General features: G+C 43.7%; 3 protein-coding genes across 7 annotated transcripts; 1 reads left to right on the plus strand and 2 right to left on the minus strand.

Moving 5' to 3' along the window:
- The first annotated feature begins 20216 nt into the window (after window positions 1-20216).
- LOC127039603 (zinc finger and SCAN domain-containing protein 29-like) lies at window positions 20217-22408 on the plus strand. Its single transcript, XM_050933383.1, has 2 exons — window positions 20217-20799; window positions 21807-22408. Exons 1-2 carry the CDS (start codon window positions 20277-20279, stop codon window positions 22355-22357), a joined length of 1074 nt encoding a protein of 357 aa, XP_050789340.1. The 5' UTR covers window positions 20217-20276; the 3' UTR covers window positions 22358-22408.
- Window positions 22409-26371: 3963 nt separating this feature from the next.
- Window positions 26372-77279, minus strand: TMPRSS2 (transmembrane serine protease 2). Of its 5 annotated transcripts, none has more exons than XM_050933352.1 (15): window positions 77197-77279; window positions 55528-55644; window positions 53897-53966; window positions 51740-51944; window positions 51024-51110; window positions 47131-47250; window positions 44519-44648; window positions 43534-43644; window positions 42146-42189; window positions 38815-38989; window positions 32833-33008; window positions 30942-31037; window positions 29803-29945; window positions 28403-28555; window positions 26372-28020 (listed from the first exon to the last, which is right to left on the minus strand). In XM_050933352.1, exons 3-15 carry the CDS (start codon window positions 53909-53911, stop codon window positions 28009-28011), a joined length of 1467 nt encoding a protein of 488 aa, XP_050789309.1. In that variant the 5' UTR covers window positions 53912-53966; window positions 55528-55644; window positions 77197-77279; the 3' UTR covers window positions 26372-28008. The 5 variants fall into 5 exon arrangements, with proteins under 5 accessions (XP_050789309.1, XP_050789315.1, XP_050789291.1 ...); XM_050933358.1 differs by lacking the exon at window positions 77197-77279 and adding an exon at window positions 67295-67312; XM_050933334.1 differs by lacking the exon at window positions 77197-77279 and adding an exon at window positions 66470-66544.
- Window positions 77280-79272: 1993 nt separating this feature from the next.
- Window positions 79273-81743, minus strand: LOC127039604 (zinc finger and SCAN domain-containing protein 20-like). The gene is made up of 2 exons (XM_050933384.1): window positions 81060-81743; window positions 79273-79879 (listed from the first exon to the last, which is right to left on the minus strand). The coding sequence occupies exons 1-2, from the start codon at window positions 81580-81582 to the stop codon at window positions 79350-79352; spliced, it is 1053 nt and encodes a 350-aa protein (XP_050789341.1). The 5' UTR covers window positions 81583-81743; the 3' UTR covers window positions 79273-79349.
- Between the last annotated feature and the right edge of the window lie 62436 nt (window positions 81744-144179).

Consider the following 144179-nt stretch of genomic DNA (forward strand, 5'->3'; position numbering starts at 1 on the left):
CCCCTGCACTCTAACCCCCTGCCCCAATCCAGAGCCCCTTCCAACACCCCGAACCCCTCATTCCTCCCCCCAACCCTCTGCTCCAGCCCTGAGCCCCCTCCCACAGCCCAACCCCTCATCCACAGCTCCATTGGGTCATGGCCATCAACAATTTTCTTCAACTAGATTGCCAGAAAAAAAGTGTGAAAACCACTGCCTTAGAACATCTGTTGCACTTCTCCCTCTGCATGTCTTTACCATGGGTTGGTATATCTCCAACTTCAGCTATCTGAGGAGCATGTATCAGTGCAGCACTCCTTCTGTAGTATTAATAGCAGAAGTAATTGTGTGGAGTGAAACCTTTTGAAAGGGAATCAACACTGCTACCTAGCCAGATAATAGCAACTTTTGTTCCAAAGAACATAAGAATGGCCATACTGGGTCCGACCAAAGGTCCATCTAGCCCAGTATCCTGTCTTCTGACAATGGCCAAATCCAGGTGCCCCAGAGGGAATGAACAGAACAGATAATGATCAAGTGATCCATCCCCTGTCACTAGGGTGACCAGACATCAAGTGTGAAAAAATCAGGACGGGGTGGAGGTTAATAGGTGCCTATATAAGACAAAGCCCCAAATATCAGGACTGTCCCTATAAAATCAGGACATCTGGTCACCCTACCTGTCAGCCATTCCCAGCTTCTGGCAAACAGAGATTAGGAACACCATCCCTGCCCATCCTGGCTAACACTTTCTTATTTACTTTCTTCACACCACTCATGATTTTATAGACTTCAATCATATCCCCCCTTAGTCGCCTCTTTTCCAAGCTGAAAAGTCCAGATCTTATTAATCTATCCTAATACAGAAGCTGTTCCATACCCCTAATAATTTGTGTTGCCCTTTTCTGAACCTTTTCCAATTCCAATATATCTTTTTTGAGATGGGACGATAACATCTGCACACAGTATTCAAGTTGTGGGCATACCATGGATTTAGATAGAGGCAATTTGATATTTTCTGTCTTATTATCTTCCCCTTTCCTAATGATTCCCAACATTCTGTTAGCTTTCTGACTGCCACTGCACACTGAGTGGATGTTTTCAGGGAACTATCCACGACTCCAATATCTCTTTCTTGAGTGGTAACAGCTAATTTAGATCCTGTGAGGGTTTATGCCCCTGGCTGTGGGGAAATATGGCCCAAGAGCCAGAGTCTCTAGGATCACCCCTGGTTGCCAGGCAGAATGGCCCAATGGCCAGAGTCTCTCCCGCTCAGCCAGGCCTTGGCTCACAGCCTTAACAATGATGTAGGACCTTGACACTGGCTTGAGGGTGGGGGTCCTACCAAAACACACTGGGGCTTATCGGGGGCAAGGTACCAGCCTGTCACCCCACCCCTCCGGGTCACTTCCTACTGACTTGAGAGTTGGGGTATCCCACAAGTCCCAAAGTTTTCCACGGGTCTCCAGGTCCATCGTCTCCTCAGGCTCCTCCTGCAGCAGAGCTTTGTGCTGGGCAGGGGAAGCTTCAGTTCCCAGCAAGTTCAAGGGTGGTGGCTGGTCCTCTGCAGGAGCTTCTGGGATAGGTTCTTCCCCTGCAGCCACCAGCCCAGACTTAGCTGAAGTCCCTCCTTTTATACTCCCAGAGCACTTAAAGCATGCCCAGTATGAAGGGGGCGGGACTTCCTCCATCAGAGCTACTGGTCTGATGCTGCTGGGGCTAGTGCAGGGCGGGGCTGCCCCATCACAGACCCCATCATTTTATATGTATAGTTTGGATTATGTTTTCCAATGTGTAATGCTTTGCATTTATCAACACTGAATTTCATCTGCCATTTTGTTATACAATCACCCAGTTTTGTGCAATCCCTTTGTAGCTCTTTGTAGTCTGCTTTGGACTTAACTATCTTGAGTAGTTTTGTATCATCTACAAATTTTGCCACCTCACTATTTACCCCTTTTTCCAGATCATTTATGAATATGTAGAATAGTACCAGTCCCAGTACAGACCCCTGAGGGACACCACTATTTACCTCTCTCCATTCTGAAAACTGACCATTTATTCTTATCCTTTATTTCCTATATTTTCACCAGTTACCAGTCCATGAGAAGACTTTCCTTCTTATCCCATGACGTCTTACTTTGCTTAAGAGCCTTTGGTGAGAGACCTTGTCAAAGCCTTTTTGAAAATCTAAGTGCACTATATCCACTGGCTCCCCCTTGTCCACATGCTTGTTGACCCCCTCAAAGAATTCTAGTAGATTGGTGAGACATGAGTTCCCTTTACAAAAACCATGCTGACTCTTCCCCAACAAATTATATTCATCTATGTGTCTGAAACTCTAGTAAAAAACAGAATTGTCAACCAGTTTGCCCGGTATTGAAGTCAGGCTTACTGGCCTGTAATTGCTGGGATCACATCTGGAGCCCTTTTTAAAAATTGGCATCACGTTAGCTGTCCTCCAGTCATTTGGTAAAGAAGCAGAATAGGAGCCCTGTGCTTGCACAGGACAATCACCTGCAGCTCTCATGACCCAAGCAGCAGTATGGGCATGCAAAAGACCTTCTGACAGCATCTGCTGAAGCTAGTGTCTAAATGGGAGACACATGCGTTGTGTTCCAGGTATTTACAAAAGACACTATGTTAAAGCTCTGCAACAGGTGGTGTTATTCTGAACCACTTTACTCTGTCTAACAACAGAAGAACTGCCAGGGACATGGCAGGTAAATCACAGTACTTCCGGAGCGCTCTTCTGCATCTTTGCTTCATCTTCACACCTTTGGGATGTGAGGCTGGCCAGACTGAAAGTCTCCTCCTTTTTTTATCTGTCAAGTTTGGCTGCTATTTCTGAAGGGAAAGTGCCATGGAGATTAATAGAGTTGAAACCAATAGGGGTCTATGAAAATCAAAACTGGATGTTTTTCTAAAAGATATTCACTAGCATGACAGGAAGATATTGGCCTGATGCAGGAATCACTGGGTGCAATTCTATGGCCTGTGTTATGTAGGAGGTCAAATTACATGGTCATAATGGTCCTTTCTGGCCTTAACATTTATTAAAATTAAACAGGGTTCTGTAGAAATTACTCTTAAAAACCTATAGAAATTAATAAATGTATAGATTTTTAAAAAATAATCCCATACAATACAACACAAAATCATTTCCCTACTATAGAACAGGATCAGGGTACAAATCTGTAGTAGGGATAAACTTACAATGGCTGTGCAAGGTATAAAGCATCTAGCATACATACGCACACCTTTAAAGTTTCCTCTCTCTTCAGATATATATTACTGGTTTCCATTACCCACTTTAACTAAATGAAATAGCTTTCAAACAAATGTGAAATCTTTCAAAACAGAAAGAACTTTTAAAATATGGTCACTGCGCAGTGCTACATACAAATGGGATGATAGTTTTCCTCACTGCCCCACCAATGCCCAGCATGCTTTCCCAACTCTCAGATATTCCATAGTGTGTGAGCTGTGTGAACATACTGAAACGCTTTGGGCATTCTTCTGCATACTGTGGGAAAAGCTACACTCTGTGGGGTGCTCTGTACCCATTCAAAGTAACTAGGATGATAGTTAACAGAATTAACTCTCTTTATGGACAACTGCAGGTATTGTTACCAGATGTCCCTTAGCGCTCAAACTGAAAAAACTGCCTCCTCAGCAGGAATGGAAAGGGAAAATTAGTTACCTGGATATAGATGAAGAACTCCACGATCCCTCAGTGGTGGATAAGGAAATAAGAAAAGGTAAGTGCTATTTATTGCATTCTGATTTAATTCATCAGATCCTCCTTTTCATCCTTTATTCCCTTCTTTTAGGCAGCATAACATTTCCCAAATGAACACCTTGATCATGACTGCTGAGAATGCCAAGAATACAGGGAGCCACATTCATGGTGGATTGCAGCATTTTACGTCAGAAGTGATTTGCTCCAGGAGTTTTCAGACCAGCTCAGGCCATAGTGTATCCTTGCACTTGGCATTGGGAATGGCCAATACCTAGTATTCTAAGGGAAGACAAAAAAAACATGTAGCTAGCTAGTTGTAGTGTTCCACATGATGGGAGAAAACATCTCTCCTACTCCTAAGGGCTATCATCTTATGCTCTGAAGCTTAACATTTCATTGTCCTTGTCGTAGCTTGCATACTTAACATACATCGTTACTGGTCATAACATCGTTTGGTTTTAAGTATATGTCACTGTGCCAAAGTGGGACATAGCCACAAATGCCAGCTCAAGACAGACTGCGGAGAAACAGAGAAGGCACACTCTAAACTGGTGGTTATCCTGTCATTAAAGCTTATCTAGCCAGTAACAAAAAGACAGTTCTTGTATCATCATACTGGTTAACAAGAAGCCAAAACCACAGTCTCCTTAAGCATTCCAGTCCCTGGCTCACCACCCAGACCACTGGACTTTATGACGAAATGTTTCTGAAAACCAGATTCACTGTACATAAGGTTCTTCTAATTCCAAAGGGTCAGACACACACACCAGGTCAAATTATAAACATTAGCATTTTACCAAATACAACACAAATGCCAATCCTTTAGTAATCTAAAACTAAAAGTTTATTGATATAAAAGAAGAGAGTTGTTAAATGATTAAAATGATCACATACAACTGATTTTAGAGTCTGTAGGTCAGGATCATAGCAGTGATGGTAAGTCTGCTAGCTTGCAAAAAGTCTCTCTGGATCACCCAAACAAGTTGGAGGTCACCAGTCCCTTGTTCAAAGCTTCCTTGTTAGAAATTACAGTCCAGAGGGGTGACGTAGGAATGTAGACAAAGTAGTGATGTCATGTTATCTTCTTTTATACTTTCAGCCCATGTGCGTGGAAAGTTGCTGGCAACAAGATGGATTCTTAGGACGCATGTCCTTATCACACGTCTTGCTGAGTCACTGGGCAGTGATTGCCTCAGTGCTAGAGTGACCATGCATCCCATTTTGGCAGGCACAGTCTCTTTTTTAAGCCCTGTCCCAGCTGTCCTGACTTATTTGGCAAAAGGAGGTATTTGTCCCATTTGTTCTTGTCAACTTGATCAACTGGCAAGAGCAAACATGACAAATTCCTGCTTTTGTCAAAAAAGGTGGATATGGAGGAATGTTTGGGGCGGGGGGAGGGGGAGGCAAGCACGGACACCAGCCCTAGCCTTTGGCAAATAAGGTCACCCTATCCAGTAAGTCTGTTGCTGATCGCCTGGGCCGTGCCTGCCCCCTGCATGGGGAGGGGGGCTCGGGTGAGCGACTTGGGCCAGCCTCATGGGGAAGAAAGAGAGGGACAGCCCTGCACCATATCCCGTCTTCCTTTTTGGAAATATGGTCACCATATGCAGTGCCCTCTGAAATGTCTACAAGAGAAACTCACTGGCTGAGTTGAGTCTCTTCAATGGCTCATCAACACATGGATGGTTAGAACTGATGGAAACTGATGGGGGGGCAGGGGGTTACCCAGGAATACATCACATGTTTAAGATACAAATACATAGCAAATATTCATAACTTCCCATACAAATATGATACATGCATATAAACAGGATTATTATACTTAGCTGTCTATTGTCTAAATCTAATAAATGTATACTATGATGCTATATAAAAGGAAGGTGACCATCAACAGTGATATACATGGTCACTTTCCTTTTATACTGCATATTGTGTACATTTATTCTCTAAAGTTTTCAAGAAATAATAAAAAAAAACCTGTTAAGGTAGCGAGGTAAGTGACATAAAAGTCAAATAGGCTAATTATGCGTCTGAAGGTTTCTCATGAGAAATTATTTATTTTGGTATCAAGAAATAGCAGCAACACACAGCTATAAAATGATGTAGTTATGTAGAATTAACAAATCAGTTGCATGTACTAGCAGGCTTCTGCAAGGTGGTGTTTGATTTAGACAGTGTGGTCTGATGGTTAAAGCAAAGTATTGGTACTCAATATCCTTCCAGTCTGTTCATGGCTCTCCCACTGCTTTGCTATATGACCTTGGACAGGTCACTTAATCTCTGTGCCTCACCTTATCCATTTATAGAATGTGTATAATAATCCTTTTCTATCTTGCAAAGGATTAATTAATGTGTGTCCAGCATTCTGAAGATGAGGAAGCAATTATGTAAATACTAAGTATTTTATTATATCACTATATTATTTGTATAAGTCATCTCCAGATATTTGATTTTTGTACATTGAGATTTCTGAAAGTTTAATTCAGAGACCAAGGATCATCAACCTTTGGCATGCAGCCCGTCAGGAAATCCACTGGCTGGCTGGGACGGTTTGTTTACCTGCAGCGTCCACAAGTTCAGCTGATCTCAGCCCCCATTGGCCTGCAACGGTGAACCGTGGCCAGTGGGAGCTGCGATAGGCCGAACCTGTGGACAGTGCATGTAAACAAACGATCCTGGCCCGCCAGCAAATTTCCCTGATGGACTGCATGCCAAAGGTTGCCGATCCCTGTCATAGACAATATATTCTTCAATTTTTATTAAGGCTCAAATCCTGAAAAGGAGTCTATTGATTTCCATGGGATTTTTGCCTGGGCAAGATTGTCCCCCAAAATGCTTTTCTTAAAAAAAAATTTTTTTAATTAAAAAAAGGTGCAAAAGGAGCTTTCCAGTTCTGATATGTGCTACTCTGAAATTCTCATGATGAGTTTCTAAACCTTGCTTTTCCTCTCTTTCCCTTTTCTCCTTTGTAGCCCAGAATGCAATAGCTGGTGAAGGAGTGGGCATTAGCCAAGAAATAATTTCCCTCGAAATTAGCTCTCCAATTGTTCCAGATCTGACACTGATTGATCTTCCAGGGATTGCTAGGGTGGCTGTAGGGAATCAGCCACGAGACATTGGAGAACAGGTAATGCACATACATGTTCTGAGCTAGGAAACAGCTAAGTTACATTAGTAGGGATCTAATGCACAAATTATCTTAAACAGAAGGTTTTACTGGAGGATCTAGACAATAATCTTTTATACAGTTCACTTAGCTCATAACCAGCCTTAAAGATGATGTAGACAACACACAGAACTGTTATTGGTGGAGGAAGTGCTGAAAATAAGAGTGATGGTCACTTAGAATGAAACACATGCTGGTCAGCCCTACAGACAAAATTCAGCAAAAGGATAGCTCAAAACTAAAGAAATTTCTATCTAGTGTATTCTTCTACAACTGAGGATCATGTTGCGTAGTAAGGAAAAGACAAACTGGCTCCATTATTAATTTTACTGTCTCAGTGCTTCCCCACATAATGGATCAAATTCTAACTTCAGCAGAGTTATCGCAAACTTACAGCAGTGTAAATGACAGCAGTATTTGACCCATTTTTTTCCGAACCATGTTGAACACTTTATGGAGTGAAGAAGATAATGCATAAAATAGAAGTGAATGATGATTTTCCCATCTTTATTATAGAAAAGGTAACAAACTAAAATATTTTTAATTCAAATTAGAATTCTGCAAGAGCAAGGCCACTTGTAATGTAGCCCTAGTGTTAGGAAGAACTTAAGGGATGGATGGTGGTATACAGTAGATATGTGTATTAGAACCTCCTCCACAATACATGTAAATGGTAAACTGTCATGAGAGTTGCAAAGACTTGACAAATGTCATCAAAGATTGGTTAAATCAGAAGGGGTTGGCCATGTATTGCAACAATGTCAAAGATAATACAAGTGGGCTCCCTTATCCAGCCAGAATGCAGGTAAAAAAATCAAGATTTGCCATGAAATTACTATAGTAATTTGTACAGCTCTACTCATTTTATCCACAATAAAATGATTGGTGTGACACCAGCTGCACATGTCAATTGTGCTGAATAGCCCACATTCTCCAGATGCAAAATAAGGGAGATAAAGCATCTTACTTTTTGAACGTGACAGAAAATGATGTTGAAGGGAAATATAGAAGACAAGGGAAGATTTATGGAAACTCAGACAGGATAATAGTTACATGAATTCAATATAAGGAGAGCTGCATGAACCTTAGGCAATACAATACAAAACCACTAGCAACTCTGCTAGTTTGGGATTCAAACATGGAGGGAAAAACAGCCAAGTTTCATGGCATTTTTTTTTTTTTAAATTTTTACCAATCTCTCATTGAAAGGCAAAGACAAGACTTTTTGTTTTCTTTTGATAGGTACACTTTTGAGATGAATGTGTTTAGCTCTACATTTTATCTAATCTTGACGTTAATATAATCCAACTTGATTTTATTTTTCTTAGCTGTGCATTTAGACAACAGAATTTGCTTGTCTCTAATGCAGGTAAAATATCATTAGCATATTGATCATCAAATAGATTGTGTACCTGGTCTAGTATATTTTTATGATAATTTCCCAAGGCCAATATAATAGCAGTCTGTTCTGGACCATGTTACGCATTTGGATTACCTTTAGATAATCAGGCTGAATTCAGTCGCTGAAATTTGCACCTTAGCTTCTATTGTATGATTGTATCCATCATGTGTATGACATTCCACCTCGTCAGATGATGAGGAGCCTGACATCCAATGGCATTTGTCACATCAAACTTTACTGTATTTCTTTCTTACCATATTTCATTACAGATCAAAAAACTAATTAAAAAATTTATTGCTAAGCAAGAGACTATAAATTTGGTAGTGGTGCCAAGTAATGTGGATATCGCAACAACAGAGGCACTGAAAATGGCTCAAGAGGTAGACCCTGATGGGGAGAGAACTCTAGGTGAGACATACTTTTAAAAATACAAATGAGGGGAAGTTAGGTCATAGAGTTCTAATATTCTTCCCACTGCCCCAAAAACAAGCTCTATGGAATAACATTAATTTTGCACACCGATAAAAGGGAACCAATATCTAAAGGGATAGCTTAATTTGGGGCCCTACTGCCATTGATACTATGCCTATAAATATCTTGAAAACTGAAAAGAATAAAAGTTAATATTGTAAAAGCTCTGCTATTAATTTGATATTCCAGAGGTGTTCCTGAAAAAAGTGGATGGGGGACAGAGAGGTTGCGGGGAGTGGAGGGAACTTACACCACCGCTGGAGAAATCTCTTTAGCGTATGCTGTAGGGAACAATGCTGCATTGGGTAACTAGATACTCACAATAGATCTTTCCCATATTCATTTCTGTGCTTGAATAATCTTCTCATCATATTACTTCCCAGGGATCCTAACAAAACCAGATTTGGTGGACAGAGGAACTGAGTCGTCAGTTGTTGATATTGTACAAAACCTTGTCATCCACCTAAAGAAGGGTTATATGATTGTTAAATGTCGTGGGCAGCAAGATATTTGTGAGAAACTCACCCTGGCCTCTGCAATCCAGAAGGAGAGAGCTTTCTTTGAGCAGCATGAACATTTTAGGTAGTTTTCAAACACTTAAAGGGCCTGATCAAAAGTCCATTGAGATCAATGGAAAGATTCCTGCTGACTCCCATCGGATTTGGATTAGGCCCACAATGAGAATTATCCTTAAACTTAGCTTGAGGTGGGGCTTTTGTTTGTTTGCATTGTCTGTGTGGTAGCATTTTCCAAAATGTAAGGAAGAATTTACATATCAAATTACTTCTCAACTTAAACTCAACTTCTTTTCAGATTCAAGTTTGATTTAAGCCCTGATTCAGAAAACCATTTAAAAACATGGTGACCATTAAACTCTGAAGTAGTCCCAAAGGAGTCAAGTTAAGCACAGGCTTTAAAGTGCTTTGTTGGCTCAGGTATTAATGCATATCGTTCTATCCACTGGAAAGAATGGGGAAACTCGCAGGAAAGATATGGTCTGTGTCAGGGGAACGCTGTCCTCCTCCACAAACTATTGCTCTTCAGCGTTTAAGGCATAAAGAGAATTTTTTAACCTGGAAGTGGTTCTGAATGAGTATCCCTACCATATATAGCAGTACATACATTCTTATAATACAGCAATAAAGGTGGATATTTTTATCTCATGATTTTTTTCTGAAGTTACAGTTCTGAACCTTTTTCTGTTCTCAGTCTGTTCAGCAAACTGCTCATCATTTCAGATCTAATCTTGCACAAAAGCAGATTTGGCAGGATGTAGTGAGGCTATGGCTGCACCTTAACTAGCATTCCCCTGCTTGATCAGAAGAAACTGTACACCTCTACCTCGATATAACGCTGTCCTCGGGAGCCAACAAATCTTACCATGTTGTAGGTGAAACCGCATTATATTGAACTTGCTTTGATCCCCCAGAGCGTGCAGCTCCGCCCCCTCAGAGCACTGCTTTACCATGTTATAGCCGAATTCCTGTTATACCGGGTCACGTTATATTGGTGTAGAGGTGTATTTACCTGCTTTGTGTGGCAGAACTAGGGAAGACACTGCTGTCTTGTTTGGCAAATGTGAGTTGTCTCTCTTCATATTCCTTATTCTGTTTTCAGAGTTCTTCTAGATGAAAACAAGGCTACTATCCCCATTTTGGCAGAGAAACTTACAGCTGAGCTTGTGGAACACATTAATGTAAGCTAACAAAGAAACACTTTACATGAGAAACCATTTTTTAAAAAATAGGACCTGATCCTGCAGTTTTGGAGGACTGGATCTATAGAAATTATTTCTATGAATAGCCTTTAATTACCCTGCCTGATGGCAATCTGGAAATACATGGTCCACTATACTGAGCCTTGGCTTGGTAGTCAGGTGTCAAGCTGGGCAGATAATGGATTTTTCAGTTCAGCTGCCAAACTGGGGGTATAATTAGGGGAAATATTCATTTTGGTTCCAATAATGTTTGGAATTTGTCAGTAAATTAGAAAAGTCCAGCTCTTCCCCAGCTGAAATTATCAGCTTATATTCAGATAGTTTTGGGTCGACCGAAACTGCTTTTTAGAGTGAATAAATTATTCATCCAAAATATTTTACTCAGCGGTAGTCAGTTGACCAGTATTCTGTTCTCAGCTTTGCTGCTGACCTACTCTCTAAACATGGGCAAATCACTCTGTGATTCAGTGTTCCTGTCTTTAAAGTAGGGATTCTGATACTTGCTTTCCTTTGTAAAGCACTTGGAAATCTATGGAGGAATAGTGCTAACTAGAGCAAACTAGTATCATCGTCAACTTTTGGAAGCTTGAAATAATTTATATACAGTAAATATGAAATATTTTAGATACTATGTGTGCTTTTTATTAACAACTGTTTAATAGTAATGAAAAGGTTGCTGAGATGCACTGGTTCTCTAAATAGGATGCTGTACTAGACCAGCAAAGCAACACTGCTTTTTTATGTAAGAAAATCACTGAAGAATACCATACTTTAAACCTTCCCCATTCTTTTCTCAGTACAGGCAGGGTTGTTTTAGACTACAAAGCATACCTGGACTTTTAAGGGCAGTGCAAGATTCATAGATCTCTGTGTCACACTCTGAAATGGTCTATTTCTTTCAAAGAATGGAATTGTCCAAACTGTACAAGTATTGTTGTTTTTTCTCCCCTAGAAATCTTTGCCCGCTTTAGAAGAGCAAATAAACATTCAACTCCAAACAGCAAGTGAAGAGTTACGCAAATATGGCAAAGGTACACCAAAAGCAGAAGGAGAGAAGTTGTTTTTTCTAATAGATGTAAGCATAAATATGTATTTGGCTTTGTGGCACTGCAAAGCGATCTGAACAATTACTAAACTTTCCTGAGCTTATCAAAATCAGGAATTTCAAAGGGAACAGATTCATTTCTGTCATCAATACTTTGTAGGGCTTTCACTGCTTACAACACATACAACCCTAAGTGCATCCCTGAATTTAAACCATGGATGCATTTAGCTCATGGTGTCCAGTCTGATGATGTATTTTGCCCAAAAGGTTCACAGAACTTAGAGAAGTGGATATAAAATAACTTACATGTCTATTCCCTTACCCAAGCTTAACCTCTCTGTCCACAGCTCAGGCAGGTCTGGAGCTTCTTTTTCATCTCTGAGTTGGGAGAACCAGTCTACACTGCTTGCAACAAGCTTCCTCTGCCTCTGAATGAGACCTCTCAGCCTGCCAGCTGTTTTACAGACTCTCTCAGGGCCACCTCTCCCCTGTCACTTGAAGTTCCCTCCCTTGGATACAGTCTGTGAGATCTCAGCTTTAGCAAAATAAAACCTGTGTATTTCACTGGCATCTGGAGGTAGCATCTCCCAGTAATGGCCCCATTACTCTCTTAGTTGCTATTAAGGTGTGTACCTGAAGCTGTCTGATCTGTTAATCCTAGTTTTGTTTTCTGCCTAGGACAATCCCCAATTCCAGTCTGATTTAACCCTTTGAGTTCAAGCAGGCAGCAAAACGAAATGGAACAGGGAAACCAGGTCAAACATAATATTCACTAGAAATAATACAATGAGCTCCTGAGAAAGCCAAGGGCTTTGGTCACATAATATAAGTTTCAGGGTAATGCAATATAAAGGAAACTGAGACTAGTACATTTACTCAAAGGTTTTAATCTTAATATCCACATATCTAGCTGGCCCCCAACAAAACCAAATCTCTCTGTGTAAAAAATGAAACTAAGAAAAGGGGGTAATGTATGGCAGCTTCTACCTAGGCTAGCTATTGTCATCTGCCCCCTCTTAGTCTATGTGGAAAATTATTACTGCTAATTGTTGTGATGGCTGCTCAGTGATCTGTATGAAATGAGTTGGTGGTCTCAGCAGTTCTCAGTGGACAAATGTCCACAGTGAGGAAAAAAGAAATCTCACAATCCATGCTGATATGCTAGCTCTCTCAGCAAAGAAACCAAGGACTAAATGAGCATTGAGAATGAACTAACCCCTCCAGAACAGGACTGCGGCACATGGACAGAATGCTGGTGGAGAAGCGCGTACATCTACTGTCCTGGCTGATAACTAGACAACTTCAGACTCAAAAGCTGTCAGGAGCAGTACATTTTAAAAAAAAATAATGAACATGTTTTTCAAACGTAGGAGTTTAAAATTAGGTACCGCAAGCCACAAAGAGGCACCCAAACAAACGGTCTGATTTTCAAAAATGCTGGGCACCCACCCACTGCCACGAAAATCAGGTCACTTGTATAGGTGCCTGAATCTGGATTTAGGTGCCTAGTCAAAGGCACCATTTCTGAAAATCTTGGCTGCTGTTAGATCAGCTTTTAGGGTAAAGAGAAAGGGACAAAGGAGGTGAATTAAGATTTAAGTTGGGATTTTCAAAAGCACCAAGATGAGTTAGCAGGGCAAATCCCATTGACTTGTAGAGCAGTTCAATGCTGGGCAGAACTTGATTAATATGACATTATAGTGTTCTGTGGTTACATCTCAATGATTTCCATAACACACGTCCTCAGTTTACAAATATAAGATGGTGGTTGTTTTTTCTAACTGCCAGGCCTGCAATCTCAGCCTAGGATCTGCAAGTCAGTCTGGATACTTTTCTTTTTCAATGTCTTCCCAGTAATATAGGTTCTGCAGGAAAGAAAATAGGCCCTCAGCATTTATAGCTGTGTAACTCCACCAATCTTGATTGGCTTTGAATAAATTTAACTGATTGGAATTTAATAAAAGATTGCCTTGATCCACAAGGAAAATAGAATCAAATTCACTCTTGCTTAGCTATGCTGCCTTTACAGAACTCAGAGTGGTTTTTTAAAAATCTCATTACAGAAAATCAAATTGTTTAATCAAGACATTGTGAGTTCAGTGGCGGGAGAAGAAAAGGTGTTTGAAAATGAAATTAGACTGTTTACAAAAATCCGCACAGAGTTTCAAAAATGGGGGAAGATACTTGATGACAGTGCATTGACTGGTAAGTACAGGGGCTTGCCTGTGAAGCTGCTATGAAATACTCCACTTCACTTCTTTTAAGTGAAGTTGTAAGACAGCAAATAGATCATGTTAATGAAATTGAAAACTTGAAGTGATGAGAATTTATCTACCAAGATCCCCAACTGGTGTGAACTCACATAGCTCCATTGAAATCGATGGATTCCCTCCATATCCATTGAAGTCAATGATGCAAGGACAATTTCACCAGCTGACAATATGCCCTTGGTTCTTTGAATAACTTATGTTAAAAAGATTTTTAAAAGTCTACGGTTTAAAGTCTAGCAAGTTATGAGTAATAAAATAACCACCTAAAGAAGACCCATGTTTCACAGATAACCCAGTCTGCCAATTGCTTACTGAATACAGATCTAAAAGGAGAAGAATGTCTCTCTGAAATTTAACTTTAACATCAGTTCTAAACATTTCTAAACCGCTCAGAATACCCATTAATTCTGCCTTTTGGTGAACATGAAGCACGTATTTCTGTCGAGCAGCACCTCTTGCTATATGTTTTTAGCTGTCCGTGAATGTCGACATAAATATTGTTAAATGTAATTCTAAATGAATAGTTACAAAATGTATGTAGGGTACATGTCACTGAGGGGCAACTGCATTTAGACACAGGTGTTTTCTATTGTCTAATCTGTCCTATCCCTCCACATACCCAGAGCCAGTTAATCTAAAGGTATTAGGTGAGTGAAAAAAGTAGGAAAACAGGTGGAAAGAGGAGATAGCAGGTGAACAAAACCACAGGAAAAATAGAATAGGAGAAAGCCAGGAAAAACTAGGTTCTTTATGATGTTACTTATTCCCTTTTGGAATCAGTTGAAGTGCTTATGTGTGTGAATGGGAGGTGCACCTTCATTGCATGTAAAATGAAGATAATGATATTTCTGCCTTCCTTGAGATCAACCCATGAAAAGCACGGTGTACGAGGCAAGTATTATTGTTTATATAAACTGAAGTCATTGCAAGGTAAGTTAATCTAACAGTTCTAGTTGCAAATCATCAGTGAGCTGGAATAAATATTAAAACTAACAGATAAATGGAATAGACAAGACTTTTTACTAAATTATTCAAGTTTTTGGGCTTTCTATTGTAAATTACATTGGAAGATGTTTTTCTGGTTGACTGATTAATTTTACAAACTCCTATACACCTTCCTTCTAAAGTTTTGCCTCTCAAACTCCTGTCTACTTACCATTAAACACTGCAAAAAAAATTGCAGTGTAGTTTGTGTCAAGCCCATAAGTTTCTGGAATCTCTTGGAACTTCTAGGAGGAATGGTCCTTAATAATTGAATGCAGCATTACCTGTGCACCTCCTGCCTCCAGTCAGGCATGATTATGCTATAATTTCTAAATCCACACATGATCAATCAAGATTGGACACTTTTTAAAGCACTTGTACATGTGGAGGCAAGGTACACATGTATCAAAAAGGGGAACAAATATTATTTAGGATGGCAAATTTCTCCAGTGTTGACGATGTTTTAGTGATGGTGTTGTCTGAGTGTACTAGAAGGTCTAGAATAGACTTATTTGTGGCAGTTTTTCAGCTGCAGAAGTGATATCAGACTGATAGGAGTTGACATACTGGATCAGAATATTGGTCCTTGTTCCTTTTTCCATTAGTTTATATGTTCATCTCAGTGAATGAAACAGCTCATTCTTAAAAGTAGTAATGGCATATTTTGGCTCAGTTCAACAGAAATCAACTTGCTTAAATGATCATCTGTGTACTAGTTCTTCCAGTCAAGTGTCTTCAGAAAAAAGAACTAAACTTCTTTTAAATCCATAATTTTCTTTTATAAATTCATTGGATTTGGTGTATTTAAATAGTGCTGTTGTTTTAATGTTATAGTTAGAAAAACTATACAACATGAAGTGTGGAGATTTGAAAAACAATATCGTGGAAGAGAGCTCCCAGGTTTTGTCAGTTACAAGACATTTGAGACCATTGTAAGACAGCAAATCATGGTACTAGAAGAACCAGCTATTGAGATACTGAAGAAAGTAATTGGTGAGTTCGATTTACTAAGCTTATCCTAAGCTTCAAAAATATTAGTTTGTCTAGATTTTGGTTAACATGGCAAGAGCTGTATCTTGGCCGTTTCAGGCAGTGGAAAATGAATCTGAATCAAACCAGTTTCATGGCATGAGACAGATATCTAGACCTCAATCCCTGACCTTCAGACTTTGAAAGTACAAATTCCTTTGAAAGTACATTATTTCTGAAACAGTTAGAAATTGACCACAATAGGAAAATGAAAGATCATAGATATGACAAGGAGGAATTAAAAATTGCAATGATGAGGGATAGCTCCATGGCAGTGTCATTTGGATAGATATGGTGAATGACCAGTTTTCACAAATCTTGTACTACCAGTAGCTCAGTAATCACATTTACACTGCTACCTTTATTTTATCTCTTTTCTCCCCTCAGAACTTGTCCGAAAATCTTTTACAGAAGTTGCCAAAGATCATTTTGAGGATTTTCAAAATCTTAACAGAGCTGCTAAGGTGAGACACCACATGCTGTCCAGAAAACATCAAAAATTATTGAAGATCTGGAAAACATGACCTATGAGGAAAAATTGATTAAAATTTAGTTTAATTTGGAGACGAGAAGACTGAGGGAGGACATCATAAGTTTTAAAGTACATAAAAGGTTGTTACAAGGGCAAAAATGAAAAATTGTTCTCCTTTTCTCGGAGGATAGGACAGGTTACACAAACAACTGTCAGGAATGGTCTCGTTATTATGTAGTCCTGGCTTCAGTGCAGGGGACTGGACTAGATGACCTCTTGAGATCCCTTCCAGTCTGACACTGCTATGATTTTACGTAACCTGGTATAAGACTAGCAATACTGAATGGCATAATGTATTGTATATAGAACTACATGTTACTCCTTCACTCTTGATCAGTCACTTATTTGATTGTTGTACCTTTAAGCAACTTGTGGAGATTCCTACAGACATATCACCTTTATTAATATGTTGAGGCTGAATACAGCATCGGCAATCGCGACATGCTTTATCAGAACATATTGAATGATCCCATTAATATTACCCCTGCCCTGCAAACTCATCCCTCATGGGGTTTCTCAGATAGTTGGCAGCACAAACACTCCTCTGTTGTTCGTACTCAAGAGAACTCAAGCGGCAGGCTTTTGGCTGTTCCTGTCCACAAGTGTAATGGGGACACAGAGCAATGCGGCCTCTCAAGCCCGCTGACACAGAACTAGAATCTGGCTCTTACCGTGTGCTCTTGAGAACCCTGTGACATTATGTCACATGTGACCTGTCACATGGGGCTGGTCCTGTACTCACCTGTACACTGGTTGCTTAGTAGATTTTGATAGTTTTCTCCCCGCCCCTCCTCTCTTCACAGGACAAAATTGAAGACATTAGAGACAAACAAGCAGAGGAAGCTGAAACAATGATCCGAGTCCAGTTTAAAATGGAGCAGCTTGTATACTGCCAGGACAATGTTTACAGCCAAGACTTAAAAGTTATCAGGGAAGAAACACCAAAGGAAGCAGCCAACAGTCTGAACCCGGCTGCCTTGAGTTTCAATTCTGGCACTGTTCCAACCCAGAACCACTCTGCCATTATGGAAATGGGTTATCACCTGGCAGCATACTTCAGTGTGAGTTTATGGATTCCTACCACAGTTTTTATTCCATTCCAAATACTTCAGCATGTACTAATCCCGTTCCCTTTGCAGGCAATAGGAGGAGTTTTTAATTTAAGAAAACCATGGTACCATTTATAAGGCATATAATTCCCCCCTCCCCGCTGTCCATGGATAACATCTTATTGCAGTAACTGGAATTTTGAACAGCCGATATAACACTGTCTATGGGCAAATGTAGATGTGATGTGAAAGGCATGTACAGTATCAATGTACAGAATCATTATGTAGGGGTCGTTCAGGCTGAGTGAGTAGCATCTGCCTTTTGATTGCTTTTCCTGCCATAAGTCTACCTCAGTTTTCAAATTACACCAACTTTCATCAACTTAATGACAAAACGTATGCCACCTCTGAATTTAGCCCTACATCAACTCGGAGATTAAGGCCCTGATTTTTAGGTGAGTTATTGTCTGGTCTGTAGCAGTGCATTACCGGCAAAATTCAAGTGCAATTGCACAAAATGGATGCATGTGTAGATACAAATCAGTGCATTCATAATACTATAGGCAGCTACTGAACCACCAGGCCTTTGTTTTCTCTCTCTCTGAGAACAAAATGGAAACTACATGTAGCTCCTGTAAGTAGAAGTGGTTATTTTAGCCATAGATGTCATGAGGTTGGGTGAAAAGGCAAAAGAGAACTTGCTTTTACATAATCTCTCACGCACTTAAAGTGCTTCACTTGGCAATAGGTTAAATAACACTAGAGCAGTGAATCTGCAGCAAAGAGCCATTAGACACTCAGCATAGGGTTGCCAGGTGTCCAGTTTTCGACCGGAACACCCGGTCAAAAAGACACCCTGGAAGCTCCAGTCAATAGTGCTGACCAGGCCACTAAAAGTCGGATCGGCAGTGCAGTGGGGCTAAGGCAGACTCCCTGCCTGACTTGGCTCCACGTGCCTCCTGGAAGGCAGCAGCATGTCCCCTGCTCCAGCACTTAGGCCTAGGGGCAGCCAGGGGACTCTGTGCGCTGCCTCCATCCCAAGTGCTAGCTCCGCAGCTCCCATTGGCTGGGAACTGCAGCCAGTAGGGGCGGCACCTGCCGATGGAGCAGTGCGCAGAGCCGCCTGGCCACGCTTTGGCCTAGGAGCCAGACGGGGACATGCTGCTGCTTCCTGGAGCTTTTGAGGTAAGCACTGCCCGGAGCCTTTCTCCTCCCCCTTCCCCTCCCTGTGCCCCAGCCCTGATCCCCCTTCCACCCTCTGAACCTCTTAATCCCAGCCCACAGCACCCTCCTGCACCCCAAGCCCTGCATCCCAGGCCCAACCCAGAGGCCCACACCTCCAGCTGGAGGCCTCATCCCCCACTCCAACCCCCTGCTGCAGCCCAGAGCCCCCTCCCTCACCTCCTTCCACATCCCATCCTACTGCCTCAGCCCAGAGCCCCCTCCCACACCTGAACTCATTTCTGGCCCCACCCTGAAGCCTGCACCCACTGCTGGAGCCCTCCCCCTCTCCTGCATCCCAACCCCGAGTCAGCCTGGTGAAAATGAACAAGTGAGGGAGGGTGAGGAGAGTGAGCGACACAGAGAGGGGGATGGAGTGAGTGGTGGTGGGGCTTTGGAGGAGGGGCAGGGCAGGGACAAGGCAAAGATATTCATTTTTGTGTGAGTAAAAAAGTTGGCAACCCTAACTAAGGGTATGGCTACATTTGGAATTTCAAAGCACTGCCCCGGCAGCGCTGTGGGAGCGCTGCCGCGGCAGCGCTTTGAAGTGTGAGTGTAGTCGGAGCAGCAGCGCTGGGAGACAGCTCTCCCAGTGCTGCATGTAAACCACATCCCTTACGGGTGTAGCGTGCAGCGCTGGGAGCCGCGCTCCCAGCGCTGCTGCCCTGATTACACTGACGCTTTACAGCGCTGTATCTTGCAGCGCTCAGGGGGGTGTTTTTTTCACACCCCAGTTGCAGCGCTGTAAAGTGTGAGTGTAGCCAAGGCCTAAGCAACATTTTCAAGAGAGACTATGCAGTTAAATACCATTTCCATGAGAATTAGGCTCCTAGGTTTGTCACTTCTGATAATGGGATTTAAGCACCTAAGTACTCTTCGAAAATTTTACCCTCAGCTTAATGATTTGAAAGGAGAAATGTTGGGCAATAGACTGAGATTTCTCACAAAAGTGTCTTTCATTTAAGTTCCTTCTGCTAGTCAATCATCTTGAATAGCTTATCTGAATAATAAATTGCTGCCTATGTTGTACTCTGATTTGTTAGTTAGATTAAGAGGGAACTAGCTCAGGAAAATGTAATGAGCTTTCATGGTTCTTAATAAGTGATCAAATCCCCACGATGACATCCTTTAAGGCTAGGGCATAGCACTAAGGCAGCCCTGTACTTCACAGAACTAATAAGTTCTGGGATAGTGGGAGCTGACTTTTGGCTGTGCCTATCTGACTGCTTTTGCCAGACGGGTTGATAATGTTAAAGGGGTTCAAGCTAGAATCCTGAGGCCTTGTCTACACTACAGAGTTGCAGCGCTGGTGAGGGGGTTACAGCGCTACAACTTAGGTGGTGTACACACTTGCACAGCACGGCCAGCGCTGCAACTCCCTGGTTGCAGCGCTGGCCGTACACCCGGTCGAGCCTCGGGTGTAGAGGATCCAGCGCTGGATCACCAGCGCTGGTCAGCAAGCGTAGACACTCACCAGCGTTTTTATTGACCTCCATGGCATAAGCAGGTATCCCAGCATACCTTAGAAGCCTCTCTGGTAATCATGCAAACTCCACTGACCTGGGCTCACCTGACCCCTCCTTTAAATGCCCAGGGAATTTCAGAAATCCCTTTCCTGTTTGCTCAGCCAGGTGTGGAGTGCAATTAATCAATCAATCACTCAGCGACCATGCCTCCACGCACCAAACGAGCCACAGCATGGACCAATGCAGAGCTGCAGGACCTCGTTAGTGTTTGGGGAGAGGAGGCTGTGCAAGCACAGCTGCGCTCCAGAAGGAGAAATTATGATACCTATGGTCAGATATCGCAGTCCTTGATGAGAAGGGGCCATGAACGGGACGCGTTGCAGTGCAGGGTCAAAATTAAAGAGCTGAGGAGTGCTTACTGCAAAGCTCGTGAGGGAAATCGCCGCTCAGGAGCTGCCCCCACGACCTGCCGTTTTTACCAGGAGCTGGATGCCATACTTGGGTGTGACCCCACTGCCAATCCTAGGAGCACGATGGAGAGTTCAGAGCAGGGAGAAGTGGGGGAGGTTGTAGAGGACGGCGACAGTGAGGCTACTGGCGTGGAGGGAGACACCCCGGAGTCCCAGTACACATGCAGCCAGGAGCTCTTCTCAAGCCAGGAGGAGGCTAGCCAGTCGCAGCAGCTGGAAGTTGATGGTGAGGAAGAAGCTGAGGATCGTGCTAGGGGTAAGCAGATTTTTATGTTTTGGGAGAGGAGGGTTTTGGTTATGGCTGCCTGCATGCATGCCTAAACGTGGAATAGCCCATTGATTTGCTCTATCACGTCTCTGTAATCTGCCTCGGTAATCTCTTGAAATGTTGCTGCAAGAGCGTTTGCAATTTGCTTTCTCAAGTTGATCGGGAGAGCCACCGTGGTCCCTGTCCCGGTCAGGCTAACTCGTCCGATCCACTGTGCAGTGAGGGGTGGGGGGACCATGGCTGCACAGAGGCAAGCTGCATAGGGGCCAGGGCGGTATCTACATTCCTGTAGAAGACCCTCCCTCTCTTCCCAGGTAACACGCAGCAGTGATATGTCTGGCAGTAGGAAACCCTGTTGAGAGTTTAGGGATAATTGAGTGCAGGGCGCCAGGTTCGTGTTTCCCCAGCCCATGGCGCTCTGTTTTTAACCCCCCCCCTCCCAGCACGTAGGCAGTCACGCGGTGCGCTCCTGTGTTCCCCACCCACCCTCCCAGCATGTAAGCATCCACGCGGTGTGCTCCGGTCTAAGGCACCCCCCCTCCAAGCAGGCATCCAGCACCGCGGTGTGCTCCTGTGTTCCCCACCCCTCCTCCAAGCAGGCATCCAGCACCGCGGTGTGCTCCTGTGTTCCCCAGCCCCCCTCCAAGCAGGCATCCAGCACCACGGTGCTCCCCACCCCCTCACCAGCAGGACGGCATGAACGCGGACCAAAGAACACCGCCCCCCAAGCAGCTAGCTCACCAGCTTCCTGTTCACTACTGTCCCCTCTTCAGGACACCAGCTACCTCCTGTACCCATTGCTGATAAACCCCACTGACCCATTGGTCAATTCCCACTCCCAAGGGGAAATTGGGGCAAAACCACTCACTCCATTGCTCTGTGTTATGTGAGGTATGTGAGAAGGATGCTACCAAAAGTCTAAAAAGTCCTTCAACGTGTGATAATAAACAATGTAGCCTCTGTGTATTACATGGTTCTCTCTCTCTTTTTTCTAGTGACCTTGACTACTCCAGCCGGATCACCGGCCTCACGTAGGTTGCAGAACTTGAGACGGAATCCTAGAAAATCAAAAGAGGAATTGATCAAATCTGTTATGAGCCACTACAACAGAGAAAGTAGGAAGACACAGGAATGGAGAGAGAAGACCTATGAATGGAGAAAGAGTGTACATGAATGGAGGCAAACAGAAAGCAGGAGAAAGGAAGTGTCTGCAAAGAAAACCACAAAACAGATGATAAGCCTCCTGGCTCGCCAAACTGAGTCTTTCGAGTCTACTGTAGCCATGCAAACAAATATGTACCGTGGTAACTCTCAGCCCTCCCAAAGCCCTCTTCCTTGTTCCCCAATATTTCCACAAAACACCTTTCTCCAGCAGCCAGTTCCTTATTATCCCCAGCTGCCCCCAACACCTGTACGATCACCTACCAGCCCTGATAACTATAATTCTTACCCTGTTCACTCCACCCCCATTATTCTGCAGCATAGTAATCCTGAAGTGCAGCAGACATTGAATAGTGATCAAAATAGGACATATTCAAACCTGTGAATGTACAGTCCACCACCCCAACCCCCTTGCCTGTTATGTACTGTATGTTGAATAAAGTTTATTTTTCTTTTTCACTACGTTATATTGTTGCTGGAAGTGGTAAATATTATACACCAAGGTAAAGCAAAGCACATCAAATGCATCAAACATTACTGTTGGCTCTCAGCATCAAATTGCTCCCTTAAAGCATCCCTAATCCTTGAAGCCGTTTCCTGGACCTCCCCATTAGCCCTGCTCTCTGGCTGAGCAAACTCATCCTCTAGGCGTCGAACCTCGGAGGTCCATTCCTCACTGAATCTTTCACCCTTTCCTTCACAAATATTATGGAGGGTACAGCACGCGGATATAACAGCGGTGATGCTGCCTTCCACCAAATCTAGCTTCCCATAAAGACAGCGCCAGCGTGCTTTCAAACGGCCAAAAGCACACTCCACAGTCATTCTGCACCGGCTCAGCCTGTAGTTGAACCGGTGCTTGCTCCTGTCAAGCTTCCCTGTATATGGTTTCATGAGCCAGGGCATTAAGGGGTAAGCGGGGTCTCCAAGGATCACAGTGGGCATTTCGACATCCCCTACTGTGATCTTGCGGTCTGGGAAAAAAGTCCCGGCCCTCAGCCTCCTGAACAGGGAACTGTTCCTAAAGATGCGTGCATCGTGCACCTTTCCAGGCCATCCTGAATAAATGTCAGTGAAACGCCCACGGTGATCCACAAGCGCTTGCAGAACCACAGAGAAATACCCCTTGCGATTAACGTACTCTGATGCCAGGTGCGGTGGTGACAGAATAGGAATATGCGTCCCATCTATTGCCCCTCCACAGTTAGGGAACCCCATTTCTGCAAAGCCATCCACAATGTCCTGCACGTTCCCAAGAGTCACGGTTCTTCTTAGCAGGGTGCGATTAATGGCTGTGCAAACTTGCATCAGCACCATTCCAACGGTGGACTTTCCCACTCCAAACTGGTTCGCCACCGATCGGTAGCTGTCTGGAGTTGCAGCTTCCAGACTGCAATAGCCACCCGCTTCTCCACTGGCAGGGCAGCTCTCAATCTCGTGTCCCTGCGCCGCAGGGTAGGGGTGAGCTCAGCACACAGTGCCATGAAAGTGGCTTTTCTCATCCGAAAGTTCTGCAGCCACTGCTCGTCATCCCAGGATTGCAGGACGATTTGATCCCACCACTGAGTGCTGGTTTCCCGAGCCCAAACGCGCCGGTCCACGGAGCTGAGAACGTCTGTTACTGCCACAAGCAATTTACTGTCTTCACAGTGAGGCGATTCAATATCATCGTCTGACTCCTCACTGTCACAGGCACTCTCACTGTCACTCTCACTTTGCAGCTGAAGGAATAGCTCCACTGCCAAGCGCGATGTGCTGGCAACATTCATCAATAAGGTCGTCAGCTGCTCAGGATCCATTTATAACAAAAATCGCAGAAAAAGCGCTGTAGAATCACAATGCCGCCAAACTGCTCGGAATGTGTAGCAAAGCACCACGGGGCGTTGGAACAGGAAGCGGAAAGACACTCTCACTTCCTTCCCCTTCCCACAAGCCACAGCGCCGAAATGGGACGAGGTGCTCTGTGGGATAGCTGCCCACAATGCACCACTCCCAACAGCGCTGCAAGTGCTGTAAATGTGGCCACACTGCAGCGCTGGTTGCTGTAAGTGTGGCCACTCTGCAGCGCTGGCCCTATACAGCTGTACTAACACAGCTGTAACTACCAGCGCTGCAAAACTGTAAGTGTAGACATACCCTAAGATATGGCGTTTGTGATAGTACATTAAGTAATTATATAGGACAAAACCTATGAGCCACTCCATTACTACCTCCAGCAGTTTGTGGAAGTAGGTCAGCCACAGGCTGTGGCTTCTGTGGAAGGAGTTTTCTTTACAAGAGTACAGTAACTCCTTGCTTAACGGTGTAGTTATGTTCCTGAAAAATGCAACTCTAAGCAAAACAATGTTAAGCAAATCTAATGTCCCCATAAGAATTAATGTAAATGGGGGGTTGCCATTACTGCCTCTCTTTCCCCACTCTGCACAGCAAGCGTGTTTTCAAATGGGATTAAAGAGGAAAAGTTGCATCTCAGCTGTCTGAAACATTTACAGACTAATTCATGAAGATGCTGGAACAATCACTTGACACAGAATGCTGTAGTTTCTTACTGGATCTCACTAGAGAGCCCTTCCGATGTCCTCTTTTTGATAGTAATGTTTTATAACCATCTTCTGTTTCCAGAGTGCAGGTAAACGTCTCTCCAGCCAAATTCCTCTGATCATCCAGTTCTACATCCTTCAGGACTTTGGAGATAAATTACAGAATTCAATGCTGCAACTTTTACAGGAAAAAGAAAAATTGAGCTTCTTTCTTCAGGAACGGCAAGATGCTGCTGATCAGAGGCATTTTCTGAGTGGACGAATTCATCGTCTCACACAAGCCCGCCTTCGCTTAATAAAATCTGTGCTGTAGCCTCTCTGCTTTAAACAGTCTGTTTCAAATGTCAGTTCTTGGTACTGGAAAGATCTATAATCAGAGCTTTGTATAACCCTTTAGAAATTGTGTATCTGTCTACACTAGCCTTAAAAACTGAATTAACTAAGTCAGAGTTTAGCTAAATCAGGTAATTGCTTTAACCTCATCAGTTGTGTGTCTCTCATGTTCACCTGTGAACCATTTTAGTTTAATGTATAGCATTAAGACTTTCTTATGCCTCCCCGCAATTCTGTTGCTACTGGGAAACATTCTGAATGTGTTCATTTTAACATGCGAGGACACGAGCTCTCCGCTACGGAACATGCATCCTACAGTAGGCAAATGAATTCAACTATATTGCAGTGAGAGACTGAATCAAAAGTGTATGTATATTTTAAATGTGTGCTTTCCTACTCACCTTTCTGTTGTGTTCTTCCGCATGCTTTATTTCAGCCATGGAAAGTAGTTAGTCTGTTTTGACATTTTGGAAGTATGGTATATATTAAAAGAAACAAAGGTAAATGTCCCTTTGCAAGTGTAGTGTGAGGATATAAAGTTGTTAGATCCTGGACTGAGATCCTCTGTATGTCACCTGATGTCCTGGCCCAATCACTGAGAAATAACTTAATCTTAATGTAGCTCAACAAATCATGAGTTGAGACCAAGTTGTTTCTGTGAGTGTGTACTGTAATTATGCTTCTATGAAACTCTATTAAAAATTCTTATATTGTTCTTGTAAAGCAACTGAGGTTGATCCCATCAGATGGTTCAATGGCCTACCCAAAGGGGTGGTAGACAAGCATACATAGCTTATGTTGACCTGTGTTTGTTAGATACGATGGAAGAGCTGAGGGGAAAATGGGCATAGTCTGAGCTTTCTTTAGTGTGGAAGCTTTCTTGGCCCTACTCAACTCTAGAAACTGAAGTCTCTATTTATAAAAAGAAGTACATTACGCTGCTGCTATTCTGTCAACAGTAATGTGAGCTTATGGTCTTAAAAGAAAAAAAGCCCTGAAAGCAACACTTTTGGACACACAAAAGTTTTCTTTGATTAAACTTCAAGTTATCCTTCATATGCATTCAGTAGTGAACTTGAAAGAAAAGTATTTACCAAGTATCATTGGAACACAGCATGTGCCTGTTACAACTAAAGATAGGTCCAGTACTGACTCAAATCCAACCTTCTATCCCTCCAAGTAGCAAAAGAGATACCTCCCCTGAGTCCTTACTGCCTTTAAGATGAGCTTCCTTGCCACTTGTAAGTTCACTAAGTATCACTAAAACTGTCCTTCCCATCGAAGTTATTTAGCAGTGGGGGGTAGTCAGCGCTTCTAAAAGTCAAGCCAAGTAACCTGTTTAAAGGACTACCAGGAAGCTTGCTGAAAGGTTGGAGAAAAAACCAGCTCCCTTAGGTGTCCCATCTTGTGCTTAAATCAGAAGAGTATCCTTCATCTCTGAGGCTCTCAAGGTGCTTTACAGACTTCCAGTCAACAAAAAGATTGAGGGAGGTAGAAATGCTGTAATAAATTACTGCAAGGAGAAATGATTTGTAAAAGATTTATTAATTAGTTGTACCACTTATGTGCAAGACAACCGCGTTTTCTTAAGAAATTTTGTCTTATTTTGGTATACATTGCTATTTTTTTAAAAAGTCATTCCTCTGAAGAGATTTGTCATTCCTATAGAAAGTGACTCATTATGGCTTTTATGTCCCCCTGAACATTCTAGCCTTTACAACCATTTAAAAAATATTATTTAAGTGGCACTCTGATATATAACAGATTGTGGTTCCAAAACTGAAGTGGAAATTTCTCCAACTCAAGCTTTGGGAATTAAGGTACCATTAAGTAACAGCAAACTTGGTCATTTCACTCCATTGGAGAGCACATAAAGCAGGAGAAGAGACATACTGAGTCTCATTACTTTTGGTCAATTTGTCAGCGCCATACCAGTGTCTTTTTGTACACCTCTAAAACTATAACATTTTATTTTTCCTCTTCTAGAACATTAAAATCATCGGACTTATGTGAATGGTTAGTGGCTTTGTGTTTTTTGTTTTGTTTTTTAAAAAAAAGCTTAAGTGGTTGGTCTCCTGCTAAAATAGCTACAGGGACAAGTACAGAGAACTTTCTATGGAATTAAAAGCCAGATTACTTTAAAACTGAGGTAGTCATGTGTTTGGTGGAAATGATTTTTTTTTTTTTTTTTGCAACTCTGATTTCCACACTTTCCCAGCCTCCCATACCTACACTTTGATCACAGAGAATGACTACATGGAAGGCAGCCACACAGCAAAGCTTTGTTCTTTGCATTTCAGAGGGGAGAGTTCTCAGAATCAGTTAACAGCTCCCAGCTCATAAAATTGAGCATGCTACTGGTACACAGTGTCCTGCTACAAGCCAGAAGAACTGTTCTCAGCAGCCTACCTGTGCTGTCTAGCTTTAGAACAATAGTTACTGTATTTCTCCTGCATGCTAGATGTGGGACCCAGGAAGGGTAACCGTGAAGAACAATGGCACATTTTCAATTACTGAGCTAAATGCTGATCCTATTTATGTTGGGGTAAATCCAAAAGAGATCACCCTGGCTGTTACCCCTCCTATAAAGGTCCGGAGGATTTTTAACCACCTGAATATATGCCAAGACATCTCTCCCTGCCTCTACTCTCCAATGTACGAAACAGCTTCCCTTTACCTATAATGCCCTGACTGACATTCACCATGTGTTTTTCTCTTTAAGTCACCAGCTAGGACCCCAGAGATTCATATTTACACCACTATTTACATTTAAATTAAATTATGCCAGTCACGCAAGTGTCAAACCACCCTGCTTGTAACTGAAACAGTGATTATTTCAATTACAAATGTGATTATAGAGAACCCTATAAACTTGGAAGCTACAAAACTAAAGGAACATGTCAGTTACCAGTTGACAGCAATTTTGTGCCACCAGGCACCATAATGAGAAAGGTGCTTGTGAGTCTTCTACTTCATTAAATAGATCAGTCACTGCAGCCAGCACAGAACTGAGTGTGCAAAACTTCAGGTTATTTGCAAGTAGTAAAAAAATTGTAAGGATCTAGAAATTTTTTTAAAAGTACATAGTAAGTAGCCAAGAAAGCCATAGCTCCATTTAGGATTGTTCTTGAAAGTCATTCAGCAAGAACAGCAGATAGCATGATCATCTATTTGCCTGTTTGAAAACAAACAAACAAACAAAAAAATGGTGAGTATCATCTCTCTTAGTTTTCTCAATTACTTGATATGATAGAGCCAGCTAATGGTTCTCAAGGTCATTAAAAACGTGATGTTACTTTTCATAATACGAATAATGGGGATTTGGAATAATAAATAGTGGGGGTTCTCTAACTCAAAGTCTTTGAATCATGATCTGAGGACTCAGTAACTCAGCCATAGGTTAGGGGTCTATTACAGGGGTGATTGGTGAGGTTCTATGGCCTGCAATGGGGAGGAGGTCAAACTAGATGATCACAATGGTCCCTTCTGGCCTTAAAAGTTTAAACTCTATAAGCCTGTATAAAATGTTGAAGAAAGAGCATGAATATATATTTTACCTGCATATTTCTGTAAATCCAGTCAGTGAACACAGTCATATTTCCGTAAACTCCAGGTCTTCTGCGACTGGCACAGCCAGTTCCCCAGCTTGTGTCACCAACTAGCCACCACACTGAGTTTTTTTCAGTTACTAATGGACCTCCACTGTCACCCTGGGCAAATACATGAGCCCACAAGCATGCTATTAGTGACCTTGCCCATTGGAAAGAGCTGATAAATACAGATTCAAACACTGTAGCCAAGTCTCAGAGGGAACAATAATTAAAAAAAAAAAAAACAAAACCCACTGAGTATTGCTTCCACACTGCATCTAAAACAGAGGTTCCCAAACTTTTTTTTTTTTTGCTGCAATCCACTGTGGAGATTCATGTCCAAGCATGCCCTCCTCTTTCAAAGAAACAGTATTCCATGGACACCTAGGATCCAGGACCCCACCTCACTGCTCCCCTGCCCACAAGCCTCCCCTGCCCGGGACACATTTCAGGCAGGTAACCTCAGCAGGACACAGCCAGCCATGCTGTGCGCTCTCCTTGTGTCCCTGCCAGAATCACTAACAGGTTGCAGGCTCCTCTGGCCTTAGCATGATCCTCAGCACACATGTGCAAGAGCCTATGTGGGCAGAGAGGAACTACCGTCCAAGGAGAGGCCAGAGAGCTGCGATCACCCACCCGACTCCACCCCTCCTGCACGAGAAGAGGCCATGCTCTCTCAGTCCATCCCTCCCTCCTCCTCATTATTTCAGCCTGGCAGCAAGAGATGAGCAGGAGACTCAGCTATTGGGAGAAATTCTTATTTTAATCAATGATGTTTTGAAGAAACAAGACAATTCTTAACCAGCCAGGTCCTTGCCTCCCTGATAACCTTGTTGTGCCCCATCCCAACACAGGGAGGCCACACCCTAGTTTAAAAAGCAGATGATCTAAAACTGCTACCTCAGTTACAGTACTACACAGTTAGCTTACCCACCAAAAATGCAAGAATTTATATATTGTTGGATGCGTATTTGGGGTGGGAGAGACTGGTTTTCTCTTTTCTCAAAAGCATGAGAAAAAGCGTTGCTAAATTTGTGAAAAGTCACTCATTTTCAGTGCTCCCAAGAAATTGTTACAGATTTGCATTTGAAAATGAGGGGCTAGCACTTTGTACAAATTTAGCAACAAGTCAATACTGGCATCGAGGACTGAGGAATGGGATGGGAGAATCCAACTATCAGCGCTATCTCTAGCAGTTCTCTCAGCATGATAAAAACTGGAAGCCTGACTGCAATGCTCCAAAGACAGTCACTTATCTATTTAACTAGACCTGTCACAGTCACTAGCATTTTAAATACCCTCTCCAGCAAGTGTGAGAATAATAAAAAAATTAATCGTTAAGAGCTAAAATAAACATAGATTATTACCTGGCAGGAATCTTTTCCTCCTTTCAGATACCCAGCACATATCATGGTAGGCAAAACTAAGCCATTATAGACTCTGACATTGTTACATATATTACGTTCTATTAAACGCACCATTACGGCATTCAAGACATCTGAAGTTTTACCTAAAGTTGAAACACGCACACACACAAAAATGAAGTTAGAACAGGTCTCAGATTGTCTTGTATAGAAGTTACAAATCCCTAAATTTGCTTTCAGTGGTGCACAAGATCAAAAACCAGTCAGTGATGCCTTGGCATAAACACTGACATTTGATTAAAAAAAGAACACAGATATTAAAAACCACTTTGAAGATGACGTTACATTATTCTGAACAACATAAGAATGGCAATCCTGGGTCAGACCAAGGGTCCATCCAGCCCAGCACCCTGTCTGCCAATAGTGGCCAATGTCCAGTGCCCCAGAGGGAGTGAACCTGAAAGGCAATGATCAAGTTAGCGAACACTATGAGTTAGGGTGCCCTGTACCTTACAGGAGGTACTTGGCACTTTCCCTAATCAGGCTACACCCTCCTCCTTGGCCTGAAAAATCTCTCCTTTTCCCACTCACTCACTGCAGCTTTACTCATACCACTGCAACTCTGTCCTCTTGTCCCAAGGAGATTATCCACTCTAGAGAATATGAACGCTACAACACCCTCACACACTCCCAGACAAAAATCCACGCCCCCTCATGAGGAACTGCTGTAGAATGCACCCCACTACACTCTGCCACATGAGTGGGGCATGTGGTCACTACTGTGTTTCAAGCCCCTGCTAGCAGAGATACAGAAGACTGTCCTATTGCTAAACTGCCAGGATGATCCTAATTTCTCTTCTTTTTCCTGCGCTAATATTTCTAACCCCATACTTAGCTGAGCTGCTTTGCAGACTAGTGCGGAGAGACACGTTACAAGTTTCTTGATAGTACCAGACATTTTGCCTCAGAAAGAAGACAACAAGACAGAGTGAGTGACAGCAAGTTGGCAGTGATCTTTCAAGTTGTCTCCTACCCCATGAAAGTTACCGGCAGACTGCAGATGAAGAGCATTTTTTAGTTTAGTACAAACTTAGAACAAAACTAAAATGATTGTCCCAGTATTTTAGAACCAGAAGTCTCACCCCCTTCGTATTCTGCTCCCCATCCAGATATCCAGCACTGTTGATCAGGTTGGAACATCATTCCAGGGTTAGGCAAACAAACAGGTGCTACAGTGTCTGTGAAGTAAGAATACACTGGTGATTAGCAAGCCTATGTAAGAAGACATAGATAAATTTAAAAAAAAAAAAAATCTATTAGAGGTCTTCCACCCAGGAGACCCATGCTACACCGAATACTAGGGACTCCAAGTACACGCTAGCGCTTTTAAATATAAAGGCTCCTCCCCTGTCCACTTAGCTTCCTAGCATCTAAGCAAGTATTGTGGTCATAAACGCTGCCAGCCTGAGAACACTGATGACCTCTTTATCCACAAGAAGTACAGGATGGGTAGAAGGAGTGTAGGCTTCCAAATGTTTCTAAGCCTTGACCTAAAGTTTCAGCCTCTGGGGATTCAGAGGGAGGTTAGTTCCCTCTCCATCACTCAAGTAACATTTAATTAACAAGTTAATGCCAACTGTTTTTACAGGGTTTATTTCTGGGGGGAGGAGGGGGAGAGAAGGAGGCAGAGGGAGCAAGACATGGAGATGGGACACTGATCCACTAGGACACAGACTGAGAGCAAACATTGGTCAAAAACGCCTAATTCACACGAGCATTGTGTACTTTCCTATTGAAATTAAAATGCTGCTTCTTCCACAGATTCCAAATAGGTTGTGCACAGCATGTAAACTAGCAGTAAAATATTTGTTACACTTTTGTTTGCCCCTTTGCATGTAGGACTCATGCTATTCCTATTGAACAGATACACTTGCCTATCACCAGCAGCAAGGGGGAGTTTTCTTCATGTTATTTTTGTCATTTCTCCAAGCACTATATGTTGCTTTCCTTCATTGAATCTTATTAGAAAGTCTTAGGACTTCAGGTCATTTGAAAAGTCTCTTGAATGCCTTCAAATTTGGGGCACTGGAGTAGAGAGCATCCTCTCGGTCATCTCTCTCTGGGTTTGCACTATGCCTCGTCTTCCAGTTTTCACTTCTAGTTTGGCCACTGCGCTCCATTTCAAAAAGAGCCCGCCTCAGTTTTGCATGCTCTTCCAGGGTCTGAAATAGTTCTGCTTCTTTTTGGAACCTATTTTAGGTCTTGATCCATTGTGCACTACTCACCTTAGGGCAAGGTACAGAAGTTAGTATCAAGGCCTGGAGTTATGTACACCAGAATGGACTGTGCGTTTGATTTTAGTAGTTCATTTTCAAGTGCTTTATAGTGGAAGAACTGTGTGCTGTTTTGATGGAGAGAACACTAGGAGTTACAGCTAGTCTGAAAATCCCTGATGAATGGATTATGTGGTATACATACACTGGATTTAGAGTGTTTCCTTATGTACCTCCTCTTTTCATAAAAAGATCACTCGTCACATTTGACGTGTAAGTCCCATATGTTGCAGTGTATTCGTTGCATGTACAGGCTCTCTAGAAGGCCACTATAAGTAGTTAATAGAATGACCAGGTCATCAACACACAGCAAGGATTTCATTTCTCATTCATGAAGAATCCTGGGTTCCAGTAGAGTTGGCAGGTCATTTAAGGGTCCCTGGAGGAGGGTAGCGCTGACATGACACCCCTGCCATCCCTGCAGACCTCTGACAGCCAATAAATTGACACCCAATTAAAAAAGCACATTTTATTACAGTTTCTATTTTGCAGCAGCTTGGTGTTCAATCCTGGCTTGCTGACTATATGTTATTAAAATATCTTCTCATGCTTTGTATTTTTCTCATGTTTTCTAAGTGTCTGCAGAGCAAGCCCTTCCTCTTTAATGGCGGACACAATTTAAAAAAAATAAACCAATAAAAAGGGGTGGGCAATTTCTGAAGCTGAGTTTTTGGGCTTAAGCACACAAGAGAATACCTACCAGTAAAACTCAGCGGTGTCTGTAACTTCATCAGGGCAACGTCATTGTTTTTAGAATCTGAATCATAATTTGGGTGGGAAATTATTTTCTGAACTCTGGATCCACTTCTGTAGTGCGTTTCCGTTTGCTTCAGTATACCAGCATACACACTCCAGTAGGATGGAGAAGAAAACAGTCTGGAGAGTAAAATAAGGTTAGACTATTTGCTTCTGTATTAAGCAGAGCCCCATATACTTTCTCTTGCGGCAGTCAAATGATTTCAGATCTCATTGACTTTTTACTGTGAATGGGTAAGCACACACATTGAACTATTACATCCTAAGAGAGTTGTAAACAATAGATATCTATTGTTCCCAATCTTCCTTCAGTCACCAAATTTAACAGCAAGAAGAATGTTAATGCATTTAATCTGTATGTAGCAATGAAGCTGAGAAAACCAGTGTTCACAGTGGAGACAGCAGTGAGAGAAGAAACAAAGACCTGGGCTACACTGGGGAGGAGGAGGGATCAATCTAAGTTAAGCAACTTCAGCTCCGTGAATAATATAGCTGAAGTTGACGTACTTAGATCTACTTACCACGGTGTCGTCACTGTGGTAAGTCGACGACTGACGCTCTCCCATAGACTTTGCCTGCACCTCTCGCCCTGGTGGAGTACCGGAGTTGACATAGGAGAGCGCTCAGCAGTCGATTTATCGTGTCTAGACTAAATGTGATAAAATCGACCCCCGTCCCTCGATCCGCCAGGCAATGTAGAGAAACCCAAAGAGTACAGAAATCCTGGCACAGACATTCCATATTTACCCACAAGGTGAAGATGTAGACATACAATATAAGAAAGACAGTCACATTTTTGTAGTCTTGGTGCCATTTCAATGACTGACCATGAAGACAGCAGATCACAATTATGGGATTCACAAGGGGGCCTAACTACCAAAAGGTAGTTCTGGGGGAGGAAACCCCAGTTATTAGGAAGAGATAGGCAATAGTAATGGGAGATTCAATTATCAGAAATACAGATAGTTGGGTTTGTGATGACCAGAAGATCTGCAGAGCGAATTGCTTGCTTGGAGCAAAGGTTGCGGACCTCTCAAGACATCTAGATAGACTTATGTGCAGGGCTGAGGAGGAGCCAGTGGCAGTGATACATGAAGGTACCAGTGACATAAGGAAGGATAGGCAAGAGGTCCTGGAGGCCAAATTTAGGCTGCTAGGAAAGAGATTAAAGTCCAGGACCTCCATGGTAGCATTCTCTGAAAATGCTTCCAGTTTCACATGCAGAACCAGTTAGCCAGGCAGAACTGCAGGGTGTCAGTGCATGGATGCAATGATGGTGTTCAGAGAAGGAATTTAGATTTAGTAGGAAGTGAGGGACCTTTTGGGAAAGGCAAGCCTATATAGAAGGGAAGGATTCTACCTAAACCAATATGGAACCAGACTGCTAACATGCAAAATTAAAAAGGTTATAGACGAGTTTTTAAACTAAGGGCTAGGGGAAAGCCAACGAGTGCAAAGGAGCACAAGGTTCAGACAGATATATCCCATAGGGGAGGATTTATTAAAGGGGATAGATACCCTATATCCTAGCAAAGAGGAGAGGATAGACATTGACAGAGTACAGATAGGAACTGAAGAAAAAGAAAATGAAAAGGAGTCCCATTTAACCGCATCACATGAAGGCAGACAACCAAATATTGAAAAATTTTATAAGTGCTTGTATACAAATGCAAGGAGTCTAAATACTAAGATGGGTGAACTTGAGTTCCTGATATTAAAGTGAAGATTTTGACACAATGGGCATCCCAGAAACTTGGTGGAACAACGATAATCTAAGAGACACAGTAATACTAGTGTACAAAATATATAGGAATGACAGGGTAGGTCATGCTGGTGGGGGAGTGACCCTATATGTGAACGAAAGCATAGAGTGAAAGATAGTACCAGTCTTAAATTAATCAAACTGTATCACAGAATCTCTATAGACAGAAATTCCATGCTTGAACAATAAGAGTATAGCAGTAGGAATACACTACCCACCCCCTTATCAGGATGGCGATGGTGATTGTGAAAGGCTCAGGGAAATTAGACAAACTGCAAAAACAGAAAATCCAATAATAATAATAATAATAATAATATCCCCATGTTGATTGGGTACATATCACCTCAGGACGAGATGAACAGATAAAGTTTCTTGACACCTTAAATGACTGCTTCTTGGAGCAGCTAATCCTGGAACCCACAAGAAGAGAGGCAATTCTTGATTTAGTCCTAAGTGGAGCACAGGATCTGGTCTAAGAGGTAATGAATTACATTACGGTTGTTAAATTAACATCCTTGTGGGAGGGGAAGTTCCAAAGAAACCCACCACAGTAGTATTTAATTTCCAAAAAGCGGAGGTACCCAAAAATGAGGAGGCTAGTTAATCGCAAATTAAAAAGAACAGTCGCAAAAGGGAAATGCCTGCAAGCTGCATGGAAACTTTTAAGACACACCATAACAGAGGCTCAAACTATATGTCTACCCTAAATAAAAATTAAAAAACCACAGAAAAAAGGACAAAAACACCCACTGACATGGCATATCAACAGAGTAAAAGAGGCAATGAGAGAAAAAGATATCCTTTACAAAAACTGAAAGTCAAATTTGATTGAGGAAAATAGAAAGGAACATAAACTCTGACAAGTCAAGTATAATTAGGCAGGCCAAAAAAAGAATTAGAAGATCAACTAAAGACACACAAACTAACAGTAAACATTTTTAAGTACATCAGAAGCAGGAAGCCTGCCTAACAATCACTGGAGCCACTGGACAATTGAGGTGCTAAGAGAGCACTCAAGGAAGACAAGGCCATTGCAAAGAAGCTAAACGAATTATTTGCACCTGTCTTCACTGCAGAGGATTAGAGGGAGACTCCCACATCTGAGCCATTCTTTTTAGGTGACAAACCTAAAAGACAAACCCAGACTGAGATATCAATAGAGGAGATTTTGGAACAACAAAATTCATAAATGAAACAGTAAAAATCCCCCGGACCAGATGGTATTCACCCAGGAGTTGTGAAGGAACTCAAATAAGAAATTGCAGAATAACTGTGATATGTAACTTATCACTTAGATCAGCCTCTGTACCAGACGATTTGTGGATAGCTAATGTGATGCTGATTTTTAAAAAAGGTTCCAGAGGTGATCATGACAATTACAGGCTGGTAAGCATAGCTTTAGCCTCAGGCAAATTAGTTGGAACTATAGTAAAGAACAGAATTATCAAACAGATGAACATGATTGTTGGGGAAGAGTCAACACATCTTCTGTAAAGGGAAATGGTGCCTCACCAATCTATCAGAACTTTCTGCAGGTATCCAACATGTGGAAAAGGATGATCCTGTGGATGCAGTGTACTTGGACTTTCAGAAAGCCTTTGACAAGGTCCCACACCAAAGGCTCTTCAGGAAAGTAAGTAGTCATGGGATAAGAGGGAAGGTCCTCTCATGGATCAGTAAGTGGTTAAAAAAAAGAAACAGAGGGTAGGAATAAATGGGGAGTTTTCATAGCAGAGAGGTAAACAGCAGGGTCCCTCAAGGATCTGTACTGGGGCTTGTGTTGATCAACATATTAGTAAATCAGTGAGGTAGCAAAGCTTGCAGACAATACAAAATTACCCAAGATAGTTAAGTCCAAAGCAGACTGCAAAGAGTACAAACAGATCTCACGAAACTGGGTGACTGGCCAACAAAATGCAGATTAGGGGGTATGAAACAGCTTCAATATAAGGAGAGATTAAAAAGATTGGTAGTGTTCAGCTTGGAAAACTCCTACTCAGGTGCCACCGAAAGCTGTAGGTGCCTTAAATTTCCTAGACACTCAGATTTCTGACAGTGGGCATCTGCAATGTCACCTCAATCCTGACACTGCAGAGGAGTTCAGCACTTAAGTCACATGTAAGACCAAGTGGGATTCACAAACTAGGTATTCCCCATCTACCTCACCTTCAGGGTTCAATCCAGTAAATGTGCTCTGAGGCCACCTTAGAACATGTTTACTGGACTGGGCTTCACACAAAACCCAGCTAGATGAGATGGTGGTCACTTATACCCAACAGCACAGTGATTAGGATGCTCACCTGAGAGGTGGGAAACCTGGGTTCAAATCCCTTCTCTATATCTGGCAGAGGGAGGATCTGAACCCAGTCTCTAGAGCACTCACCCAGAATGTTAATCACTGGGCTACTGAGTATAAAAAACCACCATCACAGAGAGGCTCCTAAACCAGGTCCATCCTAACTCCAAGGAAAAAGTTCTCAGCTATGAATCCCGAGTGGAGATGGATGCTTTCCTCAGACCCAAAGTTAGGCATTGAAGTCCCTCAGAGAGACAGGGCTTAGCATCCACCCCTCTCCTTACCATTTCCTACTGGGTAGCTTAGGCAGCTCAGCTTGCTGCTTTTGTGTGGATCTCATTCTTAGGTGCATAACACTCCTCGTGCATTGCATAGGGAACCTGGGTGCTGAGATCTCCATTGGGGCAGGGCACCTAAATTTAGGCATTGCAATGCTGAGCCTTAGTCCTCTTTGTGGCACTAGCCCTCAGAACAAGATGGGAAAGACAACAGAAAATGACAGGTTTTTACAGTGTGAATTTACAATATGGGCCCATGCTGTATTTAATATTTAGTACTGAGATTCCAAGAGACCTTAAGGGAAAGATGGTATGAACTAAAATGAACTGCAATGCTGATCCAGGCAGATATAGATTAAATCAGCACGCATTTTCTTTTGTGATGATATAGATCAGGGGTGGGCAAACTTTATGGCCTGAAGGCCACATCGGGGTTCCGAAACTGTACGGAAAGCTGGTGTCGTGTATTAAATTGCTCCCCGTAGGAATGTGCTACTTATGGTGTACCACTTATGGCTGCGAGTCCTGGTGCTCTGAGCACATGGTAAGGGTGCGGGGAGTGTGGGGGTTAGATAAGGGGCAAGGGGTGCCAGGGGGCAGGAAGTGGGAGGGGACGGATGGGGGCGGGGGCTACGCTGTTTGGTGAGATACAGCCTTCCTTACCTAGGTGTAGTGTATTAAATTGCTCCCCATAGGTATGTGCTACCTACGGTGTACTACTTATGGCTGCCAGTCCTGGTGCTCCATAAGTAGCACATTCCTATGTGGAGCCATTTAATACACTACATCCAGCGGCTCTTGCAGCCACGCTGCCTGGCAGGACCTCGCAGCCCCACCGCCCAGAGTGCTGGCGGCACAGTGAACTGAGGCCACGGGAGGAGGGGCCAGGGGCTAGTATTCCCATCCGGGAGCTCAAGAGCCAGGTAGGACAGTCCCGCAGGACAGATTTGGCCTGCGGGCCATAGTTTGCCCACCTCTAATATAGATTTTTTTTTTTAATTAGGCGTATTGAAAAACCAATTTAACCAGTCTTTTGTATAAACTGGGATTAGCTTTGTGCTTTCTGGTGTAGGTTTTTGTTCCCTAAATAATCAGCATAATTACCCAAAGTCCTCTGTATCTTCAAGTGTATCTGCATACCTATGCCATATAGAGAGGTTCAATTTAAAAAAAAAAGGGGGGAGGGAAGAGGAGAGGGAGGGCAGGCTCACCCATGACATGAATGGAAACAGATGCTTCCCATTGAAAGCAAACAGCAAATTTCCAACTACCCTCTTACAAAGTGATTTTCCTTTAATAAGGTTAAAATGGCATGAAGTTAGAACACCATAGAACATACAACCAGATCATCTCTCCTCACCCCCTACATGCACATACAATCAGTGCAAGATGTGCATGCAAAAGTGGAAAAAAAAAATGATCAATTCAGTTTGAAACCCAGGAGGAGTTCTCAGATTTGACTTCCCCTACAACCTGAAGTCAGTATGTCCACCACCCCAAAAATCTACACTCAACCGTACATGTTGTGCAGTACCAGAATTCCCTCACTTTGGGGAATCAATTGACAGAATGCAGTAGCTTAGGACTTACCCTTCTACACAGTGAGCAGCTGTCACTATCCATTCACGGGTGATAATGGAGCCTCCACATACATGGGAGCCTTGGACTTGAAGGCTGACCTGCCATGGCCATTCCTTCACCAGTGCAGCACTGCCACCCACAATTCTGCCTGCAGGATTCGCATTTTTAAGGGATAAGCCACACACTGAAAAAATATACAAAGAGGGAGTGTGTGGGAGAGAGATTGTTTTCAACTATTATTGGCTGCTAGTCTCAGGATAACGATAATTCAAAATTATGTTGGGATTTTCCCATTTAAAAAACCACCACCCGTTAACAAGGTGGAAAACTGGAACTCTGGAGGCTGAAGATTTTAAATGCAGTTTATCAACAAAAATATGTCATGACCCTCTGGATGGGTCTTTGAAGAGACTGAATCCAGGACCTTTGGCTCTGAAAGTATAAAGCTCTGTTGCCTAAATTAGAGGGTCAGTGGTAATAGCAGACCTGTAACATTCCTTACATGGTCCACCCACTAGAGGGGATGTAGACTCACACTGGTATCAACCTAGATGACATACATATAGCTTCTCTACTCTTGGGGTGTTACTTGGTAGCTTTTTTAATTGTCTGCCAGGGTGTCTAAATTAGTTAGGATCAGCAGTCTAACAAACTCATGGGTTCAAAATTCCATACTAAAGGCCCAGTTCTCACTTACACTGCTCTTGCAGTGTGAACTGTTGCACGTAGTTGCTGATCTCTGGATGGGAAATGAAAAGGTGGGTCCTTTTAACTATCAGAATTTCAGATGGAAGACAGACAAACCCACATAAGGGAGACCACCAGTATGTAGGATTACTTACCCTCTTCCCCCAGAGTTTGTTTTAGAATCTAAGTCTATATAAGCTGTTGCTTTCTGCTTACCACTAGAATACATAACAATTCAGAGATTTCCCCTCCTCCCCCCAAGATACTTAGTCTCCAAGTTGCATCCTTAAACATCTCACTAATGAAGAGGAGTCATCAGGTTACTTCTCTAACAAAATGACATGGGAGTAGCTTAATTTTTCATTCCATCTTTCTTTCCATCAAACTTGGAGAAGGTATGTGGAGGAGGTGGATGCATGATTACTTGTAAATGACTGACAGAGGAAGGATGGATGACTATTGGGGTGGGCTTAGAAGAACTGCATAACTAACTGAATTTGTACCACACTGTCATACATACTAGTATTCCTGTACTAGACCCTGCACAATGCAGAAAGAAGAGCTCCCACATTCAAATACAGGCTTAAAAGGCCAGACATCATCGTATTCTAATCATTCTGGATTCTATGTATAATTGTAGGGATAAATGTAAGAACATAGGACTGGAAAGGATCTCCTGGGTTATGTTCAGCCCCCTCTATTGCAGACAACCCCATCATACAATATATAAAAGACATAACGGGTATGAAGTATCATTACTACAGACACAAGAATCTGTCCCTAGATGTTTGCCAGGATGGCAGACTGTCCTAGCAAAACTATATAATAAAATGTCTCTTATTTATATAGAACAGGGGTAGGCAACCTATGGCACGGGTGCCAAAGGCGGCATGCGAGCTGATTTTCAGTGGCACTCACACTGCCAAGGTCCTGGCCACCAGTTCGGGGGGGGGCTCTGAATTTTAATTTAATTTTAAATGAAGCTTCTTAAACATTTTTAAAGCCTTATTTACTTTACATACAACCATAGTTTAGTTATATATTATAAACTTATAGAGAGAGACCTTCTAAAAATGTTAAAATGTATCACTGGCAAGCGAAACCTTAAATTAGAGTGAATAAATGAAGACTTGGCATACCACTTCTGAAAGGTTGCCAACCCCTGATATAGAACAAGGTACCCTACCATAAAGGTAAGGGGAAAACTACACTTAAGCATAGCACAACTGAGGAGAGAGCTTTTCTCCCCTCTGAGCCACAGAGAGTAAATATTACTATGGATAATAAGAACATCCACAGATAGGATAGGAATAAAAGAAGATAGAAGGGATAAATGTTTCACTAACTGTCAGGAATTCGTGAAAAAATTTATATCAGGGGTCAGCAACCTTTCAGAAGTGCTGTGCCAAGTCTTCATTTATTCACTCTAATTTTAGGTTTCGCGTGCCAGTAATACATGTTAACGTTTTTAGAAGGTCTCTTTCTGTAAGTCTATAATATATAACTAAACTATTGTTGTATGTAAAGTAAACAAGGTTTTCAAAATGTTTAAAGAAGCTTCATTTAAAATTAAATTAAAATGCTGATCTTATGCTGCCAGCCTGCGGTTCTGTTCACCTAGGCCGGCAGCAGGCTGAGCGGGGCCTGCGGCCAGGACGCCAGACCTGGGGGGCTGGGCAGGAGTCAAGGCAGAGGGCTGTGGGGATGCAGGGCAGAAGGCTGGGTGTGGGGGATTCAGGGGTCGGAGCAGAGGGATGGGGGCTGTGGCAGTGCGTGTGCGGAGGGAGTTCAGGGGTCAGGGCAGAGGGCTAGGGTGCTAGGCTAGTGGGGGTGCTCCCAGCCCCGTGCCCTGAGCAGCTCATGGCAGAGGGCTGGAAGGAATATGCCATGTTCAACCCCCTTCCCCAAGGCCCCGTCCCTACCTCTTCTCTGCTTCCTCTACAAACCAGCAAGCACGCTGCCACTATTCCCTGTCCCCCTCGCAACAGCCATCAGCTGATTGGCGCAGGGAAGGAGAGAAGGCGGCACAGGAAGGCAGCACGGTGGGGGAAGAAGCAGGGGAGTGGGGAAGCTTGGCTGCCACAGGACCTAGCTTCCATCTCCTGCCCCCGCAGGGGAGAGCAGTGGGCGGAGGGGCTGAGTGGGGCTGGGAGCCGGGACCCCAGCAGGCAGCAGCGTGCCACTCAAAATTGGCTTGCGTGCCACAGGTTGCTGACCCCTGATTTACACTATGGGCAAGTTATTCTTCAATTGCTCACTACAGGGTTTTTTTGGACTTGCCTCTAAAACATTTGATACTGGCCACTGTCAAACAGGATTCTGGATTAAATGGCCCTACTGGTCTGATTTTTATATGGCAATTTCTATATAAATTTAGTCTTGGGCAGATTATTCAAAGGATCTGATAAAGCCAGCAACAATACAGTTAGACAAAGAAAATTAGGGATCCAGCATCCTGCTTGTCTCCTCAAACCTGCTAGCCCTCCCCCTCCCCTCCAAATTCTGCACTTAAACTACAACCAAGACGCCTACCCCATCAGAATAAGATGTGCTTCAATACGCAGAACGCTTGCACAGCTGCTTTCTAGACAGTCACTGGAAGCACAGACAAATGAAAAAGTTATATTCTTCTAAAGAAACACAAAACACTTACTTATGCAACGCAGAGAAACCACTGCTCCAGACACACACGAGTCACTAAAATAAATGAGCATACAGTTAGTTAGTGCATTTAAAGACTCTGCTTAGCAAATGGCAGTCAGAGACAACTCTCCAGCCACAGCAATACATTGTGCCCTCCATCCAGCCACATTTGTCTCCTTCCTCCACTCACTCTCTCTGACTGCCCTGCCGGTGCTCACACAACATTCACTTCTGTTTCCTCCATTCGCAGCAGGAGCACTAGTAGGAAGCACGCAGCTCTGATTGTAACCAGCAGAAACACAGAACTATGAGGTACATCAGTACAATGAAGAGAGTGAGGTGAAGGGCAGTGGAAGAGAGGTGTGATCACACTAGTTCCTATTGCTCATGGCGTGGAGTGGCCCTCGATCCTTCATACAGCAATATTTTAAAAAATAAAAAGTGGACGGAATTGGTGAATTTTGTAAGTGCAGCTGTGCACATACCAGGGAACTGAAATGAGAACATACGTATGTTTCATAAAGTAGTTTAACTTGCGGTCTGCCACTCTAGAAGGTGTCCTTTTAACTCTGTTACATGTATATTAATACAGCTCTAAAAAAGTGATACCAAAATAATGCTGTGGGTCTTTTAATACTTTATAGTTGTTACCACTATGAACGCAAGTTTTCATGTAGTAACTAACATCATGAGTTTTCTCCGAAACAGTCTTTTGGATGGCGTGCAAAGAATAGGATTGAATGCGAGAGAGAAAAATTAAGTGTCCTCAAGAAATCAAGCTTTATTAAGTGGGCACTGAAAAATAACCTTTAAAGAAACAGTGCCAGGAATTATTCAAAAGTTGTGGAATTAATTTAATGAAAAGCAGTTGTTGTGATCAGCCACAGGAACTTCTCTTCCCCACATTTTAAAAAATTAAATAGAACAGGGTGGATAATGGATTTTTTTGGTTCACTGGCAAGTCTGAAGAAAAAAAAAAAGTCAAACATTTGTTAGGGTTAAATTAAATATTTTGTTTGACCTGAAACAAACAGTTGCATTTAAATTTTGACCATTTTTTAATCATTTAATTTTATTCTTTTTAAAAGGAAATTTAGAAACAAAGTAATTTCAAAACAAACAAAATAAAACACCGATATAGAAGTTTTGATTTTATTGGCTTTTGCCTTGTTTTTTTCCTTCCACCGAAAACAATTTGGCAAAAATCTATATGAACTGATTAAATATTTCACTGTCACCAAATCTGCATATTTTGCTGATAAAGACTTTATGCAAAAAATTTGTCCAGCTCTACTAATTCCCATCAGAGGTGTTTGCATCATTGTGATGGTGGAAGCCACCTTGCTTCCAACAGTTAAAAGTAAACAAATATAAAAAACTTACATGAAATATAAATACCTGTTATACAGTTTTTTGTATAGGTCTATGTTCCCAGCACTTGTATTCAACCTCATAAAGCTTGTAAAACTTCTTTCAGGTGTTATTCCTTGACTATAGTAATAAGTATTTCTGTATAAAACAAAACATTTAGTAAGAAACTCAGATATTTCAAATCCTATCAGAAAGTTCCTTTTAGTAACGTAAAACTTTCCACCAAGCTAAAGTGTATAACATGAACATTATGAAATACTATATCATAAGAACCACAAAGGCGTACCATGGCAGAATTAAATTTTAGTTTCTAAGTAACTATTTGCTATGTCCACTATTACAATCAAATAAGACTTTGCTTTCATCTAACACTTTTTCATGGTGAAGATCGCCAAGTTCTGACCAGACTAATCCATCACTCCAACCACCTCATGAACTGAAATGTAGCACCACCAGCCCATCTTCATTTGTGAGTCTTTCCCTCCCCTCATCCCTCTCTCCCAACAGCAACAACATAGGTAATTATAGCTACAGAGGATTTCAGATAAAAAATAAGTTGCTGTGGTTGGAATTTGCCCAGAAACTGCTTAAATGTCAACGCTCTTGTGAAAAGCGCAATAAAACTTTTAGTGTCCTCCAGAGGTCAGGGTTGTCTGTATAATATTGGTCACAATGAATAGGTTTTTTTTAATAAGATTTTAAGTTCAGACAGCACTCTCAGTCCAAGAGGATACTAAGCACTGTGCGTGTGCAAGCACTTATTGATGCACAAACAGATCCCACAACTATTGTATATAGCATATGCATTACATGGTTTTGAAGAAATGTCACTTTGACTCATCAAACCTACTGATTTTTGTTTTAACTGGGACTGTTTTCTATTCATGAAAATTAGACTAGCAACAGAAAAAGCAGTTAACTGATTTTTTGCTGCAGGTGTCCATTCTTTGAAAAATGTAATGAAACAGTTGTGTTGGCTGTACATCTTTCACAATTAGATTGTTATACTTACACATTATATCCCATGTCTTTACAAGCTATCTTTCCATAGTTATCATTCCAGTCATCTTTGCATACTGGATACCAGGATTTGCTGATAGATGAATAGACCTCTAGGATAAAATTTGGTCCATAGAGTCTAACTGCAATCAAAGACGACAACATTGCTGACCATCCTGTTCGAAGCCTACAATTTTCATATTTCTAAAAAGTATTTTGCACTGACTACTCTTACAAGCAAGCTCTAAGAGTACTAGAGTTGCAGGATTAAAGGAAAAGATAGAAGGATATTGTTTCAGTTTACTTCTTCATCTGACAGCACTTTGTGAATAGCGAGTTTCAGTTTTTTTCCTGTATATTCATTTTCTAAAACTATAAATAAAAATGTGATTGTGAAACAAAAGTTGTCATGGGCTCCACAGACAGGTGTAGCACATGAAATTACTTTTTGCTTTTAAATAAGAACTTCCAGTTGAAGCTATATTTTGACACACTTCATGAAGTTTTCATATACTGGATTTTTACGTATCATTTTAATTCCTTTTTCTAAAGCCATTCAAATGAGTTACTACCTGAAGTTGTATTTACATTGTAATGTTCATTTTTTATTGTATAAACATTTTAAAATTAGCACAAGTCTTTCCCATGCTCCACCCTCAGCATAAGTGAATGGCAATAACAGATAAGCTGATCAGAGGATAAGAAAATTATGTCCTGTACTACCATAGAAGATCATAAAGCAAAGATTTTAACATGGAACAGCTTGCCCTATAAAGTCAAGCCCTATTATGTATCTGATTTCAAAAGATAGTGTGTCACAGAGGGAAGACCGAAAAGAGTTCAATATGAAAAGTTCAAGAGCAAGATATGGCAGGAAAAAGCTATATTACTGAAAGAGACCCAATTATGCAACTAAACAAGAAAAATCATCAGCTAAGTGTCAGTACTATGCAGAATATATCAGACGAGCAGAGTTCCAAAAGCATGTATAGGTAATGTGCTAGTTGGGCGGGTGGTTTTTTGGTGTTTTTTTTTTTTTATTATTATTGTTGTTTGTGTTTTTTTTATTATTGAAAAAAAAACAAAAAAAACTTTTTTGGGGGTCCAAAAATTCTGATTAGTTAAAACTGAAAATTTTCCAGTAAAGGTTCAGTTTCAATAGCCCAGGATGGAAACTCTGGTCAGGAAGAGACTGACGATAACCCTAAGTTGTTGGGGTCCTTAACTGGGATGCGAGGCACTCTAGTTTAAATCCCTGTTCTGCCTAAATTGGAGCAGGGACTTGAACCCAGGTCTCCTGTCTCCCAGGCAGACTATTTTGGGCTGGATAGCTAGTTGTTTCTCTCAAGAGTTTGAAAGGTCTCTGTTTCAAAGGTCTCTCTTGGAAATCTCAAAAATTTTCATGGAACAGGAAAACTGTTTCTTGCCCAGCTTTAACAATAGGATCAAATGGAGCAGCGTGTCCTCTTCAAGACCATTTTCTGGAAGTCATGTAATACAGAACATAGATATTAAAAACAAGACGGATGTGGCTTTTGAGCGTACACATTAATGATATTCACAACCAAATATTCTCTGGTAACTACAACCAGTTCATCATGAAAGTCTCTCTCTCTCCATTTCTTCAGCTGAAGTCACTAAATCAGTTAGACCAGTGGTTCTCAAAGCTGGTCTACCGCTTGTTCAGGGAAAGCCCCTGGCAGGCCAGGCTGTTTACCTGCCACGTCTGCAGGTTCGGCTGATTGCTGCTCCTGCTGGCCACGGTTCGCCGCTCCAGGCCAATGGGGGCTGCAGAAAGCGGCAGCCAGTATGTCCCTCAGCCCGTACCGCTTCCTACAGCCCCCATTGGCCTGGAGCAGCGAACAGTAGGAGCCATGATTGGCCGAACCTGCGGACGAGGCTGGTAAACAAACCAGCCCAGCCCGCCAGGGGCTTTCCCTGAACAAGTGGCGGACCAGCTCTGAGAACCATTGAGTTAGATAGACTCCTACCCTGAACGTTATGTAAAGCATTCTTTGGAAGGTGAAGCTCTTTGGTGGTGGTAGTAAGCTTCCAGTTTTGTTTTGCTTTTGTTAGACTGGCACACACTAATATGAGACAGGTGGATTTTTTCACGGGGGAGGCATGCTAGGGAGAGGTTGAAAAGTGAGGGGAGCTGGTGGAAAAGGAAATTTAATAAGAATGAGCCAAGCCAAGCCATTGAACTCAAGCAGATAGTACCACCACCAACAACCCTGAGATTGTAGTAAGAAAGCAGCTACACAATAGGTAATGCAAACATTTCTAGGGCCTTGTCTATATTAGAAAGTTGCACTAGTTTAATTTAAGGTGTGATTTTAAACTGATCTGGCACAAAATCCTGTGTGGGACATTTTGATTTGGTTTAAGTATGGGTTATTTTAGTCCAGCAACTCAATTAGCAATGGACTTAAGCTAACTGATATTAAGCCATTCTAAAACCAAAAGACGACTGTCCATACAGGGGTTTGCACTAGTTTAACTAAATTGGGGTCACACCTTAAACTAAGCTAATGCCACTTTCTAATGTAGACAAGGGCTAAGGAAGGAGACGTCACCAAGAGGCTTCCAAGAACAATTTTACCTCTGCATACTTGAAATACTTACCACATCGGTTTTCATCTTCACCATTGGAACAGTGGGCCACTCCATCGCACCACTGAGATGGTGAAACACACATTCCTGAAGATCCACACTCTATTGATGAGCCAAGACAGCTATTGGCCACTGCAAGGGGATCAGAGTGGAAAGGAGATAGGTGTGTGGTCATTAAAATGGATCCTTAAGATAAGAGTGAGCTTCAAATTGTTATGATTTCTGCTGAGTTCTCTAGGAGAATATGAATTTAATCAAGGTATATGTTGAAAGAGCTTTTGATCGTTTGTACAATTTGGGGAGAGCACATACAAAAGAAATATGGGCAAGAGGGCTGGTAAAATGGAAGAATGTACTGTATATACTCCTTCATTAGGCTGTTCATTTATAAGCTGACCCCCCAGGATGGTTAGGTAAAAATAGCAAAAACTGTATGACCCTTTCATAAGCTGACCCTGTATTTCAGGAGTTGGCAACCTTTGGCTCCCGGCCCATCTGGGTAAGCCGCTGGCAGGTTGGGACATTTTGTTTATTTGGAGCATCTGTAGGCACAGAGCTCCTCAGCTCCCAGTGTCCACTGTTTGCCGTTCCCAGACAATGGGAGCTGCGGGAAGTGGCACAATTAAATTATTAGACCATCTAGACTGACCTCCTGAATAACATAATCCATTAAGTTTTACCCAGGTGCCCCTGCTTTGAGCCCACAACAGATGTTTAACTAAATTTAAGGAAACTAAACACATACTTAAGGTTTCAAACAGCCTGCTTGGGAGCCAGATTTCTGTTAGGATGTCAGTTAAGTCAGCTTGTTCTATTTCAAATCATCACTATAAAAATTAGAAAGTTTCTTCTTGTGGGGAGGAAGTTAATTCAATATTGAGCAAAATCCACTCTGTACTGAATGTGTCATTCTGCAATTTTTTTGTATATGTTCATTAAAACTGGTCAAAAAGTACTATATTTTTCTCTATCAAAAACTTCAAACTTGGGGAAGGGGCAGGCGGTGTCAGGTTTTTTCCCTTCTCCTACACCCAACCCCAGAATTCTTTGGTCTTCCAGTCTGAGAGTTGAAATATTCTCTTTTTTGAATTCTCCCCCTCACTCTTCTTCACACCTGTTCCTTCCATTACCATCATCACACACACACACACACACACACACACACACACACAATAGAAAAAGATGTGGAAAGGAAAAAGAAGAGAGGGCAAAAAGCCTCAGAAAACTGCAAGTTTTTCGGTTGTTCCCATCAGAAAACTTCTACCAAAATGAAGATTTGTGTTTTAGTGAAAAATTAGTTTCTTCACTGAAAAATGCTTCAGTTAAACTAAACCTCTACCCTCGATATAACGCTGTCCTTGGGAGTAAAAAATCTTGCTGCATTATAGGTGAAACAGCATTGTATCAAACTTGCTTTGATCCACTGGAGTGCGCAGCCCCATGCCCCCCCAGAGCACTGCTTTACCACCTTATATCCGAATTCATGTTATATTGGGTCACATTATACCAGGGTAGAGGTGTATTTGAACCAGCTCTAATATTAGAAGATGGAATAGAGGGTCTTATTTCATATTTTTTAAAGAGCTGATGAGTTCTCCTGACTCCACTTGAAGCAAATGGAAGCTGTTGGTGTTCAGCATCAGTGGACTAGAGAAGGTCTATTCCACGGGTGGCCAACCTGAGCCTGAGAAAGAGCAAGCATTTACAAATGTACATTGCCAAAGAACTACAGTAATACATCAGCAGCCCCCCATCAGCTCCCCAACCCCACTCCCAGTGCCTCCCGCCCACTGGCAGCCCTGTGGATCAGCACCTCCCCATCCCTCCCCACACCTCTCAATCAGCTGTTTTGTGGCATGCAGGAGGCTCTGGGAGGGTGAGGGAGGACCAAGGGAATGGCAGGCTCAGGGGAGGGGGCAAGAAGGGGTGGAGTTGGGGCAGGGCCTGTGGCCGAGCCAGGGGTTGAGCAGTGAGCACCTCCCTGCACATTGGAATTTTGGCCCCTGTAGCTCCAGCCCCAGAGTCGGTGCCTATATAAGGAGCCACATATTAACTTCTGAAGAGCCACAGGTTGGCCACCTCAGTCTATTCAATTTGCCAAAATTTTAAGGAAATGTGTTAACTTTTGACATAGGAAGTTACGTTGGGTGTGTCTGCACCTCCAACTATTTGCCTCTGCCCCAGACCCAAAAACCTTCCCTTCAAAAAAGTTTAGTGAAAACCAATACATCTCCACAAAACATTCCAGCTTTGACAAAACAGCATATTTCATGGAAATGAAGTGCTCCAATCAGTTCTATGAAGCACTTGTGAAAAATTAGTCAGGCCTAACATGTCTACACATACCTGATCCTTCCTTTCTTCCCTTCCCTTCAAGGTTGCAGTTAGGGGGAAGCTGAGTAACTTAAAACTTCTATGCCCAGTGTCACTTAGACCTTATAAAAGCCTTTTGCTCTGGGGCAGACTGCATTCTTAATCCTAGTGTGACATTATCTGATTAAAATATGACCATATAGATCATTGTTGTAACCACTGTTATATATTTGCAAATCTTGTATAAAGTTGTCAAGTGAGGTGTCTGTGGAAAGGTTATGACTCACTGACTATAATTCTGCTATTTGTATACATGCGTCATTTTTGTATTTGAAGTTATGAGTATTGGCTCTATATTTGGATTTCAAATGTTTGCTCCTGGGGTAATGCCCACAAGGTAGCTAGCCAGCACATCTTGGAGGGACTATTCAAATTGAGTGGCGCATCAAAAGAACATTCAACTAACAATGGGCCATGGGAGATGCCTATCTACAATTAATGGAAGTTTCTGATGTGACCAGGCAAAATGTATGGACATGTAACTCCGAACTCCATCTTGTTGCTCTAATTTTGCACAGTAAGAACAATGGGATTCCCTCCACAAGGCAGAAGCTATAAAAGGCCCATTTTGTCTCTATCTTGCTCCAGCCTCTGGACTATGAATTTATACTAATAGGAGCATTCTAACGAAGGGACTGAGGACCTCCCAATGGTTTGGAAGCAACCAAAGACATAGCAAGACAGAAGTTTATTCCATCACTGCTACAAGCCTGAACCAAGAACTTTGCAATTACTGTATGTATTTAATTCCTCTAATCAATTTTAACTCTCAACTTTCTTTCTTTCTATGAATAAACCTTTAGATTTTAGATACTAAAGGATTGGCATCAACATGATTTTTGGGTAAGAGCTAAGTTGTATATTGACCTGGGTGTGTGGCTGGTCCTTTGGGATCAGAAGAACCATTTATTTGATTTGGTTGTAAAGAACCACTCGCTTTTAAATCCAGTGGTTTTGGTGATGACATAAGAACTGGAATGCCCAAGGAAACTGCTTTTATGACTTCTTGTTAGCCAGTGTGGTGAAACAGAAGTTTACTTTTGTTGCTGGACTGGTAAATCCTATGGGGGATTAGCCACCAGTCTTGGGGTTTATCTGCCCTATTTCTTAGCAATTCGTCCTGAATTTGGCATCCTCAGTTGAGACCCACTGAGGCACAGTTATACTTAGATATCACATTACTAAAATACTTGTACAAAAGCTTGTCCTAGACTAATTGTTGCTAAACAGTTTGTGGGATCTCAGAGAATTCAGATGAATAAGAGGTTGCTGTGAGTCAAAGCCACTTATGAAATGTAAATATATTTGAAGTTAAAGGAAAGGATAACAGCAACAGTGACACTGGTTATGACAAATAATTAAGCTTTTAGATATTAAAATAAGTTGCATTCATAAAAGAGATAGATAACAAGAATTTCCTCTTCTAATTTACCCTTCTGGAAGATGACACACTTATGTTGGGAAATGGAAAATCTCAAGATATTTTAGCTTTGAATAAAAGATTTCTATCAACACAAACACCACATCCTTACCAAAATACCAGATAAGGATAGCTGCAATTACGGCACTCAACAGTATTATTGCAACAGATAAAATGATGCATAGAGTTTTCTTAACTTCTGCAATTAAAAAGAGAGAAAAAGAAGAGTTAGATTTGCAAACTAATTATTTTACTAGGCTAACCTCCATCCCTATCTCCCTGCAAGTAAGCCTAGGGCTTGTCTACACTGGCACTTTACAGCACTGCAACTTTCTCGCTCAGGGGTGTGAAAAAAACACTCCCTTGAGCACTGTAAGTTTCAGTGCTGTAAAGCACCAGTGTAGACAGTGCCCCAGCACTGGAAGCCACGCTCCCAGCACTGGTAACTATTCCCCTCGTGGAGGTTGGTTTTTTATAGCTATGCCCTGACTACACAGCCACGTTAAAGCTAGCGTTTTAACACTGCTAGTGAAGACATGCCCTTAGATGGACAGTTTTCAATCACTACTAAGCAGACGTGAATCTGCAATTCAGATGTTACTCTCTCCATCTCATCATCACGTCAAAGAACCACCCAACATCTCATACCTTTTACAAAAAAGTGTAATAGTAATTGACTTGTTCGGCTACCTAGCACTCTCAGGGACAAAGAGTTACTCCTGGGATAGTCCCTCAACATAAGGGCTTGAAAGAAAACAAGTTTCATCTGTTAAACACATACCAGACTACAATCAGTCTACATAAAAAGAAAAACCAGACAAATCTTACTTGTGCACATTTTTGCTGATGGAGGCTTTGGTTGTACTACTGGGGGAGCTGACTGATAAACAGGAACTCTTGGGACATAATGTGGCACTGACGGAGGATAATATGGAGGAGGATACTGTGGATATATGTTAGCATCCACAGGCTGTCTGGAAATATACAAGTTTTCTGGCTGATAACCATGATTTTCATAGTATGGTGGTGGCCCCTAAATAGCAAAATTAAGGTGAAGGTGGGAAAACACATTTATGTTGCAAAGTTAAAACAATATAATCATTTCTAAAAAAAATTGTCACTTACGTAAATACAGTAAGAGACCACTAATTCTCATTGCACTCATTCAGAAATTCATTACACTCACATACACAAAAAATAGGTATACAGAGCCTCCTGAGAAGTGGAGTGAGAGACTTAGGGTATGTCTACATCTACAATTTTGCAGCGCTGGTTGTTACAGCTGTATTAGTACAGCTGTATAGGGCCAGCGCTGCAGAGTGGCCACACTTACAGCAACCAGCGCTGCAAGTGGTGTTAGATGTGGCCACACTGCAGCGCTGTTGGGCGGCTTCAAGGGGGGTTCGGGGAACGCGAGAGCAAACCGGGGAAGGAGACCAGCTTCGCCGCGGTTTGCTCTCGCATTCCCCGAACCCCCCTGCAAACCGCAGGGAAGGAGACCTGCTTGCTCGGGGGTTCGGGGAACGCGAGAGCAAACCGGGGAAGAAGACCAGCTTCGCCGCGGTTTGCTCTCGCATTCCCCGAACCCCCCTGCAAACCGCAGGGAAGGAGACCTGCTTGCTCGGGGGTTCGGGGAACACGAGAGCAAACCGGGGAAGGAGACCAGCTTCGCCGCGGTTTGCTCTCACGTTCCCCGAACCCCCCTGCAAACCGCAGGGAAGGAGACCTGCTTGCACGGGGGTTCGGGGAACACGAGAGCAAACCGCAGGGAAGGAGACCTGCTTGCTCGGGGGTTCGGGGAACGCGAGAGCAAACCGCAGGGAAGGAGACCTGCTTGATTACCAGAGGCTTCCTCAGGTATGCTGGGATACCTGCTTATTCCACGGAGGTCAAGAAAAGCGCTGGTAAGTGTCTACACCTGATTACCAGCGCTGGATCACCAGCGCTGGATCCTCTACACCCGAGACAAAACGGGAGTACGGCCAGCGCTGCAAACAGGGAGTTGCAGCGCTGGTGATGCCCTGCAGATGTGTACACCTCCTAAGTTGCAGCGCTGTAACCCCCTCACCAGCGCTGCAACTTTGTGATGTAGACAAGCCCTTAGAGACATTCAACTGAAGGATTAATTTAAAACGAAAACACAACTAGTTTCCAATAGATCATATCACTCTCTAAATATGTTTTAAATTTAGATTTCAAATTTCCTCTATAAAGAGAATTTTTTTTTTTTTTTTTGCTTCCTTAAGAGTCTCTTCTGGATAGTTAGCTTCTCTTTTATTGAAAAAAAAAAAAAACAGTGGGAAAAAAAAACAGCTTGAAAAATAGCGTATTTGTTTTCTGATAACTTATTTCAGCTGTAATAATTTAGGGGATAGTTACTATGTTAAGTGCAAATTTTCCAGTGATAAATTTGATTTTCCAGTTGACAGCATTGCTTCAGTGCCAATTATCAGATCTCACTACAGCACTCCGCTAAGACTTCATTACTTTTACCAAATGCACTATAGAACAAATACCATTACATTCTGAATTATAATGAAAACTACTCATTATAAATAGCAAGGTACATCTTGTCATGCAGAATACTTTATGTTGTGTATTTTTTCTCCTTCTAGCCATAGGACAATAATCAATAACTGGTCACCCAATGATTAATGTAAATTAACAAAGTTTTACTGTAATTGTATGATAAGTAGTTTTGTATTCTCATAGTACCCTCTGAGAATGGCAGAGTGCTAGATTCATAAACTACATCTATCACTGTGATATCAGACACATGAAGCATTAGTTCATTCATCCCCACAATACCCTGTGATGCAGGCAAATATTTTCCCCATTTTAAAGATTAGGAAACTAAAATCAAGAAACTTTAAAAAAAAATAAAGTAATGTATACCTATATCCACTTTTAATGAACCTGATTATTAATTCATTACTCAGTAGGCTGCTACCCACAGAAAATAAAACCGAATATTTAACTACTTACTGAGTTTACAGCCATCTTAACTTTGTCAACAGTGCTGAGACAGCTCAAGTGTTGGAAAACTTCGGATAACCTGTAAATACAAAACAAAAACACATGCATTCATAGCATTACAATTAGAGCTGACTGAAAAAAGTTGTGATAGCAGTTTTCAGTTGGAAAAGGCCATTTCCAAACAGAATCAAAATGTTCTGCAGGAACGTATGATTTCAAAATTCGTAATGGGAAATTACAGAAATATGTATATATTATACAAGAATGTTTTGATCCTGTCAAAATAATAAAGGTTAAAACGAAATTTTTCAGAATATTCCATTTGTTGAAAAACAAAAACACAAACAAACAAAAATAATCAGAGATTAACTTTTTGTCCCACTTTGGCAATTTCAAAGTCTCAGTTTCCTGCAGGACAGAAATACCATTTTTCAACCATCTCTAGTTAAGCTGCAAATAAACAAGCACAGTGATGTTCTTAGTTATGACTGTCATTTCACTCTTAACTCATCCACTTCTATCTAGAAATGCATTGCATAAATTAAAATAAAGATAATTGGTTTCTCAACCCTCTAACATTAAATTTAACAGCATGAAAGAAACCTATCAGCATTACAGATTTAATACCTTATTTGAGAGCTAGAGCCTAACAGGAAAACTATGTAATAATATTGTTGAGGAGGGTAGGCAGTGACTACCCAACCAGTGTTTAGGCAGTAGGCAGTGATTAACCAACAAGAGACAAAACTAAAAAAGCCATCCTCTTCCCCTACACTATAAAATTAACACTGGTTCTAGGCTACATTATGGACTAAGAATAAAATTGCATGGAAATTGTCAATTTCAAGTTCAGTTAGACCACCGTGCACACCCGGAAAAGAAAAGAAGTCTGCTCTCTGTTAAGGGGCCAAACATTAAAAATGAACTCCTGTTGGGAGCACTGAAGGAGAGGAAGAAAGGAATGTTCCTATGCAAGTTTCAGATCAAAGTTCATCTTTACATTCAAGCGAAATGCAAACATGCTTTTATAAAACTTAACCCACTGACGCAGCCTTAACTATTGTACAGCAGCAAGTAATAGCCAGCTGCATAAGTGCCCCACAGCCCAAGAAGGTTAACTGAGTGCTACACTCACTCTCAAAACAAGAGTATTGATACTCCCAGGCCTTGTCTCGCCTCTAAGAAAGGTGCAATTTTTTGCCTCGGGGTACACAGCAGTCAAACACCCGCAGCAGGCCTGTGTTAGGCTCACAGGGCTATAAAATTGCACCGTAGATGTCCAGGCTCAGGCTGGAGCCCATGAATGGGGAGGGGAAGGAAGGGTGGGATAGCACAGAGCCCTGGCATAGGAGACTGTGGTATAGGAAGATTGGTAATGGGAAGAATATGACTAAATTGCAGCCAACTCTTCAGTGGATTGCAGTAATGGCATAAACAGCTAGAATATACCAACACTCCACAGCAATTTAGAACAGGAAAGCCACGAGGGTGGGGGTGGGAACAGAACCGGTCAACGCTACAGGAGAAATTTAGGTCAGCAGAATGCTATTAGTCTTATTTGGGCAGGACACTGGGGTTAACACCATTTACTCCTACTTACAGGAAAGGCAATGAATCCAGTGAACACAAGTCGTCATTACCTCCATTTTATGTCTCATCCATTCTTACTCAGATGTTCACAGCATATAATAGTGGAATGCAGTTCTGCCCCACCTCAGTGGTTGAGTAACACTTCGCAGAAGGGGTTTTTCTATTCTCTGGAAAAGGTGATATGAAAACAGAATGGTAATCAACACAACCTTAGAAATACCTGCTGCTTTGTTACTTCTTAAATAGAAGACTCAGGCCATGGCTACACTCACACTTTACAGTGCTGCAACTTTCGCGCTCAGGGGTGTGAAAAAACACACCCCTGAGCGCTGCAAGATACAGCGCTGTAAAGCGTCAGTGTAATCAGGGCGACAGCGCGGGGAGCGGGGCTCCCAGCACTGCACGCTACACCCGTAAGGGATGTGGTTTACGTGCAGCGCTGGGAGAGCTCTCTCCCAGCGCTGGCTCTCCGACTTCACTCACACTTCAAAGCGCTGCCGCGGCAGCGCTCCCGCAGCGCTGCCAGGGCAGCGCTTTGAAATTCCAAATGTAGCCATACCCTAAGGGCTTGGCTACACTCGAAACTTCAGAGCGTTGCCGTGGCAGCGCTTTGAAGTGCGAGTGTGGTCGCAGCACCAGCGCTGGGAGAGAACTCTGCCAGTGCTGCATGTACTGTTTACATTGGCGCTTTACAGCGCTGTGTCTTGCAGCGCTCAGGGAGGTGTATTTTTCACACCCGAGTGAGAAAGTTGCAGCCCTGTAAAGCGCCAGTGTAGCCAAGGCCTTAGGCTACGTCTACACTACAGATGCTACAATGGCACAGTTATAAAGCTACAGCTGTGCTGCTGTAGCGCCATAGCGTAAACAATTGCTATACAACAGAAGGGAGGTTTCCATTGCTGTAGTTAATCCACCCCCCCAAGTGGTGGTAGCTAAGCTAGATCGATAGAAGAATTCTCCCATCAACCCAATGGCGTTTAAATGGGGCTTAGTTTGGCCTAACATCATCTCCTGAGGGTGTGAATTTTTCATGCCCTTGAGCAACATAGCTAGGTCGACCTAAGTTTTCGGTATAGACCAGGATTAGGCCATGTTTGCACTAAAGTAGTATAGTTACGGCCAGGTAGCTATGCCACTGTAACCTGCTAGTATAAACATAAGACCACAGCAATGGAAGATGTTTTTTCATCACTGTAGGAACTCCATCTCCCTAAGTAATGCTTCTGTTGGCCTAGCTACCATTCTTCTGTCAGCTTAGCTGCACCTACAGCATGAATTAGGGCAGGATAGTGCTCAGGGGTGTGGATTTTTTAACATCACAAGTGCTGTAACTATGTCAACCCAAATTTGTAAGGTAGACCAGGCCAAATGCTGCCACTACAAAAAACACTAGACATTTTTACTCTCCACAGTATAAGATACTGCTAGGAATTTTTAAAGTAAGTTTCTCATACCCACTTTATCCTTTGTTATTTCACCAACTATTTCCTTCTGCGTTTGCAGAAAGAGATGAAGTTATAGTGCCTTGTCTGTCACTGCCTTTTGCTCCAGAATTAGCAATACAGTTTGCGTTACCATGCCCTCCCTTTCCTGGCTGATAATTGTTCTGTGTTAACAAATCACTAAATATAGGCCCTAGCGATATAGCATCTATTAATAAATATTTATACAAAAAGTATTAAAAATCACATCATATTTTGCTAGATTTTAAAGTAGGCCAGATTGTAAACTAATTAATGAGGTCTATTTAAAATACTACCCCACCTCATGTAAAATTGTACTGGATTGAAAATGTCCTAAGGGTAGTAAAAGGGAAGATCCTTTCATAGACTGAGAACTGGTTAAAAGACAGGGAACAAAGGGCAGAAATAAATGGTAAATTTTCAGAATGGAGAGGTGTAACTAGTGGTATTCCCCAAGGGTCAGTCCTAGGACCAATCCTATTCAACTTATTCATAAATGATCTGGAGAAAGGAGTAAACAGTGAGATGGCAAAGTTTGCAGATGATACTAAACTACTCAAGACAGTTAAGACCAAAGCAGACTGTGAAGAATTTCAAAAAGATCTCACAAAACTAAGTGATTGGGCAACAAAATGGCAAACGAAATTTAATGTGGATAAATGTAAAGCAATGCACATTAGAAAAAATAACCCCAACTATACATACAATATGATAGGAGCTAATTTAGCTACAACTAATCAGGAAAGAGATCTTGGAGTCATCATGGATAGTTCTCTGAAGACATCCACGCAGCATGCAGTGGCAGTCAAAAAAAGCAAACAGGATGTTAGGAATCATTAAAAACGGGATAGAGAATAAGATAGCGAATATCTTATTGCCCTTATATAAATCCATGGTACACCCACATCCTGAATACTGCATACAGATGTGGTCTCATCTCAAAACAGATATACTGGCATTAGAAAAGGTTCAGAGAAGGGAAACTAAAATGATTAGGGGTTTGAAACGGGTCCCATATGAGGAGAGATTAAAGAGGCTAGGACTTTTTAGCTTGGAAAAGAGGAGACTAACGGGGGGGGGGGGATATGATAGAGGTATATAAAATCATGAGTGCTGTGGAGAAAATGAATAAAGAAAAGTTATTTACTTGTTCCCGTAATATAAGAACTAGGGGCCATCAAATGAAATTAACGGGCAGCAGGTTTAAAACAAATAAAAAGAAGTTCTTCTTCACACAGTGTACAGTCAACTTGTGGAACTTCTTGCCTGAGGAGGTTGTGAAGGACTATAACAGGGTTTAAAAGAGAACTAGATAAATTCATGGAGGTTAAGTTCATTAATGGCTAATAGCCAGGGTGAGTAAGGAATGGTGTTCCTAGCCTCTGTTTGTCAGAGGATGGAGATGGATGGCAGGAGAGAGGTCACTTGATCATTACCTGTTAGATTCACTCCCTCTGGGGGACCTGGCATTGGCCACTGTCGGCAGACAGGATGCTGGGGTGGATGGACCTTTGGTCTGACCCAGTATAACCATTCTTATGTTCTTAATATGCTAGTTACTATTATGGAGAGACTATTAATCTCCTAGTAATTAAAGCTGCACTTGATTTCCATCCTATGTAAAAACAAACTCATGTTTTCTTTCCAGAGTGTAGTATCAACTTTCAAAGTACAATTTTCTTCTAACAGCAGGAAAGAAGCGGGGCAAATATTTTCAGATGAAAAGATGTTACAATGACTGAATTTTAATAAAGTTTAACTTTTGTATCTCTGCATGTTGATAACTGAGGTAAATACCCCAGTATTCACTTGGGAAATAACTTTCCATCATATCCTAATTCATAAGATGGGTGGGAGTTCCCCCGCCCTCCACCACCCAATGGCTTTGGGTAAAAATGCCAATACAACCTCCATGTAACTCACTGGGGCTGCTTATCATACTGCAGCTCTCTGTCTGAAGGAATTGGGAGTGTTTAAGTTATCCTTTGACTCCTTCTGAAGAATGATTGTGCACTTAGGGCCTGATCCAATAATCACTGAAGTTGACAGAAAGACTCTCACTGACTTTATGGAAGTTGGTCACCTCACCAGGTGCTCTCTTAGAACTCTTTTCCTCTGTCCTACACCCACGCTCAGGAACAGTGCCCTGGAATATCTGATGACCTCAAAATGCTGCATCATTAGCTGATAACTGGTTTAGAGGGAAGAGTGAAGCCTTTTGGGAGACCACCAGGAACACTTCCTGAAGCACTCCAGATTTATCTTCAAGAGCAGCCATCCAAGGTAAAATACTGGACATTCCTTAGCTTGGGTTGTTCAAAAAAGAGTTTTACTTGCATAATGGGCACATTTATAGTTTTCTACCTATTAAAATTTCCATTAAAGCTATAGAACAAATTAAAAATGATATTGTGATTATATGGTCAGTCCAAAATCTGTTTTGTTCAGCTTGAAAGATGTTTTGTCAGCTTGCAGGTCTGCCAGTGCATATTGTAAATAAAACCAGTAAGAGAATATTTCAAAGCATGAATCAGAAATGTTTGTGTAAATAAAAATTGCTATGACTGAATCAGAAACTTTCCAAAAGTGTTATGCAAAAGTAAAGGGCTTGGTTTGTTTCAGTGCCTAGACAGGAGATAGCTTATTAAAAAGGAGGAAAAAAGGTCTCATAACTGTTCCTTGCTATTAGAAACAGCTAGATCCCTTAATAGAGACTATTAAAATAGTCTCTATGAAAGTGTAAGTTGTTATTGGGTAGTTCCTTGGCTATGCAGAGAGCTGATCATGATACATAATTCAGAACTTTTTACTCAGATGACCTCACAACAGTCAGAAACAAAACTGTGGATCAAAATACTAAAAATGTTTGAATAACCAACATACTAGAAGTCACCAGAAAGAATTTTTTTTTTTTTTTAAATATTTTCACTGCAACCTCTCTAACCTCCTTCTCCCACAGTTTCTCCCCCAGGCACTTCCTCCAGAGTACAAGAATGTCACATACGTGCAATTGTGCTTGTTGTCATAGGATTGCCAGGCAGAGGATGCTGCAAACTTATTTTAGAGCAGTACATAAATTTTCCAAGACAAATTGGGCATTAGACATATTCCTATTATATTGTTAAATCTATTATATTGTATATGTTAAATCTGAGCCATCAACCTTCCCAACATCCCTTCAGTTACTGCTAGAACTTGCTGCTCCAGGTAGCTGGCAAAACACTGTGCAATAACAAAGGTGAAATTTTAGCCCTGAACACCCAGCATAGACACTGACAATATCCAGCCAATCACAGACCTGGAAAAAGTGAAGCTCAAGTCCTGTTGCATTTGCACTGTCACATACAGTTACTAATATGGCATTTTTAATGGTTCTAATGTTTAGCACATAAAATGCAGTGCCTCAATAATGTTCTTAAGAAATCGGGAAAAATTCTTCAAAAAGATTCTAGCCATCTGATTTTACCCTATGGGAAGCCTGAAGCTACTCAGTGTCAAAGCTAGCAATATCTTAATTTAGTTTTACAATAAGTTTTGCACCTCAAAAAATACATTAAACAAATCAGTCATTTTCTCCCAGTCTCCTCCATTTGAAATTGAGACAAATGTTTAAGGAAAGAGGACATCAAATTCCTGTTTGTTTGTTCTAATCAGTCACAACTGAAACGTATCTGTAGCTAAACTAAAAATAAACAAAAGACCCCTCATTGTTCAAATATAAAGCAGCTACTAAATTTAGGAGCAAACTAACAGTAATCAATGACCTAAAATACTTGAAATCACTGTGTGGTATTTGAGAGCTTATTGCACACTGTAAGAAAGACCTCTCAACATAATGTCCCCAAAAGTCCCACTAGTTAGGAGCCTTTACTCTATTACTAAAACAAGCAAATTGTCTCTAGAGGAAGAAATTGGGGGTCAGGAAATCCTGACTTTTAATCTCAGCTCTGCCAATGACTTTCTCATAGCTCAACAGTAAGTAATTTCTTTCTGTCTCCGGTTCCCCATCTGAAAAATGACAATAATGCTTATACACCACACACAGCATTCTGAATTACTTCATAGTTGTACAGAGCTTTGGAAACAAAAAGTGCTATTATTAATTACATTAGCTTCCTGAGACTCTGTAATTGGCTACAGCTACACTAGATTAGAGAGTTTAGAGCAGTGCAGCTGTAAGATCTCTAATGTAGCCGCTCTAAGCCAACATACTCCAGCCCCCACGAGTGGTGTAGCTATGTTTGTGCGAGATGCTCTCTCGCCAGTATATAGTGCTGTCGACACCAGCCAGGGGCGGCTCCAGATGTTTCGCCGCCCCAAGCATGGCAGCATGCAGAGGGGGGCGCTCTGCCGGTCACCGGTCCTGCGGCTCCGGTGGACCTCCCGCAGGCGTGCCTGCGGAGGGTCCGCTGGTCCTGCGGCTCCATCAAAGCTGCGGGACCAGTGGAGCCTCCGCAGGCACACCTGCGGGAGGTCCACCGGAGCCCTGCCTGCTGCCCTCCCGGTGACTAGCAGAGCGCCCCCTGCGGCATGCCGCCCCAAGCATGCGCTTGGCGTGCTGGGGCCTCGAGCCGCCCCTGACACCAGTGCTTGGGTCGATGTGACTTACATTGCTCAGGAAGGTGGCTTTTTCAAACCACTGGGAGACGTAAATTATACCTACGTAAGTGGTAGCGTAGATATAAGCTAAAAGGAAAGACACTGTTAGCTTTCACAGCAACACAACACGTCTAGAAACCAGCACTGTGCTAGTACTTTCAGAAACCTAATTTAAGCAAACTCACTCACCTTAGTCTAGATATTTACAGCCTCCTGACGACAGTATATGTCCTCCACCTTTGTACTCACTATACATTTTAGCAATCTTGTGTCCTGAAACTTGAATCTTAGTTGTTTGCCCAGTTTCTGAGATAAGAATCAGCAGTAAATAAATCAGACTAGTTATTCATAGGTCTAGCTACATAAGAACAAACACTTTAATGATGAAGTATAAAAGACAAGGAAGGAAGTATAAAATAAAAACAAGTAAACAAACTAAACTGTAAACTATGCGAAATCATGGTGCTGATTTATAGTGATGGCTAAACAAAACACACAACATTACAGGTAGAAAAACTCCCAAGTTACAAAAGAATGGTTACTTTGGCTACACAAGAGATCATACAGTGGCACTGCTGCATTGGTACAGCTGTGCCACTGTAAGGTCTCTAGCGTAGACATAGCCTTTCTATACAAATGAGAGAGAGCTCTTCTGTCAGCATAATTAAACCACCCCTAATGAGCGGCGGTAGCTACATCAGCTGGAGAAACTCTCCTGCCGACATAGCACTGTGCACACTGCCACTTCTGCCGGTGTCATTTATGTTGCTCAGGGGGGTGGAATATTCACACCCTTGGGCAATATAAGTTTTACTTACATAACTAGAGTGTAGACATGGCCTTAGAAAGGTACATTGCAGTATAATAAAACCTCCACACTATTATTTGTCGTACAGTAACTCCAATAGACCCATCTGAGATCCTGACCCCGTTGTGCTAGACACTACATACACAAAAAAGAGAGTCCCTCCCCCAAAAAGTTTAAATTTAAATAGACAAGACAGACAAAGCATGGGAGAAAGAATATAATTCTTATTTTGCAGATGGAGAACTGGGGCATAGAAAGATTAAGAGGCCTGCCCAAATTCACACAGTAAGCAATAGTACAATTCCATTGCAAAGCTTTGTCTTTAAAATGACATACTATACTTTATAGCCATTCTGTTCTGGGTACCACAAATTCTTCCCCACTTTTTATCAGTGGCTGCTAGACAACTCTCTGACACCACATTCTACAGGCCATTACCCTTTGACCCCTGAGGATTACCAAAAGAAACTACATCATCTGCTCAAGAAACTTCCTAAAGAAGCACAGAAACAAATCTACACTGACACACCCCTAGAGCCCTGACCAGGGGTATTTTACCTGCTACCCCAAATCCATAAACCTGGGAATCCTGTACACTCCACCATCTCAGGCACTGGGACCCGGACAGCAGGATTATCTGGCTATGTAGATTCTCTCCTCAGGCCTTATGTTACCAGCACTCCCAGCTATCTTCGAGACACCACTGACTTCCTGAGTAGGGTGACCAGACAGCAAGTGTGAAAAATTGGGATGGGGGTGTGGAGGGGAGTAATAGGAGCCTATATAAGAAAAAGCCCCATATCAGGACTGTCCCTAAAAAAAAAACACAGGACATCTGGTCACCCTATTCCTGAGGAAACTACAATCCTTTGGTGATCTTCCAGAAAACACCACCCTATACAGGAAACCTACTGATCCCTATACTTACCTATATGCCTCCAGCTTTCATCCAGACCACATCACACGATGCATTGTCTACAGTCAAGCTCTAAGATACAATCACATTTGCTTGATATCTCAGACAGAGAAACACTTACAGAATTTCTATCAAGCATTCTTAAAACTGCAATACCCACCTAGTGAAGTGAAGAAACAGACTGACAAAGCCAGAAGAGTACCCAGAAGTCACCTACTACAAGACAGGCCCAACAAAGAAAGTAACAGAACACCACTAGCCATCACCTATGGCCCCCAACTAAAACCTCTCCAGTGCATCATCAAGGATCTACAACCTAATCTGAAGGACGATCCCTCACTCTCACAGACCTTGGGAGACAGGTCAGTCCTTGCCTACAGACAGCCTCCAAACCTGAAGCAAATACTCACCAGCAACTACGCATCACACAACAAAAACAACAGCCAAACCCTGCTACAAACCGTGGTGCCAACTCTGTCCACATATCTATTCAAGCAGCAAAGAATCCTGTGGCACCTTATAGACTAAACAGACGTTTTGGAGCATGAGCTTTCGCGGGTGAATACCCACTTCGTCAGATGCACATGCCGCCGGGGCCACATGCATCTGACGAAGTAGGTATTCACCCACGAAAGCTCATGCTCCAAAACATCTGTTTAGTCTATAAGGTGCCACAGGATTCTTTGCTGCTTTTACAGATGCAGACTAACACGGCTACCCCCCTCTGATACTTGATATCTATTCAAGTGACACCATCATAAGACCTAACCACATCAGCCACACTATCCAGGGCTCATTCACCTGCACATCTACCAATGTGATATGCGCCATTATGTGCCAGCAATGCCCCTCTGCCATGTACATTGGCCAGACCAGACAGTCTCTATGCAAAAGAATAAATGGACACAAATCTGACATCAGGAATCATAACGTTCAAAAACCAGCAGGTGAACACTTTAATCTCTCTGGTCACTCAATAACAGACCTAAAAGTGGCAATTCTTCAACAACAACAACAAAAACTTCAAAAACAGACTCCAACATGAAGCTGCAGAATTGGAATTAATTTGCAAACTGGATACCATCAGATTAGGCCTGAATAAAGACTGGGAGTGGTTGGGTCATTACAAAACCTAAACTTAATTTCCCCAATACTAATTTCTCCCTACTGTTACTCACACCTTCTTGTCACCTGTCTGTAATAAGCCACTCTCTTATCACTTGAAAAGTTGTTTTTCCTCCTTTGGTATCCTGCTGTTAATTTATTTATCTCATTAGACTGACCTCACACTTGGTAAAGCAACCTCCATTCTTTCATGTATTTATACCTGCTCCTGTATTTTTCACTTCATGCATCTGATGAAGTGGTTCTAGTCCACGAATGCTTATGCCCAAATAAATTTGTTAGCCTTCAAGGTGCCACAAGGACTCCTCGTTGTTTTTGCTGATACAGTCTAACACGGCTACCTGTCATCATTCAGTTGTGACCCCCTATAAGTCGAAATATACTTGTCTCTTTTTGGTCTACTGCTGAAAAACCCTGAGGTGAATCCAGGCCCTACTGAGGTCAATGAAAGTTCTGCTATTGACTTCAAAGGGGTCAAAAATTTCACCTCTAGAATCCATTTTTAAATTGGGCTGGGCAGGGGAGGAGAGAAGAGATAGTTTGCAGGTGGGAAAAGTTACTTTATATGAATTTAGTTGAAAATGCAGGAAATGTGTCCCCAGAAATGAGGTCTTTTGTAAGAATATAGCAGTATAAACATATTTTTATATTGAATGATAAGAGTACAGGACTAGTAAAGAATTCTGAGCTAGTCTCACCTCTGACAGCCATTCAGCGTGACCTTGGACAAATTGCTCAATCTCTCAGTGCCTCAGTTCCCCTCCCCCACAACTGTGAAAGGTAGATAATATTTACTCAGGAGTTATTAGGAGCTCCAATTTAGTGTTTGCAGAGCACTCACGGCCTTTTTTTCCAGGGATACCAAAGTACTCTATTATTCCATCCACAGTATTTGCTTTCCCATTCCTCTTACCTACTGTGGGACAGAGGATGGAAAAATGTATTTATCCAGGGTTGTGTATTGTGCTCACCAACCACCGTGGTACCCAAGAGATGTGTGTGGTGGGCAAGGGAATACAGTGATGGGTGGCTAAGCAATTTAGGGCCTAATGCTTCAATCCTTACTCATTTGAGTCACACTTGCTAGTAGCCCCACTGAAACCAATGAGCTACTCACACGTGTAAAGACTATTTGCACAATTTCATAAATTAGATGTTCCTCTGAAATGATTACAATATAAGGAAGTGGTTTTTTGCTTTTAAGACACCATATCTACCAATGACACTACTATTACATATAGTGATTAGGATGCACGTTACTGTTTTGCACATCATGCTTTCCATCCAAGGACCTCAAAGTGGTTTGCCAAGTAAAGCCTCACCACACCCTCATAAGGAAAATATCCCTTATCCCCATTTTATGGATGTGGAAACTGAGGCGTGGAGCAGCTACATGAATCGCCCAATAGCAGGTAGCAAGTTTGTTGCGAAATTCAGGAGATCCTAGCACCCAGTTCTATGTTCATATAAGATCTGTATTCCCCAAGAATATTCAGCCTAAAGCTGCCAAATTTCAAACAGCTAAAAGAAGGCAGGTAACAACTCTCTCATTTCCTTTGTGATCCTAGAAACAAAAACCATCCCATCCTCGTCTAATTACACCTCTTTTTGAGCCACCTGCCTAGCATGAAGGATGGGTTATTTATGAAGCACCAGCTGCCATATAAGGGGGTCTAGAAGGGGCATCAAAAGATCCCTTTGGAAAAGCAACATTTGCTGCTCCACATAAACTCCTGACTGGCCACCCAACACCCTGCATATGGCCAGGGTTATTTTTCAGCGATCTCTAACCACCCGCTAACTACAGTCCGCGCTGATTTCCTCCCCGCCACCACAGCCCAGGGACGAACCTGCTCCAGCCACGACCGCCCGGAGCCAGCATGCAACCCCAAGGCCGGGATCTCGCCATTGGCAAAAGCCGCCGGGGCCACCCGAGGCGCTGCCTTCGAGCCAGCCAATAAGTTGAAAGCGAGTTTCCCAAGAGAGCTGCCAAATCCCTGCCCAGGACACACACTACCCGCGGCTGGCTGGGGGGGGGGGGTCAAGGAGCCCCCGCCACACGCCCACCCCGATCCACTCACCGCCTCCCCCGGTGCTCTGAGCCGCGGTGGGGCGGGATCCGCCGCGCAGGCTGTGGAGCTCGCCGCGCTGCTGCTCCCCTTGTCCTGCCCCGAACCGGGAAAGTCACGGAGCGGCGGCCGCGGGCGGGGAGGAGCGGCTGGCAAAGGGGCAGGTGCGGCGCGGTGCGGAGTCACTCCGCCCCCCAGGCGCGGGCGCGAGTCCAGGCTCGGGTGACGCACCGCGCTCGGGGTGGGGGCCGCAGACAGGGAGTCCAGGGGCTGCGGGCGACGGGCACCAGTCCGCTCAGCCCCGGGGCGTAGAAACCAGCCCGCTGCCCCAGCCAGATCTCCCGCCCAGGGCGCCCGGGCTGCTGCCGGGGGGTTGTAATGCGTCCCCGCTGCTCCGGGGTGGGGAGGGTCTCGCTGCGAGGCGCCCTGACGGCTGAAGCTAAATGCGCATTTTGGTGCGATTAAAGAACCCCAGAGAGCCACCGGCTGGCTGTGCGGCTCCCTTCTCGCCTTCCCTGGGCTGCGCAGGTGTTTGTGGTTCAGCCTCTGGAGCAGCCCAGCTCTGGTCACAGCCGCACTGCACCGGCGAGTTACATCCCGGCGCCAGGGGTAACCCTCGGCCGGCGAGTGGGAGCTCGGGGTTTCCTGTCTGAGAAGGCAGGCGAGGGCTCACTTGGAGGAGCGGCTGGGAGCAGCTTCACCAGGAACCCTGCCGGGTGCAGCAGGTGGTCCTGTGACTTAGGTCCTCTCCTAGCGAGCAATCACCTGTAGCTACTTCTTCCTCCCTCTGGCGATTTGTAAAAGCGCGCTCATCCCAGGAAAGACCTGACACCTCACCTTCTCCGCCCTTTGTTTTTAAGGGATATGAAGGAAGATTGCTCCTTTTTTAGCTGTCTTCCTTCTAAAGTTCAGTAGTTTACCTGCCCCAGGAAATGTATTTGTCTCTAGTTCCTCTATACATTATTCTGTAATTTGTATTAGCATATGTTAAGTGCATTCAACATGCTATTTGCCACCTCCCGCAGCTCCGGGGCCTTAGTTTGACTTCCCCGCCCTTCCAGGAATTTCGCAAATAGGTCATTGGGTTAGCGACTGGGAAAACGTGTGCTAAACCCTTTTGAATCAGAGTGCAAAATGGCCTGTTAGACCTGGGTGCTATCGGTCTTGAAAACTATGACTTAAATCAACTTCCAGAAATAAGTTACGTTACTAACAAGACACTTTACATTATATTACTAATAAGACACAAGTGCTTCGCTTTTTATATGTGAGATGTATGAATTGTTCTTTTAAGTCTGGACATCCTCTCCTTGCTGTTAAGTCAATAAGCAACACCTTATCTAGTGAGAGAGAGGAATTTCGCAGACCTCCAAGTTGAAAAGCCTGATTTCTCCTCCTGTTATTTACAGCACATAGAAGCGAGCACATTGTCACACAAAAGAAAATTAACACAGGGACATTTCCCACTTTCCTTGAAATGGCTGGCTGTTTTGGGTGCACAAAGAATGCAAGATGGATCCTAAAATTAGGACTGGCAGCACCTGTTTATTTAAAGGGGCACATTTATTTTGCCCCAATAGTATAAAAACATATCTGAATGTGACAAGAGTGTAGGTGTGTCTTGAAATCTTAGGTTCAGAATCATCTTTTTACCCATATAGATCCCAAATAGAGACCATATGAATCCACACAGGTGTTTGCCAATGTGGATCCAGTTAGAGGATTTGGGCCTTAAATTTCACCTTAAAGAATATATATGATCAGTCTATACCTACAGCCAAAATGTCTTTCCCTCCCCCTTTCTGATTCCTCTAGAATCCTAGTTCTGTGACATGTTCCCTTTCCCCCAACACTATGGCTCTGCACAGGCAGCCTATGGATTTGGAGTGGGATGGCTGCTCTTGATGACATTTTGCATATTGCCATTATCTTCTTGTTCCTTTTCTTCTCCCAAAGAAACTGCACAGCAAAATGACACATATTAGAAGTGACCAGTAAAATGGGCTTTTTTCCATTTTAGTTTCTTTATGATGTATAAAGAAGGCCTGATAGTTTGTATTTTAAAAAAAATTGGTTTTTTTTTTATGCTTAGAAATTCAATTCTTGTTTACCCTGCTTTTCTTCAAAATTTTACATTGTCATTGTGTCCGGTTATAAGTTTAATCACATTATTTAAAAAAAAAGAGAAATTTGGAAATCACCAGGTGTATTCTAATAATTGCCCCAAAGAAAAATTTGGAAATGGGTAGGTGTATTCTAATAACTGTACCTAAGAGTATTTCTTTTGAACATAGAAAGAAGGGTTAGTTCTCAGTCTAGGCTTGCCCAGACAATTTACTTGACAACTACAGATTGTTGTAGTTGGTGGTGTAAACCCTTATGTTTATATCTGTGTATGTGTGTAAATATGTATTGTGCATCTGTACAGGGGTTTCCATCGTAGTACAACCACCTTAGGGGGCAGAACAAACAGGTGAAGGGGCAGCATAAAAGCAAGAATGCCCTATGTTGTCTGACTTGTCCAGGAACAACATATTTTTGACCGAACAGCTTTAAACATTTTAACTGGTGTCCATGTTGCTTTATGAATGAACAAGTAATGAACCAGATCCTCCGCTGGAGTGAAATTAGTAGAGCTCCATTGATTTACATCACTTGAGGATCTGGGCCAGTAAGTGCATGTCAGATGTGGACATATGCTCTCAGAGTTTTTCAAGAAGAATGTAACATTCCTAGTAACAATCAATTTGTCAGATATCTAGAATAGAGGGAATGTATCCAATCGAAGAATATGTTGCTATCCCTTTTGACCCAAACAGCTGGTCACAGTTCAGGGCCCTGAGGGCTGTTCCAGGTGGGATGAGAAATTGAGGCTGAAGGCTGGTACCTCTGATGGAATCTTGTTTATTTACAAGAAATGTACAAAATCCTGTTTTCCCAAATGCAAGAAGAACCAAAAAGAAGAAACCAGTTCCTTTGTTTGCTGTCCAAGGCAGCCTTTCCAGCCAACACTATATACCCAAAAAGCTTTTTATCTTCGCTTTATCTCACAGTTCCATTTCTGTGCTTCCAGGCCATGTCCGGTTGGCATTCTCTCTCTGTGTGTGCTCTGTTTGTCTCTCCTTGTGCCCTCACAACAGACCAAACCCCTTGGGTCACATGACGTGTTTTGGAATGCTACTGCTAGCTGTTTCCACCACCTGATTACAATGGTTTCTTCACATTTATCCTGAGTGGAAAGTGGTGACCATACATGACCCATAGCAACAGTAACTATCCCAGATTTTCCCTCTCATTTATATGGGTGAAATCTAAATTATCAGCATCCCATTTAGTCTCCATTATTTACAAATATACAGGCCAATATTTTCAAACATGTATACCAAATATTAGGTCTTAAATTCATATTTAGGCATACAAACAAGTGGACTGATTTTTCAGAGGTGCCAGTATAGGCCATCATCTTACTATGTCTTTACACTCTTCTGTTTCATGCCTTTTTTGTGACATACTCATAGCATGCCCCTTACATTCATTTTGCATGTCCATTGATCATCAAAGCAATACAGGTTACATTATCTTAATACCTACTTCATTTGCTAATCAACTTGTAACTTACTCCACTCTTTACCTCATTGCTGAATTTTGCACACATGTTTAACAGTCTAGGTTAAGACTCAGGGCTTGGCTACACTGGAGAGTTGCAGCGCTGGTGATGGGGTTACAGCGCTACAACTTACTCTGTGTCCACACTTGCAAAGCACAGCCAGCGCTGCAACTCCTTGGCTGCAGCGCTAGCTGTACACCTGGTCTGCTTGGGGTATAACGATTCCAGCACTGGTGATGCAGCGCTGCTCATCAAGTGTGGCCAGCAAAAGCGCTTTTATTGGCCTCCAGGGTATTAGGAGGTATCCCAGCATATCTTTTCAGCCACTTTGCTCATCGTTTCGCACTCCACTGCCCTGGGCTCAGGTGACCCACCCTTTAAATGCCCCAGGAATTTTAAAAATCCCCTTCCTGTTTGCTCAGCCAGGTGTGGAGTGCAATCAATCAATCAATCAATCAGTGACCATGCCTCCATGCCCCAAACGAGCCCCAGCATGGAACACTTGCGAGCTGCAGGACCTCATCAGTGTTTGGGGGGAGGAAGCTGTGCAATCACAGCTGCGCTCCAGCCGTAGAAATTATGATACCTATGGGCAGATATCAAAGTCCTTGCTGCTAAGGGGCCATGAACGGGACGCATTGCAGTGCAGGGTTAAAGTAAAGGAGCTGCGGAGTGCCTATTGCAAAGCCCGTGAGGGAAACCGCCGCTCAGGTGCTGCCCCCACGACCTGCCGTTTTTACAAGGAGCTGGATGCCATACTTGGAGGTGACCCCACTGCCAATCCGAGGAGCATGATGGACAGTTCAGAGCAGGGAGAGGAGGAAGAGGATGTAGAGGAAGCCGACAGTGAGGCTACTGAGATGGTAGGAGACACCCCGGAGTCCCAGGAGGCATGCAGCCAGGAGCTCTTCTCAAGCCAGGAGGAAGCTAGCCAGTCGCAGCAGCTGGAACTTGTTGGTGAAGAGAAGCAGAGGATTTTATTTTTAGGATGGAACTGTTTTGGGAAAGGAGGGTCGGGGTTATGGCTGCCTGCATGCATGCCTAGATGTGGAATAGCCCATTGATGTGGTCTATCACGTCGCGGTAATCGGCCTCTGTAATCTCTTCAAAAGTTTCAGCCAGAGCGTGGGCAATGCGCTTGCGCAAGTTTATAGGGAGAGCCACTGTGGTCCTTGTCCCAGTCAGGCTAACGCGTCCATGCCACTGTGCCATGAGGGGTGGGGGGGATCATTGCTGCAAACAGGCATGCTGCATAGGGACCAGAGCGGAATCCACATTGCTGTAGAAGACCCTCCCTCTCTTCCCAGGTAACCCGCAGCAGCAAGATATCTGGCAGGATAAAATCCTGTGGAAAATGTAGGGATAGTGTTCAGTGCAGGTTCCCCCCAGCTGCTCTCTGCTTTCCCCAAGGCACAGAAACCCCAGTGAGCCCTGACTCAAGCAGCTCCCCTTCCCAGGTGAGCCGTGGCAGCAACATGGCTCCCAGGAGTAACTGCTGTGGCAAATGTGGGGGTGGTGTTCAGTGCACTTTCCCCCTAGCTGCTCTCTGCTTTCCCCAATGCACAGAAACACCAGTGAGCCCTGACTCAAGCAGCTCCCCTTCCCAAGTGAGCCGTGGCAGCAACATGGCTTCATTAATCACTCATTCCCCATTACTCACCATGTCTTCGCTGCTGTGGCCTCTCTGTGCTGTTTGCTATGTATAAATGATGCTACACATAGTCTACAAACTCCTTCACTGTGATTATAAACAATGCAGCCTCTGTAATAAATGTTTCTATTTCTGTTTTTTTTAAGTGTCCTTGAATCCTCCGGCCCTATCACAGCCTGCTGAAAGACTACAAAACTTGAGGAGGAAACCAAGAAAAAGCAAAGAAGATTTGGTGAAAGCAGTTATGAATCAGTATGCCAGAGAGAATAAGAGGCTGCAGGACTGGAGAGAGAAAATGCATGAGTGGAGGGAAACACAAAGCAGGAGAAAGGAATTGGCTACCAAGAAAAGCACAAAGCAGCTGATAAGCCTCCTGGTGCACCAAATAGACTGTATGCAGTCACTCGTAGCCATGCAGGCAGATCACTACCGTGCTAACCCCCCCCCATGCCAAAGCTCTCTCCCTTGTGCCCCACTGTTTGCTCAAAACCCCCTTCTCCAGCATCCTGGTTCTTTCCACCACCAGCTGCCCCCAACACCTGTACGTTCACCTACCAGCTCTGAGAACTACGACCCTTACCCTATGCACTCAACCCCCATCACCATGCAGCATGTTAATCCTGAAGTGTAGCAGGCATTGCACAGCACTCGAGGCAGGACATATTCAAACCTCTGACTGTACAGTTCAGCACCCTACCCCCCTGCCCTTTTATGTACAATATTTTGAATACATGATTTCTTGACTTTTAAAACAGTTTTTATTATTGCAGAAAGTGAAACATACTGTACCCCAAGGGAAAAACAGGCACTGCAAATCATTGTAACCACTGCACTTCACTCCCGTGCAAGGCACCAAACATTACTGTTGGCTTTCAGCCTCAAATTGCTCCCTTAAGGCATCCCTAATCCTTGTAGCCCTGTCCTGGGCCTCTCTAGTAGCCCTGCTCTCTGGCTGTGCAAATTCAGCCTCCAGGTGTTGAACCTCGGAGGTCCATTCCTAACTGACTGTTTCACCCTTCCCTTCACAAATATTATGGAGGGTACAGCACGCAGATATAACTGCAGGGATGCTGCTTTCCCCCAAGTCTAGCTTCCCATAAAGACACCTCCAGCGCCCTTTTAAACGGCCAAAAGTACACTCCACAGTCATTCTGCACCGGCTCAGCCTGTAGTTGAACCGGTCCTTGCTCCTGTCAAGCTTCCCTGTATACGGTTTCATGAGCCATGGCATTAAGGGGTAAGCGGGGTCTCCAAGGATCACAATGGGCATTTCGACGTCTCCTACTGTGATCTTACGGTCTGGGGAAAAAAGTCCCGGCCTGCATCTTCCTGAACAGGCCACTGTTCCGAAAGTTGCGTGCATCATGCACCTTTCCAGGCCATCCTGTGTAAATGTCAATGAAACACCCACGATGATCCACAAGCACTTGGAGAACCACAGAGAAATACCTTTTCCGATTAATGTACTCGGATGCCAGGTGGGGTGGTGCCAGAATAGGAATATGCGTCCCATCTATCGCCCCTCCACAGTTAGGGAAACCCATTTGTGCAAAGCCATCCACAATGTCCTGCACGTTCCCCAGAGTCATGGTTCTTCTAAGCAGGATGCGATTAATGGCCCTGCAAACTTGCATCAACACTATTCCAACGGTCGACTTTCCCACTCCAAACTGGTTCGCAACCGATCGGTAGCTGTCTGGAGTTGCCATCTTCCAGATTGCAATAGCCACCCGCTTCTCCACTGACAGGGAAGCTCTCAATCTCGTGTCCTTGCACCGCAGGGTGGGGGCAAGTTCAGCACACAGTCCCATGAAAGTGGCTTTTCTCATCCGAAAGTTCTGCAGCCACTGCTCATCATCCCAGACTTGCAGGACGATGTGATCCCACCACTCAGTGCTTGTTTCCCGAGCCTAAAGGCGGCGTTCCACGGTGCTGAGCATGTCCATTACTGCCACAAGCAATTTATTGTCACGCGCGTCAGGCGAATTGATATCATCGTCGGACTCCTCACTGTCACTTTGGAGCTGAAGGAATAGCTCAACTGCCAAACGTGTTGTGCTGGTGACATTCATCAGCAAAGTCCTCAGCAGCTTGGGCTCCATTTCTAACAGAAATCGCGCTGCAGACTCACAATGGTGCCAAACTGCTGGGATGTGTAGCGATGCACCACGGGGCGTTGGGACAGGAAGCGGAATGACCCGCACCCTTCCGTCCCCTTCCCACAATCCACAGCGCCAAAATGGGATGAGGTGCTCTGTGGGATAACTGCCCACAATGCACCACTCCCAACAGCACTGCAAATGCTGCAAATGTGGCCAAACTGCAGCGCTGGTAGCTGTCAGTGTGGCCACACTGCAGCGCTTTCCCTACACAGCTGTACGAAGACAGCTGTAACTCCCAGAGCTGTACAACTGTAAGTGTAGCCATACCCTCAAGAGAGCCTGAAGTAAAGACTTCTCAATAGTAGGCCCTAGGCTCCCAAGTACCGCTTCAAAGAAAATCAGGAAGAATCTAACCTTGCCATTTTCAGGTCATGCCACAAGACCCACCTTTTTGCCATAGCTTTTCCCTAAGTGCTCGAATAGAACTAAACCAAAGGGCATTCTCAAAAGTAAAGCCCACAGCTATACAAAAGAGTAGGATGGAGAACTTAGAGGCTTTCAATTTTCAGAGGCAAAGAATATCACAGGGGGTGAGAGTGAAACTCCTCTCACCCTGCCCTGGAGAAAAAATTCTGTCAGGAGTCGTCATAAGCAACCTTTCCTTTTCTCTATGTACATACCATTAAGACTGCCTCGGTGAGCAGCTTATCTATTATCTAAAACTAGAAAAACGAGACTGAAAAAATTTCAAACAATGTCCTTGGTTTACACCATTGAAACTCAGTGTACATTCAGTGTTCATTGTTGTAACTGAGAACAGAACAAAGCCTGCAACCTTAATCAAAATCCTGGTGTTTATTGTAAAGAAAAACAAACATTGAACAACTTGTATGTATCATATACATTTATAAATACTTGGGGCCATTTTCACTGATATGCTCTGGCTTCTCTGTGCTACTCCAGTAAGGCAAAGCAGCCATAAATCCAGCGTAATTGAACAATTATGGCTACTTTTGTGTCAGAGTGGCTTGATACAACTGGAATGCGCCAGTAAATCTGACCTCCGATGCAGAGTCAGTGCACATTTGAATGTTATTTGAAAAGTGAATTTTTAAAATGTGTTTTAAATAAAAGAAAGCAATTGGAATTTAAATTGAATTAATCTCAAAACAGCAATATTGTCAGTTCTAATTAATTACTGTGGGAGCAAATTCACTGGCATCAGTGATACATACTCAGACAAATATTCTGAAAAGATAAATAAAAGTAAACCCAATAAAATGAAAACTACCAGCTCCTGAATAAGGATAATTTCTGACAAGTGAAAACTAGGAGTGAAGTTCTGGCCCAGCATAGTCAGTAGCAACACTCTTACTGATTTCAATGGAATCAAACTATCATTCTAGATGCTTGAAGCTTGTGTAGGTAGATATTTAGAACTTGTAAAAAGATCATATGCCAATCCAGAAATAATGGAATCTTGGAATTCCATTGATGATTTCTCTACTGAAGAAAGATCTGTGGACCAATTGCCCTTCTGGATCACTTTTTCATCAAGTGTTGTCCAAAGTATGCTCAGTGACAGACTTTTTAATTGCTGTATTATTTTACTGAGCATCTGCATGTGATAAGCAGAGATGATTTATGGCAGAAAAGCATGGTCTTCTGCTAAAACATGACAGGAAGCAGTGTTTTTTCCCCTCAGTTCTGTTAAAGACTTGCTGCATGATTTGGAACAACTCTCTTCTCTGTGCATCAGTCTCCCACTTATAAATGGGGGTTAATAATACCTGCCTACAGAGTTATTGTGATACTTAATTTATAGAATCATAGATTATTATGCTAGCAGGGACCACCAGATCCATATTCTGACCTCGTGTATATCACAGGTCACCAACACACCCAGCACCTACACACAACCCAACAACCGAAATTAGTCCAAAATATTACCACCCTCGGAGACAAAGTATTCATTTTAATATTTGTAAAGAGTTCAGAGATTCTTAAATGGAATATGCTACTGAAGTGCAAAGTAGTTTTGTGTTTTAGTATATACAGTTATCATTCAAGCTTTTATGTCCCTTGTCTACTTCAGTTACAACAGTTGATTTATCAAGAATCAGACACTGTTTTAATTCCATGATAAACTATGTAGCTTAAGTTAGAAAACTGTAAATCATTAATGACTTGTTGCAGCCAAAATAGTGACATCACCATAAGGTAAATCCAGACAAATGATAAGGAAGTCATATATGAGTATCAAACAATTACAGCTTTGCACAAAAGAGTACAAAACTAAACAAGCCAAAGTTAACGTAGCAACAATGTATTGAATTAAATTCAATTTTGAGGTAAGTGGAGTTAACATATTTAAAGCATGAGATCAAGTTCCTGGTACTGCAAAAAGAATTTTAAGAGAGGACTCTTGAAATTCCTTAACATGCTTTAGTGAAATTGCACACTGCCTTAAATGCAATGATATATCAATGATATACCTGAGATACATCGATGATATTTTCATTCTTGTGACAGATGGCCTAAACTTCCTCATAAATTTCCACCACAGCTTCTTAATAACCACTGCCCATCCATCAAACTCCCCCCGGAATACTCCCACACCAGCATCAATTTCCTGGAAACCATGATCAGCTTCATCAATGGAACCCTACAGACAACTGTATACAAGAAACCAAGGAATCACCACACCTACCTTCACAGATCCAGTAACACACCAAGACATTTATCTACAACCAGGCAGTCAGATACTACAGACAATGCACTGAGGAGGAAGTCTGGGGTACGCACCTTAACACACTTAAGACCTCCTTCACCAAACAAGGCCAGTCTGACAGAGAAGTAGATTGCATCATGGCATGGGCCACCCAAATACCCCAAGAGAACATTCTTCAATTCAGGAAAAAAATCCCTCTGACTGCACTCCCCTAGTTGTCATCTACCATCTAACACTGGAACACATATGAGATATTAAACAATTATAACCCATACTCGATGGGGAGCACATCCTGAAAGAAATCTTTCCTGAACTCCCTCTTCTGGCCTTCACATAGCAAACTTCACCAAGCTCATAATCAAAAGCAAGCTCCCCACAGATCAGAACACAGCAACTCAAAGCGCTACCACATCCCACCACAACAACAGATGCAAAACCTGCAGCATATCTCTACTGCTACAATGATCAACACCCCCCACAAAACACCTTTCAGCATCCCTGGGTCCTAAACCTGCATATCACAGTATGTGGTGCATCTCATCCAGTGCTGTAAATGCCCCAACAACAACTATTTGGGCTAAACCAGACAATTGCTGTGCTCTCAAATCAACTCACACAGGAAAATGGTAAAAGACAAAAGCAACATACCATCAGTGGGCAAACACCTTTCACAAAACCATCTCTCTATATCTGACCTATCAGTCCTCGTCCTTGAAGGAAACCTGCACGCTTTCAGAAGACGAGCTGAGAGCTTAAATTCACAACGTTGCTAGACACTAAAAATCATGGATTTAAAGGCTTGGGTTTTACGGCAAATTACTACAATCAACAAACTAGCCTTCCTATGTCCTACAACTGGAAAGGTGATAATTGCCCACTTCATCTTGAATGATCTCTTACAACATGTTAACTCCTTATACTCTGACCATCTGTTCCCTTGTATTTAGCAGTGACACTCTGAGTACCTTACCCAGACCTGAAGAAGAGCTCTGTGCAAGATCAAAAGCTTGTCTCTCTCACCAACAGAAGCTGGTCCAATGAAAGATATTACATCACCCACCTTGTCTCTGGCCATGGCTACACTTACAGTTTTGCAGCGCTGGTAGTTACAGCTGTGTTCGAACTGCTGTGTAGGGCCAGCGCTGCAGTGTGGCCACACTGACAGCTACCAGCGCTGCAGTGTGGCCACATTTGCAGCACTTGCAGCGCTGTTGGGAGTGGTGCATTGTGGGCAGCTATCCCACAGAGCACCTCGTCCCATTTTGGCGCTGTGGCTTGTGGGAAGGGGAAGGAAGTGTGCGGGTCTTTCCGCTTCCTGTTCCAAAGCCCCGTGGTGCTTTGCTACACATTCCGAGCAGTTTGGCGGCATTGTGAGTCTGCAGCGCGATTTCTGAGATTTCTGTTACAAATGGAGCCTGAGCTGCTGAGGACCTTGCTGATGAATGTTGCCAGCACATCACGCATGGCAGTGGAGCTATTCCTTCAGCTGCAAAGTGACAGTGAGGAGTCAGACGATGATATTGAAACGCCTGACGCTCAAGACACTCAATTGCTTGTGGCAGTAACAGACGTGCTTAGCACCGTGGAACGGCGCCTTTGGGCTCGGGAAACCAGCACTGAGTTGTGGGATCACATCGTCCTGCAAGCATGGGATGACGAGCAGTGGCTGCAGAACTTTCGGATGAGAAAAGCCACTTTCATGGGACTGTGTGCTGAGCTCGCCCCTACCCTGCGGCGCAGGGACACGAGATTAAGAGCTGCCCTGCCAGTGGAGAAGCGGGTGGCTATTGCAATCTGGAAGCTGGCAACTCCAGACAGCTACCGATCGGTGGTGAACCAGTTTGGAGTGGGAAAGTCCACCATTGGAATGGTGCTGATGCAAGTTTGCACAGCCATTAATCGCATCCTGCTAAGAAGAACTGTGACTCTGGGAAACGTGCAGGACATTGTGGATGGCTTTGCACAAATGGGTTTCCCTAACTGTGGAGGGGCAATAGATGGGACGCATATTCCTATTCTGTCACCACCCCACCTGGCATCAGAGTACGTTAATCGCAAGGGGTATTTCTCCGTGGTTCTGCAAGTGCTTGTGGATCACCGTGGGCGTTTCACTGACATTTACTCAGGATGGCCTGGAAAGGTGCAGGATGCACGCATCTTTCGGAACAGTGCCCTGTTCAGGAAGCTGCAGGGCGGGACTTTTTTCCCAGACCGCAAGATCACAGTAGGTGACGTCGAAATGCCCACTCTGATCCTAGGAGACCCCGCTTACCCCTTAATGCCTTGGCTCATGAAACCATATACAGGGAAGCTTGACAGGAGCAAGGACCGGTTCAACTACAGGCTGAGCTGGTGCAGAATGACTGTGGAATGTGCTTTTGGCCATTTGAAAGCCCGCTGGAGGTGTCTTTATGGGAAGCTAGATTTGGAGGAAAGCAGCATCTCCGCTGTTATATCTGCGTGCTGTACCCTCCATAATATTTGTGAAGGGAAGGGTGAAAGATTCAGTGAGGAATGGACCTCCGAGGTTCAACGCCTAAAGGCTGAATTTGCACAGACAGAGAGCAGGGCTACTAGAGAGGCCCAGGAAAGCACTTCAAGGATTAGAGATGCGTTAAGGGAGCAATTTGATGCTGAGAGCCAACAGTAATGTTTAGTGCCTTTGCTGTGCTCCTTTCTACCTTGGGGTACAGTATTTACCACTTCCTGCAATAATAAAACGTATTGTAAAAGCCATAAAATCCTTTATTCAAAGTACAGTACATAAAAGGCCAGGGGGGTTAGGGTGGTGGACTGTACATTCAGAGGTTTGAATATGTCCTGTTTGGATTACTGTTCAATGTCTGCTGCACTTCAGGATTACTATGCTGCAGGGTAATGGGGGTGGAGTGCACAGGGTAAGGATTGTAGTTATCAGGGCTGGTAGGTGATCGTACAGGTGTTGGGGGCAGCTGGGGGTAATAAGAAACTGGCTGCTGGAGAAAGGTGTTTTGTGCAAATACTGGGGAACAAGAAAGAGAGCTTTGGGAGGGTTGTGGGTTACCACGGTACAGATCTGCCTGCATGGCTACCAGAGACTCGAAAGAGTCAGTTTGGCGAGCCAGGAGGCTTATCATGTGCTTTGAGGTTTTTTTGGTAGCCAATTCCTTTCTCCTGCTTTGTGTTTGCCTCCACTCATACATTTTCTCTCTCCATTCCTGCGTCTTCCTACTTTCTCTGTTGTAGTGAATCATAACTGCTTTGATCAAATCTTCTTTTGATTTTCGTGGATTTTTTCTCAAGTTCTGCAAGCGACATGAGGCCGGTGAGCCGGCTGCATTAGTCAAGGTCACTAAAAAAAACATAGATAGAAACATGTAATACACAGAGGCTACATTGTTTATTATCACACAGTGAAGGAGTTTGTAGACTTTTTGTAGCATCATTCCCACATACCTAACATAGCACAGAGAGGCCAGGGAAGCGAAGGCATGGCGAGCAATGGGGTGAGTGTTTCTGCCCCGACTGCACCTGGGAGTGGGAACTAACTGATGGGTCACTGGGGTTTATCTGCACTGGGTACAGGAGGTAGCTGGTGGCCTGCACAGGGGACAGTAGGGAACATGAAGCTGGCGAGCTGCGGGCGGGGAGGGCGGTCCGTGGAACTGCCGGGCTGCTGGGGGGGGGGGGCGAACGCACAGCAGTTCTGGGGACCTGCTGGAAGGGTGCAGGGGGGAGACCAGAACACACAGCGGTGCTGGCTACCTGCTGGCAGGGGGGTGGGGAGACTGGAACGCACCGCGGGGCTGGCGACCTGCTGGAAGGGAGTGAGGAGACCGGAACGCACCGCAGTGCTGGCGACCTGCTGGAAGGGAGGGGGAGACCGGAACGCACCGCGGGGCTGGCGACCTGCTGGAAGGGAGTGGGGAGACCGGAACGCACCGCAGTGCTGGCGACCTGCTGGAAGGGAGGGGGAGACCGGAACGCACCGCGGGGCTGGCTACCTGCTGGAAGGGGGGTGGGGAGACCGGAACGCACAGCGGTGCTGGCGACCTGCTGGCAGGAGGGTGGGGAGACCGGAACGCACAGCAGTGCTCACGACCTGCTGGTGGGGGGAGGGGACCAAGAACCTGGCACCCTGCACTGAAGTATCCCTAAATTCTCAGCAGGGTTTCCTACTGCCAGATATATCACTGCTGCGTGTTACCTGGGAAGAGAGGGAGGGTCTTCTACAGCAATGTGGATTCCGCCCTGGCCTCTATGCAGCTTGCCTGTGTGCAGCCATGGTCCCCCCACCCCTCGCTGCACAGTGGATCGGATGAGTTAGCCTGACCGGGACAAGGACCACGGTGGCTCTCCCTATAAACTTGCGAAAGCAGGTTGCCCACTCTCTGGCTGCAACTTTTCAAGAGATTACCGAGGCCGATTACAGAGACGTGATAGAGCAAATCAATGGGCTATTCCACATTTAGGCATGCATGCAGGCAGCCATAACCCAAACCGTGCTCTCCCAAAATATAAAATCTTCTTACCCCGAGCACGCTCTTCTGCTTCTTCTTCACCAGCAACTTCCCACTGCTGCGACTGGCTAGCCTCCTCCTGGCTTGAGAAGAGCTCCTGGCTGCATGCCTCCTGGGACTCCGGGGTGTCTCCCTCCACGCCAGTAGCCTCACTGTCGGCTTCCTCTACACCCTCCCCCACTTCTCCCTGCTCTGAACTCTCCATCGTGCTCCTATGATTGGCAGTGAGGTCACATCCAAGTATAGCATCCAGCTCCTTGTAAAAACGGCAGGTTGTGGGGGCAGCTCCTGAGCGGTGATTTCCCTCACGGGCTTTGCAGTAAGCACTGCGCAGCTCCTTAATTTTTACCCTGCACTGCAACGCATCCCGTTCATGGCCCCTTATCAGCAAGGACTGTGATATCTGCCCATAGGTATCATAATTTCTCCAGCTGGAGCGCAGCTGTGCTTGCACAGCTTCCTCACCCCAAACACTGATGAGGTCCTGCAGCTCGGAACTGTTCCATGCTGGGGCTCGTCTGGGGCGTGGAGGCATGGTCGCTGATTGATTGATTGATTGATTGCACTCCACACCTGGCTGAGCAAACAGGAAGAGGATTTTTTAAATTCCCAGGGCATTTAAAGGTGGGGTCAGCTGAGCCCAGGGCAGTGGAGTGTGCAGGATTACCAGAGAGGCTTAAAAGGTATGCTGGGATACCTCCTTAAACCCCGGAGGTCAATAAAATCGCTTGTGGGGTCCACACTTGCTGACCAGCGCTGGATCACCAGCGCTGGAATCGCTACACCCGAGGCTCGACCGGGTGTACAGCCAGCGCTGCAACCAGGGAGTTGCAGCGCTGGCCGTGCTTTGCAAGTGTGGCCACATCCTAAGTTGCAGCGCTGTAACCCCCTCACCAGCGCTGCAACTCTCTAGTGTAGCCATGGCCTCTTTAAAACAACAGAATTTTGGTCTTGACCCAGAAAAATGGGTCCCTCATTGCAGCATAAAATCGCACCAACATCAAGATGCACACGGTAATGGCATAGTTGTGATTTTCAACTGCTTAATAGCCCCTGGGTACTGAATAAAGGAGGGGTGACTTTGATTCTAGGTCTCTTTCAGCCAGCCCCGCGGTGCTCTCCGGTCTCTCCCCCCCATTCCCAGCAGGCAGCCAGCACCGGAGTGCGCTCCGGTCTCTCCCCCCCCACTTTCCAGCAGGCAGCCAGCCCCGCGGTGCGCTCCAGTCTCTCCCCCCCCTTCCCAGCAGGCAGCCAGCCCCACGGTGCCCTCTGGTCTCTCCCTCCCCTTCCCAGCAGGCAGCCAGACCCACGGTGCGCTCCGGTCTCTCCCCCCCCTTTCCAGCAGGCAGCCAGAGCCGCGGTGCACTCCGGTCTTCCCCCCCCCTTCCCAGCAGGCAGCCAGCCCCGCGGTGCGCTCCAGTCTCTCCCCCCCCCTTCCCAGCAGGCAGCCAGCCCAGCTGTGCATTTCCTCCCCCCCACCAGCAGGCCGGCAGTTACGCAGACCGCCCCCCCAGCCAGCAGCTCGCCACCTTCCTGTTCACTACTGTCCCCTGTGCAGGACACCAGCTACCTCCTGTACCCAGTGCAGATAAACCCCAGTGACCCATCGGTCAATTCCCACTCCCAGGTGCAGTCGGGGCAGAAACACTCACCCCATTGCTCGCCATGCCTTCGCTTCCCTGGCCTCTCTGTGTTATGTTAGGTATGTGGGAAGGATGCTACAAAAAGTCTACAAACTCCTTCACTGTGTGATAATAAACAATGTAGCCTCTGTGTATTACATGTTTCTATCTATGTTTTTTTTGGTGACCTTGACTAATGCAGCCGGATCACCGGCCTCACGTCGCTTGCAGAACTTGAGAAAAAATCCGCGAAAATCAAAAGAAGAATTGATCAAAGCAGTTATGATTCACTACAACAGAGAAAGTAGGAAGACGCAGGAATGGAGAGAGAAAATGTATGAGTGGAGGCAAACAGAAAGCAGGAGAAAGGAATTGGCTACCAAAAAAACCTCAAAGCACATGATAAGCCTCCTGGCTCGCCAAACTGACTCTTTCGAGTCTCTGGTAGCCATGCAGGCAGATCTGTACCGTGGTAACCCACAACCCTCCCAAAGCTCTCTTTCTTGTTCCCCAGTATTTGCACAAAACACCTTTCTCCAGCAGCCAGTTTCTTATTACCCCCAGCTGCCCCCAACACCTGTACGATTACCTACCAGCCCTGATAACTACAATCCTTAACCTGTGCACTCCACCCCCATTACCCTGCAGCATAGTAATCCTGAAGTGCAGCAGACATTGAACAGTAATCCAAACAGGACATATTCATACCTCTGAATGTACAGTCCACCACCCTAACCCCCCTGGCCTTTTATGTACTGTACTTTGAATAAAGGATTTTATGGCTTTTACAATACGTTTTATTATTGCAGGAAGTGGTAAATACTGTACCCCAAGGTAGAAAGGAGCACAGCAAAGGCACCAAACATTACTGTTGGCTCTCAGCATCAAATTGCTCTCTTAAGGCATCCCTAATCCTTGAAGCCCTTTCCTGGGCCTCTCCAGTAGCCCTGCTCTCTGGCTGTGCAAATTCAGCCTCTAGGCGTTGAACCTCAGAGGTGCATTCCTCATTGAATCTTTCACCCTTCCCTTCACAAATATTATGGAGGGTACAGCACGCGGATATAATAGCGGAGATGCTGCTTTCCCCCAAATCTAGCTTCCCATAAAGACACCTCCAGCGGGCTTTCAAATGGCCAAAAGCACACTCCACAGTCATTCTGCACCGGCTCAGCCTGTAGTTGAACCGGTCCTTGCTCCTGTCAAGCTTCCCTGTATACGGTTTCATGAGCCAAGGCATTAAGGGGTAAGCGGGGTCTCCAAGGATCAGAGTGGGCATTTCGACGTCCCCTACTGTGATCTTGCGGTCTGGGAAAAAAGTCCCGCCCTGCAGCTTCCTGAACAGGGCACTGTTCCGAAAGATGCGTGCATCATGCACCTTTCCAGGCCATCCTGAGTAAATGTCAGTGAAACGCCCACGGTGGTCCACAAGCACTTGCAGAACCACGGAGAAATACACCTTGCGATTAACGTACTCTGATGCCAGGTGGGGTGGGGACAGAATAGGAATATGCGTCCCATCTATTGCCCCTCCACAGTTAGGGAAACCCATTTGTGCAAAGCCATCCACAATGTCCTGCATGTTCCCCAGAGTCACAGTTCTTCTTAGCAGGATGCGATTAATGGCTGTGCAAACTTGCATCAGCACCATTCCAATGGTGGACTTTCCCACTCCAAACTGGTTCGCCACCGATCGGTAGCTGTCTGGAGTTGCCAGCTTCCAGATTGCAATAGCCACCCACTTCTCCACTGGCACAGCAGCTCTTAATCTCGTGTCCCTGCGCCGCAGTGTAGGGGCGAGCTCAGTACACAGTCCCATGAAAGTGGCTTTTCTCATCCGAAAGTTCTGCAGCCACTGCTCGTCATCCCATGCTTGCAGGACGATGTGATCCCACCACTCAGTGCTGGTTTCCCGAGCCCAAAGGCGCCGTTCCACGGTGCTAAGCACGTCTGTTACTGCCACAAGCAATTGAGTGTCTTGAGCGTCAGGTGTTTCAATATCATCGTCTGACTCCTCACTGTCACTTTGCAGCTGAAGGAATAGCTCCACTGCCATGCGTGATGTGCTGGCAACATTCATCAGCAAGGTCCTCAGCAGCTCAGGCTCCATTTGTAACAGAAATCTCAGAAATCGCGCTGCAGACTCACAATGCCGCCAAACTGCTCGGAATGTGTAGCAAAGCACCACGGGGCGTTGGAACAGGAAGCAGAAAGACCCACACACTTCCTTCCCCTTCCCACAAGCCACAGCGCCAAAATGGGACGAGGTGCTCTGTGGGATAGCTGCCCACAATGCACCACTCCCAACAGCGCTGCAAGTGCTGCAAATGTGGCCACACTGCAGCGCTGGTAGCTGTCAGTGTGGCCACACTGCAGCGCTGGCCCTACACAGCTGTACGAACACAGCTGTAAATACCAGCGCTGCAAAACTGTAAGTGTAGACATGGCCTTTGTTTTATTTTCACTACCTGCTGGGTGGCACATGCACCTGTGCTTCTCTGCTGTTTGTTTCCCTCCTTTTTGTGCTTGGGTTTGCTACTTTTAATAGGGAGGAAAATAGGATTTCATGAAGGTTGGTGTTACAAGAGGTAGTGAGTAGCAGGCTAATGCATGCTCTTTCCTGGTGGAGAGGATTGTATGTGAGTTCTTTTATTCTGCTAAACATGAGCCAACACTGATTAAAAATACTTCCCTATTGGCATTCTCTCCAAACCTCTGCGGTGTAGGCTATCGGAACAATGTGTACTTCCTGGTGCCAGCATTTGCTCTCTTTAATTACACTTCTATTTGTCACACAGCCATCAGCAGGAACTAGAACATTTAGCTGTGCACTACACACTGTACGATAAGTAAACCAGTGTTTAGCCAGCGCAAACTATTTTCTTTTTGTCCCCATCCCAGTAGAAATGGCACAAACACAAAAAAAGTACAGATTAATCTTTATCCGCAGCGCTGCCCAGGAACTATGTCCACCTCATTGTGCTGTTTAAGCAACATATAACTATACTGGCAATATAATATTTTGTAATCATTTACTCCTGATTAAAATATCAAGAGGTCTGCCTATATTCCTTAGTCTTTCCTCTGGCTGCTGGGGGAGGAATGGGACCTGCCTTCATTTCTCCCATTTGACTGGAGGAAGTACGGGCACTATACTCTTGTTTCTGTGCTGAGGGGAGGAGTCCATTCTTTTCCTCCTTCTGGCACTCACCATGCCTGATCCATTATATACGCATGTCAGAGCAGGGAGTGTTCTGCAATTAGATCTGGTATGGTCAATGGAGGGTCAGTTAGCAGAACCAAGCAACATGTTCAGGAGTTCTCTCAAACCATTGTGTTCAGCTGTCTAGAGAAAAATACATATGCACCGTAACAGAGCATACCAGCCAATGTTAAGCCTGTCATTCACCATATCACATGATTGGGCTTGTCATTGGCAAAAGCATTGGTTCTAGCTCCGTGTAAGAATAAGAGTTTTTTGTTGAGTTGAGCCTTTTGTTGAAAAAGTTGCAGAAATGATGTATGTCTGTCTAAAATAAAAATAGTAAAGCTGATAAAATAAACTTCACATTTTAAAAATTTCCAACAAAAAGGGGACAAATTTTTCACAACATTTTTCATGCCTGATTTTCCCGTATTTTAGACTGGCTCTACAAAACACATAAGATGAAATCCTAACCCCACTGAAACAGATAAGAGTTTTTCCCACATTTAGAGTGCAGTTTTACTTTAAAGAGTTACTCTTAAAGTTGGCATTTTTGGCATCTCAGTAGTTTGCAGATGAAATCCACATTGTTTTCAAATTTAAAATTCTATTTCTAATGGCAAACTCAGTCTGCAATCTGAAAGTTAAAATGGCTTCTGTGTGGCTCAAGAAATATAAAAAGTAAAAGTACCTGGTATAAAAGTAGTGGTATATACTTAGCTATTTTGTTGATAATCCCCCAATTTGAAATAGAATTGGGTTCACTCTTCCATAACTGTACTGTTCCCATCCCGTGGTATTATAATATATAGGATATACTTTTCTACCAATAAGCAAGACCAACCTGACAATTTGTGAGGGCTCAGGCAGGCAGAAAAGATGAAAGTTATCAGCCTTGGTGACTTCTTCTGGAATGATTAATATGGGCATGACTTTGGTCAATTGCCAGAGAGTAAAATATGCCAGTCCATCAGTGACTGAACTTGAACTGTATGCAGAGATCCAAATGACAACCTGCTTTGCTTGTATCTATGGCTAGCCCTATTCCATGGCTGGTGGGTATGACAGGCCAGGGAAGGCTAAGACTCTCCAAACAAACCGGTATGGCCCCACCCACGCCCCACCCCAGATCCCCTCTGGCTTCCCGCTCTTCCCCACACCTGGGACTATTGCAGTCGGCACCTGGAACTTGGGGTGGCTCGGGCCGGTGCTTAGGCCACCTGGCACTCCAGGGCTGGGGGCACTGGGGCCATGCCACCTGCCCGGCACTGGGGCTGGGAACACCAGAGCCACACCACCCACCCAGTGCTCTGGGGCTGGGGGCACTGAGGCCATGCCGCCTGCCTAGAGCTCCATCACTGGGGGTGCTCAGGCAGCTTGGGGCTGGGGGACTGCCTGGGCCTTGGGCAGAAGGGGTGAAGACAGGGGCTAGCCTCCCCCAACAGGTGGTTCATGCACCACTCGTGCCCTATTCCCCATAACCATTCTGCTCTGACAGTCTTAATGGCCTGTTTTGTAAAGTCTTAGAGATCTAGAACCCAGGCCTATAGAGCAATCAGGCAATAGACAGCCCCAGGCTGCCACACAGCAACACTTGTAACCAATTTGTGCTCCACTTTCCATGACCGGCTGTGGACACAGCCTGTGGGATGTTCTGCCTTAAAGGTTTGACAGACAGCAGCATCATTGCTCCTGATTGGCTCTGTCATAAACAGATAGTTAAGGGTGTCTCTTTTACCTGTAAAGGGTTAAGAAGCTCAGTGAACCTGGCTGACACCTGACCAGAGGACCAATGAGGGGACAAGATACTTTCAAATCTTGGTGGAGGGAAGTCTTTGTTTGTGCTGTTTGTGTTGTTCGTTGTTCACTTTGGGGCTAAGAGGGACCAGACATGCAACCAGATCTTTCTCCAATCTTTCTAAAACAGTCTCTCACATTCAAAATAGTAAGTACTAGCTAGAAAAGGCGGATTAGGTTTATGTTTGTTTTCTTAACTTGTGAATGTGTATTTTGCTGGAAGGATATTTTACCCCTGTAAAAGGATATTTTACCTAGGGGGAGGGAGTCCCTCTAGTCTATATAAGATGAAGACCCTGTAAACATTTTCCATCCTGGTTTTACAGAGATAATTTTTACTTTTTTTCTTTCTTTAATTAAAAGCTTTCTTTTTTAAGAACCTGATTATTTTTTTTCCTTGTTTAAGACCCAAGCGGATTGAGTCTGAACTCACCAGGGGATTGGTGGGGGGAAAAGAGGTGGGGGGAAGGTTAATTCCTCTCTGTTTTAGGTCCAAGGAGTTTGGATCAGTGTAATCTCTCAGGGTAACCCAGGGAGGGGAAAGTCTGGGAGGGGGAAAGGAGGGGGAATGATTTATTTCTCTTTGTTTTAAGACCCAAGGGGTTTGGGTCTTGGGTTCCCCAGGGAAGATTTTAGGGGGACAGGGAGTATACCAGACACTGGAATTTCTGGTTGGTGGCAGCACTATCAGATCTAAGCTAGAAATTAAGCTTAGAATGGTACATGCAGGTCCCCACTTTCTGGACGCTAAAGTTCAAAGTGGGAAAAATACCTTGACAGGCTCCCTGCCAGATATAAACCCAAGGGGCATTCCAGGAAGTGTCTAGACAATTGTGTGGATTTTCTGTAGCCACCATGACTGGTCTTTGGTCTTGAATTTCTGGCTTGACGTCAGCTTGATTTGGACTTTGCTTCCTGACTCAGACCCTGAAACCTGACTTGGACTCTGACCCTTGGTATTGACCCTGACCTGGATCTGACTATGAATTCCTCTGCTACTCCCAGCCTCAGATTTGCCCTTGCTCTGACCCTTGGCTCTGACTGCCCTTGTTAGGATCCTGACATATTTGTTCTTTTTTCCTCACTCCTATCTCCATGTCTTTTTCCCCTGTAGCTTCTATGCATGGAAAATCATCCCAGTCCTGGGTTTGCAAGGTCTATATCTCCTCAATTAAATCCCTTGCAAATATTCACTTCTTCTGTGTGGCACACAAATGCTCTAAAAAGAAATGTGGGATGGAGATAACTTGTCAGTTCTTCCTCTAGTTTTCCTAGTTTGTCCTTCCTTCTCTGGGCCCATCTGCCTAGATCAGGGATCAGCAACCTTTGGCACATAGCCCAACAAGGTAAGCCCCCAGGTTCAGCCAATTGCGGCTCCCAGGCCAATGGGAGCTGCGGGAAGCAGTGCAGGCCGCCACTTCTTACAGCCCCCGTTGGCTTAGAATGGCAAACTGCTGTTAGTGAGAGCTGTGATTGGTCAAATCTGTGGACACAGCAGGTAAACAAACCAGCCCGGCCCTCCAGGGGGCTTACCCTGGCGGGCTGCAGGCCAAAGGTTGCTGATCCCTGGCCTAAACTGTAAGCTTTTCTGGGTAGCTGCTGTCTTTATCTGTTGTGCATAGTAAGAAGTATATTATTGGTATTAAACAAGTAATAAAATTAGGGTTTGTCAATACATGAAAATGTATCCAGAATAAATTAAGATGTGAGTTTAAAGCCGATTAACTATTCCTAATTAAATCCATATGTGGCTGCTCTTATTCCAGAATAAAAATGCCTTATTCTGAATTTTCTTAATCCACTTAAACTAACTGGAGGACAAGGGAAGGGGTGAAGGCACTCTTATTCCATAGTAAGAGTGTCCACACATGAAGTTTGTCTCTGTGCCTCTGTGCATCACATAAGAATATAAGAATGGTCATACTCAGTCAGACCAAAGGTCCATCTAGCGCAGTATCCTGTCATCCAACCTTGGCCAGTGCCAGATGCCCCAGAGGGAATGAACAGAACAGGTAATCATCAAGTGATCCATCCCTTCGCCCATTTCCTGCTTCTGGCAAACAGGGCCAACGAGGAGGGGGAGCTGGTACAAATTACTGGGGCCTGGCAGTCCAGAAGGGGGCCCGGCTTCCCTGGCTTCGTCGGCCCTGTTTAGCCGGTCCACCCTTGCTGAGGGGCCTGAGAAAAAATTTTCACTGGGGCTCAAACCCGCTCTCTGTGGCTCTGCTGGCAAACAGAGGCTAGGGACACCAACCCTGCCCATCCTGGTTAATAGCCACTGATGAACCTATTCTCCATGAATTTATCTAGTTCTTTTTTTTAACCTATTATGGTCTTGGCCTTTACAACATTCCCTGGCAAGGAGTTCCACAGGTTGACTGTGCGTTGTGTGAAGAAATACTTCCTTTTGTTTGTTTTAAACCTGCTGCCTATTAATTTCATTTGGTGACCCCTAGTTCTTGTGTTATGAGAAGCAGTAAACAATACTTCCTCATCTACTTTCTCTACACCAGTCATGATTTTATAGACCTCAATCATATCTCCCCCTAGCTGTCTCTTTTCCAAGCTGAAAAGTCCCAGTCTTTTTAATCTCTCCTCATATGGAAACCGTTCCATACCTCTAATAAGTTTTGTTGCCCTTTTCTGAATCTTTTCCAAATCCAATATATCTTTTTTGAGTATCTTTTTTGACCACATCTGCACACAGTATTTGAGATGTGAGCATACCATGGACTTATATAGAGGCAATATGATATTTTCTGTTTATTATCTGTCCCTTTCCTAATGATGCCCACCATTCTGTTCACTTTTTTGACTGCCGCTGAACATTGAGTGGATGTTTTCAGAGGACTACTCACAATGACTCCAAGATCTCTTTCTTGAGCGGTAACAGCCAATTTAGACCCCATCATTTTATATATTCAGTTGGGATTATGTTTTCCAATGTGCTATTCTCACAACTGAGAACAACAAATTCAGGACAAGCTGCTGGGGAAAAGGGCAGACACACCCCAAAACCAGTGGTTATTCTTCCATGAGATATATCAGTCCAGCAACAAAAGTAAATCTCTGTCTCATCACACTGGCTAACAAGAAGTCAGAAATGCAGCCTCTTTAGGTATTCCAGTCCAGGATTCAACACCCAGACACTAGACTTAATGATGAGTGGTTATTTAAAACAAATTTCATCAAACAAAAGGGTTCTTCTGATCCCAAAGGACCAGCCACATCCTCAGGTCAATATATAACTAAGATCTTATCCAATAATCATGGTGTTGCCAATCTTTTAGTATCTAATATCTAAAGGTTTATTTATAAAAAAAGAAAGAAAGGTGAGAATTAAAACTGGCTAAAGGAGTCAAATACATACAACAATTGCAAAGTTCTTGGTTCAAGCTTGTAGTAGAGATGAAATAAACTGCTGGCTTGTTAAGTCTCTGGTTGCTTCCAAATCATTGGAAAGTTCTCAGTCCCTTAATTAGAATGCTCCCATTAGTTTAAGTTCATAGCTGAAAGGTTTGAGCAGGAAAGAAGCAATTTTTATAACTTCTGACAAGTGAAGGGAAACCCAGCCTTCTCACTGTGGAAAATTACAGGGAACAAGATAGTGTTTGGAGTCACGTGGGCGAGTCATATGTCCATGCATGCTTCACTTAGTCATAATAGAAGCCATTACCCATGCTCTAGTTAGCAGGTTCACAGGAAAGTCCATCAGGTGTGGATGGGTGTCTTCCATGGCCCGTTGTGAGTTAAGTATATGAATAGTCCCTTCACAATGTGCAGGCTACATACCTTGTGGGTGTTACCCATGAGCAAACATTTGAAATACAGGTACACTGTTAATATTAATAACTTCAGATACAAAAATGATACGTCTACAAATAGCAATCATATTCAGAAAATCATAACTTTTCTATTGACATCTTACTTGACATACTTTGTATAAGATTTCTTGCAGTTATATAACCGTGATAGCAACAATGATCTACATGGTCATATTTTAATCAGATAATGTCACAGAGTTAATCAGGAGTAATTAATCAGGAATAGCTAGTCCAGAATCACTTCCCATGTATACAAATCCTCAGAAGTGAGATTTATAACAACTTGCAATTGACTCATCATAGGCTGAGCCAACGTTGCAAAAAACAGCTACATTTTTTGAAATAGGTACAAACGAGTAGGTTTTTTAAAAGCAACTCTGTTTTCTCCTGCCATAGCAAGTAATACTTCATCATTAAGAGTACAGTTTGCTTTCCTGGTTCTCAATAGAGCTTAGTGTAAACACTGAACTATGCAAGTATGCTGCATTTACATCTGAACATTCCTCTTGAAGTTAATCTTTGAACAAATATTGCCTAAAAATCCAAGATTGAAATTAACCACAACATTGCAGGGAATGGAGAGAGATTTCCCCTACTTGCTTACAGCACCCATGACAGTAAATACCAGCTGCTCTTGGAGTCACTCCTTAGAACTGAAGTTTCCAGGTATTACAAGCAGGTATCCTCAACAGAGGGCCCTCTCCTGAGGACCTGCCCTGTCATTTTCTACACTGGAAAAATGTTTTATATTCAAGAACTGTAAGGAAGCAAACAAGTTTTGATATATCCTCCATGTTCTAACACAGTCCATTCTCTCAGTATAGACAAGTCCCTAGACAGTCCCTCAGACCCAGAGTTGGAGGCCTGTAGGGCCTGGTGTAAAGCAGGCCTCATCAATCAGGCAGTCACATGAATGATATTAGGTTAGGGTGAAGATCTCTTGTGTACAAGAAAAAGGAACGAGATCATTTTACCAATCCATCCACATGGGTGACTTCGGTGTCTTATTTTTTTTACTCTTAGGGGAGTTCTATGCCAACAAATTAAAAATTCTGTGCACAATATTTTAAAATTCTCCATATTTTATTTGTCAAAATAGCACAATATACTCACGCCAGTTTCAATTTTGGTAATTTATTTCAAAATACCTGTCAGCAAGTATGTCTGTTTCAATACAGAGAACAAAGAAGATTCAGGAAATGTTTTTTGACAAATAGATTCTGTCCTAGGCATATTAATACAGAACTTAGAGTAATAATTCATTTAAACTACACTACAGAACCATATTTCCTGCACCCCTCAGAAGCAGTGCAAAGGCTTGGGGGAGTTAGGGGTAATGGAAGCGATGAGGGAGAGGGAAGTAATTGCTGGAAAGGAGCCTGGGAATGAATCTGGAGGGTTGTAAGAGGTACTGAGCACCTACAATTCCCACTGTTTCTCACTGGAGTTGTAGGTGGTTAGATCTTCTGAAAATCAGACCCTTAGCATGTACCTACTGCAACGCAATGTATGTGTTTTGCCACGAATTATAAGAAACTTATTCAAGCGGAAGCATGACTCACCTCATTAACTGCCAGAGGTGAGCTAAACAATCTGGCTGTTTTATTTTAACTTCTTCAGCTAAGTAGGTAAAGTGTGGAAAACTTTATATATGACAATGACCATTTGGGGATATTCACCTTTACTAGCCTTCAATCTACTTACAGCTTCTGTTTTGAAATCAAAGCCCACCTTATCTTGTCCCAAGAGCCTTCACTTCACTGGAAGCCGCAGCACTTAGAAGTGGAAACTTTTCAGATCATAGGGAATTGCTGGATTTTTAAAATCCTTGACGTTAATACTGATTGATTTACTATAGTTATCTGAATAAAGTCACATCTTTAGCTACCAGATCAAGTGTACGCCTGGTGTAACTTCATTGAAGGTAGAGCATACCCTGAATTATTTTGGCACATAAGGTGTTCGCATTTTTTATAATAGTGCTCATTCACCATGCCTGTTGAACATGTTGGTTACAAGGTCTGACAGAGAAGGACTATACCCTACCTTAATGAAAGACGCAGCCTACACTAAATTCGGAGGAGCTAGAACACAAGGAGAGAAGTAAGATTAAGAGACCTAGAGAGATTAGTAACAGGGGCTGAAAGTGAATTTAACATGGGAGTGGAGGCAACCATTCCTGGGATGGAGAAACTTAGAAAGTATTAATATTGAAAGACCTGACAGAACAATAAGGGTTGCAAGTTACATATGAATTTCCAGTGGGATGTGTGCACAAAAAGGCTAATGCAGATTTAGGCTGTGTAACATTTCCCATATCAGCAAGGTAATAGCCCTTTTCCCTCTGATACTGGTGTGCATGCACCTACAATATAGTAACAAATTTGATATTGATCAGAGAGAACATCAACAAAGATTATTTGGTTTAGGAGAAAAGACTCAAAAGGTAAAATAAGAATATTAGCTTGGCAACAATGAACACTAAAGGATACCAATCTCCAAACCATTAAAGAATGTTAATGCAAAGGATCGGGATTGATTTATTTAAATACATGGGCATGTGAATGGATGATATAAGAGTGGAAACTTCGGCTGAGTATCAGGAAGAATTTCCTGAGGTGACAGGTACATGGCTCTGGACTAGTCTTCCAAGGGGCGTGTGAGTCTATGTCTATATAGTGTATAAGCTAGGGGGGTAATTCCCCAACTCATGTACACATATTCATTCTTGCTCTCCTTGATGAGAGCTAGTGTGAGTATGTGTACACAAGCAGGGGAATTGTAACGCAAGCTTATAGAGTACCCATAGCCCTAGGCAGGAGAACACTAGAATATCTCCAGTAGGGAACAATCCTGGATCTAACTTCTAACAGATTTTTCCCCATCTCTGTTCTATTTATCACTATAAAATGGGGGGAAAGAAAATAGTGACTTGGTCCTAAACACTTTTTTCCCCCAATTAGAGATTGTTCTTAAATTTCCATTATCTGCCTTCCTGTTCAATTTTCCGAAAGAAAGCAATAAGTGCAATGATCTATTTCCTGTTCAATGCTAAACTAAACCCAGTCTAATCAGGTTTGATTTTTCATAAATGTGCACAATACATTGGATAGCTGTACCAGGTTTCTCAAGAAATATAGCTCAAGACTTCTTCAGCAGCAGAGAAAGCATGAACCAAAATTCTCTGGCACCAGGTAGTAATGTTCTCTTGTTTTCCCACTAAAAGTTGTCCATTATATTTGCTGAACTCCTAAAATTCCCCATTTTCACCCCACTCCTGGTCACAGCCACCAGCTTTCTAGCCACGAAGCACTGACTTGGATTCCCTCACTGCTCATTACTCAGACTTCAGTGGGAGTCAGTTCAGACTCTGTGGGAGTCTTTCCATTGATTTCAGTAGGAATTGAATCAGATGTTCAGCTACTGGTGAGGCTGTAGATTGATGCGAGGCACTCCTTATCTCTTTCCAGTCTTTGCTTCTGATCCTAATCTGCTGTGTAGTGCTTATTAGGATCTGGTCAGGAATTTTTTTTATGGAACAGTTTTTCACTGAAACCAAAACTTTCATGGGAACATACCAGTTTCAAATAAAGGCTTCTCAAGTCTGGGATGGTAGGAGGAGAGTGTGGTCCTGCACCTTCCGAGACTTGGCAGTAGCTCAGTGGTTCCTGGATCTCCCACATCCCAGGAGAGTGCCCTAACCACAGGGCTATTGGCTACTCTGGGTTGGGGTCTCCCCCTCTGGTTAGTCATCAAAATAACTTGATTTTGTTTTGTCCTAATGGAAAATGGAGAAATTTTCATGGTATGGGAAAATCATTTTCCATCTGTCTATTCCTGTGCACTGTGAAACAGCTGCTGTGTTTCACTGCAGAGTTGTATGAAGTAATTCCTACATATCCCTCCTAGAGATGGCATGAGTCTTCATTAGTGAGAACAAGGCTGCAATAGGAAGGTGAAGTTGGATGGGCAGGGATGGTGTCCCTAGCCTCTGTTTGCCAGAAGCTGGGAATGGTCAACAGAGATTGATCACTTGATGATTACCTGTTCATTCCCTCTGGGGCACCTGGCATCACCCAATGTCGGACGACAGGATACTGGGCTAAATGGACGTTTGGTCTGACCCAGTATGACTGTTCTTATGTTCTTACATTCTTGCTTATTTATTTAGTTTCATTTGCCACACACTAGCTGAGTGGCACAGTCACTGTTTATTTTGTTCAGTAAGACCAGGATATTTAATTTCACAATCACTTATACGTAAGAAAACTTGTTTTCATCTCTGCCTGCTTGTTTCAGGAACTGCCGCAAGATGACAAAGATATTAATGTTTACACAGATCAAGATGTGCATTTTGACTTAAAATTAAGAAGTTACCCATAATGACCTTATATAATGTGAATGAATCAAAACTAATTTCATTTTTGCTGTGTTTACCAGTACTCTACGTAGTGTTCTAATATTAGCTGCTAGTCACCCAACTACATTCCTTGTAATCATCATCTATACAATAGGTCACACACCTGTCATGTGCAGTTTTCTTCCTTACCCTCACAGAAGAACTTAGATTGTGTTAAAAAAAAAAAAAAAGGAGTCTGGTGGCACCTGAAGGCTAACAGATTTATTTGGGATAAACTTTCATGAGTAAAAAAACCACTTCTTCTGATGCATGGAGTGAAAATTACAGATACAGGCATAAATATACTGGCACATGAAGAGAAGGGAGTTACCTCACAAGTGGAGAACCAGTGTTGACAAGGTCAATTCAGTGAGGGTGCATGTGGTCCACTCCCAAGTGTGGTCCACCCTAACTGTTGTGGAGGTAAAACCCCTTATGTTTGAATTGTGAATATGTTTAATATCATATTAGCATACAATTACTGCACATGCCATTTAGAAAACAAAAGCAATCTCAAAGCAAGTTCTTTAATTTAACCAAACAGATCTTACACAGACATGACAATGTGGAGAGAATGAGATATTAATATCAAAGGTCGCCTTCAAAAGTGTGAGGATGTTTACTGAACAGCATGGAATGATCAGCTTCTTTGTGCACAGCCTACTGTAGCACTACTCAGAGAGCCACTCTGCAGACAACAAATTACTCTCCACCAGCAGACACACGCTGGCAGCTCTCACCTGAACAGGAATGCTGCTGGAACAGCATTGTTAGGGTGACAGAATACAAGTCAAATCTTTCCCCATATTTCTTTTAAAATTGCATGTGGGAGAGACACGCTTACATGGGATAATGTGTGTGGTGGTGTCTTCTAACTATTTATTATTTATTCGTTCATATTAGTCAGCTTTCTTCAATTCATTCCATTTGGGATGAAACCAAAGGGGAAATCCTTTCTGTCTATGCTGTGATTTGAATGTTGCATGATCAGCAGAACTGAATCTCAGTGAGTGTTCTGTGAGGGAGGACCAGTGAATGTAATTTGTCATTGTAAACTGTGATTCAGCTCTGAAAAGCAGTTCAAAAATAGCAATTTCTCACTCATCAGATCTGGCTCTCCTTGTGTTTAGTGACAGAAATAAGCATAGGCACCAACTCCATGGGTGCTCAAGGGCTGGAGCACCCATGGAAAAAAAATTAGTAGGTTCTTAGCACTCACCTCTCCCTCCCCTGCCCCCAACATCTCCTGCCTGTCAGCGGCCCCGCTGATCAACTCCTCCTCCTTCCTCCCAGTGCCTCCTCCCCTGGCAATCAGCTATTTTGTAGCATGCAGGAGGCACTGGGAGGGAGGAGGAGTGGGAACAGGGCATGCTCTGGGGAAGGAACAGAACTGGGTTGAAAGAGCCAGGATGGGGATGGGGTTTGGGAGAAGGGGTGGGGTGGAGCCTGGGGCAGAGCAGAAGTTTGAGCACCCCCAGGGCCCATTAGAAGCTGGCACCTGTGGAAATAAGGTCCTACTTTACTTGAACATGTGTGTTTGCTGGATTGGGGCTAAGTTTTTACTAATTTTGTAAGGGAGTAGGGGGGCTGGCTTGGTGGGGGAACCACCCCCTAGCAGGCACTGGCGACGTGGCTGTGGCTGGGACCCTGAACTTCCCACCGCTGGTGAGTGCAGGCCCGGCCCTGCTGCACTCCTCAGGGGCGGGAAGAGGCAGGGCTGGGGTGGAGCAGGGCAGGGGCTTTGCGGAAGGGGTGGAGCAGGGGTGGAGGCCTGGGGAAGAGGCGGAGCAGGGGCTGGAGCAGCACGCAGCTGTGCAGGGCATCAGGAAATTTGGTGCCCCACATTTCCTGGTGCCCTACACATCTGCATACTTTGCGTATGGGTAAGGACGGCCCTGCTTAAATCCCAGATTCAACCCCACTGGTATTCACCCTATTCTGTTGTCCCCAAGGCCTATAAGCATCTAAAAGTGTTCTGCACCTAAATTTTTGCAGTAAAAGTTCCCTAGGCACCTATGGTCTTGGCTACACTGGCACTTTACAGCGCTGCAACTTTCTCACTCGGGGTGTGAAAAAACACACCCCTGAGCGCAGCAAGTTACAGCGCTGCAAAGCGCCAGTGTAAACAGTGCTGCAAGCTAATCCCCTTGGGGAGGTGCAGTACCTGCAATGCTTGGGAGAGCTCTCTCCCAGCGCTAGCGCCGCAACCACACTCGCACTTCAAAGTGCTGCCGCGGGAGCGCTCTCGCGGCAGCGCTTTGGAGTTTCGAGTGTAGCCAAGCCCTATGTTTCTGCTTCTGAGCATGCATAATACAGCCCCACACCATGCATCCAGTTGGCTAAGCCTCAGACCGATGCATAAATTGGAAGGAACATCTATCTTCCCTGCCTAACGCCTCTGCAAAGCCTGATCTGGTAGGCGTGTTCTAAGCTCACTTACCTGATTGGTAAAGAAGTTCTCAGATCTGGTTCAATCCTACAAATCCATGAATCTCTGGGGTAGCACCAAGTAGGGTCAAGAAGTGTACCCCTTTGCGCATCAATGAAGTGTTCAAGAGCATGGTGTGCTCGAGTGTCTTTGTCCAACCTGGCAACAAGGCCAAAGAGCATGCAATGCCACTTTTGGATACAATGAGTGATTGAAGGAAAGTCAGATCTTTGCAAGATTGTGACATTTTTTCACAACGTCAAACCACTTTATCCTCAGGATTTGGTACTGACAGAGCATATGGAATGCCTCCAGCTGCTCCAAGTCTGCCTGTAAGAGGGTCCAGGTTTCTGATCCTAGCAACACAGGCTGTAGCAAGATATTTATGAAAGTTATGATTTGGAGACACTCCCTCAGAAGGGACAGTGTTGTGAGTGTGGGAATTTGGAGATGTATTGTGAACATTCCATGGCTGTGTGCAGAAGCTCACTACAGAAGCTCTCCAGTTTGTTTATTGAACCCCAAAATCATTACACAGGTAATACAGCTTTGTTAGATCCTGAACTTTGTCTCAGTGCAAAGATGTGTTTGCATCCCTAAGTGAGCTATTTGATGGAGTCCATAAGTCTTGCTGCCTCCAGAATGAAGAATGCCCACTTTCCTATGACTGTTTGAACTTTGCTTGCAACCTAGGTAGATGAATGTAACACTCTCTATGGAACGCAAGCCCAGCTCCAGCAGGGGTTCTGGTGGTCCAGCCTTGAGGCTCTGGACCTTGGTCTTTTCCATGAGATATTCAATCCTATATTGCAGGCAGTGTCTTGGAGACCTTGGAGAGACTTCTCCACAAGCAACGTGAATTCATCAGCATAGTCTTGGTCAGTAAACACTACTTGACCAATCTTGATTCCAACATGTGGAGCAGCAAGTCCAAATATCCAGTTGATGGCTCAAGATAATAGTGCCAAGGATGAGACTGCATCCCTGCCATACATCTGAGGTTGTGCAGAAACACTGAAAGTCATGCACCAACATGCACTTTTGCACCAGGAGCAGTGTGAAGATCATGCACCACATTTAGGAAAACATTTGGAACACCAACTACTTTCAGTGGAAGACAAAGAGCAGACCTGTCAACCAAATCAAAAGCCCCTATGACACTGATGTATAAAGCAGTTGATTAAATTTTCAGTGCTGCTCAGCCAGAAACTGGAGGGTAAGAACAGTATCCATTGTTGACTACTTTGTCATCCAGAACAATCAGATTTCACTGCAATGACTGTTAAGGACCAGCTGCATCTGAACAAGCTGAACATGAGCAAACACCTTCCCAGGGACCAATAATGAGATACGCCCTGTCATAAACAGATGGTTAAGGGTTAATGTCTCTTTTACCTGTAAAGGGTTAAGAAGCTCAGTGAACCTGGCTGACACCTGACCAGAGGACCAATGAGGGGACAAGATACTTTCAAATCTTGGTGAAGGGAAGTCTTTGTGCTGTTTTTTTTGTTCTTTGTTCACTCTTGGGGCTAAGAGGGATCACACATGCACCCCAGGTTTCTCTAATCTTTCTGAAACAGTCTCTCACGTTCAAAATAGTAAGTACTAGCTAGAAAAGGCGGATTAGTCTTATGTTTGTTTTCTTAACTTGTGAATGTGTATTTTGCTGGAAGGATTTTTACCTCTGTTTGCTGTAACTTGTATCTCAGGCTGGGGGAAGTCTCTCTAGTCTATATGAGCTGAATACCCTGTAAACATTTTCCATCCTGATTTTACAGATAATTTTTACCTTTTCTTTCTTTAATTAAAAACTTTCTTTTTTAAAGAACCTGATTGATTTTTTTCCTTGTTTAAGACCCAAGGGGATTGAGTCTGAACTCACCAGGGATTGGTGGGGGGAAAGGACGGGGAGGAAAGGTTAATTCCTCTCTGTTTTAAGATCCAAGGAGTTTGGATCAGTGTAATCTCTCAGGGTAACCCAGGGAGGGTAAAGTCTGGGAGGGGGAAAGGAGGGGGAATGGTTTATTTCTCCTTGTTTTAAGACCCAAGGGGTTTGGGTCTTGGGTTCCCCAGGGAAGGTTTTGGGGGAACAGAAAGTGTGCCAAACACTATATTTTGGCTGGTGGCAGCGCTATCAGATCTAAACTAGGAATTAAGCTTAGAAGGGTACATGCAGGTCCCCACTTTTAGGAAGCTAAAGTTTAAAGTGGGAAAAATACCTTGACATGCCCATAGCTGCCACACTCAGTGAGAGATTCTTTGACATTGTACAGGGACACCATGATGCCAGCTTTCCATTCTGCTGGTACTTTGCCTGATACCCATGCTATTAAGAACAGTTGATGGCGGCTGATGCTCGCTGGTTTCAAGGTATCTTTGAGCAGCTCAGGGCCAGCAGCATGTTCATTCCATAAATTTTGGATGGCTGTTTGTACTTCCTTGAGTGATGGATGATCAGCATTCACCCCTGGATCTGCAGCTATGCTGGTTGCCAGGTCAGATAGCTCTGGACAGTCATTAGGTTTATGGTTCAGCAGGTTCATGGTTCCCTCAGAACAAGGAGTAATGCTCTCAAGTTGCAGTGGGGGAGGTTTAGGTTGGATATTAGGAAACACTGTTTCACTAGGAGGGTGGTGAAACACTGGAATGGGTTACCTAGGGAGGTGGTGGAATCTCCTTCCTTAGAGGTTTCTAAGGTCAGGCTTGTCAAAGTCCTGGCTGGGATGATTTAGTTGGGGATTGGTCCTGCTTTAGTTGGACTAGATGACATCCTGAGGTCCCTTCCAACCCTGGTATTCTATGATTCTATGCTTCCATAATGCATTTTCCATATATCAAGGATGCCATCCATGGTTGAGCAGGGGTAGTTGTCTAGTTTCATAATGAGGATGTCAGAAAGCTGTTTATGGGTGCCAGGCAAGTGCATGATGGCTCTGTAGGCAAGTCTCAGATCGCTGTTGTTTAGGCCATCCTCTGTTTTCTCAGCTAGGGAGTTGACAGACCTTGCTGTCATGTTTTGCCAAAGCCTGGAAAAATGCCTTTTAGTTATTTATGTCCATGGACATCTCAGTTTGCATGGCTTTGCCTTTTGTGCTAATATATCAAAGGCCTCTTCAGAAAGCCAGAGTTTCTTGTGTTGCCACCTGAAGCTGATCATCGCATGCCACCATTGGAATATCGCACATATACTGCTCCAGGCGAGCGCCATGTTGTCCAAGAGAGTACCGAGGCTATATGTGATCCTCAATGGCCTGTGTACTTCAACGTTTCTACAGGTACTCAGACGCTGGACATTGTATTGTTGGTAGATGTCTGGTTTGTGAGGAGATGGAAAATGCAGTGACAGAGCCGAGCAACCGGTCTATGATCTGAGTTTGCTAGCATTTCTGTACCACCAAAGACCTGGGGAGATTTCAACACACTGTTAGTGCTCAGATTTCCATGTTATGACTGGCTGCAATTGAACTGGGTATGAAGCTGTGATAGGTCCCTTTGGCTCAGGTTACCCAAAGAACAAGATCACCCAGCTTTTGATGTTGTGTACCACTGAGAACTTGTCTGTTGTTAAGGCACCTGATCTAGGAGCACCTGGATTTCAAACAGTGGACATGTCATGTCATGAAGGAATGAATAACACTCCAACAGCAATGAAACCTTCAGATAATAAACAATACAATCTGTTTCTCAGACAAACTGAATAAATGTTTTTAACCACAAAGATGGAATCACTGTACCAGCTGACAGTAGAACAATGGAAGCAGCTACAGTCTTCAAGCAATGTATGTGTGTCACTTAGCAACTGCACAGTAGTTAAGGCCCTTGGGCTATTTGGTTTACATAATGAATAATGGAATTATTTTGAATGTAAACAGGCTTAAGGAATCATTAAAGGAGAGAACTGATATCATTAACTGCACAGAGAAAGTTTTCTTGGTGATTAGTCTGGCTAGCGTCTGCTTTACAGATACTAATTTTCTATCTAGGTAAATGAGTCACTGAGTAAACAGACACTAGTGGTTAAGAGATTGATTTTTGAATACTATAATCTACATTCTCTTTATTTTTTAGCTGTGAAATCATTACACTTTAGGTTAGTGAAAATCAAGCTGCTTTTTAAAGCTTTCATTTGCTAGTCATTTAATCTACTAATAGTAAATACAATATTTAAAGTTAAACTATTGTGATTTTAGGTAGCTGCTGGTACAGTAAGTCCTAGCACAGGGGTCTCAAAGTCAAATGACCACAAGGGCCACATGAGGACTAGTCCATTGGCCCAAGGGCCGCATTTACTGACACCTCCCCCAGGCTCCCTCAGCCCCGCCCCCACTCCACCCCTTCCAAGAGACACTGCCCCTGCCTTGCCTCTTTCCACCCCTTCCCTGCCCCCATTCCAATCCCAACTCCCCCCCCTCCCTGCCCCCAGGGGGTGCAGGAGGGGTGTGGCAGGGGCTCAGGGCAGGGAGTTGGGGTATGGAGTACAGGAGGGGTGAGGAGTGCGGCAGAGAGTCAGGGTACAGGGTGTGGCAGGCGGTTCAGGGCAGGGGATTGGGGTGCAGGAGGGGTGCAGGGTGCAGCAGGGGGTTCAGGACAGGTCGTTGGGGGTTCAGGGTGCATCAGGGGGCTCAGGGAAGGGGGTTGGGGTGCAAGGTGTGGCAGGGGACTCAGGGCAGGGGCTCGGGATGCAGGAGACGTTCGGGGGGTGGGCTCCGGCCCAACTCGCACTGGGGGCAGGGCAGGCTTCTCATGGGAATGGGGAACCACAGCCAATGGGAGCTGCTGGTGGTGGTGCCTGAAGCAACAGCCACACATACCCCTGCACCCCTCCTTCCCCATGTTCCGGCCGCTTTCCAGAGCAGCGCGGGGGCAGGGCAGGCAGGCAGGGAGCCTGCCCTGCCCCCGGTGTGGGTCAGGCCAGAGCCACTCTAGGTAAACGCTGGGGGAAGGTGGGGGGGGGCTGCAGAAAATAACCCAGGAGGCCGCATGTTTGAGACCCCCTGTCCTTGAACATCCCCATGTAACACACACCAAGCAGACAGAGAAAGGAAGAAAGAAGTGTACTGACCATGAGAGCTGTCCTAGGCCAAGCCCTGTGCCGTGCCTCAGTTTCCCCCATCATATAAATCAAACTCTGCCCAGGGTTTTGCCTCATTAAATCCCTTATTCAGGGGCGCTCTTAATCAACAACCACTAAATCAACATAAAGACATAATCCATGGCTTCTGTTTCTTCCTTACCAGTCTTATTCTTCTCCTTCCCCCTTTCTCATCAGTAAATAGCCAGCAGCCCCTCTTGGCTCACAGACTCAATGGCTCTGTCCTTGCTCACACTGGCTTTCAGTCTCTAGTCCAGCTAATCTTTCTTAGAGAGCTAGATTCCCTAGAGGAGGGCAAGAAACTTTCTTTTTACCAGCACATGCTTGTTCCTCTTCAGCCAGGCTCAGGCTGTCGGCCTCTCTGTTCTAGGATAGACACCAGTGCCCTTCCTGGAGCTTACTGACAGGAGTTCCCAACTGTCTTCCTTCCCCCAGGGTGAGGGTAGGGTTGCCAACTTTCTAATTGCAGAAAACCAAACACCCTTGTCCTGCTCTGAGGCCCTGTGTCTTCCGCAGGCCCTGCCACCGCTCATTCCATCCCCCTGCTCTCTCAGTCGCTCACTCTCCCCCTCGCTCACTTTCACTGCAAGGCACAGGCGCCAACTTTCCTTGGCACCAGTGGGTGCTCACGCCCCTTTGGCCCCACCCCAACTCTGCCTCTCCCTGCCCCATTGGATCACTCTCCAAATCCCAACCCTGGACCCATCCCTGAGCGCGCCACGTTCCTCCTCCTCCCTCGCCCTCCCACTGCTTGCCAAGCAAAACAGCTAGGAGGGAGGGGAGAGAAGCAGGACGCAGCAGCATGCTCAGAGGAGGAGGTGGAGGTGAGCTGGGGCGGGGTGGGGAGCTGCACCCACCAATTTTTCCCCATGAGTGTTCCACAGAGTCAGCGCCTATGTGCTGCAAGGCCCAAGCAGGCACCAGGAGAAGGCCAGGAGCTGCAATGTTTGAATGTGGGAGATGGAATCTGTGATTCAAATACACTTCACCTCACCAGGGAGAGATTCTAAACACTATTGTAAAATTAATTGCCCCCCAAAAGAGTCCCACTCACTGGCTGTTGTGCTAAGTTATGTAAGATTAGAGGATGGGTATTTTTCTGCTGGATAATTTTCCAAAGTTAGATTGATTACTGAAAAAAAAATCAATCATATTTTAGCCAGCACAGGAGCAACCAGATGTTCTCACTCATCTGTAACATCTCTGGGAAGGGACTATCTTTTATCTGTATGGTGAGAGAAATAACACTCCTACAGCAGGTTCAAGCAGCCACTGCAGTGGAAGTGGGCAAGATTTGCCTCTGATTAACCCACACCAGGGGACAAGTCAATCCCTGGATGCTGCAGTACAGGGAGTGTGCAAGACTCCTCACTGACTACAGTACCATCACCTAATACAGTAGCTGTAGAGCTTCCCTAGCCCAGTGCACTATGGGTTGCCTTCACCTCAGAACTGAAGGGCCAGTGTACAGCTTATTTCCCTTCCAGTCCTTGTGCAGGATGAGTGAGCCACTGAAATTGGATGAAGTGGCAGCTAGAGGAGACAGGAAGAGGCTTGGAAGGAGAAGGATTGGAAGTGGGAGGTAGAAGGGTGGAGCAGTAAATGGGGCTAGAAGAATCAATTGAGAGGCTGTTTGGATCCGGTGATAAACGTAGCTCAGAATCCCAGAGGGGATTCAGGTGGAGCAGAAACTGTATTGAGGTGATCGTGTGGAGGCAGTCTGGAAGCTAGACTCCACTGAACTGGGATGATGGTGAACTGGGAGCATTAGAGGAAAGAGAGGCCTAAAAGGGAGCTAGACAGGACACTGGGCTGCTGTGAAGTAGGAGAAAGGGTAGTGAGATGGGGTGGGGGGGAATCAAGGAGGCTTGGGAGGAGCTGGGAGGTAGCATGGTAGCAAGAGGACCAGACTAGACTGGGCAGCCTTGGATGGAATATAGCGGAAGCTGCCCAAAGGTGTGTTGCAACTCTTTAAGGGAGTTCGGCAGTGCCAGAGGGTGACAGTCCCAAACTCTTCAGAGAACACGTGGCCTCATTTTGGCAAGAATAAAATTAAGTGCTCAAATCAGGCTTTTAAAGCCGTTCAGGTGACCTTTAAAATGTCTTTATTTACTATTATGAAGCCTATTCATTTATTATGTTCATCACTCGGACATCCCCCCCCCCCCCCCATTTGGGGTGTTTTTTTCCATTATGCAAAGCATTTCAGCTCACCTTCACCTTCCTGTGGCTATTGTACTGGGTGGTCACTGAAGATTCTCTCTCTCTCTTCTTCATGTCCCCTCTTGTTTAGAGGATTTCCCCGGCCACTGAGTCAGGTAATGGATGCCACTTAAGGCCAGCTGTTTCCCATGGAAAGTCCCACGTGGTGTTGTACATGGTACTAAAGTGTTTTTCAGATTTAGTTAGCCCAAGGTGGCCCAGATTAATCCCTGAGCCAGGGCACATCCCAGTGCAGGGACCCTGATGGCAAAGCAGCTTGCACCTGCAGTATCCTGGAGAAGACAGGGGCCAATTCATCCCCCTGATGCAGGCAATGCTCCCTATACCAGGAATACTCCATAGCAGAGACTTACAGCTGCTTTGCAGCCATTTTACACTGGCAGAACCAGTGCAAAGTGTTTGCAGGGTGCCCAGGCCATGAATTCCCCCTGTTGTGTCCTTATTTAGTCTGATGACAACCTCAAAAGAAACACATCTTCCTGACCCCAAGGCTAAATTACTGTAATTTCCCTTTTCCAGTCTCCTTAGCAGGGCTTCTCTATCACTTAAGGCTGGTCTCCATACAAACTTGCACTGAAATAACTAAATCTGTTAATTCACACCTTTCATTAGTTAAGTCCAGGTGTGGACATTCTTATTTCAGAATAAGAGTGGCTAACAATGATCTAGCTAAATGCACTTATTTGGTTAACATTGGTAACAAACCAACTTCAACTAGAAACGCTTTAACCGCTTTTATTCTGAAATAGGCATCTACACACACAGACTTGGACCAGTATGGGAGAAAAGCAGCCCTCACAGCTTGTTCAGAATGCTTTGCTCTTTTGTTTGAGAAGCCATGATCACCTTGTGTACTTTACTTCCTGTAAAGTGGCAGACTGAATTTTATTTAAGGTAGCGTGCACTTTCTTTTTTAAAGCCAGTACCAATTTTGGTCATATGGCTCAGTTTAGTCCTATTTCTTAAGCTTCACCTTGAAAGGTGTTTTGTACTCATGCTAATCACTCTCATGCATTAGGCTTTGTGTATACAAGAAAATTGGTTTTAAAGTCATCTAGTCACACTGGAACAGATACGCTGTTTAGATGCACTTAAACCAGTCTACTCCTTGCTTAAATTGGTATAACTTATTTCAAGAAATTACCAAATTAACCCTCCCTTAAATCAAATTACCTTAAACTAGTTTCAGTCTATCTAGAGCACGTGCAGCTATTAGTGTCACCTTAATGTGGTGCAGAACAAGGCTAAATGGCTATTGGGGAATAAAAGAAAACTTTAAAGACACTAGGGGGCGCTTTTAGATAAGGAATCAAATATACTGGCTCCATTGACCCTAACACTCTTGTTTTAAAAAGTGACAACGTGGTAGAGTATCAACTCATTTGTAGGAAGAATTCATCAGCTTGCAGTTGCATCATGAAGGGGGGGCTTCCAGGTTTTTTTAGCTCTTTTATCAATGTTTCATATGATCAATGCCTGGGACTGCTCACACAATTAAGTCACTCGTAGGTATTTGCAGGGTGGGACTCTAAGGGTATGTCTACACTACCCGCGGGGGCAGTGATTGATCCAGCAGGGATTGATTTATCACCTCTAGTCTAGACGCGATAAATCAACCCCCTGAGCACTCTCCTGTCTACTCCTGTACTCCACCACCACAAGAGGCGCAGGCAGAGTCTACAGGGGAGCGGCAGCAGTCGACTCACCACAGTGAAGACACCGTGGTGAGTAGGTCTAAGTATAGTGACTTCAGCTATGTTACTGATGTAGCTGAAGTTACGTAACTTAGATCGATCCCCACACACGCACACAGTGTAGACCAGACCTTAGCGTGGTGTTGGACTCACCTATACCAAAACCTGTTTTCCTTCAAATGCCTAAAATTCTGGTTCTATTCCCAAGCAGAGCTTTTGCCTGCCTAAAATAAGTAGGAATCAGACCTAATAATACTAAGCATTCCCATAGCACTTTTCATCCATAGATTTCATCCATAGATAATGCGCTCTTCAGAAAGTTGAGTAAGCATTATTCCTGTTTGCAATAACAAAAGAAATTGAGCTAACTCAATATTAGCCACTCTAACCTCAATTTAAGAGCACTTAGATCACTCAGAGACTTGCCAGGTCTAGAACCTTGTAAGTGTCATGTCCATTCCTTTTTCCGAATCCAATTTGACTACTCCAGCTATCCTAAAAAAAATTCAGCACCCAGATCATCTGTGATCAAAACCCACAGTGGAGGGTTAACCAGAGACCATCAACATCTACAGTTCTTTCCTAAGAAACAACAATCAACAGAGCAAACCTACAGAAGGTGAAGTAGAACAAGAGGACTCAAGAATTCCAGATCAACCACAGCCAGATGTTGCAACTAATGGACAGCCAGATGACCAAGTTATGCATTATACATTGTGTAATTAGAAAACAATAGATTCAGAGATGCTTAAAGACTGATACATACGGAACTTTAAAGATGGTGTGGTAATATAAATATTGTATGTAGGAATGTAGAACTTAAAGGGGCAGGTGTAATGGAATGTTAACCTGTATCATGCTGTTCAGCCACAAGGTGGCACTGTATCAGATACCTTGTTTAAGCTCACAAGTCAGACAAGGCAGAGCATTAAAGTATCTGATGATGAACATATCTGGTGTGTATAAGCAAGCTCTGACCAGTCCATATATGGTACAAAAGTACATGACAGAGATAGCACTAGTTTTAACAACCAATTTAGTTAAATCAGTGCAATTTTTTGTATGTAGTATTGTTCCCATAGCTGATGTTACCTTTAAAAACAATGAGGAGTCCAGTGGCGCCTTAAAGATTAATAGATTTATTTGGGCATAAGTTTTTGTGGGTAAAGAAAACCACATTTCTTCAGATGCATGAAGTGAAAATTATAGGCCTTGGCTACACTCACACTTTACAGCGCTGCAACTGGGGTGTGAAAAAACACCCCCCTGAGCGCTGCAAGATACAGCGCTGTAAAGCGTCAGTGTAATCAGGGCAGCAGCGCTGGAAGCGCGGCTCCCAGCACTGCACGCTACACCCGTAAGGGATGTGGTTTACATGCAGCGCTGGGAGAGCTCTCTCCCAGCGCTGCCGCTCTGACTACACTCACACTTCAAAGCGCTGCCGCGGCAGCGCTCCCTCAGCGCTGCCATGGCAGCGCTTTGAAATTCCAAATGTGGCCATACCCATAGATATAGGCATAAATATACTGGCACATGAAGAGAAGGGAGTTACCTCACAAATGGAGAACCAAGGGTTGACAAGGCCAATTCAGCCAGAGCAGATGTGGTCCACTCCCAATAAATTGATGAGGAGTTGTCAGTCTCAAGAGAGGGAAAGTTGCTTCTGTAGTGAGCCAGCCACTCCCAGTCCCCTATTCAAGCCCAAATTGATGGTGTTAAGTTTGCAAATGAATTGTAGCTCTGCAGTTTCTCTTTAAAGTCTTTTTTTTAAATTTTTTTGTTGAAGTATGGCTACTTTTAAATCTGTTATTGAATGTCCAGGGAGGTTGAAGTGTTGACCTACTGGCTTTTGTATGTTACCATTCCTGATGTCTAATTTGTGTCCATTTATTCTTTTACATGGAGACTGTCCAGTTTGGCCAATGTACATGGCAGAGGGGAATTGCTAGCATATGATGGCATATATCACACTAATAGATGTGCAGGTGAATGAACCCCGATGGTGTAGCTGATGTGGTTGAGTCTTCTGATGGTGTCGCTAGAGTAGATATGGGGACAGAGTAGGCAACTGGGTTTGTTACAGGGATGACTTCCTGGGTTAGTGTTTCTGTGGTGTGGTGTGTAATTGTTGGTGAGTATTTGCATCAGGTTGGGGGGCTGTTTGTAAGCAAGGACTGGCCTGTCTCCCAAGGTCTGTGAGAGTGAGCGATTGTTTTCCAGAATAGGTTGTAGATCGTGATTCTCAAACTATTTTGTATTGGTAACCCATTTCGAACACCAAACCTCTGAGTGTGACCCCCCTTAGACATTAAAAACACATTTTTTATATTTAATACTATGTTAAATACTACATTTAAACCCTATTGCTTAAAATGAATTTACCTTTTCTCACTGCTTTTAAATTAAGACTAAAACACATTTTTATCAATTTAAATATAAATGGAAGTTATTTTTAAGTAGAATTTTATTTTAATATTTGACAGCAATTAATGACCTGAAGCAGCCAAAAATCAGTGAGATTGATGATGATGCTTATTTGACACAAGAAGTTTTATTCTTGGTGTTGTTATAGAAAGGGCGTGTCTGATGTCCTTCACTTCAAGCCTGTTTCGAGATTTTATCTTTATTGTGAGAAGGCTGGAAAATCCACTCTCGCATTCGTGGGTAGTGGGAAATGGCAGAAGGACTCTCCGAGCCATTTCAGACACCAGTGGGTATTTGCTTGCAACTGAGCACCAGAACTGGTTTGGAGGCAGCTGTGTGAATTTTGCTTTCACTTCAGCATCATTGATCATGTCAACACACTGTTCCTGTGCGTGAATATCATCAGTAGGTAACTGCTCAGCTGTTACACTGAAAGGGTTCTTTACCAGGGAATGAAGAGCTTCTGGTAGTGCTGGGAAGTAGTGTGAGAACTCTTCAGGAAGTGCTCTCAAATGTTCACTGATTGTTGACTTGAAAGCACTATCAATGTTAATATCCTCCTCCTCGCTGAGCGAGGAGAGTGTCCAAAACATGCCATATCTGTCTGTGTCCAGCTTCCTGCACCACAGATACAACTTCATCTGGAAGGCTTTGATTTTATTAAACAGGTCTACTAATGTTGAACGTTTTCCCTGAAGTGACAGATTGAGATCATTAAGGCTACCAAAGATCTCAACTAGGTATGCCAAGCAGAGAAGCCATTTCTTGTCACTGAACATTATGTTCAGCTCTTGTTTCTGTTTTCGCAGGAAAAACTCTGCCATCTCTTCATGAAGTATAAAAAAGTGTTTTACTCCGCGTTCCCTAGAAAGCCATCGGACTTGAGTGTGGAAAAGTGGAACTTCATATTCATCACTCATTTCATTGCAGAGCTCTCGAAAGAGACAACTATTCAGAGCATGAGCTTTAAGCTAGTTCACTGCTCGTATAACAACATCCACCACAGCATTAAGGCAATGTCTTTGCAGATAGGACATGAGGATGGATTCCATAATGAATAACAATAACATTAAGCGAGACACACTTTACCTTCTGCTGAAAGCCAGACCATGCACCCATCATTGCTGGAGCACCATCGGTACAGATACCACAAAGATTTTTTCACTCAATGCCATTGCTTTCGAAAAAGGCATTCACCTTATTGTAAATGGCCTGTGCTGTTGTGGTTGTTTGAAGTTGTTCCCAGAATAAGAACTCATCTTTAATGTCCCCAGCATTAAAATACCTTATGAATGCTATCAGTTGTACGCAGTGAGTAACATCAATAGTTTCATCAAGTTGCAGGCTGAACATACTGAAATCAGAATGTTTAATTTCATGCATAACTTGTTTGTTGATCTCTTCAGACATCTCACATATTCTGCATTTCACAGGATCATTAGACATAGAAAGCAGTTTTTTGGCAGTATTATTGCTAACCATAATATCTTTGCATGCTGGCAGCATAAGCTCCTCACCTACTGCACGCAGCGTTTTGGTATGGGCAATTCATAGTGACACAACATAAAAAGCCTCCATAGCTGAGGATGTTTGCAATCAAAAACTTTCATCAGCATCAAGCCTGGCCTTCTCTGTTGCTTCTTCTCTGCGTTTAACAAAATCCACATTTTGATTTTTATGCTCAGGATGTCTAGTTTCAAGATGTCGCTGCAGTTTGCATGGTTTCATTGATTCAGCAGACAAAACATCACAGCAAATGACACATTGCGGTTTTTCAAGATCAGAGGTGATGTTACTGGCAAAACCAAGTTCAATGTAAGACTTGAGATTCTTTTGTTTTTTAGCAGTTTTAGCAGCACAGGAGGCCATTATTTTCAGGAGAAAGTTTGAACGTGTGTGTCTGACTGGTAATTAATAAAGTACTTGTTCAGCTGCGAATCAAGCCCTCTAATATTGTCTCAGGACCAGGGCCAGCCATAGGAATAATGGCACCCTGGGCAAACTTCTATTTGGTGCCCTTTCTTTGGCGGTGGAGCAGGGCTGGAGCTGGCATGAAGTTGGGGGTGGAGCTGGGCTGGAGGCGCTTCGGGCTCTGAGGTCCGCACATGGTGGTGATGGTGGCTCGCAACCAAGCACCTGGCGGGGCTCACAGCAGGTGGCAGGGCTCGGGGCTGACAACTGTGTGTGTGGCAGGGCTTGGAGTTAACAAGCTTGTACCCGGCAGAGCTCCCAGCTGATAACCCTCAGCATGGCCAGGCTCTGCCTGACAATTCCAGTACAGAGGTCAGGGCTCACAGCATCCTGGATACCCCTGCTCAGGATTCACAGCCCCCCTCCTGGCTGGGGTTGGGGATCACAACACCGCGCCTGGCCAGGGTTGGGGCTCACTGCCCCACATGGGGGTCAGAGCTGGCAGACCTGCACTAGGCTGGAGCTCGCAGCTCCGCTCCTGGCCAGGGTTGGGCTCTGGGCTTGCAGCCCCGCAGCCCCATGGGGTGTTGGAGTCGGGGCTTGCAGCCCCAATCCTGGTCAGGATTGGGGTTGGGGCTCACAGTCCCGCAGTCCCACAAGGGGGTTGGGGTTGGGACTCTCAACCCTGAGTGGAAGTCAGAGTCGAGGCTTGCAGCTCTGTGCCTATCCAGAGCTTGCAGCCCCGCTCCTGGCCAGGGTTGGGGTCAGGGCTCACAGCACCGCAGCTCTACACAGGCGTTGGGGCTCATAGCACAGTCATATGTCGCTGTCAGGGCTCACAGCCCAGCGCAGAGATCGGGGTTCACAGCTTGCAGCCTTGTGCCAGGGTCAGGGCTTGCCACCCCCACCCATAACCAGGTCACGACCTCCCGAGGGATCACAACCCCCAGTTTGAGAACCAGTGTTTTAGATCACTGATGGTGTGCTGGAGAGGTTTTAGCTGGGGGCTGTATGTGATGGTATCATAACCTTAGTCCCAGATTTGGACCTTAGCGTCCAAAATATGGGGGTTAGCATGAAAACCTCCAAGCTTAGTTACCTGCTTGGACCTGGTACCTGCTGCCACCACCCAAAAAATTAGAGTGTTTTGGGGCACTCTGGTCCCCCTGAAAAACCTTCCCTGGGGACCCCAAGACCCAAATCCCTTGAGTTTCACAACAAAGGGAAATAATCCTTTTTCCCTTCCCCCCTCCAGGTGCTCCTGGAGAGATACACAGACACAAGCTCTGTGAATCCAAACAGAGTGAATCTCCCTCTCTGTTCCCAATCCTGGAAACAAAAAGTACTTTCCTATTCCCCCAGAGGGAATGCAAAATCAGGCTAGCAATCCAACACACAGATCTCCCCGATTCCTTCCTCCCACCAATTCCCTGGTGAGTACAGACTCAATTTCCCTGAAGTAAAGAAAAACTTCAACAGGTCTTAAAAGAAAGCTTTATATAAAAAGAAAGAAAAATACAAATGGTCTCTCTGTATTAAGATGATACAACACAGGGTCAATTGCTTAAAAGAATATTGAATAAACAGCCTTATTCAAAAAGAATACAAATCAAAGCACTCCAGCACTTATATTCATGCAAATACCAAAGAAAAGAAACCATAGAACTTACTATCTGATCTCTTTGTCCTTACACTTAGAAACAGAAGACTAGAAAGTAGAAAGTACTTCTCCAAAGCTCAGAGAAAGCAGGCAGGCAGACAAAAGACTCAGACACAAACTCCCTCCACCCAGAGTTGAAAAAATCCGGTTTCCTGATTGGTCCTCTGGTCAGGTGCTTCAGGTGGAAGAGACATTAACCCTTAGCTATCTGTTTATGACAGATGGCCAGTGGTGTTCTGTTGTTTTCCCTGTTGGGCCTGTCCTGTAGTAGGTGACTTCTGGGTACCCCTCTCGCTCTGTCATACTAACATGATGTTGATTCCATATCCATTGTAAACGGCCCATGGCAGATGCTGTGATGCCAATCCGATAGGGAACCTCCATGTGAGAATTGGAAGAGCTGGTAAGTATAGAACCCACAGAGCAAAAGCTGGAAACTGATTCAACAGTTTCATTGTTCAAACAGATTGGAGTCGCAGGTGGACCTGATCCTAGATTTTGCAGTTTTGTCTTTGACCATGAAATATGGAGACCAATCTTAGCTGACTCCTCCTCTATATGCTGGAGTGCCTCACAAAACCTGTTGGGGCTCTGCACTAAAAGAATGTCATCAGCGTAGTCAAGGTCTGTGAGCGAGAGCTCACTGATCTCAATGCCTATGGACCTGATGGAATGCTGCATTGTGAAATCTATTGCCCGATAAAAGAATGCAGGGGTTAAAATGGAGCCCTGCCTAACAGCAGGCTGGCTGTCGCTAAAAGTTCTCCAGTGCACATTAAGGTATTCCCATATCAAACAGTACTACATTAACACGCACTAGGGAACTTTTAGTGAACCTCAGCAAGGTCCACATGGCCCAGTTAGTGTGTAACACACTGGTGCACACACTAGAATTTACAGCCCAGCTGGTGTGGACTAAGGCACCACCTAGACAAGCCCTTAGAGGAAGTAACTGTATCAATACATTTGCATATGAGAATTTACAGTAGCTATAATGCAGACACCTGTCGACAGCTGATCGTATTTCAGCATTTGAATAGCACACAGATATCCTCTAGGAACAATTCAACAATACTGTCCTTAAATCTGTCTCTGCCTGGGGCCAGGAGACCATGAAACATGCATTTTCTGTCTTTAATGCTTTGTGGACAATTAGAAAAAAGATACAACCTGCATCCAGTCACAGTAAATGGTTAAAGAAAACCCAACCTCCATTCCTCATTTGAGTGTTGTGTGTTTAGATGTTACACTGTTGAGGCTATGCAAACAATAATAAAAATAAAGCATGAGCCTTAATTTTCAAGAAACCTACTGCTGTTTACATAACAAGGTTTTCACCAATAAGCACATTTTAGCATCTTCCATTCCCTTTCCAGATAAAAGGTCACAAAACAGAATTACTGGACCTGTTTTGAACTAATCAGGTTTATTTCAAACAATGTTAGCTCTAAAATTCAGTATTAACCACCACAGTTCAGAAATGAGTCGGCCCCCCCAAAATTGTAATTAAAAATTATCATTTAAAAAAAAAACTAAGTTCTTGGTATTTTCCTTCTGATTTTTGAACTTGTAGGGTGCATTTGGGTCCCTGTTCAAGCTTTTCTCAGCCACCATGAGGGCTAGAAACTTACTTTGATTTTTAAGTGAAAGCTAAGTTTGCCACCACAATTGCTTGTTTTCAGGAGCTGAGGCTTTGAGTAAAACAGCAAATATCCTCCGATTCACCATCAAAATCACAAGAGTTGACAATATGAACAATTTCTCTATAATACAGAGAAATGAACTGAAGAAGAGGAAAATTTTAGGTTGAGTAGCTGGAAAACTTTCCAGATGGTGATGATATAGCGTAATGGACTGCTGCAAAGCCTATGAGAAATGATGGAGAGATTAGGTAGCCTACAACTAAAGAGAGAGAGAGAAAAATATGGAATTAAACCAACAAGATGTGTATATGCCTTATCTCCATGAGATCTTATTATTCTCGTCATCATCCTCTTCCATTCTCTTTCCTTTCCCCTTTCTGTTGATGACCTCCCTTATCATTGCCTTGTTAAATTTGAGTTTGTATGCTCCTTGGGGGAAGGGTTGCAACTTCACTTACTCTTTGAGATGCCCAGCTCACTTTGGAATGCTGGAAAAATAATAGTCTCCCAAGAAAAGTGGTAGAAGCCCTGTCACTTGAGACATTTACAGTTGGGCTGGATAAAGGCCTCAAAAGTTTATATTAATGCATAATCCCTCATTTGGCAAGGAGAAGGAATAGATGACACAGCAGGTCTCTCCTTTGTTTTGTACTATAATTAGACTTACCAGAATTCAATTTTTTTTTTATAATCTTGACAGCTAATATAGATGTTTTAAGCATTTGTTTCTATTTTTGTCAATTTAAATATTCACAATTGCATAAAATTATGGCTTTTGTGCATTTTTAATTTTTTTAATCTATTTAAATGTTCACAGTTGCGGGAAATTATGGGGGAATTAAATAATTATTGACTGACAGTAGATATTGAGATTCAAAAAGTTAAAGCTTGATAACTGTTAAAAAACAAATTGTCAACATCATATGTCAAAATATACAGAGTATGTCTTTATATGAAACACTAATATGTTCCCAAGCAGCATTTTTCCTTCTTTGTCTATCTGTAAATTTCTATTATCATTGATGGAAATATTATTTGGTTAGTTTGTGTGTTCAGAAAAAATCAATATTTACAGATAAAAATCTAAGCCTTCTAAGCCTAGCTATAACTCCTTGCTGTAGTAGAGGGACACTCTTTGATGTCAATGGGAGTCACATGACTAAATCCTTATGCTTTGCTAATGTGGGTGTTGGGAAGAAAAACTGACACACAAACAATGGTTGTGGTGTTAGTGTGAGATGTGTGCTCCATGAGTCAGAGCAATGGAATTGTGTTTGGCATTTAGGCTGTCATGCAGCACTCAGAAGTCAATTTGTGCACGAATAGCTCTGCTTTTCATATCAGAGCTTTGCTTTTCTCTTACTTTCTCATTTGAGTCAAATGGCCTCGGCGTGACACTTTCCAATAACAAAGTGCAGGCAGAGTGCAACCATGTCATGTAATATGAATAACTCTTGATCAGAGTAGAAAACTAGTCTCTATTGTTAAGCTAAAATCCTGCCCTTATTATACGGACTCGCATTATGAGGTGCTGATAAAGCAGTGCCAACAACCCAGCAGGGAGGAGGGAAATCCTGCTGGTGCAGGACAGGATGACTCACGGCAACCAAGGGAGGAGGAAAACAACACGTGGGTGTGCCCCTTGCTACCACTCCCAAAAGGCAGCTCATGCATGCCTGTCTACCACTTGCCAACATACGCTCTGGGCACCTGACCACACTCCCTAGCCCTGGGGCTACGGCATGCCAGCCAGGACAACAGCTAGTCCATTAGTCTGTGGTCCTTTGTTATTACTGCATTTGTTATTCCTACAGCACCCTCCATGTACTCAGCACTTAGATAAAAGAGAGATTCCTGCACTGGGGAAGGAGTGTCTGAACTTCACCTCCATGTGCTAGTGAATCCCTCTGGACCTTGGGGGAATTCACCCACACAGAGAACAAATAATGGTGGCGCTGCCAAGCTGCCATGTGGACTTCCACCCAGAAGCTCACCTGAGTTTCTCTTGGGGTTCCCTAGGAGTCCTGTTGTTGGATAATGTAGCTAGAATTTGTTGATACAACTTATACCTCAGCCATTCTGCCCATGCCCCATTTTCCTGGCCAGTGTCACACACTTTTGGGACTGCACTGGCTTCCCATGGGCCCTTAGTGGAGGGAGAGTTCATTCTGCCCAGCCACTGCTACTTTAATTGTGTAAAACAGAGAGGGCTCTGGGTTGCACAGCGCCATGTTTTACAATCATTAGCACATATAGAGATGGCCTTGAATCATGCCGGTTAAGGCAATAGATGAGCATGCTGGAACACAACTCATGTCATCAATCTCCACAGGCTGTATATGAAGAAATATGAGGCCTCCCCCATAGCAATATCCTAACATGTCAGTCAGATATCAAGTATGGCAGGTTTATTTTTTTAATCCATGAAGTAGCCACAATCCGTTCCTTTACCTTTATACAAACACATTTCTGATAATCACAGATCATCTGCTAAATCAGTCCTCTGGAGGAATTAAGGGATGCCCTGGGAAGGGGCCGAGGGAAGGAAAATCTTACCAGATTTTCAAGCAGAAGATGAAGAATGAGCAACACAAGGGATTTAAACCCACATATTCCACTAATTTCATGATTAAACCTCCTGCACTACTTTAATAATCTCAACCAAACATTTCTGCTCTGGAGAAAGCTGAAGGATAGACACACCTCAGCCACACAAAGAGGCAATCAATTTTTTCTTTCTTTCTAGTCTATCTGGCCAGAAAAGTGAAGCTATGACTCTGTCCTACTATATCATCCGATCCTACTAAAACCCAGCCAACCACATACATATTACAGTCTGACTCAATCCATATAGTTCTTAGCCAGTGATTTGACCAAGAACAGCACAGTGGAGGGTGTGAGCTCTCCGCTGTACATATTTGTTTGTGTAGTGACAAAAGGGTATTATTCTTTAAAAACAGGTCTGAAGACAAATGCCCTGCCCAAAAGCATTTATAATCTAGATGAGCACTACAGAAAGGCAGAGCGGGATAGAACAAAATAAAAGAAAAGCTGAGTGCATGAATGTTGCAGTTGTACTGACTCTCTTGACAGTGCTGTTAGTTTTGTCTGGACTTTTTCTCCCAACGAAAAAATAAATTGTATTTATGAATGTATTATTTATTCGCTATTACGTGTATATGTATATCCCTATGTGTATCTTATTGTCTCTAAAATAATTATTTGGCTTAAAAAGTGGTATTATTGATCCTCCAGGGGCGTGGTAAGCAATAACATTATTTTATCTTTGATGCTAATGCAAGTGTCTTTAATAGAATCATTCTCCATTATAGATAACTTTATGTTTTGCTTGCTGTATATACTGGAAAACCCCACTAGGTGTACTCAGTCAGTAACAATTCATGTGCAGTAACAAGCTGTTTTCACAATAGAGCTGTGGTCTGAGGTTTGGGACCAAACAGAGTCATCTGGATGTGGTTTGGGATGGAATAAGCTCTTTCCCATGTGTTTTTACGTCACATTTCATGGACTACAGTGTGAGAGTTACCAAACGGTACTTATTAACAACTGATCCTTTGGTACTCTTCCTGGGGCTTCCTAGCAGACATGGTCACACACAAAAAAATGAAGAATTAATCTCTCATCCATTAGTAGCTGCTTGGCCACTGGAAAAAGAAAAATAGTCCAACCATAGAGGAATAGCTAACACACAAATTACAGCAAAATATACAGAGGACAAATAGATAACTTAGATGTTTGGTTACCTTTTATTTAATACTCAGACAAGGTACTTTCATCTGCAAAAAGCCCCACCACACCGATTCAGTTTGTCTGAAATGTTAACATTTGATATAGATATTCCTGGTCAGTTCTATATATGTAATCAGAGATTTCACTCAATTTAATAATATCAGTAGAAATGAAATGTTATAGATGTTGTGATGATACTCACACTCTGTAATATGGTAACACTCTGTTAGATCTGATGACTATATTCCTGTATAAAGTTTCTCTAAACAGAAGCTTACTGTTGTAATGATTATTGTATTGTTTGATGCTTACATGGCAAGGATTTGTAAACCTGTTAGAACTAAATAAATAAACAGTACATTAAAAAGTTATGAAATTCTTTCATACATCAAGAAAAGTTCATGTAAGGATTCCTTGTAATTTGGGGCAATGATGGTACAAATCTGTGCTTGTTTTAGACAATCTGGTTCATCTGTCCCATTTGCTGTCTGCTGGGATGTACTCAGAGGTGAAAGTGAGCCGGTACAATCTGGTATGGTGTACCAGCAAGAGCCAGTACGTTGTGCCGGACTGCACTAGCTTTCGCTGAGGGGATTTAAAGGGCTCTGGGCTCCCCGCCGCAGCTGGCAGCCCAGAGCCCTTTAAACTCCCCGTCCGCGGCTCCTGCAGCCGGGCTGGGGCCAGATTTAAAGGGCTCTGGGCTGCCACTGCTGCCAAAGCTGAGGTTTAAAGGGCTCAGAGCTCCCCGCTGCTGCAGGCAGCCCAGAACCCTTTGAATCCCGGCCGTGGATCCAGTGGCAGGGCTGGGGCCAGAATTTAAAGGACTTGGAGCTCCCCTCAGCGGCAGGAGCTCTTGGCCCTTTAAATACCTGCCCCAGCCCTGCAAAGCTCAGGGTTCCCCACGGCAGTCGGAGTTCCGGGCCCTTTAATTTGCCCCTGAGCTCTGGGGGCCTCCCAGCTACCTCTGCAGCTAGGAGGCCCTGGTTGATTTAAAGGCCCTGGGTCTCCTAGCCACACCTGGTGACCCAGGACCTTTAAATCTTGAGACCACGCCCCTTCCAGTTGAGGCCACGCCCCCCTCAGGCCTCCGGCAGTACTAGTAAGTCCTGTAAGTTACTTTCACTCCTGATGTACTGATAGCAAAGGTTCAGAATCTGTGCAGGATACAGAGCTGGCTGAAATTTTTATGCAGAAAACTGCAGTGCTGAAAAGTACAGTTTAGTTGAGACCAAAACTTACGGCAGGTTAAGGCTGGGTCCAATGAGAGAGTTAGTTTTTCTGGCATAAAATGTCAAAATGACACTTTTTGTTGCATGCAGTGTTATTGTAGCTGTGTTGAACCCAGAATATCAGTGAGATAAGTTGGGTGTGGTCATATCTTTTATTGGACCAACTTCTGTTGGTGAGAGAGACAAGCTTTCAAGCTTACACAGGGCTCTTCTTCAGGTCTGGGAAACTAATTCAGTGTCACTGCAAAATACAAGGTTTGAACAGATTTCAGTTTAACAGAAACAGAAACATTGTATATTGAAATGTCAATTAAAAATAAATTATGTTCAAAACTGTCAGTATTATTGTTTTGACACTTGCTATTAGAATCATTCAGAAAATTTTTATTGGGTTACGTTTTTTGATATTTCAACTTTCCATTCCAATTTAGAATGGAAACTAATATCCCATCTTCTAATTGTATTTTATGAACAGGTCTGATAGAACGGCAGGCTTGTTACCAGCAAGCCTCCTAAGGGATTTTTAAAAAAATTAAAATCAACACAAAAGTTATAGTAGAAGAATGATCTTCAGAACGGAGCTAGGCAAGCATCTATGCTCTGCCAATGCTAATTCTAGTCATTTCCATGCTGACATCACGGTTAATAGTTTATAGCTCATGCTGACATCACAGTTAATGGTTTATAGCTGTAAGGAAAAAGCAAAACATACCAATACCATGGCCAAAGCCATGGGAAGTCAAAATTATAGCATTCGGTACTTAAAACATGTATGTAATTTATCTTAATCCTCTATATACATTTAACCCTTAACAGACTTGATATCTGGCATGATATATAACCTTATCTGAATGTTCCTATAACACATATTTTTATAGTATAGGGCTGAGCAGCCTTTTCATTTTGTAAAGCAGTGTATATCTTGCTATTTCAAAATACTGAAACCATTTTGTACTTCCAGATGAAAAATGGTTTGAAAGATTTAGAAAATGTGCAAAACCCCTGTAACAAACCCATTGTAAGGCCTTTTAAAACCAATTTAATTCTGTTTAGTTCTACAGGAAAGTAACAACTTTGAAGGATAAAGTTCTGCTTATCCACAGAACAGATGCAACATGGGCAGAAGTAGTACAGGGTCTGCCAAAGTACCACAACCTTGGCATCATTTTGATTTGTTTAAGTTACACTGCAACTTCTTTGAACAAATGTCTCCTCCCACTATCTCTCTACAATGGTCCAAATATTAAAGATCTCAATACAGTACTGGAGCTGCCAGAGAACCCACTGACCCTATATACAATTGACACTTCTCTAAATATGTACACATACCAATCCCCCTCAAAAGTTGTTAGCCCTGTCTGAGTATTAGCATTAATTCATTTGAAGATGATAGCTGTTTCTCTCAGATATCAAACAGGGAAATCGGTTACAGTTGCTTCTCCTAGGAAGGAAAATCTCTTGTGCTAACAGGACAAGAGTCAGTCTGGCTAAGCGTAGCACTTCAATAGCATATCACCCTACCCAGAATTTCTTCCAACTTATCTAATTTTTTTGTCTTACTAGGACTAAAATCAGAGTGCTTAATGAGTGCTTTTCTTCCTGGCTTTTTTTTATCTCAACTCCATTCTATGCTGCAGCCCTTTGTTCTTGTATTCATCCACTCACAGCTTTCCCAGTTTTATTGGTCTCAAAATGAACACTCCCACCTCTGTAAGTCACTATTGATACAGCTCCACTCAGCTTCAAATAACCCTTTTTGTGTCCTGATGCCAGATTGAGAATTGGTTTTAGTTTAAACACACAGGGAATTAACAGTTGCAAAGTCAAATGCGGCACAGAGACAAACCTTAGTTTTCTACATTCTACTAAGATCTTAGATCTAAGATCCTAAAACCCTCTGTAGTCATGCCCTTGGGGTATTGTCAGGCGGCAGAGTCAATTGTCTTGTGGGAAGATAACCATTTATCACACTTCTGCTTTTCTTTTCTTTTTTTTAAAGCTTTTACTCTAATCTCCAGTAAACATCTTAAACCCCTGACACAGCTTTGGACTGGGAATCTGCTCACATGAGGGTCAAGGATGGCTGCAAGGCAGAGGTATGACAGTGCTCTGTCACTGCTCTGAGGGGGAAGCTGGCACAGCACCTGTCTACAAGACACGTATTCACTACTAACTTTTAGACACATTTTGTGTCCTCACCAGGAGTGTTTGTGTTGACACAAAATGTGGTGCATCGAAGGTATGTATTCCAGTGTGACATGCGCCGCCCTCTGGAGTAATGCCTTTTGGGGAATTTTCACAACGTGTTGTTGCAGACCTGCAGGAATTACTGCAATAATGGAGGATGTGATCATTTCTTTGAGGACAGATTGCTGTGGGACATAGGAAAAAAACATTGCAAGATTGGAGGCATTCACGGAGCAGCTGCAGACACCAGGGTACTGCTTCAGGGCCTGAGAAATGAGTACTGGCTAGTGGAATGGCCTCAGAATGCAGGTGTAGAATGACAAGCAGTGGCTGCAGAATTTTCAGATGCAGAAGGCCACATTCTTGGATCTGTGTGCTGAGCTCACTCCAGCCCTCCAGTGCAGGGAAACCAACATGTGAGCTGCACTGACTGTGGAGAAGCAAGTGGTGATCATACTGTGGAAACTTGCAATGCTGGCTTGCTACTGATCAGTGGGAGTTGGAAAATTCACCATGGAGGCCACTGTCTGACATTAATGATCTCCTACAATGCAGAACTGTGAATCTCAGCAACATGCAGGATGTAATGGATAGATCCACAGCTATGGGGTTTCTGAACTGTAGTGGGGCAATAAACAGCATGATTTTGACCCCAGCCCAACTTGCCACAGAGTACATCAACAGAAAGAGCTACTTTTCCATGATCATGCAACCATTAGTGGACCACTGGAGATGCTTCACTGACATCAGGGTGGGTTGGTTGGGGAAGGTGCATGACATTCCCATCTTTAAGAACAAAGATCTTTTCAGGAAGCTGCAATCTAGGACTTTCCCCGCCCCCACAACCAGCAATTTACCATTGATGATATTGAAATGCCAATAGTGATTTGAGAGGAGCTGCCTACACCTTGCTCACGAAGCCATACACTGTTCACCTTCACACAGCACCAAGTAAAAATTCTTTTCACCAACTCAGCCATTATTATCATTTTTGCATAGGCATGTAGCACATCAGATCAGAAAACAAAGGTTTAGAACCTGGATAATCTGATAATATTCTGCAGGCCTCATGAATACATGAAGCAGGCTGAATCTGGCTCATGGGCCGTGTGTTTCACACCTCTTCAAAAAAGAAGGTCATCCCAAGTTTCATGGGGTCATTATCATCCTCTTCATCAGTCCTACGGTCTTAGTTGTAGTTCATCTGCCAGAATGTACTTGGATAATTCAGAATATTGATTAAATATGAGCCTGAATCATAAAGGCCACAACAAGACTTGCATCCAAGTCCAAACTTCCTCAAAGTTCAGGAGTGGCTGAATATGGTTTGGTATGGATTCTGGTTCAGCCTCATTATAGCAAGGGACCTGACTGAAAAACTCAGGTTTGGATCCGATATTCTGAAGTGTTTAGGAGCAATTTGGAGCCAATACTCCATTTTGGATTATTTCTAATACGATGCTAGAGTTAAGACAAGCAATATTACATTACAATGAAATTTATTTCTGCATAGTGTTTCTCATACGAAGTATTATGGAATGAACCACAGCCATTAACCAGCTTATAATCAAAGCAACTCAAGCTGCAAACAAGCTGCCAGGACAAGAAAGTCATCAAGGAAATAACAGAAAGAAAAAATGAAAGAAAGAAAAAATAATACTTATCCTCAGCTAACTAATTACTATAGATGGTTAATCAATGCAAACCTATTTTCACACACCAAAAATAAAATAAAATAAAATCGAGAGAAAGAAACTTTTAAGTTGTTTTCATTTCAAACTGACTGAAACACATCCATTTTCTGTTCAAACAAGTATTTGAAAAACGTTTTTTGTATTTTTTTAAGAGACATATTTTAAAAAATCAAGATGGTTATAGACATTGTTCATTACCAAACATCAAGTTTTGGGGTTAACAAAAAGATGCTGATAACATTTTTGGGGAAAAAATGATTTTAAAAAAAAAAGTCTCAATTTGTCCTGAGAAGAAAAATGTCAACAATTTTAATGAAAGTTTGCTTTTAAAGAGGATATTTATTCATTTGAAAAATGTGAACCAACTATTAATTACCAAGAAATAAAGGCATCCTCAACATCTCTATAAGGCAGATTACTATTATTGTCATCATACCAATTTTACACTTGGGAAAACTTAGGTAGAGTTTTATACAAAGCTACAAATTCTAGTGTTGTGAGGACTTGATGGAAGAGACTCTCCTCTCTCCTGACAAGATTCTTCTTCATGATGGTCACCAGTTCCACTCCCATAGGATATAGAAGGTAGGCTAAGCCTATATCTTTTAGGCCTTTAAATGCTATTGATAATACACTAGTTATATAAAAGAGAAGGATTTCAGCCAGTCACAACACAAACATATCAAACATGGTGTCAAGTATCAGAGGGGTAGCTGTGTTAATCTGGATCTGTAAAAGCAGCAAAGAGTCCTGTGGCACCTTATAGACGAACAGACGTTTTGGAGCATGAGCTTTCGTGGGTAAATACCCACTTTGTCGGATGCATGCTCATGAAAGCTCATGCTCCAAAACGTCTGTTAGGCCACGTCCAGACTACCCGCCGTATCGGCGGGTTAAAATCGATTGCTCGGGGATCGATATATCGCGTCTAATCTAGAAGCGATATATCGATCCCCGAGCGCGCTTATATCGATTCCGGAACTCCATCAACCCCAACGGAGTTCCGGAATCGACACGGAGAGCCGCGAACATCGATCCCGCCGGTGTGGACGGGTGAGTAATCCGATCTTAGATATTCGACTTCAGCTACGTTATTCATGTAGCTGAAGTTGCGTATCTAAGATCGATTTCCCCCCCCTAGTGTGGACCAGCCCTTAGTCTATAAGGTGCCACAGGACTCTTTGCTGCTCATATCAAACATGAACTTCTTACAAACTGTGTTAAAATCTTTATTGACAGGGTCGCTGAGCAATTGCATAACAACTCCTTTTCCAAACAGGCCATGCCATCACACAATTGCTTTTTAAACCTGCCTTTGTACAACTATTTACCTCAGTGTCACCCCCACAATGACATGAAAAGAAAGTCAAAGAAAGCAGAAGCACAGCACTTTCCAACTGGTGAGGCAAAGCAATGGTGGGGGGGGGGAGTTTGGGTGTTTTATACTGCAGTGTGTTGAATTTTTTCTTATTCCAGAAAGAGGAATATTCACAATAAACAGATCCAATGGCTGGCAAGTATCCTGACCATTTCAAAACTATATTGCCCACAGAAGCCATTTACTGCTACATGTATTTATTTGTCATGAATATTATTGCTCTTTGAACAGCACTTGTCGGTCACTTCATTGCCTCACTGCTTCTCAGAGGTAGCACTCACCCACATATAAAATATGTTGCTTTTTTTCACATGGGAAGAATAATAAAAGTGTCCAAGATGGATAGAATTTGACTTGATTATCAGAGACACTGAGTTATATAAGTTCAGAACAAAAGGAACCATTCATGCAAGCACAAGCTCATTGTCGGGACAGGAATGTTTTGAGAAGTACAGAGGTCAGTGTGTGGGCGGCTAGGTAATATTGTCTATCTCCATAGATGTAAATAGATCTCTATTACAGCTCAGCAAAAATTGGAATTTGTCCTGTGGGAAATTCTGATATTTTCACATTTGTTTTCATCCCAATTCTTCTAGCCTTTGGCCTATCTATATTGGTGAACTCTTTGAATCTCTCTCCATTCTAGTCTGTCTTGAAGCAATTCCTTGGAAACTCCACAGCTAATAAAATCCTTTCATATGACATCCATCCATCTAGTTTTGGGTCTTCCAGCCTTTCTTGTACCCTCCTCTTCTAAGTTTAACACCTTTCTATATAAACTTCTGATCTTTTCATATGTTCAAACCATCTCCACCTGGATTCCCTCAGCTTTTTTAGAATAGGTACCACCTTCATACTTCCTCTAATTTGTCTGTTCTGAACATGGTTCATCTTTGTAAGTCCAAGCAGCCAGTTTAATATTTTCATTTCCACTACATTCAAGACCTGCTCTTGTCTGTTCCTGAGTGCCCCTCTTTTGGAGCCACACAAAAGTCCAGGCCTAACTATCATCTTATAGATCTTATTTTTCAATTTGATAGGGATTCTCCTGTCACAGATCACTCCACTCATTTCTTTCCATGTTTTCATCCCAAGTGCAGAACAAAAAATTCCAAAATTTGGACACTTCTGAATCAACATTTCAGTTCAGTTGTCAGTTTGACATTAAATTTCAATTGCCTACGGTGCCATGGTGCCTCATGGGAATTTTAGTTCAGTTGCTTCAAGCTCTCTTCTTTCGCTATGGACCAGGCTCCCTGACCAGAGAGCATCTCCCATGGTGTTATGTGATTCCTCCATTGCACTGTTTTTTTCAGTCAGAGGGGACACCAGGGTGCATCATGAGAGATATAGTCCAGTCAAGGAGCCCAGCTCATAGGAGAGAATGGGAGCATAAAGCACCTAAACTACAACTTCCACGGTGCACTGCAGACACAGGCAGTTTAATGATGAACTGACCCAAATGAAATATTTTGTTTCAGTTTTCCCCATTGAAAATTTCAATTTTGCAGAAACATTTTCCATCAAAATAAAAAAAAAGGATGGAAAATTCCCAATTAGCTCTAGTATTTTTATCTGTCCATAGAAAAGGCAGGCCTTTTGAACGATTCCGTACACATAAGTATTGCTTCCTGCTGTAGCTCAGTCAAAAAATGACAAATCTAAATGAGTAAGATTTTTTTTTTCATAGAGAGCAGCCTTAAGCACAGCTTTGGAGTGGAGCCTGGAGCAGCTCTGGAGCAGTGGAGCTGCAGGTTTTCACCTGGAGCTGGAGCGGAGTGGAGCCGGAGCACAGCTCCAAAGCCCTGGATTTAAGTGTCCTGTCAAAATACAGCCAAGTTACTGTGAGCAGTACTCTTCTGTACAAGGGAGCCATCTTCCCAAATTAATGAAAATAAACAGGTCTACATAGTCCCTATGGAAACTGGTAGCTCACAGAGTGATTGGCAAGCTATCAAGTCCAATTTTTACCATAAAACGTAAGACTGAGATTTTCACAGCTGAATAGAGGATTTATCCACACAACTCCCATTGAAATGTAATAGATAGATGAGTCAGCTCTGAAAAATCTCAGAGGTCCTCCATGTAATATTTGGTGCCCAAATTATGGCACTCAGTTCCACATTTGGACACTCAAATCAGCACTTAGTACTTAAAATGGGTATTTGTGCACCTACATGCCAACTTGAGTGCCTCATTTAGGTGCCTATGTTTGAAACTTTAGCCCCTGGTATTATTTGCTAAGCCTGTAAACTGAGCTGTCTTTATTTTTTGTAAACTGTTCTTAACTATAGATAGATCAAATATATATTTTAAAGGTGCCAAATGCCATAGTTTGTTCATGATCTAGCTTCACAATAACAAACTTGTCAGGACAGATCAGTTTTTAGATCTAACAGGGTATTGGATTTATCTTAGTAGCAATGCTGAACACTGAACAGCTGCAATGGTTATGGGAGAAAAATCAAAACCTTGACTCCTCTCATTTTCCAGTATGATAAGAATCCTTTCCTTTACTTGAAGCTGACAGTACAGACAATTTTCTGTGACTGGATCTGCTATTGACACTTTTTACTTCATAGTAAGGCCAATATTTGGCTTGGCATAATTCCAGTTTTATTCTCTGTTATGAAATCTGCACTTATAGGACATACTGCTGGGAAGTTACACCGAGACATTTTCTGTTTATGCATTTAGAAAGACATGCTAGAGCCAATTCTGCTTTAAATTAGAGGACAGATCCTCAGATGGTATAAATCAGCACAGCTCCATTTGGATCTGGTTTAAAATCAGCTGAGAATCTGACCTTGTATGTCTTGAAACAAGATCTAAACAAAGAAAGAAATACTCAGATTTTTATGAGCAATGCTGGACTGTTTTATGTTGTAATTTTTTCTGCAACAAACAATTTGTGGGCTGATTACATATTTTCACCCCAAAGGTGAGACTCCTAATATTATTACAGGAAGCTAAGAGAGTTACTCTGAGTTTGTCATCTGAGAGGTGTGCACGAGAGAGTTGGGGAAATTGACAGCTAGGGAAGTTAGGTGTGGGGCACGTCTTCAAGGTACACGCATGTGTGTGTGTCAGGATGTGAGTCTAGCTGTTTATGACCTAGGAAGAGATGTAGCAGGGTCTAGAACTGAGACAGGTTGGCAGCACTTTTCATGGGGCAATCTCCCACTCACTTGACAATTCATCCTTGGCCTTCTAGCAAACCAGGCAAGAGCCAGTGAAGAGTGGTGGTCTAGAAACAGCACAGGTAGTATTAAACACAGCAGAGAACATCAGCAAATATACTTATTCAGTACTTGTTCCATCCAAATGTAACCAAGCCAAATACAAACTAATTAAAAAACCCAGACAGACAACTCCCATGTAAACAATAATGATGTGTAATATGTGTAGACCAAATCTCAGTCATTACTCAGTTAATATTCAGGCAAAATCCCCAATGATTAAGGCTTGAGTAGGTAATTTCAGGATTTGATCCATTGCTATGATTTTACACTGCCAGAGAGCTTTGCAGGCAATGATTTCAAAGCATGTTATGAACATTTGCGAGTCTGTGTCAGGCTCAGGGTTTTGCCGAGTGAAGACATGAGGCAGTGCCTGTATCTGCAGCTTCATTTTCAACAGTCCCCACACCATCACAGAGCTCTACTCGTTGTCCTACTTCAAAACTTGGCAGTGGCTGGGCAGTGGGTATGCTGAGACCACTACCCATCGCCCGTTGTCGTCTCATTGTATTCCTTATCTGTCTGTATCCACCTGTTGTCCTTCATCTCAGAGACCATAAGCTCTTTGAGGCAGGGGCCATCTTTGTCTTATGTGCTTGTACTGCACCTAGCCCAATGGGGTTGTGAGCCTTAACTGGGGTCCCAGAGTACTACCACATTACAAATAATCACCACCACCACTATAGCTCTGGTTTACAGTCTATCTTTAATTCCTTCTCCTTTCAAGCTTTTTTTGGAAGGGTGGGAGGGTGAGGGGTAGGGAGTAGGGTGGCAAACTAAAACCTCAGTCCAGCAAGTTTATCCACATAGGTGGGTCCCAACACTCATGCAGATCCCCACTGAGGTCAATGGGCTCTGTGCAGTTGTCATAAACAGATAGTTAAAGGTTAATGTCTCTTTTACCTGTAAAGGGTTCCAAGCAGTGAGCCTGGACCACCTGACCAGAGGACCAATCAGAAGACAAGATACTTTCAAATCTTGGTGGAGGGAAGTCTTTGTTTTGTGTTGTATTGTGTCTGTTGTTCTCTCTGGGCTCTGAGAGTGACCAGATGTACCTACAGGCTCTCTAATTTTCTGTTCCAGTAGTAAGTACAAGTAGAAAGGCAGTTTAGTCTTTTTGATTGTTTTCTTTATTTGCAAATGTGTATTTTGCTGGAAGGATTTTAATTTATATTTGTGCTGGGGGGAAGGCTTCTCTCTAGTTTCTATAAGCTGAAAGACCCTGTAAAATTTACCATCTTAATTACAGAGACAACTTTTACTTTTTTCTTTCTTTTATTAAAAGCTTTTCTTTTTTAAGACCTGATTGATTTTTTCCCCTTGTTGAGGCTCAAGGGAATTGAGTCTGTACTCTCCAGGGAATTGGTGGGAGAAAGGGAGAGAGAAGAGAGGGGGGAAGGTGGAATTCCTCTGGTTTTAGATTCACGGAGCTTGAATCTGTATTACCTCTTGGGGAGGGAAAAGAGGAGGGGGGAAGGTACATTCCTCTCTGTTTTAAGATTCAAGAAGTTTGAATCATAGTGATCTTCCAGGGTAACCCAGGGAGGGAAAGCCTGGGAGAGGCAATGGTAGGGGAAAGGGTTTACTTTCCTTGTGTAAGATCCAGGAGGTCTGTGTCTTGGGGTCCTCTGGGAAGGTTTTGGGGGGACCAGAGTGTACCAGGCACTGCAAGTCCTAGTTGGTGGCAGCACTACAACATCTAAGCTGGTAATTAAGCTTAGGGGGATTCATGCTGGTACCCCATCTTTTGAACACTAAGGTTCAGAGTGGGGGTTATACCATGACAGCAGTCCAGTCCCTGCAGATGCCAGGAGCCTTAGTGACTTTAGTGGAGTTCCCTGTAGGTGCTGAGGCCAGCCTGCTCCTAACAGCTGATCCATGCTGATCGATCCTAAGGTTTCAGTACGTAATGGGGAAACCACTGGAGTTGTTGGATGGGGCCTCCATCTGCCTGCTAGCTGGGAGACAGTCATGTCTAACTATAGTCCCTCAGTGCCCATTACCATGGGTGGATCTATATTACCAAGCTATTACCCAGGTAGTATGAAAGAAACATATAATAGTGGGTTACACACTTTATTGCTTCTGTAGGCCAAGCACATTGCCACACTAGGAGCTCCTTGCGTCCCTCCATTCCTGCCTGCAAGTTCCCTGGGTGCCACTCTGTTATCCCCTCTATTTTAGAGACATTTTTGCAACCCACCCCCACGCCTGTGTTCTCCATTGCCCTTGCCCACACACTAGAGTCCCCCATTCTTCCTCCCAAACTAAGGGCTCTGTACCCTCTCTTCCCCCACCCCATGCTATGTCCTCTTTCTCCACAGGCCAGTGGCTGTCTGTGCCACCACCATGCACCTCCCCCCAATTTCCTCATTGCTCCACCACAGCAGAGAAATGCCACCGAGTTGTGTGTTAGACATAGCTTCCCTTGCTCAGTAATTGCTGTCAAGTTACCCGAAATACAGGTTACTACAACTAGCAGCAAGAAAAAAGGTTTGTTGTTGTCTAAAAGGAAACTCCATGCTCTGTGGCTACATGCATATAAATAATTCAAACAGACATATCCATGGGAGAAAAGACAGCACATTTAGTTACAGGGCGGGCAGGCTGTGACAAGAACGACGACACATTTAGCAGGAGTTTAGTAACACAATCTAAAGGTATACATTCTGGCTTAATTCTTCTGCTGCTTACCACTTAAATAGGCCTCATTCCAAGGGTTGACATTCATTTTAGTGCCAATGTTACCTGTATTCCACACTGATTCCACTGTCATTACTGAAAGCTATATCAGAAAGAGAAGATCATGCAACTGCAGGTGAAGAAAACCATTTACACTAATAGGCCCAATCCCACAGCATTTTAAATCTCCTCTATGAATAATGTTTGTGACCCTCATTTTGGGCCTCTGTCACACACTGTATCCCAGGTAGAGTAAATGTAAGTGTAAATCATGAGCAACTGAAATAAATGGAGCTACTGAGTAAGGATATTATTCCGATTTTACAGAAATCGATTTTTGAAAACAGATTGTATAAAGTCGAGTGCGTGCGGCCACACTAAGCACATTAATTCAGTGGTGTGCGTCCATAGTACCGAGGCTAACGTCGACTTCTGGAGCTTTGCACTGTGGGTAGCTATCCCATAGTTATCCCATAGTTCCCACAGTCCCCCCCATCCATTAGAATTCTGGGTTGAGATCCCAATTCCTGATGGGGCAAAAAACATTGTCGTGGGTGGTTCTGGGTACATGTTGTCAGGCCCCCTCCCTCTCCCTCCCTCCCTCTGTGAAAGCAACAGCACACAACTGTTTCGTGCCTTTTTTCCTGGGTTACCAGTGCAGACACTATACCACGGTAAGCATGGAGCCCGCTCAGCTCAACACAGCAGTCATAAACATTGTAAACACCTCGTGCATGATCGTGCAGTTTATGCTGAACCAGAACCTGCAAAACCAGGCAAGGAGGAGGCGACAGTGCGGCAACGAGAGTGATGTGGACATGGACACAATTCTTTCAATCCACGGGCCCCGGCACTTTGGAGATCATGGTGTTAATGGGGCAGGTTCATGCCATGGAACGCCCATTCTGGCCCAGGAAACAAGCACAGACTTGTGGAACCGCATAGCGTTGCAGGTGTGGGACAGTTCCCAGTGGCTGCGAAATTTTCGTAATGTGTAGGGTCACTTTCATGGAACTTTGTGACTTGCTTTCCCCTGCCCTGAAGTGCAAAGACACCAAAATGAGAGCAGCCCTCACAACTGAGAAATGAGTGGCGTTAGCCCTGTGGAAGCTTGCAATGCCAGACAGCTACCGGTCAGTCAGGAATCAATTTGGAGTGGGAAAATCTACTGTGGGGGCTGCTGTGATGCAAGTAGCCAAAGCAATCACTGAGCTGCTGCTACCAAAGATAGTGACTCTGGGACATGTGCAGGTCATAGTGGATGGCTTTGCTGCAATGGGATTCCATAACTGTGGTGGGGCGATATATGGAACCCATATCCCTATCTTGGCACCGGAGCATCTGGGCACCCAGTACGTAAACCACAAGGGGTACTTTTCAATGGTGCTGCAAGTACTGGTGGATCACAAGGGACATTTCACCAACATCAACGTGGGATGACTGGGAAGGGTTCATGACACTCGTGTCTTCAGGAACACTAATCTGTTTAAACAGCTGCAGCAAGTGATTTACTTCCCAGACCAGAAAATAACCACTGGGGATGTTGAAATGCCTATAATTATCCTTGGGGACCCAGCCTACCCCTTAATGCCATGGCTCATGAAGCCCATACACAGGCAGCCTGGACAGTAGTCAGGAGCTGTTCAACTATAGGCTGAGCAAGTGCAGAATGTGCATTTGGACTTTTAAAGGGTTGCTGGCGCTCTGGGTAGAATGTGCATTTGGACTTTTAAAGGGTTGCTGGCGCATTTTACTGACTTGCTTAGACCTCAGCCAAACCAATATTCTCATTGTTATTGCTGTTTGCTGTGTGCTCCACAATCTCTGTGAGAGTAAGGGGGAGACATTTATGGTGAGGTGGAAGGTTGAGGCAAATCATCTGGCCACCAGTTATGTGCAGCCAGACACCAGGGCAGTTAGACGAGCACACCAGGAAGTGCTGCGCACCAGAGAAACTTTGAAAACCAGTTTCATGACTGGCCAGGCTACGGTGTGAGAGTTCTGTTTGTTTCATCTTGATGAAAACCTGCTCTCTTGATTGACTCATTCCCTGTAAGCCACCCACCCTCCCCATTTTGATCACAGCTTGCTTTCAAAGTAAATAAAGTCGCTATCATTTAAAAACCGTGAATTCTTTATTACTTGATTATAAAAATAGGGGAAGAACTGACAAGGTAGCCCAGGTGGGGTGTGGGAGGAGGGGAGGAGGGAAGGAAGGAGAAGGTCACTTGAAAACTTGTTGAATGACAGCCTTTGGCTTGGGCTGTCCACTAGGGTGGAGTGGCAGGGTGCATAGAACCTCCCCCCCATCCGCGGTCTTTGGTGTCTGGGTGAGGAGGCTATGGAACATGGGGAAGGGGGATGGCAGTTATACAGGGGCCACAGCAGCACTCTGTGATCCTGCTGCCATTCCTGAAGCTCCACCAGACTCTGGAGCATGTCCATTTGATCCTGCAATAGCTGCAGCATTGCATCCTGCCTTCTCTGATCTTCCTGCTGCCACCTCTCATCTCGAGCATCCCTCCTGTCCTCGCATTCGTCCCTTCTGTCCTCACGTTCATTGGCCACTTTCCTGTACTATGATACTGTGTCCTTCCACTCATTCAAATGAGCTCTTTCACTGCTGGTCAACTGCATGATCTCAGAGAACATTTCATCTCACGTGCATTTTTTTCATCGCCTTATCTGAGATAGCCTTCGGGATGGAGGAGGGAGGCTTGAAAAATTTGCAGCTGTGGGAGGGAAAAAAGGAAGAGAAGTATTTAAAAAGATACATTTTACAGAACAATGTGTGTACTCTTTCACAGTGAACAGCACTGTTCACATTACATAGCACATGTGATTTTGGTACAAAGTCACATTTTGCATCTTAATATTGAGTGCCTGCAGCTTTGGTGTTAGAGATCACAGGCACAGGGCTGGGCAACAGAATTCAGCTTGCATGCAGCCATGGTAAGCCATTGTCTTTCAACTTCTGCAACCTTCATAAAAGCAGCGCCCTCCTTTCCCATACTAAGCAAAGCCTGTTGAGTGCTGCTGTTTTCATGTTAATGTGCATCAGCAGAAACTAAACTAACCCTGCCCCATCCAGTTCTCTGGGATGATCACTTTACCCCTCCCACCACCACGTGGCTGGTATCAGGGAAGATCCCTGATAGCCAAAAGCAAACAGCTCAGTGCCGATGCCCCCCCCCCCGCCCCACTTGGCTAACTGCAGGAAAGGATTTCTTTTCAGCCACAGGCAAACAGCCCCGTAGAAATGGCCACCTCTGTCCCCTTCATTAAAATTCCTGTATTTCAACCAGGTTACCATGACTGATATCACTCTCCTGAGGATAACACAGTGAGATAAAGAACGGATGTTGCTTGAATGCCAGCAAACACAGGGACCATACGCTACCAGGCTTTGTCATGCAATGATACCAGATTACTTGCTACGTGCATGGCGTGGTCAAGTGTCCTCACCATGGAGGACAGAATAAGGCTGCCCTGCCCAGAAACCTTCTGCAAAGGCTTTTGGAGTACCTCCAGGAAAGCTTCATGGAGATGTCCCTGGAGGATTTCCACTCCATCCCCAAACACATAATAGACTTTTCCAGTAGCTGTACTGGCTGTGAATGCATCCCAAGTCCTCAAGGCAAATTAATCATCAAAAAACTTTTGCTTTTAAACCATGTTTTATATTTACAAAAGGTACACTCACCAGAGGGCCCTTCCATGGCTTCATGGTCTGGGATAATGCCTTGGGAGGGTTGGGAGTCTACTTCAGTCAGGCTGAGAAAAAGATCCTGGCTGTTGGGGAGAACAGTGTGCTGTGTGCTCTCCGCAAGCTTGTCCTCCTTCTCCTCATCATCTTCCCCATCCACAGAATCCTCAGACATGGCTGAGAGTACCCGCTCCTCGGAATCCATGGTCAGGGGTGAGGTAGTGTTGGCGCCCTCCCCCACGAACTGCATGCAGCTCAAAGTAGTAGCAGGATGTCTGCTGCTCTGCACCGGACTGTTCGTTTGCTTCTTTGGTTTTCTGGTAGGCTTGCCTGAGCTCCTTAATTTTCACGCTGTACTGTAGTGAGTCCCTGTTGTGTCTTCTCTCCATCATGCCCTTGGAGACTTTTTCAAATGTTTTAGCATTTCATCTTTTGGAACGTAGTTCAGCTAGCATGGAATCCTCTACTCATACAGTGATCAGATCAATATCTCCCATATAGTCCATGCTGGAGCTCTTTTTTGATTCTCAGACTGCATGGTTACCTGTGCTCATGAGCTCTGCATGGTCACTTGTGCCGATCAGCTCTCCACGCTGGGCAAACAGGAAATGCAATTCAAAAGTTCCCAGGGCTTTTCCTGTCTACCTGGCCAGTGCATCTGAGTTCAGATTGCTGTCCAGAGCGGTCACAACGGTGCACTGTGGGATAGATCCCAGAGGCCAATACCATCGAATTACAGACACACTAATCCTAATTCAAAATGGCAATGTCGATTTTGGTGCTACTCCCCTCGTCGGGGAGAGTACAGAAATCGATTTTAAGAGCCCTTTATGTCAAAGTAAATGGCTTCGTTGTGTGGACGGGTGCAGGCTTAATTCGATTTAGTGCTGTTAAATTCGACCTAAATGCATAGCATAGACCAGGCCTAAGAGAAGTGAGTCACACCCCTAAAGCAAACTATTTCATCTAGGCTACTGGGACAGCAGGAGCCCAACGAGCTCCTAGATCTGGAGCCACAGTTGAGATGAGGTTTCTTCCCTTTGATTTGTTTCTTTTAGGGAAAAAAAAACTTGATTAGAAGTGGCTATTAATACTAGGAAGAAGCCTATGAGAATAAACAAGGCAAATAGGGCCTTGTCTAGACTAGGACTTAAAAAATGTGTGAGATCGTGTTATCTAGCTCAGTCTAACACCTTCTAAAAATGCTAGCCTGCACAAGGCAAGTTGTACATTAACATGAGCTAAGCTTCATGAGGCTTTAAGGAACCAGTATTGCACTTGTTAAAGTACAACTTGCCTTGTCCTGCCTAGAGTTTCGGAAGGTGTTTATTAGGGCTTCTCTACATGGGGAAACTATTCTGGAACAAGTGACTACATATAAAGCTGTTCCAGAATGGCGATTGCCTTCCAGTAACTATTTCAGCCAATTTCCCCTTTAGATCAAGCTGGCTTTAAATCACACCTTTCAATCCTAGTCTAGACAAAAATCTAGTTGTCTGGACTGGAGTCTGACATCCCCTCCGGTTGTACATATGGGTCAACAAGATGGAGAAAATACCTTTGGGGAGATTTTCAAGAAAACAAATGGCACATAGGCATTTAATTCTCACTGATTTTCAATGATTGTTGAGTACCCAACTGCCACATTATCACTGAAAATCTCTCCCTTAAGCAACGGTGCTGGAACAATTTGTACAGTGGGGGTGCTGCTGAGAGACATTGAACCAAACTGTAAACCCTGTATATAATGGAAATCACTTCAAGCGGAAGATGCAACAGCATCCCTGGTTCCCACACCTATGCTCTTAAGCATTATGTTGGTTTTACTTTTACATTCAGGCTTGCCAGGTGTCTACCTTGTTACTTTATGCAACCTTGACACTTTCCTTCTGTGTTTTTGGAATGAAAGAGTTTCCATTGCCATTTACATGGGTATTGGTAATGAGAAGGTTTTCTCCTGGAAGAGCTTCCTGTTAGAGAAAACCTATTATTAACCAGTTTACATGGAGAAGGTGCGGTGTCTCATCACTTCACCCACTGTGTGTGTGATATCTGCCTCAGGAATGAATCACGGTGATAGCAGCATTACGAATCCAAGCTTACACCATAGCTATTTTATTCACAGTTCACTCTGTCACTCACTGCAGCCCACCTGATCAAGGTTCTATGAGTGAGGACATGCCCAATTTATGACTGTCACTTGCGCTGTCTGGGAAGCTTTCAGTGTTATGGTAAAAAATGTTAAATACATTCCAGGACTAAAAATAGCAATGCTGTGATTTAATTAACCTTGGGATCGGTTGGCAATCAGTTACTGAAGAAACAATGTCTGTGAGATGGGGTAAAGTGAATTGACATTGATATGTGATTAGGTGTTTTTGTATGTGCTGTGTGCACGCCAAAGAATTATATACACTGTGATAGGCATATAGACTTCAGCCTACGTTTGCCGGGGAATAGGTTAAAACTCTCCATCCTCCCTCAGTCACCGCCCTCAAAATCTGCATCAGTTGCCTGCCTTCACTACAGGAATTATCAAAGGAATCAAGCCATGGGGAATGTGGTTTAGTATCAGAGCTGGTTGAACCCGCAATTTCCACTGGGCAGAAAATTCTGACATTTCAACTTTTTTTTTCTTGAGTCAGAACAAGAAGCCAAAATTCCCTATGAAACAAAAACTCCTCAGAATTTTTGATTTGCAAATACCCAATTGTTTTGACACTAAGGCAAAACATTTCATTTCAATAGTTGTTGAATTATAACAACTTCATTAAAATAGTTACATGTAATAAACCTCAAATCAAAATGATAAAGTCAAAAGGAAGTACTTCGACAATAAGAGAAGACTGAAATGATGTTTTGATTTTCACATCAAAATCACCATGTTCCTGCAAAATGTTTCAGTTTCAATAAAATTGCAGTACTCACAGAAAACTGTTCTGTTGAAAACGTTTTGACCAGCTCTGTCGAGTAGATTGTAATCTCAGAACCTCATTTTCACAGGTGCTGAACAACAGCAGTTCCCATTCAGTTGACTCAAATTAATCAGTGTGCACTTGCCCATCCACCCATTTTAGGGGTTTTCCTGACCACTGGAAAAAAAACGTAATGGGGTTGCGAACCGGTGTGCTCAATCACAATACCACGCACTCAAATTTGGCCTGGCTGCCATTCAGCAAAGTTGCTGGGAGTATGCGTGTTGGGGGTGCTGCTGCCCCCACACACACCCGGTTGGAAGTGGTTTCCATTATGTACAGGGTTTACAGTTTGGTTCAATGGCTCTCAGCACCCTCACTATATAAATTGTTCCAGCACCCGTACCCTTCAATCATGATGGGGGGCAGTAGGGGCAAATCTGACTGAGTAGCTGACCCCCGTGCTTCTACCATAACTCCCAAATCATCAGAAGGCTCACCATACCCCTTCAAAAAGTCCAACATGCTCTCCCCAGGGTAGGGGCCGGGGACACACACCCAGTCAAGAACCTCTGTTTTGCAGAGGGCAGTGTTTGTCTCGCATATCACATGCTCTGTCTAGTGCACAAGGCCCCAACATTTTTTTAATCTGGGCCTATTTATGGGCACTCAACACTTCTAAAAATTAGGCCCATGTCATAAACAGATAAGAAAAGTTAATAGCACAGAAGTACTTTATATCTCTGACTGTAAAGGGTTAACAAGTTCAGTAAGCCTGGCTGTCACCTGACCAGAGGACCAATCAGGGGACAGGATACTTTCAAATCTTGAGGGAGGGAAGTTTTTGTGTGTGCTGTTAGTTTTTGGTTGTTGTTCACTGTGGGGGCTCAGAGGGATCAGACGTGCAACCAGGTTTCTCTCCAATCTCTCCAATACAGGCTCTTATAAATTCAGACTAGTGAGTACTAGGTAGATAAAGCGAGTTAGGCTTATGTTTGTTTTCTTTATTTGCAAATGTGTGTTTGGCTGGAAGGAGTTCAAATTTGTATTTTGCTGAAAAGATTTTAATTTGTACTTGTATACTCAGGCTGGGAGGGTGTTCCCAGTGTCTATAGCTGAAAGACCCTGTACCTATTCCATCTTAAATTTACAAAGATCATTTTTACTGTTTGTTCTTTCTTTAATTAAAAGCTTTTCTTGTTTAAGAACCTGATTGTTTTTTACTCTGGTGAGACCCCAGGGGACTGGGTCTGGATCCACCAGGGAATTGGTGGGGAGAAAGGAAGGAAGAGGGAGAGAGAGAGAGGTTAATTTCTCTCTGTGTTAGGATTACTTTCTCTCAGGAAGAGTCTGGGAGGGGGAAAGAGGAGGAGGAGGGAAGGTGAATTTTCCTCTCTGTTTTAAGATTCAAGGAGTTTGAATCACAGTGATCTTCCAGGGTAACCCAGGGAGGGGAAGCCTGGGAGAGGCAACGGTGAGGGAAAGGGTTTACTTTCCTTGTGTTAAGATCCAGAGGGTCTGGGTCTTGTGGGTCCCCGGGCCAGGTTTTGGGGGGACCAGAGTGTACCAGGCACTGGAATTCCTGGTTGGTGGCAGCGCTACAGGTTCTAAGCTGGTAATTAAGCTTAGAGGAATTCATGCTGGTACCCCATCTTTTGGACGCTAGGGTTCAGAGTGGGGAATTGTACCATGACAGCCCATAATATGAACCTAGTGATGAGATATGCAGCTGCAGTTATACTAGCTAGGAGAAAGTTACATGGGCTATCTATCCTCATGATCAGAAGCTGAGGTATAGTAACACACAATTTATAACAAATCTATGTGCCCAGAGGTACCATCTATAACACATCCATGTAGTAATGGAAACAGAATCAGAGCCTTTCAGTGCTTGTGCTAAAGAATAAGCTTTTGTAGTTGTCAGTATTTTAAGACTGTTCATATTATTGTTATTTATTATTTTTATTACAAGAACACCTGGGAAGCCCAGTCATGTACCAGGACTGTCCTGTGCTAGGTACTGTAGAAACATAACAAAAAGATGGCCCCCTGCCCCAAAGAGCTTACAATCCAAGCCCTGCAGAATTCAGTTCATAAGGAGCCATGAAGAGGGTCCATTTGTAAGGTTTTGAAACAAACAAAACTCCCCAGGTGCCTCAGACTGGCCCTGTTTGCCCACACCTGGGCTGAGGTACACACACAGAACCTTCAACCCATTCAGATGTTGAGTAGGCACTGTCCAAACTCTTTGCATGGCTGTAGTAGGTGGCAGGAGAAGGACTTTTATCCTTTGTCATCCAGCCATAAGAAGTCAGCGACACACCAAGTTTAGTCCACCTCAGATGGAAAAGTGTTTTATAGAGAAATGTGCCTCCAACAGAAGTTTAAACAGGAAAGATAAATCTCGGATATTTCTAAGATAAGACAAACAGAACAAAATTTAAACATTATTGAAGGAGGAGGGACCTAATTGACCTAAGGGAAAAGAAGTCAGGCCTTCTGTACACATGGCAAGGAATGAAAAAGGGCACAAACCTAGCTTTTCCAAGTCACCTTTAACTATGTAAACCCAATTTGTCCTGATCTTTAGCAACTGATTAGCCAGGGATTAGTATTCAAAGTGTGTTTTGTACAACGCCTGCGTTATTGACATGATAATCTTATTTGGCAGTGTTCAAACAGGGATGATAAATAAGTGATATAAGTGGGAGAATTGTACAGGAAATGTGTCAGTTATGCTAACTCATTATTTTTGGCTCATGAGACATTACAGAGTGAAAGCTCATGTGGAGCTTCCAATTAGAAGAGGCAACAAGTGAGAATTTTTCCTCAAGCTCTCTCACCTATAGTTCCACTCGTGTTTCTTTCCACTCTGTCTTACATTTTTCATTCCTCACAGCTCTGCGCCTTGCTTCTTTCTCCCGCTTTCAGCGTTTCACTTCCTTTTTATCCTGCCCTGCACACGTGGAGCAGTGTTCTGTTTCTTTTCAAGACTCCCCACCACCACTCCTCTTTCAAATCTGTTCTTAAAACTAGTGCTAGTCAAAAGGTGAGGGGGAGATTTTGAAATCATTTTTATGTCATTAGTATTTTAAATAGACCAATTATAAATTTTTTGTTCATTTTTTTTTCAAAATGGTATTGCTATTCTTACTGATTTTTCATAAGAAGCTGGTGAGTTCTCTCATATTTCATTTCTAAATTGGAAGTTTTTGAAAGTGATTTGTTAAAATTGTGAATTTTTTTAAAAATCCCACCATGTGACTAATCTGACCCCTCAAAATAATAACAACCTAGCAAAAGCGGGAAAACAGGGGAAAGGGGTTTTTTTGCTTTTCTCCTCCTTTTTTCATTTTGCTTCCATGTAACCTTTGAACAGCCAGCTTACTCAGACTGGGATTTAAAAAGAAAAAATAAAACAAAAAACAAGAAAAAGTTCATATCTGAAATGTTACTATTTAAGATTGTAGCAGAGTGGATGTGCTGCTAGCCTGGCACAACCCCTCATGGCTGGCCATGACATAAAAGAGCTTTCTCCTCTCTAGTACTATCTACCAACAGTTGCTCAGACCTGTGATGGGCCGTCTCATCTCACAACTCAGCACCCCAGACAGGTCATGTTTTAGTTCCACCCCTTCCACAGTAACAGAAAGAACAAAAAGAAAAAAGAAAAAGAAACAAACAGTCTTCAACCCCAAATTCTGGCCCCATGATCCTTACAGTCTTCTCTCTGGGGCTTTGAATAATCATTATCCTCTTATGTCAGGGGGCTTCACACCACCTTCCCAGAGGCTTGTAGGGAAACCTAGGACCAGGGGTGAAAGTAACTTACAGGATTTACCGGTACTGCCGGAGTCCTGAGGGGGGGCATGGTCTCATCCAGAAGGGGCTTGGCCTCTCAAATTTTAAAGGCCCTGGGGCACCAGCTGTGGCTGGGAGACCCAGGGCCTTTAAATCAACCAGGGCTTCCCAGCTGCAGAGGTAGCTGGGAGGCCCCCCAGAGCTCAGGGGCAAATTAAAGGGCCCGGGGCTCCAGCTGCCACAGGGAACCCTGAGCTTTGCGGGGTTGGGGCAGGTATTTAAAGGGCAAGAGCTCCTGCTGCTGAGAGGAGCTCCAAGACCTTTAAATCCGGCCCCAGCCCAGCCGCTGGAGCCACGGGCGGGGGATTTAAAGGGCTCTGGGCTGACCACCGCCGCGGAAGCCCAGAGCCCTTTAAATCCAGCCCCAGTCGGCCGCTGAAGCCGCGGGCGGGGAGGGGTTAAAGGGCTTTGGGCTGCCAGCTGCGGCAGGGAGCCCAGAGCCCTTTAAATCCCCGCAGCAAAAGCCGGTGCAGTCCAGTATGGCGTACTGACTCTTGCCAGTACACCATACCGGCTTGTACTGGCTTACTTTCACCTCTGCCTAGGACCACCTTCTACCCTGAGTTCCAGCCCAGGGAACCTCGGACAAGCAGCCAAAGCCTGCTCCATCAGACATCTTCCCGCTGCATCCCTGGACTTCTTCCTACCTCTAGCCTTTCTCCAGGCCTTTTCCTCAGCACCTCCCAAGGCTTCTTTCCAGAGACCCGCTTGTTGCCCATGTGTCAGGGTCAGCCAGAGAAAGCTTGCTCCAGTCCAGGCCTTCCCCCAGGCATTCACCTTGCTCTACAGGAGCCTTCCCACTCCCTTCCTGTCTCTCCGCTTTCTATTGCCAAAATAAATGAATAACCACAGAGTTCTTCCCCCTTGCCCCACAGCCCCCTTCTTCACCAAACTTCCTCTCTCTATAGCACACCCAGCTCCTCCCCCTCTTGGGCTTAATTTCTAATTAGGCCTGGTCCATCCTCCAAGTGCAGCCAAGGTGGGTTAATTGGCCTCTTAGACCCATATTAACCCTTTCACTTAGGATTGCCAACAGTTCTGTACTACAAGGGACATCCCTTATTTAAACAGAAAATTGCCTGTCCCATACTAACTCAGCACAGGATGCCTTTTATCCTGTATTTCAACAGTGGGGAGCCAGTACTCATCGGTGCATCTTTCCACTCCCCTCTCGATCCAGCCATTGAGCATGGCCCCATTTTTTGTCCCTGCACAGTACTGGAGGGCCACAGTCAGGAGGAATGTGGAAAAATGTACCCGTCACCCATGAGTACTGGCCGCCTCCTGGACAGGGTCCCCTGCTGATTCCAGCCCATGAGTGCTGCCCCATCTGCTTTCTCTGCACAGGCTCTGACTGGCAGGGCAAGTGGACAGGGCTGTGAGCCCAGGAGCTGTGCTGAAGGGCCAGGGTGAGGAAGTGGCTCTGTCTGGCAGTGGGGTCACTACCTCCGGGATGTAGCCTCCCCACTCGTAGAGTCTCTGCCATCATCCTCAGCAGCAAGAAATACCCCTGGCAAATGTAGATGAGTACTGCTTATTATAATTAATGATGATGATGATGATGATAATAATGGAAGGAGGAGTGGGTGGGACTGCTAAGAAAAGTCTCTTATTTTTGAAATGCAGTGTTGGCAACCCTACATTCACCGCTTGTCTTAAGTAGACACCGTGTCGCCAAGATGAACAACAACAAAAAACCCTCAAAAATATCAATAGGAAATAGGGATAACATTTATGAAACTATTGAGCGTCGATATTTTTAAAATCTATACAATTCATTTTATTTTCAACTTAAAAAAATCATGAAAATATTTTGAGAACATTTTAACATAATGGAAATTTTCAAGAAATATTTCCAGATCAGCAAAATATGCACTTATCTCTAAGATTTTCATTGACAATTTTTGACCAGCTCTACTTAAAAATACTTCTTCCATAAGTTTTCCTACATTGATTCCCCTCACTGATGGTCTCTCACCACTTCACCTTAACTGTTGCCCCATCTTCTGACTTATTTGTGTTACACTCTAAGCTATAGAGTGTAGTGACTGCTCTATTCCTAATGATAAGACTAATAATAACAGTGTTTAGTGTCAGATACCATAACAGTTTAAGGATAATGAGGTATTGAGAATGAAAAGAGCTCAGGAGATATCCTTTCCATTGGACTAGAAGGGCAAAGTGGGTGATGTAATATATCGTTTATTGAACCAATTTCTACTGATGAGAGAGACAAGTTTTTGAGTTTACACAGAGCTCTTCTTCAGGACAATTTTTTTTATATGTTTGTTATAGAAAGGTTGTCTTAAAATATCTCAGTGTCATGTTTCTTATAAAGCTAGGTTCAATGCACATCAGCAGGGATGTGAAAAAGTGCAAAATCAGGTTTACAATAACCATAGTGAACAATAGTATGACTCAGCTGGTAACACCCGTGTCTCTGGGCCTGATGCGCATGAGTTCAAACTGTAGAAGGTTGAGAGTTGAAATACTGTTCCGAAATTTGGAATTGCACTTAATACTGACTGTGCAGTTCAAGGGTGACTGCTGCACTGTTAGCATTCCTGTTTAA

The sequence above is a fragment of the Gopherus flavomarginatus genome, chromosome 1 (assembly GCF_025201925.1).
Source record: "Gopherus flavomarginatus isolate rGopFla2 chromosome 1, rGopFla2.mat.asm, whole genome shotgun sequence".
NCBI classification, from domain to species: Eukaryota; Metazoa; Chordata; order Testudines; family Testudinidae; genus Gopherus; species Gopherus flavomarginatus.

What these genes read in the sequence shown, in the direction of transcription:
- LOC127039603 (XM_050933383.1), top strand. Translation starts at nt 20,277, where the DNA reads ATGCCTCCACGCACCAAACGAGCCACAGCATGGACCAATGCAGAGCTG. An exon ending in AGCTGAGGATCGTGCTAGGG is followed by an intron (nt 20,800 to 21,806) that starts GTAAGCAGATTT and finishes TCTTTTTTCTAG; the next exon opens with TGACCTTGACTACTCCAGCC.
- TMPRSS2 (XM_050933352.1), bottom strand. An exon ending in GCTGCTCACTGTGTAGAAGG is followed by an intron (nt 33,009 to 38,814) that starts GTAAGTCCTAAG and finishes TTTACTCTCCAG; the next exon opens with ACTGTTTTCTTCTCCATCCT. An exon ending in GGGAGCAGAATACGAAGGGG is followed by an intron (nt 29,946 to 30,941) that starts GTGAGACTTCTG and finishes TTTCAACTTTAG; the next exon opens with GTAAAACTTCAGATGTCTTG.
- LOC127039604 (XM_050933384.1), bottom strand. Translation starts at nt 81,582, where the DNA reads ATGCCTCCACGCCCCAGACGAGCCCCAGCATGGAACAGTTCCGAGCTG. An exon ending in AGCAGAAGAGCGTGCTCGGG is followed by an intron (nt 79,880 to 81,059) that starts GTAAGAAGATTT and finishes TGTTTTTTTTAG; the next exon opens with TGACCTTGACTAATGCAGCC.